General features: G+C 41.0%; 1 protein-coding gene across 1 annotated transcript; it reads left to right on the forward strand.

The window, feature by feature from the left end:
• Positions 1 to 25,929: 25,929 nt before the first annotated feature.
• MDFIC2 (MyoD family inhibitor domain containing 2) lies at positions 25,930 to 76,333 on the forward strand. The gene is made up of 5 exons (XM_068907147.1): positions 25,930 to 26,054; positions 26,721 to 26,808; positions 55,989 to 56,027; positions 69,542 to 69,763; positions 75,695 to 76,333. Exons 2-5 carry the CDS (start codon positions 26,721 to 26,723, stop codon positions 75,952 to 75,954), a joined length of 609 nt encoding a protein of 202 aa, XP_068763248.1. The 5' UTR covers positions 25,930 to 26,054; the 3' UTR covers positions 75,955 to 76,333.
• The last annotated feature ends 44,234 nt before the right edge of the window (positions 76,334 to 120,567 follow it).

The following is a 120,567-nucleotide window of genomic DNA, read 5'->3' on the forward strand; positions in this document are numbered from 1 at the left end:
TCAGAAATGTAAACCATCAGCAGCTTGTTATATTGAAGAGGTTAAATGAAACTTTTGACATGACTTGTGTTTAAAATCCATCTTTAGCTGATGGCATGTCATCAGCTAGAAAATGTGTAATCAGGAGAGCAGACCTGAAAGTCTGAAAAGTCAGAGAATGCAAAGTTCTGCTGCAGGTTTTTCTTTTCTTTCTTTTTTTTTTAATTTAACAAGTTCTAAAATATATTTTCTATTTTTGGCTTAAAGTGTGGCTATGGTCTGAACAGTGACTGTGTAAAAATGGCACCTTCCTACTCAAAAGATCTGCTCTCTGAGTGCATTCTGAGAAAAATTTTCCTGCTTCAGAAAAACTATGGACCAGACCTCCAACTGGTTTAATTAGTATACGGCATTCCAGCATCAGTTCAAGACCTGTTTTATATTATTACTGCTTTGTGTTTTATTAGGCCACATAAATATTATATAGAATATACACATAAATATATACTTAATCTTTCTTTTCTCTAAATTGTCCTCTTTTTTTTTTTTTTTTTTTTTTTTAACAAGTTCATGTTGTGAAGCTGTCAACAATGCCTCTGGTAGTACATGGCAGGATGGGACAATCACAACGGAACTACAGTTCTTTATACATAAACACATACAATGTATAAGGAGTATCCCTAAGTGCCTTTAAGTGCCTTTGACTTTATCTTCCAGTTATCTGTCTTAGTTCAGCCTTGTTTGCAGAAGGGTAAAGTATAAACTGCAAAGAGTTTGTCTTTATCATCAGATTGCGGTCCAAGTAGTAAAAGCTGTCCACGTTACTCCCTCTGCCATTCTCTGCAGGAACCTGTAACACCCTTATCGCAGGAATGTTTTTCTCATACTGATAACATCATACCTGAAGAAATAAGATTTATCCAGGGCACTGCCAGGCCATGGTGACCAATATATCTGCTTCAGCCTTAGTACACAAAGCCACTCTTTTTAGCTCAGACCGTAATTGTTTTTGTTTAGATACTGAGGACCCTATTTCAGCCTCCACAGCCAGCAACGTAGTAAGCGCAGAGGCTCACACGTACAAGGTACAAGCTGCACATATGCCTCCCGGCTCCGGGGAGTGCTCCATGCAAGCTTTCCAAGGAACCAGTGAGATGCAGTGACCACAGAAAGACCTATTACCATCAATTCACACACTACAACCATAATTTAACTCTTGCACGGATTTAACTATTCCCTCCTGCCCCTGCCGATTCACAGCTGAACTGCCTCCAAGTAATCCCTTTACCTGTGAAGCACAGTTCAGGGGTGTTCAATCGTTGCTTGCTATTATGCGCATGTTCTGATGCGTCTGGCACTTTTTGTGCTTTCTGACTCACTTTTATCCAGAGTACTTTCATTCCCCACTGAATTATCCCAATATATTTTATTAAAATATCATCAGGCTTATTATTCTACACTTTCTACCTTTCCTTCCTCACGAGGATTGATTAAATCAGCATGACGGTAGCTGAGCAGTGTTTAGGACTCAGTGTGACCACATCTGATTTGTTCACAAAGGATTTTCCTTTCTGCGGATGCCAGAGGGGTGCAATTTGATGCCCAGTCATTAGTGCTTTTTCTATTTAGAAAATCAGCTACTGCACTGTTCCAGATTAGTTTGTTTAATCAAAAGCACCAGATAAAATTAACACAATATTGACAGAAAGGGAACTTTAAACTGTGCAACTGTGCCAGTATTAGGTGCTCCAAGGTAATTCGTACAGTCTCGTTGCAACTTGTGGCAAACTTACAATAATAATACCTTAATAATAATAATACCTTAAATTTATACAGCCGTCGTTCCCCACAACTACCCAAAGGCACTTTAGTGACTATATATAGTCATTACTTCACCTACCACCAAACTGTGGCTACCTCAGGGATGGAACAAAATATTCGCTTTCAACTCTCTGCATCTTTTAAGATGCCATGGAAAAAGAACAGAAAATTTTCTACTGTTTCAGGTGAGCAGTTAAGTAAATAGAGGGCTGATATCCAGGATAATATTCACAGTACATCACAATCCTGGTCAGAGTTTCCATATGTTGCTAGAAGAACATGAATACTTGGGATTATTACATACTTCCTATGTACATAAAATACCGGTTGAGTCTCTTAGTAGAGATGTCTCAACCTGCAGCAAATCCATGAAGTGAAGATAATGCCCAGAGGGCTAAATTACACCACAAAACCCTTAGAATGTCTTTTCCATCCTGTCAGTCCACAAAGTCATGGCTTCCTGATTAATGCAATGCTAAGTTTTCCATGTGTGTTCAGTTATTTTCATGATACTTGCACCAGAATTTGAGCCTTTCACCATGTGCTTGTCACTAACTGCCTCTCTGATAGAAGTGGGAAGATTTCATCTTGTTTCTAAGTCCTCGCTTGCAAAAATACCTCTCTTCTGCATGCAAACAGCAGAATTTGTTGAGTGAGAAGCCTTATTTCTACATGTGCTCTCTCTCCCGCCCGCCAGCGTCCCTACATGGCTACTCGGTTTCTTGGCTACAGCAGCCACCAGCAAGTTAACAACATGTCCCCCTACATTCTTGGCTAGGATCCACGATGTATCTGCTGGCCCATTCTCTTGCTCGAGAAATGCTAAATAGCAGTGCTGGCATTTATATGTCTCTCATCACTGCAATGCCACAGGCCCTAAAACTCCTCCTTTCCTACCCGGCAGCTGTCAAAGCGGCTGTAGCACCCTAAGATCATCATGCCCCCAATTCACGTGGTAATTCAAGCTGTAGGCTTGAAGAACTACAGTTGCTGGAAGCTTGTTTCTGGGGGCAGAGATTTGCAGAGTGCAAGAGCGGCCTTTGGTGAGTAAGGAGACCTGTGACAAAAAAAAATCCAAAAACCAAAAAACACAGAGACACTAATTTACAGTGCTTGTAACTGGTAATCGGTCACAAAACCTGCCTCAGCTGTATGGTCTCTCTCCAGAAATAAATGCATTACACTAACTAAATGCTATTTCTAGGCAGAGTGAAAGCACTAACCCTCTGGAGAGATGCAATGCACTCTGGGATGAGGTAACAAGACCCAGCCGTTCCTACCAGGTGCCATGGTGTCACCCTGAGCAAATCACTGCAAAATCTCTGCTTCTTCCTATCTCCCCACAACCAGGAGGTCTTGTTGACTTAGCTATAATCTAATTTGCATGTGAGCAACCAATAGAGTTGGAGCAAGGATGAGTTTAGCCTTTTATGGTTACACTGAACCAGAGAATAACACACACAAAGCATCATTTCCCACAATCAAGGCACATATAATTAGATGACTGCAACAATATTACAGTAATGGGAAAATGCTTACCTTCAAAGATCTTGTACCTGTTGGAGCAAAGTCCCCGTGTGATTATGTGAACTGTTTGGCAAAACAGAACCCAACACATGTATACAGTACCCTTTGGATGCGTATCTCAATGCCAGTTAGGGAGATAGTTTTGCTAATAATGCACTCTTTTCACAGTAATCCCTCATGAGCCTTGCTCCCTTCTGTGTTCTGTGGTGGGGCAAGAGGTGGCCACCAGACGGTGGTGACTTCCGGCTCCTCTGGTGATGCTACAAGCACGTTGGGGCACCAGGTGTTGACGTTCCATAAGCAATGAGCCGCAAGCATCACGGGAAGGCCAGCTCTAACTCCTACTGGAGCAAGACCCAGATGATTAACTCTTAAAGGAAGGCTGCGTTGCACTAAAGGTAATTTTACACTGGCATTGATTTGAGGTGCGATTTGAAATTCATGACAATCTATGGAAATGTGCTTGTGACACTGAAGAGACACACAGTGCGGATTATGCATGACATCTTAAGAGCACACAGATCTTTTCATAAACACTCATACACCATCTTCCTTTTAGACATCCCGGACGTACTCTGCTCTCAGGTTACATCCATCATGCTTTAAATAACTCCCGTGATTATATCAATACAAAAGAATTTAGTTTGGCCTCTAATTCTACCTGCAGATTTAATAACCTTCTCCGTGTAAACGTAACAGAAGGAAGAAATTTAAGCACCACAGGTACTGATCATCCTTCTTTTTAACTGGAAAATATGAGACGAAATGGAAACCGTAAGGAGGGGAAAGGAAAAACCAGAGAAAGGAAGGAAGGAAACAACACCTCGTTCATCACTGTTTTCCTCATTCTTATCCTTTCCTATGTATTGACAAGATTGCTTGACCATGAAACAGGACAGTGGTGATATTCTCCTGTTTCTTGTTAAAATTACAAGTATGCTTTAACACAGTAAGGCCTTCCAAAAGTCAATAAAACATCCATAAGGAATTAGGGAGAGATGTTGTCATCCTCAAACAGACAGTGTGCTGACACTGCAGGTAACCTTAAAGGGGTTAAATCTGAAGCGAGTTGCAGAAAGAGGCTCTTTCATGAGTGAGATAAATATGACTAACGTACTTTTACTAGAGACAGTTAAAAATAAAACCCTAAAGTAGAAAAACATGTATTCATTTTACACGACAGACACTATTATTTCTACATATTTTAGATTCATTTGCAAGCTGAGAAAATTGTGATTGAAAAAAATGTTAGCAATCCCATTTACAAGCAGAAATTCTACTGTGTTGAGTCATAAACTGCCCCCTTGCCTCAGCTATATTACGTTCCGGAGTTAAATCTATTCGTGAGCTTTCTCTTCACCTCATTTAGCAGTGGGTATATCTTTTGGATTAATTAGAGCAGTCCTCTCATTCAATAATAGTCAATTGTTTTCTGTTCAACCATTATGCATAATTGTTTTCTTTGATCCATACAAATGCCGGCTATTTTTCATGGTTAATTAAATCAACATTTCCTCCCCGGGCGGAGGCGCGCGCCTGTGCGGGGCCGCTCGCGTGGCCGGACTCGGCGCCCATCTGCCTCTGGGCGCCCGTGTATCGTTCAGCAATTCCGGCAGAGGGCAGCCAAGCAAGAATAATCCCGTCCTCCGCCGGGAAACTGAGATGCTGCCTGCAGATATTTGTCAGATCAAACAATTCTCCTTATGTGCCTTTTTTGGTTTTTTGGTTTTTTTCTTTTTTCCCCTCCCCTCCCTCTTTTTTGACAAATGTATCCTTGGCAGGCCAGCTCACTGCTTACTTAACCAGCTCTCTAAACCTGAATACGAGACGGTGCGTTTCCGAGATAACTGATGGGATGTTTAAGAGATGAGTTTATTAAGAAAAAGGGGAAGGGTCAGCCACAGCCACAAACCGAGCGTTAACTAGTGTTTGCACAAGCTTCTAGTCTTACTGCGCAATCTAGTTCTAACACAATAGAACTAGAACACAATTCACGCTTTTTATCTCCAAATTATTACTGCAAACAAATGAAAATATTTTTTTTTTTTTTGCAGTGAAAGAACTGCTAGTTAAATCCTCACAGGAGGACCGAGAGCTAAGGCCCAAGCTTGAAAGCACTCATCTGCATGAAGATTGATACCTATATGACTATTCTTGTTAAGGTTATAAATATATATGTGTATACACACAACTATGCATACATATACACACACGTTCATGTAAGAAGTTAGTTCTAGTTACTAATTAGAAGTTACTAAATCCCTTGACACTTTCATATGTTTATACATCGTCACATACATGTATATTTTTCTAGGGAAAAATATTTTTTAAAAACAGGATTTCAGCCATCAGGAATGAATGTGCAATGTACAATAGCAAAATAGCACTTGAGCATGCTCTTCAATGTATCAGCTTAGGGAAAAATGTTGGGACAAAACCCAGAAGGTTACAGAAATCAAACTGCAAGGACCTCTCTAAAGTACTGTGAACTTTAAGCATGCTTAAGATAGACAGTGCATTTTCTAGCCTGCTTTACTCTACCCTGATGCTTGTTGATAAGTTTCTAGCTCCTCTATGTGCAGTTTAAAAAAGAAAAATTAGTTTGGGCAATCAAAATCACTAATTACTGCTGAAAACCTCGACCAAAATGATTGCTTCAAGCCACACATTGCAGCCTCTCCCCGCCACAATTTCCACCCGCTGACGAGCCCGGGAGACCACGGGAGGGACGACGAGGGGCTGCCGGCCCTCTCGGACGCGGCCGCCCCGGGGCCGGCCCCGCCACCCTGCAGCCAGCCAGGCAGAGCAGGCCGTGCACCCATAATAACGGTGCTACGTCCATACCACCTCATAGAGGATGGCTAGGTGGTTTTTTTCCTTTCTTTCTTTCTTTCTTTTTACCGAAACCTCTAAAGCAGCACACAAAGCTGCCATGGAAAGAATGTTTTTACAGCAGTGGAAATAATCAGCGCAAGGCTAGTTTTAAAACCTGCTCCTAAAGTGCTTGCAACATTAAACAATTATTTATGAACACTTGAAACATTAGCTGTTCCACTTGAAACCATTGGCAGGGCTTTAATAACAGCCCAAGCAATGCTCTGGAAGCAACACCAAGGCCTCTCACTAGTCACAAACCCTTTATTTCATTTTTAAAGCCGCTGTTGCTGTGCACCAAAATTAAAAGGTTTCTCACTATGATTAAAACAAAATCTCACCACTAGCACAAGCATCTATTCCCTTCAGTGCTCCACTGAGACATTCCCCTCACTTTTTGACTGTTTTGCATGCCTTTGCTTTTTCTGTGCTTCTTCCTAAAATGACTTATTCTTGTAGAAAGCTTGACTGGGGCACTGCTTGCCCTCTCTCCCAGGACTCAGGCAAATTTTCACATCAAGGAGGCCAATTGACACCAGGTTAAATAGATTTCCTAATCAGGATTGCAGGCTCTTTGATAATGCAAGCAACCTAAACTTGTTTTATTTATTTAAAAATATATTTTTCTGGTAAGAGAGGGAAATGGGAATTCAATGACAGAGATTGCTCAATGACACACTGGACCCCATTTACTCCAGTTTGTAGGTGTGGGGTTTTTTTATTTTTGTTTTTTGTTTTTAAATGCAATCCATCTTCACCAGGGAACCAAAAGTGTTCAGTTTCATTCTTTTTATATTTCAGTAACATCAAGAGGTTCGGACAAAAATCAGAGCACCATTGCACGGGGTGCTTGCACAAGCACGTAGCCTTGTCCCAAGGATGGTACATTTGAAGGGGAAGAAAACAAGCAGCCTTGCCCACTTTGCAGTAGGGAAAGCGTGGCATGGAGAGGCTAAGACCCAGATCCAGGGGAAGAGCTGGGTGCCTGGCTCCTAGGATGGAAACCAGGCTTTGGAGCAAACTACCCATGCTCTCAGCACAAGCACTTCCGTGCAAAACCCAAGCTAGGCAACCGTGACAGCATCCAGCAGCTTGGACCTGCCCTGCACAAAGACCGGAAGAGGGAGATGATTCACAACCCTATCCTGCATTTAACAGCTTAATAGTTAGACCGTTTTTGGCCAGGGTGTTAGAGACCTGTGACCCTGCTCCTAGTCTGGAAGGACGCAAGGCTACGCCATGTGGTAGCACCCATCTACATGCTACGGAGAAGGGTGCGTCTCCCGTTCTTCTTCTCATGCTCATGACATTGCTCACCATCAGGGTTTTTTTTGGTTTGGTTTGGTTTTTTGTTTGTTTTTTTTTTGCACTGTGGGGAGGAGCAGGGTGATGGAGGCAGGCAGAGAACAGAGTAGTTGCCCACCTTTGCCCTATGATGAGAAAGTCAAGCAGTGGTCACGTGCCAATATGTACTAAAAACACAGCAAACCGAAAGGGTCATGTTCAGCCAGGTCTGGGAAAAAGCAGGCAGCATGGTGTTAAGAAATAACTGAGGCAGAAAAAGCGTAAAGAATCTGAAAGACATGAATGCCTGAGGAAATGCAGATTTGGGGGAATCTGTGAGTAAACACGCATATGACTGACTGAGCCAAAATACATACAGGATTTCACAATATTTAAATCATGTATCTTTGTGTTCTTAAAATAAATTATAACTATACCAAGACTTACACATGGGGAATTGTCACACAGTGGATGCTCCTAAATCTGCAGACAAGGGCCTTATCCTGCAGCCCCCCCACCTATGTGCCTGCACAAAGCCCCCACAACACTTCACCGCTGACAGTGGCAGGAGTAAAGGTAAGCCAGCTGCAATGGTTTTAAACTCCCACACTTAAAGCCCTAAAGGTGTTTGAGAATCACACAACAGAACAGGCATTAGCTGTGGTGTACCCTGGTGCCCTCTTTTAAGATGGCTGTTAACTTGCAGGAGTTACAGCGGCAAAAGAGTGTAAAAATGATTTGATCATGTTCAATGATATTGCTAAGAGCAACAGGGAAAGACACATTTGAAAAAGTGGTTTGCAGTCATTTATGTACCTCCTTCCACATGTTAACCATTTTTACTTGCAATAACCATGCATCAGTGCTCTTGCTGCATTACCTTATAACTCCTTTTCTTTTTTATGGTCCTTTGTGGACACATTTTCACCTACTCAAATCTCTGCATATCTCCTAGGGAAAAAAAAATGTGAGACACACTCAGGTACTCTGTCCTATGTTATAAATATATTAGGGACATACAAATAGCATCACAACCCTCAAATGCAGCTTTACTGGCTCCTGCTACAGAGAGACATTCTGTCTTGCTAGAGACACACCAGTCAAAATTTGGGAAAGTTTCTAGGCCTGGTGCTCTTCTTTTATCCAGGTAATTTGTTACTCGGAAGGTGCTGATCTCATTAAAAGGGCAGTTCTTTCCTTTATGTGACAGTTTGCTGCTATGTTTGCTTTCCCTAAAGAGATGCGAAGCCCACTTTGCTCCTGTTGAAAACATGAGAGAGAATTTTCTTGTCACAATGCTGGAGCTGAAACCCTGGACTTAGAAAGCTGCCAACTACTGTGCAAAGCAAACTTCTGAAACTTCACCAGGTTCAATAGGATTGGTCACCTAAACAGGAGCAATATTCCTGTAAGCCATGTTATATTCCTATAACCCAAAGATAAATAGCTCCCTGTGATTCCTCTCCCTTTCCAGCTTAGGTCCATTCATTCCTCCTCTCTGAGCTCTTCCGTCATCTTTGTTGCTCCTACCTCATCTTGCTCTTCCCTGATATAGTTATACAAATAACAGAAGTCACTGCAACAGTTCCTGGGATTTGAGTCACTTGCCTTGGATCAGATTTTGAATCCCTCCTAAGCACTAATCAATTTTCTGGAAAGATTGCAGCCCTCATCTAGACACCTGCAACTGCCACATTTTCAGGAGAGCTGAGCATCCTGAGATACAGGCTCTTCAGATAGTCTAGCCATAATTGCTACACCTGGAGATGCTGGCCTGAATGGAAATCAGGCCAAACATGCAACACTATCATGAATTTAGGCACGGAAAAGAAAACTGATTTTTATCAAGCACTCCCCACTGTGCAAAGGAAAAAAAAAAAAAAAAAGCCCTCAAGTGTATGTCCTGAGCACTTCAATTCAGACCCACAACCAAAAGGATCTCTGATAAATCTGAAAGAGGTTCAAGCTGCAAAGACAGCTTACAGCCTATGCAGGATTCCTCTCAAGCACCTCTAAGTTCCCTAGTGGATTGCTCTTACAGAAGGTGTTTCTGGTTTTAAAGATATCTCCTTTCAGGATGGCAAACAACTTGCAGTGATGCGCTCTGTGGTGATATGAGTCCAGTATTCTCACACCGAGTAGAAACATTGCTTCACATTTGAGTAGGATCTCAGGGAGGCAGGCTACTAGATTCTTTATCTTTTCCTATATCCTTTTTGATACGTGCTTGCAAACAGCTCAAAGCAGGAAAATCCTTGCACCTATAAGCAGTCTACTAAAGACAGCTGATGTCTATGCAGATACAACCAAAAACGTTGGCCTGCATGGGTGAAGCATCTATGCAGCAGCCAGAACTTTCCTCTTATTGCATGTCCTTAAGAGCACATGATGAGGATAGCCTGCTGCATGAGGTTTTCCTAAAGAGGTGGACTGAAAATGCACATGCGTGGCTGTGCAGCAAATAGTTTTCTCAATTATTTCATTTGCAGTCTAGGAAATACCAGAGGGCTAAGTGATTCAATATCTTATCACAGAAACCATCTTAGGCCCAAATCTCTTTTAACCTAGAACTGAAGGTATATAGAAAAATGATAGGATGAAGCAGATGCTTAGGGTGAAGAAGTGTAGAATAAATTAACAACTAATCTAGCATATTTCAGACACTGAGCTATAGTTATGGTTCACCTCTTTCCCAGTCATTGAGTTGTCATTTACTAATTCTTCATGAAGGGCACGAGACCGTTATATTCGCCAGTATGCGAAGTAGTCTGATTTCCAGTTATGAAACATGCATTTGACTCTGAGAATGCTGGAGGCTGAGTAAAGGTTAAAAACTCAGAAATAATATTGTTCCTTCAACTTTTGCAAAAATCTTAGAGATGAATTTAGCAATATGTGGCTTTTAATGGTGTTACATTAAACAGCAGGATTTCCATATGGCGTGAATCTGCTGAATTGTATTGAAGATAGGGATTTTGTTCCAAATTTCTATGGCATTCTGTGATTGTGTCATTAGATACCCGCAAGCCTTTGCTACAATGAAGAGTACAGAACGTGCCAAGTAAAACAATCTTGAGTGTGCCTTCCAAGGGAAAATACTGAGAATGTTTAAAATTTCCTAGTCCCATTTTCTTTAAAAGGCAGTGAGTTCTTTTGTTAGAAAAGGGTTAAATGGAAATGTGTCATTTTCATAATAATAATGTGTTTTATATTGAAATTTGTTCTTCGCGTCTTTTCTTTTCACTATAAGTGTTGGTGTGTATGAGTGATATGAGGATAAGTTTGTGAGGGCAATTACCCATTATTGTTGAGTAGCTGAGTAGTCCCCTGAGCAAACTCATGCATAATTTGTTTGTTCATAAGATACCGTAGAGCTGAGGCTGCAGTATCTTCTGCGCCCCAGCTTATGGGAAAATGGAAGCTTTTCCCACTACTCTGCATTTCTTACCCTATTGTTTGAACTCTGATTCTGGTTTCTTGCCCCTCTATAATGGGCATCATCACCAAATAGGAATCATGTATCAAGTGGGTTAAGGTCAGAAATACATCATATAGAAGGGGAAATAGTGAATTCCTCTTACAAGATTTATTATGATAATCATATCCAAATATATTATTATGAGCATTAAAGGAATCCTTTTCTAATTTATTTTTGATGCCTCTTCCTATCTGCCTATCCTTTTTATCTAAGGGAAACAGTGTGGTCTGCAATGTTGAGGTTACAAACATGCAGTGGTCTTAGGCTAGATAGGACTGGCTTGAGATAACTTCAGTGTTAAATAATTTCCCACTTTTTAAAAAAACTAATCTTTTCTTAAGTGGCTTTCTCCCCTTACAGCTCTCTCTTTCCCTTATCTGTAAGAGGACTTGCCCTTATCCTCAGGTAGCAGGATCCCTATTACCTCTTTCCCTCAACACACACTAGAGCAGTGATTTCTTGCTTTAGTGATCAGCTCTTCTGTAGCTTCGCCCCAGAGAAGCCCCACAGTTTAAACGGGGACGCCAGCAGCCCTGCTTTTCTAAAGAGCTGTGCGTATGTTTAACACTGTGCTGAACGGGCAATGTGTTTTGTTATTAAAATAACTGCAGTAGCAATGTGAGCAGTTTGAAATGATTCAGTAGCCACTAAGACAGCTGTACGCCCAAATTTGTAAGGATGCCCCACACCACCATTTTTTATTTTTAAGCCAAGACACTCCTATGCTATACCACAAGGAGAAACACAGACTGTTAAACAAGATATCTATATCAAGAGAACACTTTCTTACATGAGCTAATATTTGCTATTACCCAGCAAACACCTGTATTTGCTCAGAGGTTCACAAAATTTTTGCTCCCTAATACTTTAGAAGTTGGAGCCAAAAGCAGTAATGGCGACAGCGGTTACCACCATCAGCTATGGCAATTCTCCAGGCCTTGTGCCAAATAGCACGCCTGTTTGATATAGCTGACATGTCACATTTTGGAAACTTTTGTTTTAGGATACAGATGATTAAAGGGTTTTTGTCAATACCATTAATAAAATATGTAATTCTTGGAGCACAGGAAAATATCATATCTGTAACTGATTCTCCGTAGGATTTTTAGAAGACTTTAGCTTTGCAAAACCTGCAGAGAAGCTAACAGTACCTTTTGCCTTCCACAGGAGCAGTATTAGGCCAGCACAGAACAACAGAGAACGCATTTGGGCAGAAGAGTGTTATCTGGAATGAACTGTGGTTGCGTTCCACCTGCATCTAGCATGTAGGTCTGGCTAATGGTTTAATGGATCTTTTAAAAAACCTCAGTTTTATTGTACATTTATATTTTAAATAGTTACCACGACAAACTGCTTCCTTCTCAAAGTTATGGTACACACAAGAAGGTGAAGCATTAATTGACACCTAAACATCAAGAATGGTTTTTTAAGGGAAAACCTAGTTGGTTAACCATAACTCTTTAAATGCTGAATCAACTTTTAAAGTTGCTGCACTATTTTTGAACTAAAAGTAGTTCTTCAGCTGTTCTGTCCATTTATATTCAGCATTTCTGCAGTCAATCAAGACACCTCAGAGCAGATTCTTTTGCTCTCCTTGGAGTTGCACCTTCTGTCACCAAAGATATAAAGAATGAAGCAAACAACTATCTCTCCTTTTCTTTGTACAGAAACCAGGTACTTTGTCAGTCATTGGAACAGCAGACAAGAAGAGGGCACAGACAGCAATCCTTAATGAATTCTGGTTTGGGGGAGACCGCTCTTTCTTATTTAGATAATTTCCATGTATTCCCTCCTGTTCATAAAGCAGTGGGGTCAGAGTTTAGCTAAAGCATGATTGTAGGATAGGTCTAGCCATTTGCATCAAGTCTTGATGCTTCAGCTTTGAAGAAATGCTAGATAATGTGCAGCCACTCCCCAGCAGCTATCGTTAGGGATCTCCAGCATGAAACATTTGCCAAAGCAGCCCCAGAAATCGCACCTGAACAGAATGAGCTGAGCTGGAGATTCAATAGCATAGCTCCTACAAGAAGGAAATAAAAACAAATGCACAAACAGGAAGTGCCTTAACTCAGTTATCAGCCTCTGTAACCTCTGGAGATGGCCTAAATGTCTTCAGTCTGCCTCCACAGAAAGTAAAACTTTCTGAGAAGTTGCAGTACAAGACTTTTAGCCTCGCTTTTGTCTGATAAAGTTTCAGAACAAGTACAGCTAGGGTTCTAAACTGATTTAAATGACAAAGCCAGTTATTAATTTTGGTGCAAACTTTGGATGAGCCCTCCAAGACCTTATAACACCTTCCTTCATACATGGAACTCTGCCACCAGTGCTTTTATCTCCTCATTCAGTCTGGCTGATGTTATTAGTATCAGAAATGCTGTTTGGATAGAAAGAGGAAATGGAGAAGATGTAGCTAATTTCTTAAGAGGTGGGACCATTAATCCTGTCAGAAGAATATTTGGGTCCTAAGGAAGTAGATCTCCTCTAGCTGGTAGCTGTCCATCATAGATAAACCTGAATACACAGCCTCCAAAACCAGTGACATAACTGTAATGCACTGAGGGTTCAAGGGGAAGGTACAGTCTTCATGGAAGCAGAGAAACTATGCTAACCAATATCCTGGGAATACCTGACAAACTGAGTACCAGTAAGATCAGTCAGTACCAGAGGAGATGCTTTCACTACCATTAAATGGGCGAGAATCTGGTAAGAAGATACAAGGTTTGTGAACCCGCTATATTTGAACTGAAGAGAGAGAGGTGACAGTGGTATTATCACTAGGAGCCTTTGTGCCAACAGACTGATGGTGTGTGATTAAAGCAGCACAGGGAAAGTCAAGGTGGCAAGCGTACCGAAAAGCCCTGGTGTTGTGATAGCCTTTCTGTCTGAGGCCCAAGAGGCTTCAGTCTCCTCAAAAAGAAGTAGCTTGCTTCTCTTGGAGAAGTGTTTCACTAGCTGAGTGCAAAGAGCCAACATTAAATGTAAATGTAGCTATGGGCAAACAAATATTTATAGAATGCTTTGGTTACTTATAACAACAAAGTAAAATGTAGCAAAAACTAAGAGATCCATTGAGATCATGAGCAAGCAATGGAAGAAGTGGTGGGACAAACATGCCAAACTGGTAGAAGATAGGCCTAAACTGGAGAATGAAATACTGCGAAGATGGGCTATTTTGCCCAGCATCCTCTCTGGTGATCCCAGTAATGATCCCAGCAATGACTAATGATTTCTTCAGAAAGGGAGGAAGTCTGAAAGGGCTATGCTGCATTTCTTGTTTCCTCCACCAGAGCCTCTCTAGGACTTTTTCTAACTCCTGTAACAGCTAAAATGCAGTGGAAGAACAAAACCTGAGACATGTGAGACCCTGCTCCTTTCCTGCTCTTGTTTGACTGTCCCATCATTTTTTTCTTTTTGCTCTCTCACAGTTTTAATTTAAACAAACAAAAAACCCAACAGTCCAAAAACGGATATGGTGATAATAATGAAATAGTCCTAGAGTTTCTATAGATTTTTTTCCTTGGTAGATCACAAAAGCACAACATATGACCGTTATCTCTTTTTTCCATAGGGGGAAAATGCAAGCATTTACGCAGATCACTCACCAAGCAAATGGCAGAAGAAACTGACCCTGCATCTTCCAAATCCCAAGCTGTTAGTTGGTAGGCTTGCAATACCGCATATCTTAGTTCTAAACCATTATTGCTTCTCAGAATTTTTTACTCAATGGTGTTTTTTATCAGAGTAAATCCCAAAGAGTGAAAGGAACAACGCTCAGAATGATTTGCCAGGAAGACTCACTATTGGGGAAAAGAGAAATATTTAGACCATATCATATGAAGTCATATCTAAAGACTGGAAGTTTCTGTGTTATGGCTATGTGGGGCCAAACAACAATAAGAACATCCAGACATCTAAGATGCTTTATCTGAAAACTTAAAAGTAGTTCATGATGTCCAAGACAGTTCTGTTCCTCAGCAAAGAACTCATAAGAGCAGAGAGGACACCGGGGAATCACTCGGAAAATATGACTTGCAGTTAAGCCCTTGATCAATCAGTGTAGTGAAAGGAGCAGTATCACTCTTTGGAAGTTAATTAGACACTAAGAGTAATACTCCAGAAAGCTTTGAGAGTAGATTGTGTAAAGACAGCTCCCCATATAAATCATTACTATACCTCAACTCTGAATTTCCATTAATTATTAAAGCTTTCTAGGCAAGCTAAGCAGATATTCTAAGATGCATATTTCAGAAATTTCCACATGTTAAAAATTAAGTACTGTCAAACAAGCTGGGCCAGACAATGAGAGCCTTTGGAAGCCCTCATCTCAATGTACTTATGTCACTCACCATCGCCTTCCATGGCTGCTGATGCACAGTGCAGCACCAGACCCAGGCCTGGCCATCGACCTCAGTGCAGCTCTCTGGCCTAGGAGTTTGGGTTTCGTGTATTTGGAATGGACCTGGAGACACAGGTACATCCAGACATGTTCAGAAGTGGTGCTGGTTCATCAGTGTACCTGGTGTTAGCAGGATTTTAGAACCTGACACAAACCAAAAGAAACGAGGAAACAAACTGAAGGGTCGGGTGCAGGGAGGATATCTAGAGATGACAGTTTCTGCGAGGAACTGAGGCCTGGCTGGATGACAGGAATGAGGTGCTTTCCCTCATCCATCAAGTTTGCCTGTGACGTTCTCCTCGATTCTGTGGTCACACACAGAAAGACACAGATCTGGACCAAAGATGCAATTTGAATGAACCCTCCCCACAGTCTCGGAAGTCAAGAGGAGTCAGACTCTGCTGGCCATTGGCTTTGTTTAAAGGTCTAATTAGAAACAGAGGTGAACTGCAGTGCTTTCTTTTGGGATGTCTGCATTAACCCCCTCCGTAAGTTCATCTTCCTAACGAATTGCTGAGAGCAGGGGTCTTGTTGCTGGCTTTAATTAGACTCATTATTTTCAGTGTTTGCAGCTAAGACAAAGAGAAAAATTGCAGCTTAAAAGATTCTAAAAGAGATCTACATCAAACACCAAAGGTAGATGGTTCTGATATTTCTAAAGTAAAACAAAAGGAGAAGAAAATCAAGGGATCTTATTTAGACATTGCAAAAAGCAGGGAGAAGGTAACCACCCCCTCCCTCTTTGTTCTCCTCTAAGGGTCATTTTTACAATAAATACACTAGTTGCTAACTTCATTTGTAAATAATATGTAGGTTTGACCTTTTGTTGGAACAGGCAAAACAGAAAAGAAAGATCAGCAATGAAAATATTCAAAGGAATGGGAGAGACTGGCAGACTTTAGATTTGCATGCAAAGCCTTCGATGTGATGAAATGTACCCAAATAAAGTGTCTCAATTTTTGATTATTCAAATCAAGATACTGCAATATTTTTGGACACTCAAGACTTTGAGCTGTTTATTTATTCATTTTCTTTCTTTACTGCTTTTGTCCCCTGAGAAACCTAACAACTGAAATGTAGTAACAGTGCAGAATATTTATCGGAGAAAACAAGCACTTAACAGGATTGCAAAATTCCAGGTTCTCAAGAAGAAAAAGCAATAGACATTAAAACAAAAGCTGCTGATGCTGTACTGCTCTTTGGTATTACAGATAAGAGACATTTTTATGCTTTTAAAAACTAAGCATAGTGAATAAGAGTATTAGCTGTGCTTTTTATTCAGTCTACACTGCAGAAGGAGACCTTTGCAAAAATACATAAAGCTGACTTTTTAGCACTTAAGTGATATTTGAAAGTATAGCCATTATTGAATTATGTCAGAAAAAAACTAGTGACAAATTAGGCAGAAAACTAGTTGCGAAAATAGAACAGTCATGGTCTGAAACATTTTAGACAATGGTATCAACAGTATTTCCAACTGAAGTTCTGATAAAAAGGACGGATGATGGTTTAGAAATAAAGCAGAAAAAAAAAAAACTCGAGAGTTGACCACTCTCCAAAATGGTTGAGTGTGGTCAGCTGGATCAAAAAGTTAGGGAATTACTAGCCTGATGTTTCCAAATGCAAAGCATATCCTGAGGCACAGGATAGATATGGTCATTATTAATCGTCTTCCCACTACAGAATAGTGGCAGAAGACATTCGAGAAGACTAAGGTATTGGTTAACAGTGGACATAAGGGATATGAGAAAATGTGAGGCCTTGAGAAGGGAACACTAGAAAAAAAAATTTGTGAGTGACAATGTCAGAAAGACACAGTTTATCTTTCTTCTCTAAAAGAAATTGGGAAAGTCCCGCAGAAAGAGAGGGACAGAGGCCAAGGACTGGAAAGCATGAGAAATACATAAAAGATCTAAGAAAAAAACAAACAAGCAAAGAAAAAAACCCAGGCCAAACAGGGAATGGGATGGCAGAGTAGTCCTTGTCAAAAGGGAAGCCCTGAGAGAGTTAACGTCTTCTCAAGAGAGCAGAGAACAACCTCCAGGTCTCCACATTGGGACCTTACAGAGAAATAGTCCTTGTCAAAGGAGATCTCATTCTCATCTGACAGACAAAAACTTTTTAGAACTGCCACATTCCTTCTGCTCCTTGCATTTTCAGCACGGCACGCGCAGTGTTTGAAATCCCAGCCCCAGGTTGTCACTGATACCAGCTTTCCCTGGTAGGACAAGCCATCTTTGATAGGTCCTCATCTAAACCTAAGGTATGTTCTGAACTAAAAATTAGTGGCTTTCACTATGTGATCACCTAGTATGTTAACGAATGAGGGAGTAGAAGTAAGGTTGCCTGAGCAACCTCAGTTCTGGCATTGCTTAATATCAGTACTTGGCTAAGCGAGCAGAATAATTTTCTCTTAATATCAGGTGAGTTTCTTGAACAGATCTACACAACACACTGCCTTCGTGTGCTTTTAGAAGTAAGGATGTGAGTGTACATATCACTGACTTCACTTCCACTACCTAGGCAGACTTGGAAAGGGTCTCCCCACTTATGGGCTGACAGTGCCATGGCACAAAGCAGCACCAAAGGGTTGCCTGGGCTTGCACCAAAGCTGGTAGCTCCCCAGAACAGCCAAGGCACATTTACACTCTACTCTGCCCCATTCCTGGGTTGCCATACCATCTGCAACCTGTCTCATAGAGCACTGGAGCAGGCTTGGCCTACAAGAGATGCTTCAAACTCCAGGGCAAATCTTATTCTCCTTTGTATCTAACCCTGAAGACAATTTATTAGCTAATGTTCAGGTCTAAGCTTGACTGCAGATATGATTTTCTCCTTTCTCATCTGTGCTGTACGCTTTCTATATATAGCACTATCTTTATTTCCTCCCCCCTTCCAGCAACTTTGACAAATTCTTCTCAAGTTCAGGAAGGAAAAAACACTCTCTTCAAAACAAGACAGAAAAAATGAGCCTTTTTCAAATAAAAATATGAATTTGATGCCATTTCACCTGTGACACTTTCCCCACCCTCCTCCAGCCTCCAGCTTGTTTTATGTTTGAAAGAAGCTGATACTTAAAAATACAATGAATACATACAAATAACTTTAAACCCTATGATTGTTTTTGAAGTATCATACTACATTCAATCAGGCAATTCTCCTTTCATCTACACTCCAGAGAACTGCACTTTTTTTCCTGAAATTCTATAGCATTTGAAAAGAAACGGTCCTAGTTTAGAGCGATAGCGCTCCAAACACTTCTTGTGTTTTCCATTAATTTTCGGTTGTATTGGTATTCTGTTCCAATTAGTCTCTGTTAGCGCTTCAAAGCTCTATCTTATCTGCAGATAACATCAAAGATGAGAGCTTCCAGTTTTGAATTTGGTTTATAGTTATTTTAAAGATACAAAGGCATCATTTGTGAATAGCTGATCAAACAGAATAAATACTTTTTTGTTTGGGATCCAAAAGGGCCAGAAAACTGTTTTTCTTTTTGAAGTTCAATTTCATTTAGACATCAGGCCTGATTTTCAGGGTGCTGAACTCCCAGAGCTCGTGTTGACTTCAGTTGCAGTCTTATGTGCTCAGGTGGGAAACAGATTTCCTGTTCCACAGAACTCTGGGACTTCACAAGTTTCCTCATTTCACTGGTCCAAATTACAGATCTTTCAAAGTGTCTCACAGAAGCATGAGCAAACTGCTGTAACTACCACGCTATTGGCTCCTTTGGGTCAAGGAGTTTCTTAACCTCTCCTGTTGTAGCTGTTTCACTTCAGCTAAAAACACAGTCATTCAGCAGGAGCTTGAATTGATGTTACTTATACTTCAGGGGGATCGTAATTACGAGTCCATAAAGTCATTATTTTCTGTCTACTACTTGATAAACATTTAAACAAAGTAGAACAAACTTAGCAAGAGAACGGAAGAAACTCATTAGACTAGTGGTCAGCTGAGGGACATTAGGGGTGAGTCCAAGGCAGTCTAACGTATGGTATACAGACACGTGCCTGGGCCTTGTGCACTGTTGGCAAGTACCCTGGTTACAGTCACTTCCCATTCTCCCTAACTAACCCCTAAACTTATATTTTAGAGCAGATATACTTTTTCAGCTCAAAGTTCCCTTGACATCTTCCTGAAGTAAGCAAAGAGGTTAATTTTGTCAATTTCTGATAACAGTAATTTAGACAAAAGAGTCCTCTTTAGTTGTACTCAGCACCTTTCAGACGAAGACCACATTGCAACCGCTGTTGGGAAGCAGCTTACATAAAAACACGAAGGGGAAACACTTAAGCCAGTCCTATTTCTGTTTAAAAAGCACAAGGCTTTCACTGACATCTCATCTGGAATAATGCTGCTTAGGGAGGTGCTGTCAAGCTTTGCTGATCAGCAAAGAAGCCTGTAAGTGCTCAGATTCCTCTTCATGACGCTGTTTTTAGGGGGTGGTTGTGGTTGGTTTTGGGGTTTTTTCTTGTTTTACATATTATGGGGAATGTAGCAAATCACTGTTACATCTACCTGGTGTGCCATCCACGGCCAGCACAGTTTGGGAAATCTAAAGCTTAGGAGCATCATATGTGACCTATTCAAATGCCTATGTCTCAGAGACAAGCAATTTCCACGGGAGCTCTGCAAACGTCCACAACTCATAGGGGCCGCAAGCACTTTAGAGGATAGGATCAGAATTCAAAATGATCCTCACAGACTAGAGAAACGGTCTGAAGAGCAGGATGCAGTTCAGTAAGCCCAACTGCACAATCCTACACTTGGGTAGAAATAATCAGTTCCATAAATACAGGACAGAAAACAACTGGTTCTGTTGCTACTCTGCAGAAGGGAACAGAACGGATTACAAACATGAATCAACAATTTCATGCTGTCATGAAGACGATGAATATCGTTTTGGGATGTATAAACAGGAATAAAGCTTGCAAAACATGCAAGTAATCCTACTGCTCTATTCAGCATGGGCAAAATCCTAGGAGAAATGTGTCCACATTTGTACACCATGTTTCAGAAAAGGTGAAGCCCCAAAGATCACAAGATTGATCATAGTCTTGGGAACGTGACCTACAAGCAAACGTTGAAACGATCTGGATTGTTCAGTCTAAGGAAAAAAAAAAGCTGAGGGAAAACGCAATAGCCCTTTTTTATCTGCTGGAAGGACAGTTGCAAAGGGGTAGGAAACCATCAGTTTTGCACATGCAGAATGGAAAGGACAAGAAATAAGGGGTTCAGTCTGTACATCAAAGGAAGGAGTTAGGTTAGACATCAAGAAAACGTCTATCAAGATAGAAAAGCACTGGACTAGATTGCCTGGGAGAGCATGTACTTGGAAGACTTCAAGAACAGGATAGCTGAGCATCTGTGAGGAGTGACACAGCAAGTGAGTCCTGCTTTGAGCAGAGAAAGAAAATGAGTAAACAACATCTGGAAATTCTTTAAAAATTCTGTAAACATAATCAATCAGGATCTTGCAACAATCTAAGGTAACCAGTTTCCAGACAACAGTAGCAAACTATTGCAAAGAACATACAGCCTTTTCTCATGTCTGCTGCACAAACTCCCATAGAGTCCTAGAAGTCTGCTCAGTCTCCTGCAGAAGTCCTGGAACTGCTCTTGGCTACCCCTGACTTCCAAAAGACATGACCCCTCCACGAGACAGTCATGTTTCTGCCTCCCATACAAACATACACTGCAGCAATGGTAGAGCAGCAATTAACACTATTCAGTTTGTTTTCCACCTCAGTCTGGGATACTTCCTTAAATCTTTATCCAATCTCTCTCTCTCATTTTTCTGTAAGCCCAAAAGAGCTTTCAGTAGTCTATCTGGAAAGGTCTCCTGCAACAGAAAAATCAGCATATGGCCAAGAGGGGTCCATCCAAAGGACCTTTAGTTCCTCCTACCTTTCCAAATGCACCACTGAGCCTTTACAAGGGTAAGTCATCCCACAATGTACTTCATATCAATTTTTTGAAAAACTCATGTTTTTAGGGTATTATCCACACAACACACCCACCTAAATGCCAGAGCAACGCAGAAACATCTATAAAGGCATCAATGCGCCCTTGGTCTGTGATGGACAAAACAACATGGAATAGAAAGGGAGGACTTTCTGCTTGAGGCCAGAGTACACCAGGTACACATACCTCACACATTACTAGAAAAACATTATAAAACCTGGGCCTTCATTTCAACTGGGACCTCTAAGACTTTGCAGCTGATAGGAGGGAAAACAGCCAAAGTGTATTTGTGCAAGTGGGCTTTCTTGTCTCTGGGGTTAGAGGCTGGGTCTTTCTGCCTTCCCCACCCCACTATCATCAGCTCAGCTTGATTTCTCACCTGCCCTCCATCCTCTTTTCCTAACATTGTCCCCTTCATTCCTTTTTAGCGCAGTCACTAAGTACCCTCCCTCCTGCCCTCTTGAAAGATGAAATATATAAGCCATTTGCTGCCTTCGCATGCTTCCCTTTGCTTGGGGGTCAAGCGTTTTTGCTTATGCTCAGCCTCTCCCCTGTTCACTCATGTGCTCCTTCGGGCAAGGCCTCGCTACAGTTCTGTGGCTGTACAGTGCCTAGCGCAGCGGGGCCCTAATTTTCATTGCCCTTTGCTGTTACTATAAAAAACACTGAATACTGTGATTGGAATCATTATAAAATAATGATGATAATAAGGGATTTGGCAGCAAAACCCAGAAATCTGAGCGCTCACAAGTCTTACTGCTTTTACATTTGCCCATTCCCCCTCCTTTTCTTTTTTTTTGTTTTTCCTTCTGTACAGAGGAAACAGAGTATTCTTGATCTCACTGGTTTGTGCTTCCTCTGTTATTAGTGACCTCTGTGATAACCTTCCACTGAAACCCTGTGCAAGCTTTTATTCCTCCCTCCAGTCTAAACATATTCCCAGACATTCACCAACATTTAGTGGCACCGAGTGGCAAAGTGAAAGAAAGTCCCATGTTCCCCCCAGTGCCCGAAACCCAGCTACTGAAAAATTATCTGGTGTCTACTAGGCAGAGTGTGCGGTAAGTGATGGGGAGTAAAATGCTACTGTCTTTGTACTGCTCAGAGCCTCTGCAGCATATAGATCATTTGTCAGGGCCAGTTTGAGGTAGTCTCTATAAACTGGCTATTTTGCATTTGAAGCACTCACAGGACATGATGGTTCGGCTAAAAAACCATGCATTTTACATGTAATCACCAGGATAATTTGGCTGTGTATCGTGTTCCCACAACTTAATATTCTACCTACAGATGCATGATCAAGAAGAGATTCCTTAACTTTGACAGGGCACATCACATTATACTCACTTTATTATTGGAAATGATCACCCCAGGGTGCAAAAGGGAGCAAAGGCATAGTTTCATCATACTTTAAAAAAAAAAAAAGAAAAAGAAAAAGAAAAAAAACACATTTATTGCAGTATGGGATATTCCAAAGCTACAGAGCGCCACTTGCCAGTGGACAAGTGGCTACATTTTTACCTAGATTATGAAAAAAAAAAAAAAACCACACACACACTGCTCAGTCTAATGCTGTGCTGTGGAAATTTCATGTGGTTCTCCCTCTAGGGGATGAAACCTCTAGTCATACAGTTCATATCCTCAAGTAAAAGGTTGCTTCAGGTACCGAAATATGATGTTGTAACTTCTGCACCATCATACATAACTGAAAAGTCTCCTAGGTACCTCTATGCATACTTCCTGAGGTTTAGGACAGGATCTGATTCTGGACTCCTGACCTGACATTAAGTGTAAAAGGAAACCTTGACAGTTTTGATTCTTGGTAGGACAACAATGAGTTTTCCTCTCTTCTTTGATGGTTATTACAGTCTATTAAAGTTGCCTTTTCCTCCAGCTCTACAAAAACTTGAATGCACTCCCAAATGAGCAGACCAGAAAAAGTACACTCTTGAATCTCAAGCAATTGATACACTACATTTATCTGGCAATTGATCGATATCACATCTATTTTGGCATTATGTTTTTGGGTTGTTGTTGTTGGTTTTGTTTTTTTAAATCCTCCATATAAATGCCCTACTCCACAGTCTGGAAGGCAAAGGAACACGTGATGGCCCATAGCTATTTAATAAGTATACACTAAACCTTACAAAATAAAAGTAAAATGAATTATCAAACCATAAACTAAAGTTGGGTGTCTAAAATGGGCCATGGCTTTAAAAATTCAATTATAGCTTTAATAGAAACAAGTTTACTCAATATTTTAATGACCTTCTTGCATAATGGTTTTTTTTTTTTCTCCTCTCCTTTGCAAAGCCTGGCATTACTGAGGATGCATAGCAAGCCTGCCTTTCCTCTTACTACTTTAAGATTGATTAAGAAACAGAAATATTGATGCATTTATCCAAAATAACTTAATTAAATGAGGCAAAAAACAGCACACAGTAACATGTCTCAGTAGAAAACTGGAGTTGACGGAGATTAAGAAAGCTTATATTTAAAACTTCTGGATGGAAAACATTAGGACAATTAACTGAACGTCAGCAATGGAGAATACTCCAAAAAGGAAACTCATCTGATGTTTTCTTAACCAGCTTGTGGGCTCCTTTCCTAGCTTCAGTCTAGATAACCTCAGGAGGTTTGCATGCTGCCAGCGCGCGGTGGGATCTAATGTGGCACGTCTGCAAGAATGGCTGATGAGGAGAGCGTCTCAGAAGAGGAATCTGTTATCTTTGGCTGAAGCAAAGTACTGTCATTATTGAAGTAATGCCATGGTTTGGGGCTTAATGATGGGAGGTCAGTGACTGCCAGCAATGCTGGAGTCCTGCGCTCTTGGTTGCTGAGTCTGGACACTCACTTCTAGCTCCTGTTAGTTTTTAGGAGAGCTTAAGTTAGCAAAAACCCCTTAAGATAAGACTCTAGGGGCTGTTATTTCAAAGAATGGCAGCCTTCAGGACTGGGGTTTTGGAGGGGCTTTTCTTTTCTGTTTCTTTGTTTGGGAGACATAAGGATCTTGGCAAAAGCTAGAAAAATGAGGTTTAGGGGGTGCTGAACAGTAAGGATTTTATCTCCAGTTTCTTTTAAAAAAAACAACCCACGCCTTCATTTTAAGCAGAACTTCTCACACAGACGTCCAAGCTGTAATCAGCTGTGTCTAGGCTGATCTGCGTGGAGCTCAGCCGATTTTATTAGGCCCCACCAGGTGCTTCAGCAGCCTGCCTTGGCAAACCCAGTTGAAGGATTCACCAACAGATTTAAAGGACTGTAGCTGCAACAACATGGAAAAGATAGGTAAACGCCTCTGGGAGAAGCAGGGGAACTACAATTGAAAATACAAGACTCTCAAAGCAGCATCCAAGGGAATGGAACAAAGATCTTAAAATATTACCCCTAGATGTTTCCCCTCTGCAGTTGCAATTATTCCCAAAGTGCCCTGCTTAAAATAGGTTTTCAAACCATGCAAGACTAATCATTGCAATTTGGAGATGTAAGTAGACACTTACCATGCAATTCACAATTAGCTAAAGATGGTAGAAGAATCTCAGTCATGTTGGCACAGGAGATTTAAAAAAAAAAAAAAAAATCTTGCAAGAATGACATGTGATGGGAGAGTAGAGGAAGATAATTGTCATAACAAAGGGAATATGTTATTATTTATTGGCCACACTTAAGCACTGGGATCTTGGATTATAGTATCTGGTGACAAATACTGCTTGAAAATATTGTAAATATTGCTTAAAAGGTAAGATAGCTGGGTAATTCTGAATGTATTCTGCAACTAATACTTTCAAAATTCAGTTCTGGTAAGCAGAATGGCATTTCCTTTTTTGTCTTATAGAAACCTGAGGATGCCACATCTGAGCACCCTACGATCTTGTTCTCTTTGGGCTCAACCCTGATCCCACTAACATTAGAGCAACATTGCTGGTAAGACCGGCAAAAGAATTTTTAAAGCAAACTAATAACTTTAAGACTGAAATTCAGGGTAGCCCAGACTGATCAGTGACCTCCAAGCTGCTGACTGTCAAGCTCACTGGTGCAATGGCAGTCCCTACCAAAGGCCTCTCAGCCCTATGGCAATAGGGTTAACGGTTACCCACTGCCTACTTCTGCTCTCCTGGATAACGTTGGATTTTGCCCTGCTGAGCTCTGGTGGAGTTCACAGAACTCAGCTCCCCACAGGCTTAGATTTTTTTTTTTTTTTTTAAAACACCAAAGTGGCAGCTGTAAATAGATATCTTGGGTCTAATTTCTAAATCTCTCAGTATTTTAACTTGCGTTTAGGCAAAGCATTGACATATTTATCTGATTTGTCGCTATTAATTTCCTGGTTCCTTTTTTATTTTCCTCCGCCTCTTGCAGATTCACTGGGTTATGAACTGCAGTAATAACCCTTCCAAACCAATTTTTCTTCTCTAAAGCTGTTGATTTTCCACCACTCCAGTAGTGCTGGGATGCTGATTACTCCCCTCCTTCCTTACTGTACCCGGCTCTAGAAGTGCGTGCAAACAAAAAGAAGAAAAAAAAAAAAAAACCCTCAGCAATAAGTTGGCTGATTCTGGCAGCAAGACAAATCTAGCACCACACAGCAGGCAGGAAGAGAGTGCACGGCTCATCCTTTCGTTTGTGTCAGTGTATGGGAATGCTGGACATCAGCACACAGCGAAGGATTCGGCCGAAAGAACTCCTCATCGGCGCCTGAGCCCTGCTGCCATCACCCCCCTTTGGAACATACAGGTAAAAACGATACAGAAATGCTTTAGCTAACCGGATTCAGTGAAAACAGAAAGCAGTTAGAAGCAGCCCGGACAGCCTAATCTTATTCCTAGCAGGCAATGGAAGTAAACCACAGTGTACGGGCTGATAGCTGCTGTGTACATAATACCCTCTGGTGCTGTAACGTGCATGCGATTCTTCTCCTTAGAGCAAATTGTCACAAGAGGCAGTAGGGATTTTTTTGGATACACTTTGTTCAAGTTGCCTTTATAAAGATTTATAATTATTTATATAATTATACCTCTGTAATGGCAGGCTTCACAGCAACTTTGAATCAGGCAGACTGGACGCTTCCTTTTTAGCCATACTGTATCTATTCTGTATGTTACATGTACATCTATTACCAGCATGCGATGAGTGTATTGCTCATTCACTTCGTGATGTAATTTATAGTTACATTACAAAAGAATCCATCTACAAATAGCAACCATGTAATATTGATAAAGCATTTAGGAACAGAATATAAATTTCATGAGAGAGATATAGTGTCAATAATTTGCAAAAAAAGTGTCTGTGCAAGTAAATACAATTTGTTATATCAGGAACCCAAACAGAGAACATATTGCTTTGTCAGAAACTTTCTTCAAAAGAACTTCTGACATCCCAAAATTCTTTTCTCCCGCGTAGATGTCAGAAACCAAGACAGACAAGGCAAAAATCAAACCAACAGAAACTTTTGAAAATGACAAGCAAAATATTTCTTGGCTGAACAAAGGTAAGTTGCAGTGCTGATTTCTTAATCACTGGTTTGTGTTCAAATGTACTTTTCACTAGAAATTCTTTTTTGATTAAAAAAAAAAAGAATCACACAGGCTCCTTTTACAGACATAAACATGGGCCAGGATTTCTACCACAGGAATTCCATAGTTTGACATCTACAAAACATGCATGTATGTTTGCTTATGGTGCAGAACGGCCTAAATTACCAAAACGTAGAGTGACCCAAAAGCTCTTTTTTCAGGATACTTGCAGTCAATGGGGAAGCTTTATTTATTTAACCCTAACTACAATCACTAAGAACTACAGACTAATCTCTTCATTCTTGGTAAAAAGTTTTTATTAACTCAAGTGATTACAGAAGTGGATCAATGTTTGTATGGGTTTCTCAGACAGGAGTAAAAATAAACTCTGAATCTTTGGGTTTGGCACTGTATTATCTTAGAGAAAGGTAGTATAAGTTGCTTGTGGTTTCCCTTTTGTGTATATGAAATACAGACTCTCAAAAGTAGAGATGCCATAAAAGAGATATAGGGAACCTTTTCAGTTTTAAAGGCTGAAAACCTCCAGGTATTAAAGCAGTTAGTTTACATCAATTCCTGGCACTTCAAATACTATGTTCTATTTGTTAAACTACTCAAGAAGAAAAACACATACGATCATTAGTTTTCCGTATTGCATATCCCCATATGCCTAAAGATGAAAGTTCTTAGGATATATTTCTTGCTAGAAAAATTGATTTGCCAAGTTAGCACACAGCTAATTACAAGGCTGTCTTTCTGTATATTTAGCAGTCGTAGTGGAGTTACTTTATATTTCATTGCATATAGACACATCTAGAAGTTTTAAATATATACACGCATATACACACGTGTATATGTACGAAAGAACTATATGAATTAAACTGAGAGCCTCAAAGCAGATCCTTTCAAGATATATGTGATACAAATTACGTTAACCATGGTTAAGTGCAAATTACAGCTGTTAATGAAAACACTTGTATTCTAATCCTAACAAAAGTATTTTGGGAAGAGTCGAGAAGTGATCTCATATTTTGAGAACATTAACTAGGAGAGTACAGAGGAAAAATGCTCATTTATAGCAACCATTATTATGTCATCTGTAAAACGTGCATCACTATTTATTTTAACCTCATTTTGTTAATTATAAGTTGGATCTTTTAGCTGCAGGAGGGGCTGCAATAAAGTAGGCTTAAATTAACGTCTCTGCTTCGGGATCTCCAGCCAACAGATCATTGTTTATGCAGCACTTCCACAGAATGAAAATCAGCCTCAAGCAGAGCTGACTGGCCAACACGTAGGCTTTACTTGGCTGGACACCCAAAACCCTCTGCGTGCAAGGCGTCAACTAACATCAGTGGAAACTTTGCAAATGCAAGATTTGCATTTTGAGCATCACAGAGAACAATATGACAGAATGGGAACCAGGTCCCGCACTGCAAGACAACATGGCATTTCAGCTTGTAAACAACAAATCCAGAACTGGCTTGGCTATTTATTCCACCAGAGCACAGCGTAGCATGAGTCCAGGCATAGATCACAACTCTACAAAAGGCATAGTAAAGGTAGAGGGCACTTTGGCTAGTCCATAATAAGAGAAGAATTTCTGAGCAGCCGAGACGATAGGATAAGACCAACGACACAGGACCCCCCCACCCCGAGTCCCACGTGGCTGTTTATCCTCTGGTCCAAACCTACTCCAGTAGCCAGATTGCATCTCTTACAATTCTATGTTCCTGAGCTGATTTAGCTTTAGTGGTGCCCATCCACAATGTTTTGTGGCTCTCCTTTTCCTAAGGACATCCACTGTTCCGAGTTTCTTGGTCATTAGTAACATTTTAATTGCTTTGTTCTCATAGGAGAGAACTCTCTCTTTCAAAAAGAGAGCGCCAAACTCTGCCTATTGACAACTGTTCTCTCTAAAGCGTAAGAGAGCAGAAGTGGGCCTTGAAGGTCTTATGCAACAGCTGAGTCAATAAACAGCTAAAGTGTGCACCATAAGGGAAGGAAATTTTCCTCAATAAATATGAACATTGTTTTATATTATATTAGAGATTTTTACAAATTTGTTACTGTTTCCTTGCTTTAAACGCTTCTGTAGTACATGTTAGATTTTTAGAATATGGTAAGCCAAACTGTTTGGAGCAGAAGCTTTACTTCTATGTTTAAATGCTTTAAAATTACCCAGTGCATAGATGTCAGGCATTCCAATAAACAATGAATTGTGGAGAATAGACTTCTACTGTTTCCATCAGGCAGAGTAAGAAGACTGTGTGTTCTTTTAGCATCCAGTTTTAAAGAAAAGTTATTTTTATTCATGGTTTTGTATTGATTATTTGTACCTTCTAAAAGAAGCAATCATGAACCACACAGTATCAGAAATACGCGTAAGAAATATAGACTAAATTGTAGCTTTAGTATCTTTCATAGACTTCAGATTTTTTCTAATGCTTTGTAAAGAAATAGCTCAGGGACTGGTAGTGCAGTGGGTCAGCATGAAAATGAGGTATTTACTAGTTGTTCATTGCTTTGAACATTAGAAGCTATTTAAGTGGGGTGTGCGGGGAGAAGGGTTAATCTTGCTGCCAGAGTTATTTACCTTCTACTTTTTTTGAAAGAGGATATTTAATTTCTATCTTTCAGCTTCTAAAAGCTGAAATCAGAATCTCATTCGGAGGGAAAACTTCTTCCGCAAAGTAAAACAGAAACCAAACTAGCCTTGGAAAAGATATTATTACAGGAAAAAAATTGGCTGCGTTTGTAGGAACAGTACTTTGAGCAAAGTAAGACCAATTTTAAAAGATCCTTCTCACGCCTTTACCTCTCAGTAACTCACTTCTACCTGCTGCTGCGCTTGCTCACCGCTGCCATGAGTGACTCAGAAGACTGATGGGGGGGTTGGGGGGAAATGATGCATAAGCTAGCATAGTCTTGGAGAGGAACATCTATGTAATCATGGCCCTAGACTCTATAGTTTAAATGGAAAATGACACTTTTGCCTTTTCCTTTTATTTCTTGCTTATCTTACAAGTTTTTTTGGTGGAGGGACTGAGGACCTCCACGGTATATAGAGCATTATGGGACTACATTAAAATAATAAATAAAATGTAAATAAGGGGTCAGATTGGCAAATCTGTGATCGTGGTTTGCTAGACTATTAGAAAGTCCTAGAATGACCCTGTATCGCCTAATTGCTCAGTACTTAAGCCTGGGTCTGGACAACATGAGAGATTCCATAGGTTGAAGGCCTTAATAAGGACAAAGGAACGACCCCAGTCCTATCCCTAACAGTGTAAAAAAATGTAGACTGGCAGTCTTTTCTGACATATGATGGGTTTCTCAGAGCTATTATTTCTGAGGATCACACAACAGATGAGAAAATCTGTATAGAGGGTCTGCATGAGATAATTAGGTGTGAACCGATCAGAATTGGTTCCAAGTATGAACAAGCACCAAGACAAGGTAGCTCTAGATGACTTCTTGTTCATTTGACCTTAGTGCTGGCAAGAACAAACTCAAGGAAAGCCTGGGATATAGGAGGAAAGTCAGCCAATGACTCCTGTTTTCTGTAGCAGCAGAGGCAGTTACTGCTGTGGCTTTTCCACATCAGGAACAGCACTTTGTTGGAGGTGGGATGCAGATCTGGATGGAGATACAGAGTTCCTCATGCCAACAGCTATACAATATCAGGGCACAGTGAAAGGTGGGCCCATTTGCAAGGAAACTCTTGCAAATTTATCTGTTTCTGCCCTCAAAAACTGAAGCAGAACTCCTCAATACATGTGCATCCAACTCACACGTATTTTGCTCTGTGACACGCACAAAACGACGGGTTAGTGAGATCGCCCTGCGGGTCTGTGAAGAGTCTCATGCATGATGCTCAGAGAGCTCACACTAACACTACCACAAGAGTTGTCTACTTCCAAAAAATAAAAATGCAGTGGGTTAAACCGCAGTAGCGAAACTTCATAGCTTCACTGGAGTGTTGCCTATCTGTTAACAGAGCAGGCAGGCCAATAACACAGTAGTTTAGTTGATCTATAAAATATGAATATATATGTATAGACATCTATGTATAGGTAAAGAAACACCAATTTAACTTGCAAGTAGTACTAAAGAAGTGTGCTTTACATGGATCTGAGTCCCACCTGTTGCACATCTTGCTGGTGGATGAAATTAGCAGGCCATCATATCCCAGGTAAAAAAGATCTCTACAGGCTCCTAATCTGGCACAAACAGCTACTTAAGAGTGCCCGTGAAATCTGGAAGCCACACTAAAATGCTTTTATAAGTGCAGTACCCAAGGATGACTAACACTCCCAAGAGCTGACTGAAGGATGCTCCCGCCTTGCCCAGCACAGAGCTGGCTCCTCCATGTAGACCAGGGCTCTTTCCTCCCTGGTAGTAATATAGTGCATGAATAGCAGCCATCTGCTGGGAAGGGAGGTCAAGGCAGAGCTAAATTCACACCAGCTTCAGCATGTGGCTTTTGGAGTTCCTTACAAACGTTTAATCTCGCCGTATCACTTGATGATTATAGCCATATGGATACATGGGAGCAGGCAGGAGCTTATCTGACTGACATAAGGCTGTAAAAGGTGACACTGATTTTGCACAGGAGGCCAGCAATGGTCTGTTCACTATTTCTGCGTCCATTGCAAGGGATTAAACCTGAGGGGAAAACGCGCCAGGGCCTAATACTGCCCTCCTACGGTTTCATTCAAAAGTGACGGGGGTATCTCAGGAAAACAGATCCAAACTGCACAGAAATGAAATTTCATTTCAGGATATTTTCCACACAAAGCCCTTCTGTTTTATGCTGCCCAGCTGTGTACACAAATGCCCTCCATATATAACTTCCAGCAAAAAGTTAATGAAATGGCATCCTTGCTCTCCAGCCAAAAGTATAACTAAAATGTTAATCTCAAGACTTTTTCCAAAATAGCCCCTTTCTGCACTAAAATTCTCATAAATCAGAAAGATTTTGTCAGAAATAAGCCTGTTTTCATTGTCTTGCAAACAGTAAAGTGTCTAACTTTGGTTTCTTTAATCAGCTGCTCTAGCCAGCAGATTTTCACTGTAGAGTGAAATTCAGCCCTGTACTGAGGGTCAGGATGAGGTCAGCACTTAAACCATAAAATAGGGCTTAAGTGCTAAATAGAGCCTCTGTTCAGGATTATATTTCACCCCTCTAAGGACCACAATTCATATGAAAAGGCAGATTTACTCATATCATAGATGGGGCTGTAGTGTCATTATTCAAATAATACCTTATTCCACAAGTAATCCCACTGGGTGAGGTTGTGCCGCATTTCTTAATGGTACATCCCAAAAATCTGACACTGGAGTAGTCTATTCCTAATTGCACCTCACCATAACATCCTGCAGCCTGCCCCTGGAATACATTCCTGGTAGTAATAGCAAAACCCTCAGCTTCTGTAGCACTCAAATGCCTTTTCCCCAGCACATCCCCTTGCCTAGATACCTAGGGGATTTAAGAGACTTTTACAAGAAGCAGTAACACAGGAAGGACATAACATCATGAAACTGATTTTGCACAAGGAGAATTCTCCCAGATAAATTCCCAGTTCTTTCACAGACCTCCAGCTTTCTGCAAGGGCTAGAGTAATGGTTAACACTTTTGTACTTTACTTTCAGAGAGAGTATTCTCAGCACAACATTCTGATCTGACTTGCACCAATGCATTTAGGGAGTTAAATTTTAAAAATTTCTTTCTGGACACTCAGAAATCAGTGAATGTAATTCTACACAAACACTTAGACACTTGTTTTCTGAATTTTGCTGAATTTTTGGGTCCAGAAGCTTTTTTACATCTTCTTCCAGACTGAAGTCACTGGATTGAAGAGCTTTATAAAAGTCTGACAGCAAAGAAATACTTCTCACTTTCATGTAACACAGAAAATGCCAAATGCCTATAAGATGCATGCTAGAAATCTAAGTAGACTGTTTCCAGGTAAGAACCACAAAGAAAAAAAAAGTGCATTTAAAAACCGATGACAAGGATCCCAGGGGGCTCAAATTCCTGGAAGATGCCTTCTCAGCTTCAGGACTATGACCAAATGAATTAATCAAGACAACCCTTCCTTTAAGCTGTAAAACAGCAGATTTAAAGACTCTCTTCCAATGGAGAGGGAGTACATGAAATCTACAATGGTCCCAGCTCACCGATCCTAATTATAGTTTTATAAACTCAGTGGTCCTTGATCTTTGAACTGCAGAGTCCTTGGAAATGAAAGACTTTGAATTCTACCATAAAGGTGGAACGTTCAGTAAAGACAGTAATGCTTCTCTGAATAGTAGTCTTTAAAAAAGTCACACTCTTATGCTGGATATTGACCGTGAAAACATCGGAAGCAATGTTGACTTAGGTGAATTTGTTCCCCAGATGAAGAAAAATGTCCATTTCTCTCAACTGCCAGTGCTGGGAAACACCTGAAGATTTTCTTTGTCTCATAGACCCCCAAAAGGTCTTGCAGAGCAAATTCTATACCACTTTTCAGCAAATTTGTCATAGTTTTGCCTTTGGTTGTGTGAGTCTAGGAGAAAAACAGAACTCCCCACTATAACTCAGATACTCATGAGCTGCACATTTTCTCAGTGCCAGAGAAGAGCTCACATCTCCCAGGGCTTCTGGAGTGCTTCCTGCTTACGATGGCACACTGTGGTGCACGAAAAATCTTAGCCTAATTGTCAGGATCAAAATGATATGGAATTCCACCAAATTAAGGGAGTTGCATTGGCTTGCAAAAAATTTAATATGTCCTGGTATGTTTAACACAAACACCTGTAACCATTTTATGGCATAAATGAGGTAGCAGTGAAACACACCATTCACAGGTTGTCTCTTTTTCACCATTTCAGATTGAAGAGGGAAGTGTCAAAAGCAAAACTGGTCTCCCAGCTCTAAGAGCACAAGCCAGAAAGATGCATGTAGTGGACAGAATAACTAGCCTGTATGAATTAAAAGAACACTATTAAAACTGATAAGTATTTCAGAAGATTCACAATTTGTAATGCTCCTGATCCTATATCCTCTCCCTATCAGGAATTTCATTGGCATTTGACTCCAGTACATGCATGACTTCCAGAAACTGGTTTGCTTCTCTTCAAATATGAAAGTGCAGCACACTGATGGTTTCTTTAATCAACTTTAGCCAACACTTCCGAAAGCTCAAAAAAACCCAAGCGTTACTTGTATTCCTCGTAATCTGGAGTAATGCGAAGAGCATTGGGGGTTATTCTCACTTTGTTCTGGAGGGAAACGATAAGACCTTGGAATCTAATTGTGTATTAGATGTCCAAAAACCATGAAGAAAATAGACATTTCAAACCTATTAGTGAGCTTTTAATTCATTTATAAAGCTTTTAATTCCTTAATAGGAATCCCATCAGAACACAACTATTGTGCAAGCCTGATTTACTGTTACCCTGAGCTTGAAGGCTTTTAATAGTGGTTGTAAACAGTTCAGTGCCAGTTTCCAGCTATGCACTGTTCGGTCAAGAGCAAATCGTCACTTGGTCTAACACATGCTAGTAAAATTCGGGCATTTTTCAAAATTTCTGTTTCACAGAAAAGTTACTGAGCTCCAGTTCCAACAAAACTTCCAGTTCCAGTTTTGTTTTCAACAAAAACAGATCTCCAAACGTCAGAATTCCTCAAGTAGAAATTCAGGTTTGTGACCAGCTCCAGCAACCACATTTGTCATTTCAGACTTTTTTCATAGCAAAAGTTTCTCTTTGAATTCTATCAATTTTCAGATGATGTTTTACAGCCTTGCAAATTATACACCGATACGTAGAGCCAAATTGTCAGTCATACTGAGATGTAAAACAAAATCTGACTGAACCCCTCTGATACAAAGGCCATCCAGGAAATTAAGGATAATTAGATTATGAAAAAAAAAAAAAAGGAAGATTCATTCATTCTCCAAAATGCCACTGCTTCTAAGTGCTCAAAACAAATTGCAGAAGATGGGCTAAATCCTGGGCATGCAAGTTATCTATTGTTTATGGTGTTATGGCTACAGGTTATGACGATAAGCATTACAAGAAAAGCTTAGACAAAGATCAAAAGTGAAATTAGTTGAAAGATTGATTGTGTTAGCTGAGGTTCAAAGAAATTGCTTTCCTATCAATTTTTTAAATAAGTATTTAGGATAAATCCATAATAGAGAGATAGTTAGACACTAAGACTGATTTCTTTAGATGCCAAGAATTAGACAAACAGAAGCTTTAGCCATTTGAACTTTGTAGGAAACTATATTTTCAAAAAGAAAATGGCACCACGTATCTGCAAGGTAAGCTCTGAGTCTTAAAGGCAAGACCCTGTTCAGCACCTAGACACCTGCCTTATATTTAACTGCATTGAGATTCACCAGTCAGGCTCTTTTTTAAGATATCCCATACAAGACCAGACAAGGGGTTTCTATCATAAAACACTTATTAAAATAGCTTAATGATTACCAAGTTCATCTGGGACTTAAAATCTGGGCTGATAGCACATAACTGCATGCAAGGACTTGTGAATTCGCATCTCCCAGAAAAAATCCCCAGGCACCAGCCTATCAAATATTCTACCTAGTATTGTGTTTCAGAGAGTCCCAAACATCCAAGTTTGGATGGACAACTCAAACTCATTGCTCTAGAGAGATTGGGAACGACTACCAGCAGGTAGGACACTTGAATGAGCAGTAGGAGACTGGCTCTAGTCCCTGCTACAGAGAGTATTTGGCACTTACACATGTGAGTTTGGGAAAAGAATATACTTTAACTTTCTGGACAGAGAACACTTCCTAGAGCAGGCAGAGAGTGATATGAGCCCAGGTGACACACTGTTCACTAGCTATTCTGACCAGTAGGGTATCACTCAAGTAGGCGGGAAGGGACTAGATCATCTCCTCCTGCTCTACTTGTGGAGCGGTGGCTGGCTGAGGTGACCGATACAAATGGAGCAATCCTAAATCCGCTGAGGTGGTTCTCCTCCCTGGCACTTCCTAGTAGTTTCCCTAGCTTTCATTCCTCTTGTTACCATACCTCTCCCATCAGCTTATTGTTCCTAGTTACCTCATTCTCTCCATCTGCCGAACAGAGTTGAAACTGGGACTCTGGAGACTACTAGGCACAAGGGCACATACAAAAATTAGGGGCAGAAACCCCCATCCAAGTTTCTTGACAGTTCTTACTACAAATGAGAGTAATCACTTTGAAGAGAACTGCACAAGGCCTCTTTACCACCTAAGTGATATCTACATGGTACAAGAGATCCTTGCTGTCCCCCTAAACCAGATTAATTTTCATTCTATAAAAGTTAAACAGTCTCTTAAGGTCTCCTGATTATGTAGTCTCATTCTAGTTTCAGTCTTTAATCTCAATGAACACATTAGATAGAAACAAGCAAACACAATTAAGTAAATCATAAATTCAGATGGATTGTTTGTTATCTGTCCACATAACGTGCTTATGATTGCTGCAGTTAAAGATGATAATGTTTCTTCTCACACACAAATGAATATACACAGTACAGAAATATGTGCAGCAAGAAAAACTTCTGCCTGAACATATCAGTAGGCTCCAGAGATAGAGGAGATGCACTGCTCTGCGTTAGTTGCCATGCTAGTGATGAGAACCGATTATTAACAAAAATTATGGTTCTCCGTACCTTTGCTGAAATACGCCTACATGCAGCATCAAAAGAAAGAAAACGCTATTGCAAATCAAAGACATAGATGTCAATTTCCCCCAAAATCTTGGCTAATAAGTTGTGATAGGAACCCAGTTTTGCAATACTACTGCACCTGTAATTAAAAAGTGGATGCATGGGTAAATGTGATCACTTAAATAAGTTCTTCAGAGTAAAACAATACAGGTCAAATTAATATCTTCCTACTAAAGCAAGACCATCAGGAATTAGATTTACAAAGAACAGTCTTACCTGCTGTGTGATCTTTGTAAACATAGTTGTCTAAGAAAAAACTTAAACCGTTTTTACAGTAAATTGTCAGTTGTCATGTGCATATGACAACTAACACGCATGGGCAAAATGCAATCACTCATCTGTAGATACAACTTGGGTGCCAAAACCAAAGTTGGATTCTCTAATTCTTCTTTATGGTTCCCAAAGTATTTTTAAAGTAAATTGTTTCAGACATGTGTTCAGCTTAACTGATGATTATTACTCAGATAAGCATTTCTCAGTCATTAGTCTAATTTGTTTTTTTTTTTTTTTTTTTAACAGTTGTGTAGTGTAACATAGAATTACATTTGGATTTTGAACTTTCAAATTTAAGCTAAATTTAAAAACACACTACACTTTTTCCCCCTAACTAGAATCATTTACCAACTATGTTCAGTCTTCGTTCTCAAATACAGCAGTTCCCATGGTCATGTTCTTATATATTGCTGAAGCCAGATTCAGTCTGGTAGTTGGCGATCTCTAGCCTTCTAGTGTTTGACTTGTGTTGAGAGTCAAAAGAAGGGTCACTTCCAGGTTAACTCTCACCCATGCTTTATGCTGGCTTTCTAAACGACACGCACACTTACCTACAGAGAGTTTCAAAAGAAGTTGAGAGGAGTCATAGAAAAATATGGAGTACCTCCTCAGGTGATTCCAGTTTCGTAGGGCTGCCTCATATGACATACTTCTAACAGGTACTCTTCTTTCAGCTTTCCGCCTTTAAGTTGCACTCACTTTGCGTACTCATTCAGCACCAAAGGAGTCAAAATTAAACTAAATAATCATAGTTTACTTCTCTTTTGTCAATTAACGGAAGCCTAATATGCTAGCCAATGCACACTATAACAGGTGCAACAGTTCCGGATTTGAGTCAAATCAAGTTGAAATTGAATGCTTTTGAATTAAGACTGTAATATAGACTTATTGTCTATGTTGACTGCAGGTCCTAAAGTTACACCGTGGCTGATAAATCCTCATTGACAAAGTATTTCTGACTGTAGTGAATCCACTTTGACAGTAAATGGGCAAAGGGGAAGATAAAAGAATGGAAAAAAAAACCCTCAACAAATTCATAACTGAATGAAAGCCTCCTCACTTAACTTTGCTTCTTCCTCAACAATTTCTGTTGTATGCCAATACTATCCTAGGAAATAAAACCAAATAAAGTCCTATGATGATAAATTAACTTTTTTTCCTAACCTACGGAAAAAAATGAAGAAATTCTGTATCAGCTGAAATTTTAAATCTTTGAAGTCTAAACACGTATTTCGGAACTAGGCAATACAGTAGAAGAGAGGGCGAGAGGGAAAGAAAGTAAAGAGCACCACAAGAAAAACTAACCATGGCCCCTGGTAGTCCTTCTGCTTAAGCAGAAGGTTGTCACAATATATAGGCTACTTCAGATATTTTTAATGTTTGTATTTTAAAATACTATTGATATTTTAAAACAAGACATACATAAGAAAGACCTACAGTAAAGTTTTTGAAATATGTCTGATCCAGTCTCAAGCTAAGCAGTGATGATTTGATGTTTCTAGTTTAATTATGATTTAAATAGACAAATAGTTTATGATTTTATGTAGATATTCACTTTCAGAAATAAAAGTTTAATATGATACCTTATCTCAAGAAGAATTGGCTGAGCTATAATGACTTTGGGCTATATTTACTGTCCCTTCTATCTGGAAAAATCATTTGTCCGGTACCTAACAGAGACAGGAAGACTGCAAAGGACCACCGAGACAGGCTCTGAATATACCCTGCTGACCCGGTGAAGGCAGCCAGCTATGGGTCAGGCTTTGGTGCACACATTTTTGATATTGCCCATGTAGCGTAGGAAAGCAAATATTACACAGACTAAAGAAATCGCGAGGCAGGTGCTGTGAATAATATTCTCATCATGGAGGTGAAGTGTTAAAGATTTTTTGACTCTCTCATAGAGACACCTAGGCTGGATTCACCCATTCTCCTCTGAAAGCTCATTCCACAGATGGATACCATTAATTCGGGAAGATTTCCTCCTGACTCACACTCTCGGATGCTAACTTTATGGTCAGTCCCGTCTCAGAAGAGACGGCAATCACAACACAAAGAAAATCCAAACAGAAGTGGAAGTTCACCCCACTAGCACTTGGAGGGAATCACCAGCAGTTGTAGAAGGATAGTAGAGTCTCCATGCCTTAAATGTTTTTCATGCAAAATAAAATATAAAGCTAAGCAGTGGTTTTACAGTATGACACAGCAGTATTACTTGCATTAGGCCAATTTACCACTTATGATAGCAGTAATAGCACTAAAAGCCAATAAAAGCAGTCTGTTCGTTCAGAGATTGGCTTTTATGGCTTATTCTAAATATTATAAAGTGAATCAAAAGCTGTCATTATAGTGTCTAAAAAGCCTTCGTACCTTGTAAGCAAACAGTGTGACTTTGACAAATAATCATTAATATGCCTGCGTGAGACCAGGGCTAAAAGAGAAAGAAAAAGGAAAACCCAATATTTCACTTTACATAAGTCATTAAGATCATTTCAGTTAAATTTCACACAAAATAAAACAGCTTTATATGTAAAAAGCCATAATTTTCCTACGTTTTATTTAAATCTGTGAATATACTTCTTCATAGAACAGAAAGTTGTCAGATAACCAAGCAACGAGTGATTGAACTATAATGACGTATTCTCATCAGCTTTGGGAAAACAAACGCTGCCCATGTCTGGGTAGTGCACTTCAGCCCTGTCAGGCAGACAATGTCGTGCCTAACTTGAACTTTCTTTGGCTCTCATCCTGCCTGAGGTCCCCAAGAGGCACAGCACCTTTCGCCTTCTTCTTCTTGCTTCACAAGAATTAGTTTACAGTAGCCCTGGAAAGGCATAATTTATCTCCTCTCTCATACCTGGCCAGTTACTCTTCCAAGAAACCCAGAGGGAGCAGAGCCAAGGCTCTAGCAGCCCTCAACCACACTCCACCTACCTCATGCCAACTTGGTTGCAGACAGAAGCATCCAGAGAGAGAACTGGATACAGAACATTGTAGACAGATGGAAAATTTAGGCAGGTCAAGCAAGGAATACATAGGATTTCCTCTTCCATAGAGCCCAGAGAGCAAGTCTAGAGCAAGTCCTCTTTGATTCTGAAGTTTCCCAACTTGAGTCACTGCCATTTGCCAGCCCTAGTCTTTGAAACCTCTTGAACAGCACTGCCCAATGTGTAAGCAGTCACCAACAACGGTCAGAATAAAGATTTGGACTTATCACCAGCTTCCCAGGACAACTATTACTAGCAAAGTTGCAGTACTTTGAATGCAATTTCCAGATATGGTTTTGTGGTTGAATTTGAGGAGGGAGGGAGGCAAAGAGATGGACAGGCAAATCACCTTACTATTGTGATTGTACAGTCATGTTGTGGGGTCTGCAACACTGCTTCTTTACATAGCTCTCCCATTGTATAATCAGGTGAATCTTAGAGATTTGTTACTTAAGGTTGCATCCCCAATGGAATAGCCCTGATGACTCGGCAAATGCCGTCTGTTTTGGACCCCTGTGGGTAGGCATTACTCAGGCTATTTGGTGTCAGGGCTGTGCTGGTAAGGTGGACAAACAGGCAGCATAGCAGGAGCTTCAGGAACATCATGTTGCTCCACTGTTCGATCTGATGCTACGTTGACTCTGCGAGGCTCTGGCTGCAACACCTTTTTCTCTAGGGGGCTATGGATTTTAAAAATTTTTGGATTTTGAGGGCAGGCAGCTCCCTGCAGCTGGCAGAGACATCTGGCTGGGTACAGCTCAGGCTGCCTGCTAACCTTCCTGCTCATCCTTCAGGCTGCCCTCACTGCTGATCCTGGCTACTGCTGGTAAGATGACATCTCTCTATGTGACTGTACCCACAGGTCCCAGTCTATGCCTCTAGCTAAACTACTGCTCTACAGTCAAAGACTCCCAGTGCAGCCCAGTAAATGTGATTTTGTCATTACCAGTGAAGGGCCAGAAGCCTTGCCTTGAGCTGACAGTGCAGGGTCTCAGGGTGTGTCTGAAGTTTTCTTGGCCTGAGCTGGTTTTAGCTTGCTGTAAAAGCTCCAACAGTCAAGTGACTATTGCCTGATGTGTTTGAAATTAGCTCTGGGAATACCACACACAGAAAAGGATGGTCAAATCTAGCTAGCTGTTGGGTCACAAACAATATCCCTTTATATATGACAACTGAGGATTGGAGAAGCTATCATGCAACTTTCAGATTTTAGCTAGGAACCAAGGAAAACAAAGCAGGCTGTGTTAAGAAAATGTATAAAAAGAAAATCAAGTAGACCCCAAGACTGTGGGGGAAGAAAGAATTAACATCACACTCCTCCCAGAAAAGACCACCCCTCTCCATTTTGCTTGAGGGAAACATTATGGGGGAAAGGAGGCAGCTGTACAACAGTTTTGAATCTAATATCAAGGCTTTTCTCTATTAAAGAACTTGAGCTGCTAGACACATAAGCATTAACTGGACTAACAGTAAAATCTTAGCTGCATACACACTGTGTGTTCCTTTTACCCATGAAAAACTTTTTCACTGTAACATCAGTAAGTGGATCTGGGAGCTCCAACTATTGTCAGCATCCTGAGCTGAGAAAGGGACTCTGCCCTTCGGTTCACTGCCTGCCATGCCTCCTCAGCCCCCCGAGCAACAAGCAGCAGCTCCTTAATCAGGCTGCCAGCGTGTCCAGCTTCTGGACCGAAGATCAGGCCATGCAACCACAGAAAAAGCCTAGGACAGACTGATGACCTTGGGCCAGATCTGTCAAGCCTCAGGTGTCAAGTACAAGCCTTGGACAGTTGGCTCAAGTGCTCATGCTCTCACAGTGACAGTGCTGTATACCAGGGAGTTTTCTTGGCTATTGCTGTTTGTAGTTTTGGGGCCCTGCTACAATGGCAAGCTAGCATGCTTGCAGGTGAAGGTGTTACATGATATGCCGTGCAGCTGTATTGAATGCACAGGCCCATGCGATAGCAGAAACGTGGTGCTATACTGCCAGGGGAATCGTTCCACCTAACAGGGCCCTTTAAGGGCCACGCGTGTTCTGCAGATATCTATGTGAACAGACTTCCCCTTCTAAGCTTCTTCAGCTAGCTTTTTCCCAAAGATTAGAGACCTCTCCAGAAACAGTGCATTGACAGCAAGGTGCAAGGTCCCAGGTGGAAACTGATGCACCAGGGGAATATCAGCTTTTACCTAGGCTACCCCCAAGCATACCAGGAAACCGGTCAGGATCCTTCACACACTTGCTTTTATCCAAGGAATATAGTTGTACTCAATTTCATAAATCCATGAAAAGTGGAGTTTCTGCCCTAAACACTAGAATAGATTATGAATTTGATGATTTCAACCCAAACAGCAGAAGTGTAGAATTAGTTTTGCTTTTATTCTTGTGAATAAATGAACGTTTGGTCCTTTTAAACATTCTCCTTCAGGCAAAGTATCTAGCAACTACATAGCTCTCTTCCAAACTGAAGAACTGCCTTGCTGTGCCCAGGCATAAGCTAGTTCAACAGAGGATCAATACCTGAGGCCTAAAGAGCAAAGGCTGCTTGTTGAAATTGGTAACACCAATGTTACTCTTCCATTTCCATCAACAGCATTCTGTAGTACTGATTTCAGTCTCAAGAATTCCTAAAAATGGTTAAAAAAGATCCTACACACACAAAAGGTTTGAGAGGCTTGGTGTGTGTGCTTTTCATATTACGGGTCTGCAATCCATGTATAAGCACATACAATTCTCCTGTATTATTTTTCCCATAGGTTCAATCTCCATGCTTTAACCCCACCTACCTCTCTCTGTCACACACAAGATCTTTATTATTGCTAAAGGAAATCAGAGCAGGAGGCTCTACGGGTTGCATAGATGGTTTCAGGTTGCACAGCAACACTGACAAAAGCCAAGACAAATATTGGATATGATTCTTTTAACCAGGACTTCGACAGCAGTGTCAGTGGAATTACTCATATGAAGTTAGGCTTGTGCCTAGGCATTTTGCTGAATCTGTTTCTGATAGAAGAGGAGGATGGAGAACGCGTTGGCCCAAAGCAGAGGCCGCATCATGAGTATGGTGTTGCTCTGTCTCTAATTGTTACAATAGCCAAGAAACTGTATCCTTCCCCCTACTTAGGAGACCACCTGGAGAAATACATTTTTCCTCAAGCTTTGCACACGAGGCCAAAACTTAGCTTTAATATAATACATATTTTCCATTTTTCCCCATTTAATGAGACACATTGATATTATTACCTGCATGTACTGTGTTTTGTTAATGGGAAATTTTTCAAATACTATGTGGTAATGGACTGTGGGATATGGGATTATATATTTATTATTCTCAAGAGCACTATGTAGACTGTACCATTAAGTCACACGCAGATTGGCAGAACAGGGTTTGGATTCTGGCAAAAGGTCCCTTCCAAGCTTGCTGCGATTTGCCCGTTAGGCTTGGTTTGGCTCTGCTTTCAAACCTCATACTGATTGAGCTACGGTTGCTTTAGTCAACTGTGCTACAAATAAGCTCCACTGAGCACTCTGTTCTGGGTCAGTCACATTGAATCAGGGTGAAATGGTGGCCAGAAGACTGGAAGCAGCTGGCTGTTTGGTGCCACACAGAAAATGTTATCTGTGGCTACAGATAACAAAATCTACTGTCCATAGTGTGATTCCATTGACAGAAAATAAACATTTTCTGCCCACACAGATTGTATTTACACACAACAATGTCTAAGCCTATATCTATACACACATGAACGTACACAAGCATGCTACACTCAAACACCCTCACTTTCTCTCCTGACACAGTAGGTCACTCCAGGTCTTTATATGCAGTGCCTTTTTCAGAAATGGAAGGCAGGTTTTGCACAACTGAAAGACTGTCATTTTCAGATGAAGAAGCCAGCCTGACCCCCCGAGGGAAAGCTGGGAATAGAATGAATTTACCCTTTGTAATATTCCACTTTGTCTGCAGCAAGAAGAAATGAAAACTAACAGAAAGAGACATTCTTGGATCAGATCTGAATACTTGCAAAAAAAGGCTCTCTTAAGTTGTACTCTTACTTAGTAGAAAAACACAATGGTTAGATCAAATGATTCACAAGATCCAGCTTTGTTTAAACTTCTTATATTTTCTTTTTCTAATAGGACTAAGGTGAAAGAAAATTACAATAATTTTTTACTTTTGAGATTCTCAGAATCCTTTCAGTCATTAGCCAAACAGCCTACAGCTGCATTAAGATGATTAACAGGAGTGGAGGTGAACTAATAACTTAGAAACATGAAATAAATTCTTTCCTAGATACGAACCTTGGGACTGGATCACACTTCTACAGTAAACGGAATAAAATCCCACTCCAGAGCCTTTTCAAGCTTAGGAACAGTTCAGTTCCCAACTCTGCAGCCTGGTTTCATCTTCCTCTATCCTACCATAGATCTTGAGAAACTGAAGCATCCTATATATCAAAACAGTAACAAATTGGACTCATATACCTAATGGTAAATTAGATATACCTTAAAAATATAAAATACTTAGATATTTAGAATATCTAGCTTTATGAGTAGTTGAATATCCTGGTACCTATCAACTTTGCAGTTGCTGGTGCTCAGCATTTCTTGCAGATTAGCTCTGCATTTTTCTTAGTAGTCAGAAATAATTGAGACACCCCAAATTAGTGGCTGCAGATGAGTTAGAGATCACAAAGGACCTAAAACTGTCATTGACTTCAATGACAAAAAAGTTGAGTCCTTAATAAAAAGGCCAGTACTGTATTATTAGAATCTAGCTTTCCCTGATTTCCACTCTCATTTTCTAATATTTATATTATTACTCATTCAGCTCATTTCCAAAAAAACCGAAAACAACCCACCCTCAAAAGGGGTGGGACCTTTTTCCTGGCCTGTGATAACCTAGTTTGTGCAATGCCAGTCACTGAAGGTCTTCCATTTAATTTTATGAGCTCTGAACTGCAGCACTAGGATTGGTTTTAAAACAGTTAAACTTCCCCTCCTGAAAATATAGCCCTCTTAAAACAGCTGAAGTTAATAGCCTTGTGCAAAGATTTTTTAAAAGGTCTGTTTCCAGGACTAGCCACAACTGCATCTTTTTCCCCCATTGCCGTCCCGTTGGAATGCAAGTTGCACAAAACAACACATAAAATTAGATACGGATCCTGTAAGTACCTCTGATGCCTCAGTTCCCTTTGACTGCCAAGATAGTGACAGTAGTCATCATCAGCCAGGTACAACAACACTAGAGTTGTTGAAATGGAGCTTGCCTTGCAGTGTACATAAAACTGCCCTACCAGGTAAATTTATTTAGATAGTTGATTTTTAAGTAGCTTCTTCATATACATTGTCCATAAAGCACTTATAAAATCTGTATTTGCCCTATAGTTAAGGCTGTCTAAACTGTGGCTGGATAAGAGGTCTATTTTCTTCTTCTAAACAGTGCAAGCTCTCCCATATCCAATGACTATTGGTATTGTTAGCGGGATCTTTTTAGCTTTTAATACATACTAATTTGTAATATACAAAACCATTCAAATAAATAATTGTGCAGACTGAATAAAAAAGCAATTTAAACTTTTTTCCCCTAACTGGAGACACTTTTAACAAATAGTTCTTTTAAGCAGTCTTAATAGTATCTCTTTAATATTGCCATTAAAATTCACCAGAGTTCAAGAGCAGAGCAAATTTACATCTGTTAAAATAATGGAATTGACACTGATATTACATCATTGCTATTTTAAATAATCATTCTTCATAATTCTAACCTACTTGCTTTAAGTTGCAAATAAAGGGCTTGTTCCTACTTTCAAAGTCAATGGCAAAACTCCCGTTGGCTTTCAAGGAGCAGCACCTAGCTTTAAAGATGGGAGCCTCTACCACGAGGCAGTGGTGTTTGATTGTGTTCATTTATGCAGGGAAGAATAATTCACTCCAACAAAAAAAAACTGAGGACGTTTCTATGAGCTCTCTCATGCCCCGGTCAGACTGGATGATTCTGTTAGTCTAGCTTGTTCCCCAGAATCATGGAACTGCATAAACTACTGTGAACGTCAAGGGAGTTATAGTTGACCTGTTTAGTTTCACAAGAAAGCAATATTTTATATATGTATTTATTTGCTGATTTTAGTGCAATTCTGTGGTTTTCCTTCCTTAATATTTTGGGAGAGTTTGTTCCAAGAGAAGTAGAGTAGGAACTCTCACAAATTCACCTTCTCTTGGGAAAACTTTAGCAGTTTCAGCAAAACTACATAAATATTCTCATATAAAAAAAATTGAACCAAACCTAAAGGAATCAGAAAGAGGTCAAGGAGTAATCAGCTGGCTGGGAATGTAAAACCATTTTCCCAGTACACCATAAACAATTGGAAAGCCATCTAGAAAAGTAATTGATACAGATTTCTCCCTAATTACAGAAGAAAATGAAGCAAGGATTTTAGCAAACAGAGGATGAAGATTGCATGAGATTTCAACGCTATTTAAAATTGGAGAAAAATGCCTTTTTTGTCCATCTAACACTCAAAAGACTAAGTTTAGTACCCAGTCATTCCTAGACTGCCTGGGCAATCTTCAGGAAAGAAAAAAATAGCAATAATAAAATCCATGCTACAGTTCCTCTGTAAACTCCTTGCGATTTGGTTGTCTGCTTAGACCAAGTTTTCAGGGACAGGCACTTTTCAGCCATTTCTGCACTGAGCATCCAGTTCGACGGATTTCTGGTCATGGTAGAAATCACTACCCACTACAGTAAACTTTCTACTAACATGCTACTAAAATATGCCTTCAACATTTACTAGACAATAACCAGCAGTTGAGTCTTAAACATCATTTTACGCTGCAGTATAGAGCCTGTTAGATGCTATCTAGGAGCCAGAGAACTTTATTAGTACTACAATAAAAAATAAGGCAGAATCAAGCCCTTGTTTTATTATCACTGGCACTGCCTAATATAAATAAAATATCCACCAAAGCTCAATTTAGGGCCTAATTGAAATCACAGTTGCCTTGGCATCTTTAAGAGCAATTCAACTTTAAAAGAAAAGAACAAAAGAAAAAAAACACACATGGAAGAGAACAGAACGTAACCCTTTACTGTGATGAAAAACAAACAAGGAAGCACCACCAAGAATGGGGAGGAAATGGAGAATCATTCCAGAAAAAAAAATCAAGTTTTGAAGAATCTATACTCTGACTAGTTTACCCCTCTTGGATTTTTTTTTACACCATTGAACTTCTTTCCGCCTTCACAGCAGGACATCTGCTCTCATGCATATTTGGGAAAGGAAAAAAATTAGCTTGAATGGTGCAAAAATGTCTTCAGAGCAAGGCCGATGAAGCAGTGCTCTGCCTGAGGAAGCGTTTCAGGCACTGTGACTTGATGGTGTCTAAGAGGAAGTGAGAGGAAGAAAACACCTAAGGGATTAGCCTACAGAAATTTTTGCCATCTAGGGTGGGACTAGCTGTGCTAGGAGGTCTCTTCCTGTTCCATCATCTGTGATTCTTTTTGGCATTGTTCCTCACATTTAAAACATATCGTCTTCCCTCTGTGCCTGTGGCACTGACACAACACCATGCCTAGTGCAACTAAGCCTGAAGGACAGTGTTGAATTACGTGCAGTAAATCAGTGCTGCGCCCCTTAACTAAATAGAAGCTACAAATGATACTTCTTTTATAAGCAATTTGCTTGTTTAGTGCTTCCCAGGCACATGCACCAAATGCTAATAAGGGGAAAAGACCGTACACCTAATGGGGAGGATAAGTCATTGGCAGAAACCTCATCACTTTGAGCATACAAGGATTAGCCATTGCTTGTGAAATCTCAATGTGGAGAGGAAGAATATGTAAATATATTGTCTATCCAGATCTATGCAAATTTAGATATCACAAATGTATACATATATATGTAGACAGAGGGAGCCAGTCTACCTGTAGACAGAGAGAACCAGCCTGTAAGGAAGATCCTGCTGCCCCATCCAGATTCTTCATTCTGTCAGGATTCTTGTTGGCCACCGCTAAGCCTGTCTACCTGAAGGTTTCACCCAGCTGCAGGAATCTTCATGGGAAGAAATGTATTTGTCATCTATTTTTGGCTTTCCATGTAGTACCAGTGGATATTGGCCTAGTGTTTTCATGCATGAACACTTCTCAGGTACCAGACTAGTTACCATGGACTGCCTGGCAGTTGCGAATCCTGCTTTAGGACAAGATGAATAGAACATAAAGTGAAAGTATTTTTGTTTTATTGAGAACATCTTAGCCAACCTCTATTCAGGGCAGATAAAAACCTGAGGAAAATGGAAACAAATGTAGAATGAAATCTTTTAATATTTTGGGAGCATGAAGGGTGAAATCAGAGTTCTGAGCTTGAACAGGTTTAAGACGAAGGAGTGGGGAAATATCCTTCTCAGGAGAAGGATTTTCAAAATCTGGTAGTTACATTTTGTTAGTTCTAATCTTCTTTTAATGAAACAACATCTGAAAAGGGAATATAAAAAACATGGAGCTTTAATGCCAATAGAAACATTTGGAAATATGATACATTACCAAAAATTCTACTGCTGCTGAGTTAAGAAAAAAAAACTAAAAGCCTCATGCACTTAAAAGCATCTTCTTTGGCTTTCGAATATATTTTTGGAAAGATTTGATTTTTTTTTTAAATAAAGCAGCCATGAAGAGAGAAACTAATTATGATTTGATTTTTAAAGGCCTGGATTTCCTCTTGCATGTATTAGTATCTCAGGAGTAAGACCATTCAAGCAAATGAGATGAGGTTGGTGTGAACAAATTTAAATGTGATCAGAAGCAGGCCTTAGGATATTTATGGATAGAGTGAGTCATTCTTGTTCTGGTTGGATGATTACATCAGTGGAGAATTAGTCTATCATCATGCAGGGCCCGTGTCTCCCTTCTCTTATATCACCATACATTAGGAAACACTGCATGGAGTTTAGCAATATGTCACTAGCCTAACACCAACAAGATAAAAGAACAGAGCCCACAGCCCCAGTCCCTTATATTAATTGTACATTAACTGCAAAGAGCTGCCTCCATATAAATCAGCAGATCATCTGGTCTTTTCTCCTTAGTTTGTTTACCTACTAAAACTTTCATATAAATTCTTTTAGAATCTTTTGCCCATTTAAAATATTAAATTACTGTGTTTATGAAAAAGCACATATTCTTCGTCTGGCAACGCATTCAAAAATAGCTTTTCTTCCACTGGTCTCCAGTGGCACATCTACACAGATGTTAAGGAGTACAAATTGAATTGATAACAAATTTGACTACTTCAACTCCCTCCTCACCAAGTCTAGTTCTATGAGAAATCTTCAGCAGTTCAAGTCTCCGAGCATTTTCCAATGCTTTCCACATCAATCAACCCTATGCCAGACTCCATACTACTATTCGCTCCTTTTAGACACACACCAAATTTGTTGAAGCTAGAACAACATATGCTCCATCCATCTTACCAGTAACAATAGGCAGTTTCAGCTATTTAAGAAGCCAGCTCAGAAAGTGTTGTGGTAGGCTGCTATGTATATCTAGAGTAGATTATGGAAGGAGATAAAAAAATGCTGGAACCAGCATTTTGGAGCAACCTTTTGGAGTTCCTGAGAAATTTTTCCCTCATGGAAGTGACCTTATGGCCTCTTAGAGGGAAAAAGAAAGTGACTCCCCGTTGAGTGCAAGGGCTTACAGGAAAATATCTCCAGCCTCATGCTGTCCCTGCTTCCATGGATATCTCCCCTACGAGAAGCAAGGTGCTCTTCAAAGTCAGGCAGTCTGGCTTCCCAGGACATCTGTGCGCTTCTCACTCTTTCTAGGAAACAGGGAGGAATAAAACCACCACCACAGTGGAGTAAGCCAAGTGTGGTTGCTGCTTGGATCCAGGTCCACAATCCTCAAAACAGGATGAGAAGCATGACAACTTTATACACAAGCTTCTTCATGCTGTAAGCAACTATAGAGCATCCTATTTCCCTACTGTTCAGTCCCTGGCCAGCCAGTGATCCAGAGAGGACACTGAGACTGAGAATACCTGATTTAAAGTCATTTTCAGTGCAAAGATTTTATTTGCTACCATTACATCTCCTTAAAATATTTAACCATCAAGCATTGTGGTATCACGGTTTCATATTCATGCTATACTGTGCTAATACCATCTAGCATTTCTTTAAGTGGTGTATTTCATCTTTTTCCAACAAATAAGACACTCTGGCACCATAACATATCCTATAGGCAGTTCTTTCAATATCTAAATCCCAAGGATGTTGGGGGGGGGGAGGGAGATTATATTTATACAGAAATTAAATGAGATTAATAATTTTGAAAGTAATTTATAAATAGCAATCAGCCTCTGCAATGAAGGTCAAAAGAAAAAGGACACATTAGCAATTGAATATCTTCCCTCCTTTTAAAGTTTTAATACCTCATACCTGTTAATAATGGGAAATATCCTTCTTCAAGAGTAGCATTTTCAAAAATTGGTAGGATCCTTCTGCTAATTCTAATCTTCTTTTAATAAAATAATTTGTTAAAAAGGATTATAAAAAAGCATGAAAATGGAATGCCAATAGAAATGTACTGCCTTTACAATAAATAGTTAATGTATTTTCTAAATGAATGATTTAAAATAGCTATTAAAATAAAGAGAATGAGCTTATGTTTCTAGTAATGACTTCTCTGCCTCAGAATGAAATCTGTAAATCCCCGATTGCAATTTCACTTCCCAAAAGAACAAGCAGTCCTGGGACTGATGCTTATTGCCTTTATCGTTAATACTAGCATACCACATATGTGATTTTTAGATCACTGGTTTGAATATTTTGATTTATACTTGTGTACGCTTTTTATCTTAAATCTCATACTGTTATTCTGTCACACAAAAATAAAGCTCTCCTTCAGCAAGGTTTTCTTTGTATGTACATGCATACATGTATACCCAGACATTCAATATAAGTACAATTTTATTCATAAGAGTGCATAATGATTCAGGCTGTGATTGTTAATAAAAATGCATTTCTAACCATCAAATTTGAGTCTATTATTCTAAGTTAATTGCATTTGCCCTAAAGAGACTCGCGACTGGCTGTCAGCCTATTTGTGTCAGTTCCATTTTATTCATCAGTCAATCTTGTCTCCTCTTTTTTCACATCCCATATATTGATCAAATAGATTTGTTAGCGTGCCTCTGCAGCCTTAAAAAAGTTTGTGATTTGTCAGGTTTATTTGATTACTATATTAGTTTGCGTGTTATCTTAATTGTTATTTCAATAGAAAATAAATGCCCTTTGATAGTCCCACAAGATTCCCATCAAGTATAATCCATATAACAAGTTAGTGGAAGGAGTGAATGCAGTAAGAAAATAAACACATTACATCTACTTTAAAAGGTGGCATTAATCTGCAGCTGTATTGTTCTTGATCCAAAAGACAGGAATAGAAATAAGTAGTGTGAAATATAATTTTGATAAACATCAGTGCCGTATCATTGCATATTATGCTTTGTATAAAATACTTTAACCAAAGGACACGTTATATAAAATAAACTGAGGTCATAACCACAAAACTCACTCTTCCAGATAAGTGTGAAACAGCAGAAGATTATATATGGCTTTAGACACTGGAAATTAGGATGGAGAGGCTACAAGCAAATACAGGTAGAAACACTGTGTTACACAAAGCAAATTGCTGATAGGGAAGAAAAAAGACCTTTCTAGAAAGGTATTTACTAGAGCAAAAGATAACCATCTAAGTGGGTATCTTCTTCCTCTACAAAGATATAACAGTTGAAGTAAACAACAGTTTAGCTAGGTAAAAACTGAAACAGGAACCAGAATCTTTACCTCAATCTTCTCCCAGGGGAAGGCGACGTAGCCGTTCTCTCCAAGAAAGACCTTAGTTATTAATAATATTGGCTCCTTGCTTAACCTTGAATCTAGAAGCTCCCTAGGAGGTACCTGAGCTCGCATAAGGTCTGAAATCAGCACCATGGGGAAATTAGTAATAGCAACTGCTTACCATTTCATTTAAAAATCAGTTGGGTTGATTTTTGAAAAGTCTATGCATCTTATGATAGCTGCTGAAGAAATAGAAACCCTGATTTCATAGAACTTTTAGGAAGAAAATCCTGTGTTTTACCAAGACTTAAAATATACTGACCAACTCTATAGCTTTCTGAAACTGAAATGTGAAATTAATAAAACATTCCAAATTAAAAAAACAAATACACACACACACTTACTCAGCTTTTCATAAGTCAGTTTTTTTACTGCTTTGGTCAGGTTTAGTCTTCATACTATCCAACTTTAGTCCTATAAAAGTTGGATTTCTAGCCTGTGCTAATTGTCTATATTTTGTTGTAGCCAATGACAAAGGGGTGGAGGGCATAGAATGCTTCTAAAGAGCAATTTATTCCAGGCTTAAACACTTGTAATCAAGATGGGATGAATCGCCAGCAGGACAGGCCTCTCTCTTACACTGATCATAACAGGAGTTTAGCCCAGATTGAACACCTAACTTTTATATAACTATAGTTGCTATGACGAATGCCATGCTAAGTGGGATCTATCTTATAGCAGGAACACTTTTAAATGCCTATAGCTAGCTGTGGAAGTGTTGGACTCCGTTTTTTTTTCTTTTTTCTGTCTTTTAATCTACAATATTTTTCACCTGGAAACCCTTTAGCAGTATTTCGTACTAAACCATGCTAAAACTTGAGCTTGGCTAAAATGAAAGTCAACTTTCCTGTTGCACTGAGGCAGTTAGCAACACTTCTGTGATTCAGATGCACGGGGAGCGATGATAGTGTACTATTTCAAGCCAAATTGTTATGACCAGCTAGTATGAAATATAAACAGGAACAGATGAGAATACAGCCTCAACATTTGAGACAACAAAGAAAGAGTGAAATGATTGCTACATAAAAGACATTTCAAAGACCTCCCAGAAAAGCAGGCATAAAAATCCCCAATAAAAAGGCTCAGCAAGAAAACTGTCACACCCCCTAATCCTCAGCAGACTTTAACAAGATGTTCACATGAGCCAGAGATTGTCTCCTTCCCCAGAAGACAAAAGGCACAGAAAACAATACTGTCTAGCATAGGATTAGGAGGCAAGAGATAGATAAAAAGGATTCCTTAACCTTACAATTAGAAACCCCAACTCTCCAGCCAAAAGGATAATCGGAAACAGACTGAAAATCTGTGTCACAATAATTGCCGTAGCTTTCTTTATTCTCTGAAAAATGATGTATTTTCCTGAAAATTTTTTTTTAATTTATTGCCACTCCAAGAAAGGTTTTGGTGACCACCTGACTACAAGATAACTACTGTTACCAAACCACAACTCGGCACATACGCCAATAACCTTTTATTTCCCATTCTTTATATTTCCATCACCTCAAACTAGGTAAAAATTAGATTACAAGTGCTTATACCAACTTTCCAAATAGGCGATTCCAGTAAACGTACAACTGAGAGCAAAAGTACATGTAGTATACCGATCTTCTAACAAATGTTTGGTTTACCATGACCTAAAATAGAAACACACACAGATTCTTCATGCTAAACATAGCAAGAAAATTTTCTCTGGTTAAAATGGAAACAACTTAGTTCTTATAATGAGCTATGTGGTATTGCTAATGCCCTTAAACAGAAGGGAGGGTAGTGGCAAGAGTAGGGAAAAGACTTGGCAGGGAAGGAAATCTACAGACTGGAAAAACTCAGCAATCTGCAAAGTTTGATCCTCCTGTTGTAGCTAACTAGTGGTCATAAACTGCAATAGCTACAGAAATTAACTGCATAAAATTTAAGATGCTCTCTGGAGCTGAACAGGGCAACCACAAAACATTGATAACTGCATTTACAGGCATATGTTCACTTAGAGACACGACTTCAGCTTTAAAACAATCATATTTGATTAGGAAGTATACCTGTCCCCACTTTATAGAGTGGAATTAAGGCACAGAAAATTTAAATGGTTAGCCTAGGCATTCAGTGAGGCACAGTCAGGGTTTAAGAAGTTGTCATCTCCAACAGGAGGTTGACCTTGCTAGCCTTGCTTAGTCTTCCTGGTGCCACCTTACAGTCATCAGCAAAGGGAATGCCTAACAATTTTTTTTGTTTTTTTGCTTTCATCTACAAGATGCTTGCAAACTCTCTAAGCTCTCGTGATCCTACTGTCTGCCTACTGGACCTTACGGTTCCTGCCTTAAGTGTTCAGTGTGTGAGCTAGACACTACCTCAGAGCTGCCTCATATTCTGTGAGAGGTGTCACAGAGACGTTTACTTAAATAGTCCCTCTTTAAGTAAACTACTTGAAACCACTGAGAAGAAGGCTGGCAGAGATGCAATCTTAATCATTGTCTTTTGTTATCAAAAGACAGAAACAAATCATATTTCCTAGAAGAATCATGGCTTGAAATAAATACATGGAAAAAGGCATTGGCTACCATTCTCTTTTCAGTAAAGCTAGAAGAGAGCTTGGACTACACATGCTTGTAGAATGAAAGGGGGGGAAAGTTATCTATAGACTTCAAAGTGGAAGTGGACCTTGGTCCAAACAAGAGCAAGGAACCCATCACATGTGTCCTCAAAGCAGGCAACTAACAGCATATCAGGCAGACCAGTACAGGATGTGAATCACTGCAGAGTATGAGCAGAGGGTAGCATGGTTTATGGTAGCATAAGCAAGTTAGTCTTTCCTAAGCCAACTAGTGCACAGGGCCTGTCCAGGTGCACAGGGCCTGCATGTCGTGGGGTGCCAGCAACCCACAAAGTCTTGGCCTATGGGCACACTTGTCCCCGTGTCATCAGGAACCCTGTTACTGTCCTGCTGAAAGACCATTTATGCTTTAATCAAGCAACAAGAAATAGGGCCGTGGCACCCTGTCTATTGTCTCAAAATTATTTCCAGATCAAGTTTCCTACTTTTACAAGCAAGGGAGCTTCTGGCTGCCACTATTACAAACACAACTTGAGATTTATAAGGTGAGCTAGTATTTTTCCTGATTCACACATTCAGATCCAAGTACAGATTTACCAGAGAGACTTTAAACCATTCTGTCTCTGAGTGGGACCTGCGTGACACAAAATCCCACATTCTATAGCCATGCCACCCAAGTATAAAATCCCTCATTTAGATAAGATCTAGGTTTTCCCTTCCAAGCGGGAGAGAAGCACATAGTGCCATAGATATCATTATTACCGATCATGAGAAATACAGACACCATGGTAATGAAAGGCAGTGAAAAGCCCTAATATAGCTAAAAGCCTACAAAAAATCTCCACTCTGAAACTAAAAAATAAAGATGGGTGAGCTAAGCTTGGAGCCAGCTTACTATGCCCAAACTATTGTTCGGGAAACTACACTGCATGTATTACAGTGGTTATGTTTAACCCACTCTGTGGACTTCAAAAATTAAAGCTCCAGCATCTTCATATTTAGCACTGGTAGGAACAGGGATGTGACAAAATATACAGTGGTGATGTCAGTATTCAGGTTCATTATTAGCATTTTCCTTAGTCCTAATTACTTTACTTCAATGAAGATTTTGCCTAAATAAGACTTTCACAATCTGGCATAAGAAGCAGATACAACATCTGAAATAACACACCCTGAAGCCAAGCATTCCATCAGCTTTCATGGGCATTAAGTTGGTTCCTCACTAAACAAGGCAGAGCCATTTCCTTGACCAGATGTGTGAAGACAACTCAGACTTGAGCCATGAAAAAGACTAACATAAACATAAGCTTTACTCACCAAAAACTCATGGACGAATGCTGCGTTAGTGAGGCAGGATCCTTGGGGCTCTGTCTCTGCTCCTCTGGTTAAGACAGGTTGTACTAAGCATATGGAAACCACTTGTGTCCTCTGGGGAGGAAAACATCTCAGTGAGAGGCCTGAGGATGCCAGGTCTTTAAGGGAAGAGGTATCTCCTATTAAGAGCATTTTTTCCTCCAAGCTATGAAGTCAATTAGGTGACTAAGTCCCTGAGGCCCCACGGTAGCTCAGTCTTTCTCTTTCCTGTGATAACAATATGGCTTTGAGCAGTTACAACAGCGTTAAAAATGCTAGCATCTACGTTGGGGAGCAAAACCCACCTTACCAGCTGAGGGGTGTTTCCCACTTACTGAAGCCTTTCCTCTCTGATTCTTGTTTTCTAGAACTGGATGGCCCCACCCTACAGCCCCTAGGAGACTCAGGTAAGTCCTCCCACCTTCCTGAGTTCTTTCTCCTCACAATACATAGAAAGCAGTACCATGTATTTATAATCATTGAAGTAGCCCCTTTCATGCAAGAAAAGGAGCTGAATTGTTTTAGTTCTATGGGGAATCTGAGCAGCATATTTTTTGCCTTAATATTGACCCATGATCTGATTTAGGTTTTTGCCTATCTTTAAGGCAAGACTATTATTTGAACTAATATCAGTTAAAGAAGTTCAAGGCTTATTCAAAGTAGTAGAACAAATATAGTGCTGTGCAGTTGGTTAAACTGCATGCTTTTCTGGAGCACATGGATTAAACACTTCTAACTTTATGCACATTCTGATATGAAATTTGAGTAAGGACCCTTGAAGGGACAGCCTATGAGCTGCACAAAGCCTGCTTGTTTCAATTTGTGGGACTTCAGTGGCTTACTCTGGGATAGGGAAAAGCTGTCAAAATCCAAACCAACATTTAGCAACCTTACAAACGCCACAGATTTTCTACCTTACCTGGAGAATTGCTGTGACCTTATTGTCTTCTACTTACCTTTATTTGCATTCTGAAGTGGGAGGAAGGGCCTCCCCCCTTCCCAGCTGGCCGTGTTTTACTGAATGAGGGCTCTCTGATCCATCAATACCACCTGAAAGCTTTCAGAGGAAGTGGGAGATCTGCCAATTCATCCCCTTCCTGTTCAACCACAGCAGGACTGGATTATGCTCATACAGGCCCTCTCCTGCTAATCACCTTCAACTGAGAAGTTCCCAGATGGAGCCAACCTAAGAGGCTTTTCAGATTTCTGCAGTGGCTCTCTCTCCACACAGTCTTCCCTCACCGCAACCACAAATTGGGGTATAGCTGACTAGAGGGTGAGCACACTAGGCTGGGCAGCAGCTCCAGGCTGGGCTCTTCCAGCAGCAATGAGCTGATTGCATTGGAGACCACCTCAACTGAAAAAGTTTAGGAAGCACCATGCCTACCTTAGGACCATTCTTAATGGGGTGTTGAAGACCCTGTTGTTGCAAGCCAAAAGGCTGCACACAGCAGCTCTATCCTGCATTTATTTGTATTGCAAACACATGATACAAACTTTCTCTGATCAGAAGCTAGTTAGAGGATACTGCTAGGGGTTAGGTAGGCAAGGTCAAGACAACGTGAGTCTGCTCTTCTAGACCATGAAGAGGTGAATCATTCTGTGCAACTCAGAAGTCATTTAGATGGTACTTTCGGCGTTCCCCCCCCCCCCTTTTTGTTCTGTCAGTCTGAAGAGAACAGCTCGTGTGATGTAATTTAGAATGGAGCTTTTTTAAAGCTTTCACTCAGGAAAAGCTTCTGGAGCTCTGGGGGTATAGCTTAGCTCCGAGAAATAGAAAGAAAGCAAGTTTGCATTGACAGCTTGATCCCAGAGAGAGGTGGCTGCCTGCTTGTCTAACAGGTCCTCTGGGTCTGGATGAGGCAGAGACAGAGGAGCAGTCATATTAAGTGAACGTGCACTGCCAATGTTAAAGGAACAATTACCATTATTCTGCATAGTTCACTGTTTGCTACTGCTATTTCCTTCAATAAAACCTCTTTTCACTTGCCAATTGGAGCTTGTCATGTAACAATATTTCTTATGCACAATACACATACTAAAATGCCCCTGTGTTTTTAATACATTTATAGTTGTTAACAATAGCGGTATAGTGACAGAAAAAATGTACTTGCTTTGAATTCAGAATAGATTGAAAAAAGAATAAACCAGAGGCCCTACTCTGAAGGATTAATGGGGGTTAGATTTTTCCCAATCTCAATGCTAAAATGGGGGCACCTCTCCCATTTAATTTGCACATGCTTTTTCCTTTCAGGGTCTGGGCTATGACCGCCTTGCTTATAAGGCTTATTCACCTGAGTCTTGAATACAAGCCTCAGTGAAACTTTTCACTTCAGGAAGCGCTGAATGCTGTTGCAGAGAGGGACTAGCTCCTCTACTGGGCCATCTGTCAGGACCTAAATGCCCCCGCACCCTTGCCTCACCTCACCAGACTTTGGTGGGTCAAGGGAAGCCCAAAGGGAGACAGACAAGTGCTGCCACTGCTGGGATTTCAGCAAGTTTAATGAGCTGAGGTTTGCCAAATCCAGCCTTGGATGCCTGCGTGTGGTCCACGGGTGTGCCAGCCTGCCATCTAACAAAACTTGAAATCTCTGGTTTTCCATCCCAGGTCTGGTGTTCACTGCTTGCATCGGACACTAATTTTGTCATAAGCCTCTAGCAAAATTCCTTGTGAGGGCAGTTCCTTGGAAAACAAACTGTCAGTGATTTGGGAGGGTTAGGCATTTCAGCGAGATTTGAGGAACTCTGGCATGCTCCTTTGAAAGCCCGTGGAATGAATAAATTGTGCTAATACTGCCCTTGCCGGTATTACTACAAAGCTAGGAAGAAATGACCACAGTGAGGGTGTCATGGTGAGAAGAAATTACCTTTTTGCGCTTGTGACCAAGCTGAATCAAATATTTCACGCACTCAAATGAACGAGCAGCCATTTGGAAACCTTTGCACCGCAGTCTCAAAGGAAACTTTCTTCAGCCTTAAGGATTCATGTTTTCTAAGAACACTATTTTGTTCCGAATAAGTTAATACACACAGGGAAAGACATCATGAATTTCTCTGGTCTCCCACACTATCCAAAAACAGCGATAGATTGCAGTTTTAAACACGCTCTTCTACCGCACAGTGAGAGAAGCACATTTAAATACTGTGAGCAAAACTGTTACCATGTCTTCCTTTGTCAGAGCAGACAAGAGTGCACTGTCTTAAAAGCACCTCTCACGCAATTAAGAAGTAGAGAATGTAGTCTGTATTCCCCCAGAATAGATGTTCTGCAGCTTGGGAGTTGCCTATAAAAATATATTTTAGGAAAAGATATAGCATGATGCATCCTTTTCTGCTTCAGAAATTGCTAAGTGCTTTGCCTGCAAGAACTCTTTGGGAGGAAAAGAGCAATGAAACCTGGGGAAGGCAATCATGTCTGAAGTTGTTCTGGAGCCTGATCTACTGAGCTCCGTGGAAGTCTTCCCAATGACATCTGGTGATACGGGATCAGGCCCTTGCAGAGTTAAACAAATGGCTTTTCAACGCCACCTGATGAAGGCTGCTCAGCAGCACCTAGTGAGGTGGCAGGAAGATTAATAACATTTGCATTAGTAGACAAGTACAGCTCCCAGTTGTGTTCAAGCGCCGTGTGCATTTGAGAGACAAATAGGAGTGTTTGTTAGGAAAATCTCTAAAAGACGTAAGACACTCACAGATCACCATGCATCGTCAGATTCAAATCAGAGAAAAGCTTGTATAATTTATTAGAAGACCCATTTTTTGTAGTTATATATTATCACATGCCAATTTAATATGAACAGAGCTTTAAGGGCTGTCCGTGAGAAATGCTGTATTTTCTGTGATTCGCAGCTCTATTTGACAGTGTTTAAACTGTTTAGATACATTTTAAGAAAACATGCTGTTTTGATGGCATTTCCCCCCAACCAAATCAAAATGTCGACAGCCTCAAAGTTCCTCTGCTGTTAATGCTGTGCAAGGATATCTTTGTGACCATCACCATGTATAATATCTGCTTTGGGAATAAACTCTAAGCACATGACTTCAGTGTCATTCAAAAAGAGGTATTGTTGTCAAAGACCATGGGACCGGAAAGGAAGATGCTGTGCTATCTTTTCATTGAAAAGTTCACAAATTCTACCTTGAAATCCTTCAGGTATCTGCACTTTTCACTAGATAGCACTCAATAACACTTAAAACTACAGTTTTAAGTGCTTTCCAGATTTAATGACATGGAGTTTTAGGTGGAAAAAAAATCCCTTGTAAGAAACTCAACATTTTTTATTTTACGTTATATATAAATTTCCTAACCTAGACACAGTGAGCAAGCATGTCCATAGGGGAGCATGTCTCCATAGGGGAGACTTACCTTTAGTTATTGTGCAAATGTATTAAATAAAATACTGTCCACTTCTGGCTCCTCCATTTTGGTTAGGATTTTGCTTTTCAGACTTGATCATATTGGCAGACAGTCTTAACCTCACTGATAGGGTGAGTAATTAACCCTGAGAGAAAGGAAGGAAGACTGAATTAATGCAGCAGTGTTGCCAAGGCAAGGACTATAGTAATAATAAAGTCCGGATTTTCTTTAGTTTAAAAACAACACGATCAATTCAGATAAGATAATTCATCAAAATCTCCAGCTTCACATGCTGTAGTTAGGAAGAAAGAGAATTTTATAGTTTCAAGTTATCACTGAAATATAGCAAGTGGCTAGCATGTGCTGGGATGTGTTTATCCCAAGGGCTGGGTGTTGGATGCCTGTGCAGCCCTGCACCTCCCCAGGAGCGTGGTGGCCACAGGGAGCTCGGCGTGACGTTAAACCTCCCACATTCCCTGCCCCAGAGAGGGGAAGGGGACTGGCACAGCCATGGATGGCACTAACCCTCAAGGGGTGAAATCCCCTACCTGCTTCCCCCAGGCTCTTTGCATCCCCTCAGCATCTGCCCTCCATCTCCTAAAACGCAAATAGCAAGTCCCGAGGAGTGAGGTTGCCCCCCTTATTGCCCCCTTCTAGCCATACTTATCACCTGGCCATTAATAAAAACAAACAGATGCTTAGCCCTCTGCTTGTAAGAGGAAGGACAGGGCTATGGTTTCAGGCACAGGTTCATGTTGAGTCTCACTTGCTCTGAATTGGTTTAATAAACCCTTTTAGCACAATGTTAGGAGAGTCCAGCCTTGAAACAGAAAGAAAGAAAAAAAAAGAATACTGAAAGATGACTTTTTTTTTTCTTTTTTGGTTTATTACAAAATATTCATAGGGCTGCCTCATATGATAGGGTAGCCACAGCACCTGCAAGATCCAAAAATCTAATCTGGGGCTTGATTTCAGCTTCAGAAATAGTCCTTCCTTCTAGAAAATCCCAAAGAGGACGATGTCTCTCCAGAACTGCTGGAGTCACAGCAGGGTGCCAGGATGCCCTGATCATAAACAGGAGGAAATGAATTCAAAACAGGCCAAAAAACATTACCTACCAGCAAGCAGTACATGAAATGCCACAAGATCCTGCTGCTCGCTGGACTAGCCCCAATTACTGTAATGGATTTATTTCATGGAGGGTAAATTACTGTATTTCATACCCTCACAATACCCAAGACATAAATAGAGACCTAAAGAAAAGCTCAATAGGAAAGAAAAGGGGGTCTGAAGCAGAATTTGGAAGATGGAATCTAGAAACCAGTCCTGGGGCTGAGGTGCAGCTCCACTCTGAAGGCTGCACAGCCGTATCGCTCAAGCCATGGACCAGCTTTCCAACGTCCTGCTGGTGCTGCAGATCCCACATCTGGCCTGCAAGAGCAGGTACCCAGCCCACCAGGTTACTGGGTAAGCTGCTGCTGTGAGTAAAACTATGAGTTGCTGCTGTGATCGCATGACCTGCTACCCAGCTGGGGTTACATTTCTGCTGGAGTTACCAGAGCTGTGAAGTTCTTGAGAAAATCCAGTGATTTATCCCAGCACGTATCAGCCAAGGGCACCCGAGAACCTGGCACCAAGCACTGATGCAGAGCAATTGAAAGCGCAGGTCTCTGGGCAGGCGCCTGAAAACCATCTAGTGAATGCTCTGCGAAAGCATTTGTGAAGTTTGCTATTGTGTTTGTCAGGAGTATGAATTATGTCTGGTATCTAATGCAGATAATGATGTCTGATACAATAGGGATTTTTGAATTAACACATAAAAAGCTTGTTCATAAAATATTTGGTCCCCCTTCTTTCAAAGTCCATTACAACTCTAAGGTCTAAGTGAAGAACATAAAATTCACACTGATCCCTCCAATTTTTATTTTAAGCATCTTTAAATCCAGCTTTTTTTCCCCCTAGCTGTACATCTTTACTTTTTATAGTTAAAAGTAATTTTGAAGCAAAAAAGAACATAAACAATATACACTGACTCTTGACACTCCATTGCTTTTTTAAACTAGAATAATAAAAATTTGCAAATGAACAAAAGAGTGGGAGGAAGATATCTGATTTACAATGTTTTTGAGATAAAGAACACTATAAAAAAAGATCAATGTGAATAATAAAGCATTGTTAACTGAGTCATGACATTTCTATTCTCAGTGAATATTTGAACAGTAGAGCTCTGCAAATGAGCACCTTGTGCCATTTTCAAAGTGGGAGGAAGACATATAATTATAATTTTTAAAGTGAAGAGAATTTTAAAAAAATCTCTGTGAAAAAGTTTATTGAAAAACATATCGACATATCAATATGACATAAATTACTTTAATTTTATTAAACTAGGAGGGGGGAAAAAAAAAACCCTCTTTTTGAAGACTGGCTACAGAAAGCATTCCTTGAAAAGAATTTTCTTTATTAAAAACTCTTTTGCTAAGATGAAACAGCACTGAATGTCAGCACTACCGTATATTTATTCTGTAATTCTTCCAACAGCTGAGATCTATAAAAGAAACATATTTTCACAACAGTTTTAACCTCCATTGTCTTGATCACTCATATTAACATTTTTCATGTCACCTATTGAAATCCCTTAAAGGAACCTTTTGTGCAGTCAAAACTAATGAAGCCTTTTTCTTAAACAGTCTTCAAAAAGTAAAAAGGACGATGTTGTGCGTTTTATTTGACATACATTTTCTGCCATTTTACTTGTTTGTGTGATGAGAGCAAAACTTGATATTTATGGTATCAGTTCTGCAGAGAAAGGTGATTTTGAGAGAGAGGAAAACTGACTCTGCTTTTGCAGTGTGTGTATTTTAAATTCATAGTGAAAATACAGCATTGATCAGATTACTCCAGTTGAGCCATTTAGTGCTTTGGCATTCCTGAAGTTAAGGCCCAGCTGTGAAATCATAGTTTGGGCCAAACTTCACTGTTAGGTGAGTGCACATGGCTCCCATTTTCTTCAAAGGGAGTGACACACATGGCCAATATTTAACTTTCACCTCTTCCTTCTTCAGCTAGCAAAGCCAGAATCAATGGACTACACGCAGGCAATTTAATACAATTAAGAATATAGTCAACATTTTCTGAGACTTACTTGCAATTTGGGCTATATAATTCAATACACCTCACAGTGCAGATGCTCAGCATATTCTGAAAATCAGGCCATCTCGAACATCTTTCTTTAAGTGGGTGAAATCATAAATCACTTTGAGTATCTAACTGTAACAACAAACAGGATGTAGGATACCTCTTCAAAATCATAAGCTCCAATTTCTGGGTTGCCTCGGATGCCTGGGAGTCTTACCATACCCATCCCCTTTTGGGTACTGGATTTGCACGCATTTCCTCCCTGCCGTTGCCAACAGAGCTGGAGCACGGAGCAGGTGCCCCCTGTGCAGCTATCCCCTTGAGAAAAGAGAGAGCTCGGTCCTCGGGATGAGTTGTACCTATGGCATGGCCTATGAGACTAAGGCGTCAAGTGCCATCAGGAGGAAAAAGGATGCATCCCAAAGCAAAATCCAGCTGACCCACAGTATATGCAGATTTCCTTAAAGGTCAAGTGGAAAAAATCGCTTACCATCCTTGTTGACTCTCCTCTTCAGTTTCCTCCGAATCCATCTGTTCCTCGCCCGTATTCTTCATTCTTTGCTTGCCTCCCTCTTCTTCCTGTGTCCATCTGTTCCCGTCTTCCTGAATCCGAGTTGGTGAAGGGAAAGAAATTCAGTCATTCACTGAACAGATTTCGAGATGAACCCCCTCCCTCTCCAGTTCTGACTTCATTCATCATGGTAAAAATTATAATGAATAGAAATGTTGAAGGTGAAAATTTATTAGGGATTGTGTTTCTTTCTTGTATCAAAAGCAGCTAAAGCTACATATAAACATTGGCTTCATTCATTTTTTTTTTAATATATGGTATAATTAGTAAGAAATATTAGTGGAAGTGCTTGGTACGCAGTCCGTCAAAACATGCCTGTCAGAGCTTAGGATCTGGGCCAAAAATTTTTTGCCAGTCCTGTGATAGATTTATAGTAAGCCTATAGAAGGCTTTACAGTCAGCTGGGTCACTAATTCATGAAGTTAAAGCGTATGCAACGAGGTCAAAAACTCACTGTTGATAAAATACCACCTGCAGGGAGGGCACCATTAGCTTTGTTACTGCAACGGCAAGAAAACAGTAAACCCAAAGCTTCTGTGAATTACCAGTCCATCATCGTAAATCAGAAGGGAAGCGCTCGCAGGGTTTCACGGAGGCCGTACGTAGCCCCGGTGCGCGTTTATAGCCTTGTGCGCTATTTCCTGTCTCCCTGCTACAAAAATAAACAGTCTCTAAACCCCTTGGACCCTCGTGCCTGAGCTCAGCAAAAGGCAACGGGCCTGAAACCGTGAAAGCACCCGCGACATGTCGCTCCTGAGGCGCTTGGCCCGGCTCGGCCACGCCGTCGCCTCCGGCCTCTCCGCCCTCTCTCCTCACAGACTTTCTCTCTGAGGAGTTTAGGGTTTTTGCCTCCCCTCAACCATCCCCCAGGGCCTGAAAGCATACTTGCCTCCATTTGACCCCGAAGCAACACGTCCTAAAGCAAACAACTCTCACGAGGCGGCTGGGGCTGATTCACGCGCTGGACCGCGTTCGCTTATGGGGCCCGTCTCTACCGTATTGTCGGCTTTAAAAAAACAAAACAAAGCAAAACACACGCGCAGTCCCTCAAACCTTCTGTTCCACCACGAGTCTTCTCGAACCCAGCGAGCTCACTTCCAGCCTGCAGACCTCCCAGTGACCGCCCCTCGGGCCGGAGGTGGCTCCACCTGCCCCGTCCCGGGACTGGAGGGACGCCGCTATTTCAGGGCCCAGCGGGCGACAGACTAAACAGACGGGCCGGGACAGAGGGACACGGCGTAAGCAAGGGCAGAGGCACCAACCGGGCGTCCCTCCGGCTCTTCTCCTGAGCTGCTACACGAAGACGCCCTGTGGCGAAGTTAGACAGTCAGATGTGCTGAACTGGTGGAGTTTTTCCCACATAGGTTGCCGTTAACCCTTGGGACTCCTTGCCGCAGGGTCGCTGGAGGGGGACAGCCAGCAGCTTGGCAGCTCCTCGGTCACTTCTCTTCTCATTATAAAACGCAGATTCTTGCGTTTGAGCCCTATCTGGGGTGATAGGTGGTTTTTTCCCCCTTGCAGGGGCAGTTCCCCCCAACCTGTTGCTGCAGACAGCTCAGCCGCGGTGCGCCCGCGCCGCTGCCATCCCTGCCCGGTGCAGCAGGGCACGTCTTATTCCTCCAGCCCCCGGCCAAAACCAGCCCTGGAGCCCTTATACACCACTATGTTACAGGTAATTTCAAGAGCGTGCTAAGAAACTCCAGCCCCTTGTCCTCCAGGGCTGCAAGACCTGGCTCGCGCCTGAGCCAGTGAGGGGAGACAGGGGTCCACCGACCTGCTATACACGCCAGCCTTAAACAGCTCAGCTGCTTCTCCCCACTGACCAGAGGGGTCCGTGGCTGGGTCTGGGGGAAAATAAGTGATTTACTTTCTGCTGTCATGAAATTAGGCATGGTAGTCAGGAGCCTAAATCACCCAAGTCTGAAAACGAATAGAAATTTCATGTGAGTATTGAGACCATCTTCATCTGTAATATAAACCTGGGTAGGTGACCCAGTCCTTGGCCAGAGCTGAGCTCCCTCCTTGGGCTTGGGAAGGAAGCTGCTACTTCGGGATACTCCCAAAGTGGTGCATCCCAGGAGCTTACTCCTAACTACCTCTGTCTAACACTGAATAGCCTGAAACTTCGTCGTCAGGAGACCCTTATTTTCCCCTCTTAATTCACTGCAGTAGCCGATTTCCACAAGTTAGAAACAGATATTTGTGGATATGTGAAACGGTGAGCGTAGGCTCTTAGAAGACAGTCGCGGAGTCTCACCTCCTGCCCATTTCTAATTGTAATTTAATTTTTCCACAACTCGCATTTAAAAGTAATCGTAAATAATATCAGTTGTACATAATATATTTTTAAAGCCTATTTGGCTCCACTTATTTGTTCCAATCTCTAAACCTATTACTGTTCCTTGCAGCAACAAACTGTAAAGGAAAAAAAAAAACGCTAACCACTTTTTTTATGCTGGTCTAGCATAATCTTTATTTCTTTAGACACTTTGTGCAAACATTAAATTGATAAAAGACATAATGTAGATGGACCCACAGCTGAACTGAAGGTAATTGCATAAAAATGAAATGGAGACCTATAATTGTACACTGCTTTAGCCTCTCTCGCACTGTTTTCTGGAAGCAAGGATCTCGCTTGTCATAGCAAGTTGCTTGTTATGGTGATTGCATGAAGACTTGATCTAGCTGTACAAGACAAGTATAACATTACTTAAAGGGAGCTTTTCAAACTAAGAGTCTGACACTAAAGCGTACTGTATTTTCGAAGATGTAGTACGCTTTAACAAACAGAAGAGTCCTTGAATGACAGCTTTTGTTACCCTTTTGTTTGATGGTGCTGTACTGAAAAAATCAGGTTATGTCTATGCCTTTCTATTTCTGGTTTTGATTTCTCTTCAACAGCACTTCAAGAATAAAAATTGACTCGAAGCATGAATAGTAGAAGTCGGTGGATACAGTAAATGTTAGTCTGGCATTTACTGATTACTTCCATCTGATTTTTTTCAGTCTCATGTTGTTGAACGCTCAAATGGATTCTGTGGGCCATTGTTTTGTTGCAAAAATGGGGAACTCAGGGGATATACTGTGATTTAAAAATATATGCAGCTTAAATTTTAGGGACAATTTTGAAGTTACTGTTCTCACATAGATGGTTCAATCTGATCCATGTTGTATTCAACTCTTCAGCCTGTGTACAGCCCCGGCCAGGACAAATAACATCCACTTGTAAGACTGGCACACGAATAATAGGTGGAGCATATGTCTTTTGGACCTGCAAATCAATTATCATCCAATAAAACCATTGCATGAGGAGGCCATTGCTTCCTCCAGAGCTCTACTACTTCGATTAGCACAGCCTTTCCTGGAGATGTATGTTATTGAATAAAAGGACAGGGAAAATTGTGATACGTCATTGCTCTATAAACACTGCAAAACAGCAGTTACAGTACTTGTAAGTACGGCCAAAGTGTGTAAATTTTCACGTTTTGGACTCAAGAGGCTGGCCAAGGAGTCACAGAGGCAAGAAAGCTATATTTAACTGCTTCGGGGGGAGCAACCGTCAACAAACTGTAATAAATGAGCAAAATCGCAGACTTGCCTTGTCCACGATGCTGTGACATGGTCTGTGATCATGGGCGCAAGCTGCAAGCAAGCACCGCTGTGCTTTGTGCAGCGCTGCCCAGGAACGTCTAAAGCTCTCTCCTGTTCTACTAGAGTCTCACTGTACAACTCCTTCATCATAAGGCCTGCAAAACCTGATGATTTTAGGTTTCCAAGACTGCTCTCTATGCCACTACCTCTTACTGTTTTCTTCCTTCCACTTCAGTCTACCCACCAGTCGCTTGCTGCCTAAGGCCAATGTGTAAACTCTCTGGGATAGGGACAATCCATACTTCCTTCATAGTTGTCATTGTTATAAGTTCAAAATCAAAGCAAAAACTCTGACAGTAAACATTCTTAAAACAATGATTTAAAGTTAAGAAAAATAATCACTTAATATTTCATCTTGCCATCTTCCAGGTTCTTCGCTAATCTCCAGCTAACCTTTTGCTTCTACAAATTTCACCTCATGAAGATAATCTAAAACTATGTGAAATCTGACTATGGTAAAAATTTAAATGAACTGTTCACTCGTTCTGTAAGTAAGTAGGAAGATAGAAATCACAGAAAAGTTCAGGTTGGAAGGGACTTAGAAGTCATCTAGTTTGTCTTTCACCTCAAAACCAGGCTAACTTCAAAGAAAGATTAGGTTGCTGGGGCCATGCCCAGCTGAGCTCTGCACATTTCCCCAGCCTCTCTGGGGGCCTGTCCCAGTGCTCTACAACTTCCATGACGGAGAATTTTTTTGTGTATGCAATCCCAATTTCCTTTGCTCCAAGCTGTGCCAGTGGCCTCTTGTCCTTTCAGCTCTGTGCAGCTCTGAGAAGAGCCTCATCTGGCTTTTCTGTTACCCCAGTTACAAAGCGCAAGACAACAGTTAGTACCCTTGTTCGCATTCTCGTCTTTAGGCTAAACAAACCCATTTCCCTCAGCCTGTCCTGGTACATCTTGTGCTCCAGACCCCTTGCCAACTTGGGGGTCCTTCACTGGACTCTCTCCAGCTATCAGTTAGACCTCAAACCATTGATGTCCCTACCTTCAAGCCCAATCTTCCCAATGGTTTCTCACCTACCTTGTAGTTCACCCATCCTGTTCGATTCTCCTCTGTGTGGCTAAAGGATATTATGGGAGACTACTGCAGTGTCATCAAGGTTTCATTCTCCATCTCTTTTTGGCTGTATTTTTAGAATGTAGGAGAGATCAAAGGTATGTGGAAAACAAAAGATATGCAGGATCTCTCTCCTGGTTCCTTGCAGCAGAATGCAGACTAACTGGTTTAGTGTGCTTACTGCTCCTCTCAGAAAGTAATATTTACAAAACTGAGGTGTTTGTAAAGATTGATTTTCTGTATATAGCTTAAGAGCAGGCATATCACAAGATTTAAGTAAGATAAAAAGTGAGGCTGCGCTTGATGTGAAGTGCTGGAGTTAATCAGCTGTAGATAAGAACTGATGAGGTTTCATCATCCCAGCAGTAGAGAGAATGACTGTTATTTCTTGGCCTTTTGATCATTTTGGAGAGTGAGTAGAACTATATATCAGCCCATGTTTATCTGTTCCTGAGAAGTTCTTCAAGAATAAATTGAGCTCAGAATTCTTCTTAACTTTTCACCTAGTTGGGTCTTAAAATTAAGCTCTCCCTCTGTTTTTTGAGCTGCCTCTCTGGCACATTGACAGCATGTGAAGTATCCTATCTTCTAATCGACTTCCAGGCCATCAACACAACTATGGATGAAGTTATGAAATAATGAATCTGGATGTTAAGCAGAGACCATCTGGCTTTCTTTGCAACAAGATTACGATCCATGGCGAGCTGGCACTTCTGCATCTAGGTACCACCTATATGCACACTTGTTGGCTGTAAACTTAGGAAAACAGAGTTGGTGTTGAAAAATAGCAAGATAATCATTTTGCCTTCTTTCATATCACAAAGTAAACTTAACATATCATCACACTCTAAATAGATTTCAGCTGAGGCAATAATTCTGTTCTCTCTCCTAATCTTTTCATATGAATTATCACTTAACCCTTTAAGTCCACTGGCTTTAAGAGAAAACTTCAGAGTGACAGTTTATAAATACTTATTCTGTGAATGAACTTTACTTACATAAAGAGTCCCATTGAAATCATTAGCTAAATAAGGTTAGGTCTTGGAATTAAACAACTCTAGGCTTGGAAATTCTGCATGTGTGATTTTTTTGGATCTTTGTCTTAGTACACAAACAAGCCTTTTTTTTTTCCCCCCCCCAATCCCACCAGATAACCAGCTTACAAATGAAAAACACACGGATGAAAAGCCTATGAAAGGTATTGCTATGAGTTCTGTCTCAGAATTCAGCATTACAGATGCTTCATCAAAGGATACCAAAAAGGAGAAGAAATTGTCAGGCTCTAGCACATCATCCATTTCTTCCCTGGGGAAATGCAGAAAATTCACCTACATTGAAGATGATGCATCAGTACATCAGAGAGACAGTGATGGTATGTTTTATAAAACAGATTGCGTTTAAGCTGATTTCTAAATAATGACCATTCCAAGAGCACTGTGTGTATCTAGCTTGAAATAAATGCTTACATGCCGAACAGCAGGTTCAAGAACGTAGCCAAAAGCATTGCTACGTTGCCCTGCAGACATTTTTTGTGACAGATGAGGATCTGCAGAAGATGATTTTAAAGTGTCAGTGATATTAAAGTCATAGAAGAAGAGCTCAGAGCCTATGGAGTTGTGTGCAATAGAGCCTTTGTGCCTTTGGAAACAGTATTTGCACAGAAATGATCAGTCAGTATCAGATACACCCATGCACACACCCCCTTACCTTTCTCCCTAATAGCAGGGGCTGTTGCTTTTGTTGTTGCTATTGCAGCAGCTGCTGTGGTGGCTGAACAGACGCTACGTTTAGTGGTCTGGACATTGGTTATACGAAGCAGCAGACCTCTGCATGCAACTCTGCCTTTCTGCTGACCCATCACCAAATCCTCCGTTCGCAGCCCCTACTGCAAAACTCATATGGGTCAAGATGAGGAGGTCTCTTCATATTCTGCTTCTGTAGAAAACTGTCTCTGCTGATTCAGCAAGGTACTTAAGCACTTGCTTGTTGTTAAGCATAAAGGGCGCATTGTGCCCTTAAACTTGGATGTATGTCACTGTTCCTGAATGAATTACGGTCTTGCAGCTTTTATATATATGTTAGAACTTCCATCAGACAAAATGGCACAGTATAGGGATAGGACTTTTTGTTAGTTCAGTATGCTTTTCAATATTCAGTGTTGAAAAGCATATTTGAAGAACAAAGCACTATGACAGGTAGATTAAAAAAAACAAAACCACAGCAGAAGCCCAATAATGCAAGTGCATTTTTGCAAATGAACAGTACCTAATGTTAGTACATAACTTGCCCAGGGACTATGAATCAGAGCTGTCTTACCTTTTCAGTGAAGGAGCTGCTCCTTTCTGTTTCAGAAGAGCACAAGTTAAGGTGCTTAATAGCTACATTACTTTTTGTAACCGTTTCACAGGCAACAGTATAACTGAGAGTTAAGGAAGAGACCTGATTCTGCATACTCATTACAGACCATGCCTCATGACTCCTGATAACGTAAACAGTGTAACACCTCTGATTTAGGTGGAATTAGGCTGATGACCAGCATGTGAGGAGCTATTCCTAGTTAATCCCATAGATGTAAAAAAAAAAAAAAAATAAAAGGGTGTTTTTGTTCTGTTAAACGTTCTTTAAGTTTCTTCTGTGTGCCTTTTACAATAGAGAATTAGAGTATGTTATATCCAAGGTAGCTGGGATATATCATATGTATAATATTAACTACTCCTGGATTAAGGACTACTAAATACAGATAACATAATAAACCACAATACTCCAAAGGAACCGTTATGATCTCTAATGTATCACTGATCCTGTAATAAAAGGAATGTCTCTGATACACCTATTAGATTGCATTTAATTTCAGTGAAGGAAAGGAAGCACTTGTTACAGTAAAGGGACTCGTCCTCTTGTCCAGGCGCACGCTATTTTCTGAATTTACTGACTATTGGATTGGGCCCCTCAAACATTACTGGCACACAGGTGTGTACCATGTGATACAAATAACAGATTTCATACTCCTTAAAAAGCTAAAAGTGAAGGAAATTAACAAAAAAAACAATCTGTGCTCAATTAATAATGTTAAGGGCTGGATGTAAGCCAAGGAAACCAAAGGAAGCCAGATTTGTGGTTGTCACTGCGTACTCTACTCACTCTATTCTGACAAGTTACTGCTTATTCCACACACACGAGGCCAAATTCTGTTCGGTGCATGGAGAGCCTCTGAGAGCAGAGCGCTAGCAGAGGAAATCAGAGCTTATTTTGGATCTGAGCTCAGAGATCTCACCAGAGGTGACCCTGGTGGCATCAGTGAGCCTTGGACCAGGTTCGTACAGAGACTCATCTGCCTGAGTGGAGGGTGAGCTGACAGCCACCAGCCAAGAGAAGGAAAATTTAGAGCCGAGACAGGCTGGCAAAACTGTTAGAAGTTCTTCTTTTGTGGTAATTAATCTCCTAATGTAGAGAATGAGAGCTTGAGGTCATTGTTCTCACTGAGATAAATGCAATAATGCCTTTTCACAAACAGCAGGGAAAACAGAAGAGAAAACAGGAGATTGCATCTTCTTTTATGCAGTTTGTGGCTAATTTATTTTCAAATACATAAATGAATGCATAGGAATGGATGTTTAATTGCTAATATCTATTATTTATATACATTACCCCACTTAAAACAGGACAAAAAAGCCTCACACATGCAGATTTTGCAAAATGTGTTACATCCATTACCACAGTTCATGGTGTGTGCTCTGATGGGAATTTAAAAGCATCTTTACTGCACATCACAGACTCTGTGCTGAAACATTACTTTATTATTAAAATCTTGTGCTTTTTGTGTGCTCCCTTTCCTGGGTGAAGCCCTAAGAATCATATCTATTCTCTTTAGATTACATAAGCACCATTATGGTTAACACATTCAAGAAAAAAACTGTTATTAGAAAACAGATCTTTAAAGCAGAAAAAAAAGAGAAAGATCCTTAATTGATATATAATTTGAATTTGATCTCTCACAGCTGGGTATAGGAAGGAAATTTCATAAATATAAGATACCTAAAAAGAATAGTCTTAATTACACCATGGACTACTGGATAAAATGATTACATTTTCTACACTGTAAATTTCATACAATTAAATGCAGCAGTGTCACCTTATAAAATGTTTCAATTTTATAATTATTTCAGTTCATTTACTTAGAAAAAAATATAAGCATGAATTTACTAAGTATCACCAAAATCTAGTCATTCTTATTCTGCAGAATTGACTTAGAAGTTAGTTGTGCTTGTCTGAACTTAAATAGATCTTGACATATTTAAATAAGAATTAAAATTGATAACATTGGTGATGATACGCTACTTAGAAAGAAATTCAATCACACGCTATTTATTCTTGCTACCTGCTGTAACTGATTTTTTTTTTCTTTTTTATAAAGAAGCTGGAATGATTTTTTAATTTTGTTTTTCCATCAGAAAGCTTTCTTTAAAAAAAAAAAAGTATAATTCTGGAAACTTCCTGGCAGTGAACTTTATGTTACGTGAGATATAAAATGCCACAACAGAACCAAAGTAGTTGAATGAGTTATTTCACAGTTAGTCATCCTAGGGCAAGAAATGTGGTTATAACCATATGCTTTCCTGAAAGAACCAATGAAAAGATATTCATATTGTTGAAGGCATTTTTCCTTTCCAAAAACAAGGAGGGAAAAAAAAACAAATTGAAAGGTTTGGGTCTTTGCACTCCAACTGGATTCTCACAGGCAGAATCTCACACCTACTCTAAACACTGCTGCGCTCAAATGCATTCTCCCCAAATGCTGTAATTTGAAGTGTAATTAGTTGACTTTTCAGGGTGACAAATATAAAGCAAAATTTTTGCCTTTTAGGATTGCACAGTAAAGGAAGGCTACCAGCATAAAGCTCTCCTAAGACCAGCAGCCAAAGGAAGAGGAGAGGGAAGGAAAGAGCTTGTGAGCGAAAGGGCAGAATCATGCTTTCTGAAACACATAAAATCACTCTCCAGAAGTGTCCTGCAAGTTGTAGTCATTCATTAAATAGCTCGTAGCATTATCATTGGCTTTATAGACACATGTCTACACCTAAAGCAAAGGCTCAATTCCATGAAACCCACTTTACAGGTGAAACTTCTGATCTGAAGAGACTGGCAGTAAACCTAAGTTTAATATGTATGTAAAATAAGGTGCGCATATGTGTGAATGTTTAAGTCTGTGAGCATGATTTCTTGCAGTACTGTATATTTTCATCTCCCATGACTGCCTATATGATTTGATCCCCTAAAAACAGCTCACTAACCCCTGAATTTTGTGAGCTGACTGTGGCAATCAGCTGCCTTGAAGGCAAGAACAATTTAGCTCTCTTCCATTCTAAACGTGCGGCTCTTTTGCAGTCACGACAGCTTTCAGCTTATTCCCATTTTTGCTTGTTCCTTTAACAGGTGAAACCTAAAAGAACTGAGAATAACATGACTGATTTTTGGATCCTGCATGCAAAAAAAAAAAAAAAAAAAAAAAAAAAAAAGAACCATAGGAAGCAGGGCAGGAAGGACCTCACATGGACCGCTAATTACTTCCTCTAATCTCAAAGGATGATTAACTCAGTGTAGATAAACGTTTGTCTAACACAGTTGTTAAAGCCTCCAGTGACAAAGAACCCATAACTTCTTGAAACAAACTATTCCAGGGTATTAATATCCTTTCATAGTGGTGCAATGCCAAATCACCATCAACCAGCGCTAGAACTTGGGTGTGGGAGTTGTCACAGACAGTGTCAATACCTGAGCATAAGGATTCGGGGAGCTGAGAATGGAGATGGTGGAGAAGCCAGCTGACAAGCCAACTCAGAGAGCAGTGGGCATCAGTGGAAGGGATTGGAGTCTCCCACTGTTTTTTTTTTTTTTTTTTAAAAAACAAACTGCTTCCACCTTTCAGAGCCCCTTTCCTACAAACAGCAAGCCTCCCCCCACATACGCTCTTAACCCCAGTCGGCCAAAATATGGTTAAAAATCTCTTATTTCTAGTGGTAAACACAGTAGAGATGGATCAAAGTGATCTAGAAAGTGAAAGAAAAAGGAAATACCGGACCAGGACCACAAAAAAAAAAAAAAAAACCCAAACAATGTAAAGAATTGTGGACTGGGGATTAGTGACATACAATGCTTGGAGGTCAAGAATATCTACTCAAAAATACTCGTTGGTTCCCTTAGGAATGGTGAGACAGATGGGCACAGAGACAGATGCTGTTGCTAGTACCCTACTCAGGGCTGGAAATAAAGAGAACTTCCCTTAAACATATGTACACTTTTTTTTTTTTTTTTTTTAATACATGCATGTATTTCCTAGCTGATACTGTTTTTCACATTTTTGTCTCCTTTTAAAAATTAAATCTACGAATAAAAAAGGTGAGAAACCCATTTCAATGAGAAAGTAGAAGGACCCTGGGCAGAGTATTGATCGTGGCCCTGCCCTGTGTAAATGCTGTTCTCCACATTTGATTTTACTCCCTCTCTTTAGTTAAGCAATTGAGCAGTCATTAAACATTTTTTACTGTTAGACTACTTGTAAAAATCAAACCATAAGCAGATGATGAATCTATGGTCTTTTTTCCCCCTCATATGTGTGAATTTGGTCTTGCTCATAAAGTCGTCTCAGTCTTTATGCAGATGCCATATTTTATGAACCAGCAATACAACACCCTACGCATCCAGAATGACCAGGTATAAAGCCAACAACTAGATCTGGAGAATCTGAGGGCCTGAGCCACTCTCCACAATATCACTGGGTCTTTGCATGCTAACCTCCAGCAAGGATTGAATCAGACCATAAAAGACTGACAACCTAGATAAGAATTGTTTAAACAAGAAAGATTCAGTTCTGAACTTGGAACTTGATGAAAATCAATTCCCATGTCGTATCTGTGGGCCAGATGGAACATGTGGCACCACACGCTTTTGCAAGACCACAAACCCTCCAAAAGAGGATCTTTGCTGAGTGAAATTCACTCCTATGCTGAAGCTTACAGTCCAAGTAGTTTAAGTGCCCTTGTTTCTCTGACCTTCACTTCTACAGCATATTTTCCATACAAAATATTTTCACATCACTTGTTTTTCCAGGAGAAACAACATAGGAAATCCTTTCGTTTGACTTTTTGTAATGGGGGTAGTTCTCAATGCTGTATTTCTAGCCTACCTTGTGTGCTGCAGGGATCTTTGTCTTTTGCATCTCATTTCTGTGTAGTCACATTAGCCTAAACCTGGGTAGTCAAGCACGCCCTTTTTCTTATATCTTGCTGCTTCTCCTTTTTCTTAGATGAATGCGCAACACTTATCCTGGCCTGCTTATTCTGCCATTTTTGGGACTTTCTTATAATGCTGCCTGATACCTGTGAACATTGGCTGATAGATACCTGTTGTCCATCCAATAGATACTACCAGACCTCCAATGAAGACCATGCCAACAACGACTGCAACTGTGACTGTGACATTGACTGCAGCCTTTTTGAGTCCTGTCACGAGACTAGCCAGTGCCTCGAACTTGCCTTGGAGATTTCTGAAGTCTGCTATCGCTAATAGGAAATAATTGACAGAATTCCCCCAAACTGCCTAAATGGAAGCTGAGAGGGGATAAAGAAGAAATGACTTTTTTTTCTTTCTTTCTTTAAGATAACAACAATAATCAGAGTGTTTGCCAATCAGGACTAGGTGCATCAAGCTGCTCCTGCCTTGGAGGTCTGTATATCTGTACCATTCTGGTTGTACAATTTCACAAGAGCAAACAAGGGTCTCCTCCTTCACCAGACGATTCCTAAGTACCAAATGCACTTGATGCTTTACTCGCTGTCAGTCTGATGCTTTTATAAACCTCTAATTGCTTTAAACATGGAATTCCCCCATTCACAAACACATGGTAAATTAGGACATTGTTTTAGGACTGATGTATATTAGTTCATCTTCCTAATGGATTCATACATAAACATGTATTACACATTGTTGGTTATTATTAATAATGTATGATATAACATCATTTTATAATTAAAAATTTATTTATTCAATCTCTTAAAACACGCTTATATGCTCACTTTAGGTAGAAAAGAAAATTAAATGAATTAGAAACCATGCTAGTGGTAATTACAGCAAATGTCTCTAAAAATCTCCAGTGAATTTTGTGGAGGAAGCATTTTAACAGAGTAGTGCAATTGGACAGTGTATTAATGTGCGTGCCTATGGTTATATAATAACAGGTTATGCCTATTGTTCATTAGCTATAGGAAAGGGCTCCTTAAGTGTAATTAGCCTAAATGGAAATTGACTGCACACTTCCAGAGGAGAATTACCCCATGGATAGCCAGTAACTCCTTTGCCCGATTTTCATTCGCAAGGTTTCCGCAAGCAGCAGAATATTGCCATCTATTCTAGTAGAAACAAGCATCTCCACCTGTGCGCTAGAGATTACAAAATGACAGTATCTATCCTGGCTGTGCTTTCAAACTCCCTCTATCTCTTTCCTGATAGCAGGTCTGATTGATAAAAAGGAAATACATATTGCACATTACACATATGACAACAAAAGCATGTGAATTCAGCTGCCTCAGGGTGAAGAATGCACCTATTAGGCAGAGAGGAAAATGCAGAGTTGCTTGCTCACGTTAGAAATTTATAGACTAACACCAAAGACAGTATTTACTTTGCAAAGGCACTAAGCTTTTCCACCCACTGTTCTCAATGCAGAAGTGCCTGGGGAATCCCAAACAAGAATCCTGGACAAGGTGCCAGGATACTCAGCTTTGCTGAAAGCATTGAAACTACTTATTTAATAATTCGAAATTCAAGTCTGTAGTCCTGACAAATATTTAATGAGTGGAAATAAAAAATCATGTGAATTGCCCTTTACCCTTCACTTTGGAGATTCATGTTTTTGAAAAACAGGAAAGTAAAAAGTAAGTAGAAATGCTAGCGATCTTCGTACAGATATCTTACAAAGCTCAATGACATCTTAGCAAATGAAACATTTTTACTCTAATACATAAGAAAGGAGATGTCCTTGAGAAAAAGGAAAAAAATAGAAATGGAGAGAGCAGCTCAGCAGTACCTGCTTTCTGCACTCCTCCCAGGACATTGCTGGGGAGTAGAATAGGTTTGTTTCACTGTATTAATTGCAACATCAGTTTGTTACTTTCAGCCACCTGAAAGAACAAAATCATTAGTCCTCAACTGTCCAGCCTGTGTCAGCTTGCTGGACATGCCCGGAGCCAAATGCAGAGAGCCCTAACCACAGCCCATGCAGTCTTCCAGGAGGCATTGGTTTGGCATGCTCTGGGCTGGGCAACTCTGAACTTCAGTGCTCCAGTTTAAACTCTCCCACAGATAGTTGGCCTTAAATCTGGCCATACGGCGTGGAGATGCCTGAGCCTTATGATTAAACTTTCAGTGCAACGTGTTGAGAACTGGCCACAGAGCCTGGATCATTCCACTTTCCATCATAGGCTGTCCATGCAAAGTGACAAGCAAGCACATATTAGTAAGGATGCTGACCAAAACCACTTAAGAGGGAGAAGGAGAGAACTTGCTCTACACATCATTTTTGAGAGAAGTACCAACAGAATTGCATATTGCCAGACCTTGCTCCTGTTGCTACCATCCAAAAATAAGGATCTCATGAATGCAAAGACTAGAAGGAACCTGAGAGAGGCATCCAGAGGGTGGAGAACCACACAGGGCTACGATGAGATACCCAGGAAAGGGGATTTTGCTCTGCAAGCCAGGACATGTCTTGTTACAGCTCTAACCTTGCAAGGTTATACACGTTGACCATCCTGGAATCACTCATGGCAGGTGAGGTCTCTGTGCATTAGTCACAGAACTGAATTAAGGACTAAGGAAATAAAACTTTGTTGAAGTGGGTTCCTAGGACTCGTTATTTAAGAAAGTTTTTCTTCATTTCATAATCCATAGGCCGGCAAACTGAAGTCATGTCTACTATAGGGCATGGGTAAGGTCAAAGATAAATTTACAATGGTCGTGATCATAGCCACCGCAAGACAGGATATCCCAACAATGTAAATTCAATCACACTGTGGAAAAAAAAAAAAAAAAAAAAAGAGAGCTGCTATTTTAGTGAATGGTGTTTTAAGTAATGCCTCAATGTCTCCTAACATGTACGGTGACAGACAGCTGAGTTTCCTGTTTTAGGAAGTAGATTTTTGGAGGCCTTCTGTCCGAGCAATTAAACCTTCTAATTGTGTTAATATTCTTCCATCTTTAATGACTTTCATACCTTATTTCATATAACTCAGTAGAACTAACAGCTCCCTACCCCCACCCTGCAAAACTGCTAATTGTAAAGTAATACTTTCATGACACACAGGAACCATTTAATACATTGACACCAAACGTCAGAGAAAGCCAGATTTTTTTTTCCCCCTCCATTAAGCACTGCAGAAAGCTACCCTATTCCCAAGCTAAACTGAATTCCTAGGCCAGAAAATTACCCAGGAGGTCAGATATGAACTTGGGTAGACATTCCAGTTAAACAGAAATATTAGAGAGAGAGCCTTGAATTATTCCTATTTTTTCATTTACTGGAGAGAAAGGCCCAAGTATGTGAGTAGGAGGCATTTGGGTGGATCGCTGTACTGAACATGTTGGACTCAGCTGTGCTCCCAGAGAGATGTCAGCTCTGCAACGTGTGAAACTGGCTCCCCAGAACAACAAATAGACATTACCGTTTTGCAAACTGGAACATCGCTCCGACACGACGCCTCTCCTCAGCACCATAAATGCACTGACAGATTGGTTGGGGGAAGAAAAAGATGGATATTAATGAAGAGCTGTATCACCACCTTCTACAAAAATGGACTATGGGATACTCTCTAAGGATCTCCTCTGGGAAGTGACTCAGGGGTCTCATTCTTAGGAGGTAAACGTCTTTTCATCTCCTTCCAGGGTGCTTACAGGCCACAGTACAGTTTAGATGTAAACTCCTTGGAGCAGGCATTATCATCTACTAAGTATCGTACAGCACCCAGCACACAGAGGACCCAACAGGAAATGCCTCAAGGTGCTGCTGAAAGGGAAACATAAGAAAACAGTCATCTTCAAGGAAATGAAGTTCTCCCAGTGACCATGAACCCTTCCATAGCATCGTTCTGGTGCCTTACTCTCCGTATACACTATGAGTCCCTTTGGATATGGGATTAATAAAGTGCCCTAAATTAGCCCATGCAGTTCCCTGAACGGAGAGAGGGAGCATATTGTATTATCCCCTTTGACTTTCCTTTGCTTCCCATATTATATCATCTCCTTTGACCTTCCTCTCCTTCCTAGAGCATTGTGATGGTTCATACTCTCTGAAGCAATCATAAACCGGAACGACCAACATCGTCCAGATTTCAAGTCGAAGCATGACTCTGCCTTAACTGTAGGGATTCTGGCTCAACGCTGCAGTTAAGCTCTAGAAGACATTGTTTCTCAGGAAGAAAGAAAAATATGGGAGCAATTAAGATGTTTGCAATCATATTCTTCTATTGTTATGCTTGTATAGAAACTATAAACTTTCAATAGTGTTGGACTAAAAATATATCTATTAAATTTATCTTTTAATCACATGAAATGGCTAGTTCAGTTCCGTTTTCTGCATTGCTTTAATTTTAGTCTATGTCAAGTTAGATTTTAAACATCTTAAAGGCAAGGTAAGTTTCCTATTATACAAATAAATAGGATTACCAAACAGACTGGGATCTCTAGGCACTGCTGTACTATAAATCATAGTAACTGAGTACTAATCATGATTAATAATCTATTATTCCTGTAGTTTAAAAGAAAAGGGGGGAGGAGGGGGAAGAAGTATTGAGAAACTGCACTTTCTCTTAGCATACTTCATATAATTGCACAGCAGAACAATTACCAGCAGACTAATGATTTCCATATAATGACCTAGATTTTCTTAATATTGCACACGAGCAAGAATCATTGCCATCTGATGCATGCTCCATGGCCTGTGCAAAATGAGTTGGTGGGTGCAAGCCAACTCATAATGGATGTGTGCCCATATAACAAAAAAACACCATTATAATTGGTAGCCTTAGGAAAAATGCCAAGGTCTGAGCGTAAACAGAGCACTTTCTGTCCCAAAAGGTAGCTCTTCCATAATCAGAATTGAGGCACAATAGAAAGAGCAATGCCCAATTGCATCTGCTCCCTCTGTAATTTGCTTCACTTTCCCAAGGTATCAGTCGGTATTTCAGATAGTAGATCTGGAAGAATCACTCTTAAGGGTTCTCAGTGTGCTTTTTATTTAGTTATTTATTTGTTTTATTTTTCCTTTTAAAGTCACCATGGAGGTTGCATGAATATTAAAAAAAAATACCAACAACAGAAGCAGTTGTTGTCAGTACGTAATCCATCTTCTTTCCAGGTGCCTCCAGAAGGGAGCTAAGAAAAACAAACCTGTTGTCACTAAATATAAAATATCTGTTCATGAATCTCCAGATAGACATCATAAAAATCCACAAATGAGAAAATGTTGAAAGTCATTGACTTAGGATATAGCCAGCAGTGGGATACTCTCACAGTACTTTCCAGTGGTGAGCCACCATTGTCCTTGTGTTGAAGAGGGACCAGGACAGAAACCATGGGGGTATCCAAATACAGTACTGGAAAATTCTACTTCCTTTTTAGAGAATCTTATAACCGAAAGAGTCATTCACACCCTCATGTCACAGTCTATTAAAGTAACCATGGTACAACGGAGAGAGAGGAAAAAGTAAAAAACAAAACAAACAAAAAAACCCCACAGTTATACAAGCGCACAAGAATGTCACCACCAATATCATTAAAATGCACACTCAATTTATATTGCCAGTTTTTCCATGATTTCTATGAAGTAAAATTAATGCCAGAGAGCAGTGAAGAAAATATTATTAGATCAACTGTAAAGAAAGCATGAGTGATTCCATTAGCGAGCACAGCTGAGGAAGGACAGGATTTAAATCAAATCTAAATATGATAAGATTATACAGCCAAAGTGACATGTCCATTTACAGGGCAGGGAGAGAAGAAGCAGAGCAAAAGTAGCAGTTTGATCTTATGCTGCAAAATATGCTCCATGATATACAGCATTTAAAAACCTGATTAAAGCATTCTCTTAGTACCTCATTTTGTACTGTACTGATTAATAAGTATACACCTAATTACAATATCATCCTTTATTCCAGTATATTTACCTTAGTCATCACCTCAAAGTGTTTATGTGCCTTATCATTTAATAAAGGTATTATACACACAAACACACACTCAGGAAATAGCAAAACTGCCCATAGTTTCAGTCCCTAACATCTTCTCCACACTGAAGGGAGAGCAAAACGTGCCAAAAAATCACTTCGTAATGGGACAGCCAATTGCTTGAAATAAAAGGATTAGGGTTTCTAATCTGCCCTCTTTTGGAGCAGGAGAGCACGCTCTGGATTTCATAAGCCTTTTCATGAAAAATGTAGTCAGGGAAAGAAAAAAAAAAAACTCTCTCCAAGAAGTGGTTTTGGCTGGTACAGTGCTCAACCAAGTCTACTGTTTGTATACAGATATATAGAGACAGGTAAAAAATTAAGAAACAGAGAGGTTGGGTAGCTTTGGGTAATGTAACTGATAAAAGTTGTTAGTAGCTAGTGATCTCCAATTGCTCCCTGGAACAGATTGCACTTGTCAAAGCAATCTTTGCTATTTCTGCTGCACCAGAAGCAAGCATCTTGTACTATGAAAGGTGGGTAAGCAAGACCAGGCCTTTGCCTCAGCTCCTGCAGCTTTCTGCTTCCTCAGTCCCTACCTTATTATGACCTGTCCAATCATTTCCTCATTTACATCTAGATGCTCTCTCTGAAATAAGTTTCATTTGTAAGTGACTTCAGTAGAGTTCAAAATCAGGAACGGAGAAGACATGCATCAGCATTCATCCTCCCAAAGATATAATCAAATATCAATCCATTTTCAAACCCTTGATTTTACTATGCATTTCAGAGTTTCCTATAATCTATAACCCATACACACCATAAAGTTATCACTGAGAGGGGAAGCTGGAAAAATCCTACTACCTTTCCAAATGGAAATCAGAAGATACGTTTTTAGCTACATTAAGCCAACTGCGTGCAGCTCTGCACACTTATGTAATTCCAACATAAAAATAATCCATAATATTCCAAGGGAACAAATCCAATTCTTAGTCATATAAATTTTCATATAAGTCCATCAAAATCCATTCCAGAAGTATCTCAGTCTCTGAGAGCTTGATTTGGAACAAAAGAGCGAGTCCTTTAAAATGCCTTTGGAGCTTCCAGAGATGTTAAATCTAATTGCCCTTAGCACAGCACTGATCCACAGAGGTTTAAGTCATGGAAAATGTATTTTACTTTTATACAAGATACACTACACAAAGTTCATCATGGCATAGTAAAGTCAAGTCTAACTCACCTCTTGCACATTTCAGATAGAAAGAAGTTAACCTCTGATGCTTCACCTTGATTGACTAGCCAGGCCAGAAAAAAAAAAAAAAAAAAGTGTTTTCCCTTTACAGACGTATTGTGTTATATGAAGTAATACGGTATTCTATGGTGTGATGTGATAAAATATATATTTGCGCACTTGAGTATATATATATGTACGTAAATATCCATATTTGTATCCATGGATATTTATAGCAATGCCTCCATACTCCAAGAATGTTTACATATAAATTCCTCTTTAGGGGGCAATCATCAAGAAACGATGGAGAGCAGGGAATGGACAACGATTGTATGCATTAGCAACCTCCATAAGACAAAACCAGATCAGTATTATTTATTAATACCTTTCAAAACTATATAATTATCAGAGATAAAATTGAGCAGAAATTTTCCTGTAAACTGGTTGGTTGTGACAGAACAATGATTTGCCAAAACCAACCTTGCAGAATCACAAATAGGGTAGTGTTGGGAACTACGAGTTTCCCCAGAGGGCTTCGCAGGGCTTTGGCAGCCCATAGAAATAGAACTACCCAGACATTTTCCTGGGAGCCTGGGAAGTCCTTGAGATTTAGGTCAACCATCTGTTTCATTTCATTAAAATAAAAATTAAAAAAAAAAATTAAAAAAAAAAGACCAGAACAGAAACCTTCCTGTTTTTCCAGAATGAGTTTTCTTTGATTGTCTTCCTATAGGAATTTTTTCATTTTCTAGTGTCCATCTGAATCAGTATTTTTTTCCTCCAAGCTCCAGAATCTCCTGTGGAATAAGAACTCCTAATTCTGACCGTCTGCAACGTCTCTGTCATGATCTATGCTTTACAGTCACGGAGGGAGACTGCATCTGACCCCGAGAGCTGATCATTTTAAAGACAAAAGAGGGAGAAGTATAAGACTGTACAGTTTGCAAACAGGAAACTAAGACAAAGGGACTAAGGGTGGATTTTTTCCTCCAAGAACTTTATTTCTTCATTTAGGAATTTAATCTGCAAATAGGGGAGCCCTGGGGAGAAGTCGTGTTTATAACGCAGTCAAAGACACACTTCCCTCAGCTCAGTCCCCTGACACGCTCAAGACTCCCGAGCCGTTTGTGAAGGAAGCGTCTACTCCGTAATGGCCCAAGAAAACTTAAGCAGCCTAAAAAAGGATTTGCAATGGCACGTCTTCTTAACCAGCATCATGGAAAAGTCACGCTGCTCTGTATATAGCCTTCAGGATTGTGTCTGTAACACTTGAAATCCTGCCCAAGTCTGGCTTCGCTCGCACTAACAGGTACTCTGTGTGCTTCTGCATCTTTTCCTACAAGCAAATGTTGCAACTTTCCTATTGCGACAGCTGTAATAGGCATTCACTTTACTCTGTTTTTCCTTAACAGATTCCTTTTATATCTAGTTGGGAATACACTCAAGTGCTAATGGCGCTTGTTCAGCGATCCAGAGAAGGCACAGCTTTTCCTTTCTAACCGCTTATATTTCTTCATTTTGGAAGTTTGAACTTTGCTCAGATCCAAATGCCTGATATTTAACTTAAATTCATCCTTCTTAAGGTCAAAAGGCACCATTAAAATTGTCTGGCAGCACAAGATCGGCATCTACTTGGATAAAGGAGGTTTTAAATCAGTCATTCTTTCCTCTTATTTCTGTTTAGGCAATAAAAGGAGTCCAGGTGCCAGATAATTAAGTCACTACTGACAGATGAGGCAGGTGATAGACCTGCATCCATATGCTACCACTTCTAGTTTGCTCCACATCTGGTAAGCTCAAGGGATGTGGCTCACTCCCCATTGTAGCCATCTATAGCTGCTGGTGTTTGCTGATCAGTGGGCGCAGACTCCTGCCTCCACCACCTGATGGAAAGTCCTAAGGGACCAAGCAGAAGCGTAGCTATTAAGGCCCCAAAACATCATTTCGTTGGAAAGGACTTCCTCTCTTGCCTGGCTCTGAGGTTTCGGACTTTTCTGCTCCTGGTCCTACAGGGCAGGTCAAAGAGTAGGACTCAGAATCAGGGTAGTCCTGCAGGAAGTGCAAATAATCAAAACTACATTGCCAACCACTTCCAAATTCTCGAATCCACACATGAAAAGAGACTTGAACAGTATGAGAAGAAATGGCATCAGTCAACTCTATGAAACCTACCGGTAAAGCAAAGCAGAGAGCTGCTGGAGAATTAAGGCAGCATGGTGACAGCCAAAGAATTCAGTAACTCCTTCAGCAAAGAGACAGACATACCACCACCCAGGCAGGCCTGACATAAGGGTTTTGAACAGAAGCCTTCAAAGTTTTATTACTAGGCTCCTTTCTGTAAGGCAGGGCACAGCAAATACTCCATTTAAGGCTTCTGTGGAGTAGAACTAGAAATATCCAGCCTTGAAAATATCCTCACCAGCCAAGCACGGAGCCGAGACATGCAAAATGAGCGCCCGTCAGCTCGCTGCCAGCACAACAGAAGGCAGAAGTGCTTCAAGGAGCTTGTGACAGGTTCTCTGGATGCACCAATTCGAGATGGGCCAATCCATGCTCGAAATGTGCAAACTCTCACACTCCTTGGCATGACCGCGCAGCCAAAACGCACATTTTTTAAAGGAATCAGAGAAAACACGACCAAAGGGACAGGAACGTAGAAGAATTTGGCAATGGAAAGCAGATGCTTCCTAGGGAAGAGACAGGACTTAGTTTGAAAAGGGTTTGAGGAAAACTTATATATAGCAATGAAAGTTGCTGAAGTCTATTTTATTGCAGAAATAACCGACTTAGGAGGACCGTAGTCTGAACGGCCACATCTAGGAAAGCAATTCCGCAGAGACTCATTCTGGGGAGTGAGGCAACTTAAGTGGTATAAACATAAGTACTCTGATTTAACTACAGCAGCTGCTGCTGGCAGACCCCAGAGTTACTAGCCAGAGCTTAGATTACCCTGTTTGTCATTTATTGCTCCATAGCAACCCCTCCAAAACCCTGATGGTGATACAGGGCTGGGGTGGGGAAGAGAGCGAGTAGCAATCAAAAGGTAAGTAAAGGACAAAACAAAAGCACAGAGGCTCAGTGTGAATCTCAAAGTTGCTGGGAAGAACGAAAAACTTAAATACAAGTCTTGAGAAGGGAGGTGTTACAGCAGGCGTGTTCCTGGCTCGTAGGATACAGTTTTTAGATGAACTTTGACTGAGAACAGTAATGGTACTAAAAACTTAAATTGAAAGAAAATGAGAGAGAGGCTGAAAAACCAAAGGAATTACCTGCCCAAAAGAGATGAAATTGGCACATTTTGGGGGAAAGGACCCAGAAGAGGCCAGAAAGTCCTAAGAGAATAAGAAGAGAGGGTCATCCTTCAGTAAAAAAAAAGGCAAGACACTTGCAGTTCTCTGGGCTTCACTCTTTTTCATATTAGGGTTAATTTTATTTTTCAGGCTGAACTAGATTACTCCTCATACATATCGTAGAGCCTCCTCATAAAGTTAGCCTAGGAAAGCAAGACAATTGGACTAAAGATTTTTGGACTTTACTTTGGAAAGCTATGAAGAGCCTTGTGTTTCCTTGAAATCCTCCCCTTCAACCAAGCTAAGCCTGCTCTATTTCCACTAAGCGTCACAAGATCATACCTCCCTCCAGTGGGACTGGAGAGTTTCCTTTCTATAAAGCAGAGTTTAAAGGCCAGCTGCACTCCTGAGGCTTCAGCAACAGCCTGCAGTCTCCAGCAAACCATATGCCAGAAACCAGGATCTATACAGGCTCACAAAGACTGTAAAACATCTTGTGCAGAATTGAGGGGGGGGGGGTCACACCAGGGAACTTTGCCAAACTTTTTGTGCTTATTTGCACCTGTGCCAAGTGCTTTGCAATCTTTTGCAGGGGACATCGGAAAGTTACCCAGCACTAGCCACTGGAAGTGAAAGAGTATTGCCAAGGGGTCATCCTCTCTTTCAGCATCCCCATAGAGAGAGCTGGAGCAGAGCTCATGCTCCTGAGGAGCTGTGATAGTTTTGAAAGGTTTGCACAGAGATTAGGCTATTCAGTGCCCCCAGAGAGAAAAACTTTCGTCTGAGGCACAATTTAATACCAGTTCTGCCACAGGATCTGTTTGCAGCCCTGGCAACTCACACAGGAGTCCTGCTTCAGTTTCCCCACCTGAAGGGGAAAAAAAATAACCTCAGTATCTTCTTTACACAGCTGTCTTGGGGTCTGAAGGGACAACTACGCCTGAACTGTAGTTTGGAGGCTGCAACAAAAGGCAGAGAAGGAGGGAAACAGGAAAACACAGGGACATTAACTATCCTCATTTTGGAGGTGACATGGACTTCAGCAGTGGCGTGACACAGCTGCCCACAGCTGTTCCCTAGGGAACAGGGAAAGAAGCTCCTCTCTTGATCTAACATGAACCTGTGACTTCCGGAGAAGCAGCTTTCCTGATCCAGGGTGCTGAAAGAAAGCCTTTCCCCTGTGCATTACAGCAGGACACAGGCAAGAGAAAGGATTGTCCAGTTTTTCTTTCCTCTCCAGAAGGAAGGAAGACTGGAGAGAGAGTGAAGCAGGAATGCAGCTGGCTGGGTTGTTCCCCTCACTTCTTTGATAGGGGCTTTTAAGCAGCAGAGAAAGAGCAGTGTCCACACTGGGCCAAGGGCCCCAGGGGAGCATTAGGAGGGCATTCAAAAGCCATGAGAGGCCATACATACATCTGAGAAGGTATAAACTTGTTTGGATGGGCTCACAACACAGGAAGGCAACAACAACAAGAGAAAAAACATAGGAAAAGAGACAGACAAAGGGATACAGGATCCTCCAGGGTTCAGGCAGCCCTGTCATTAATTCCTTACTTCAGCATGCTTTTGTTATTTCTCTGAATAATCATTCACTCAACCAATCTCAAGTCTCTCAAGCTATTAGCTCATCATAAAACACAGCATAAATATTCAGTTCTGAAGGAGGAACACAAAACAACAAGGCACCTTCATACCTCAAAGTGAACTTAGGCTCCCTCCATGAACACAGGCAAACATATCTCACTAAACAACTCCCATCTCCACAAGATGCAGGTCAACCTAAATCTCTCCTCCACAGAGGACATCTGATTTTGACTTAAGGACAGCTGTGGCTTATCCTCAGCTCCTACAAGCTGGCGTTCATTTGTAGAATGGGATGGTCCTCACTAATGGGTAGCAGGTGAGGACCTGGTCCTGTGCTCATGCCGGCATCAGGGAGCGAGCAGGGGAATGCCCTGACCCTGAGGGACGGTGCTCGGCTTGGGAGCATGCCCTAATAGGTGCATCCCTGGCTTTTCCCCATGTGCTGCCCGCCGGGGGCTCATCCGTAAGCCCCGAGTGAAGGGGGAGTCCCTCCCCGTGGGTCTCCTGCAGCCCACCGCGGGATCCTAGCCTCACTGCGCAGGCAGCAGCGCAGAGTTTGCCCCAATCATAAGATCCAGGACTGTCACTTTTTGACACGGGGCTGTCTTTTGTCAAAACTTATCAATAGGCCTCTGTTTCCCCACTGTTTTGAACCTTCTTACGTACAACATTGAAGTCTCAGATTTGTCAAAACACGCGAAGGTGCTGCCAGAGGCTGAGCAACTCATTTTAGTCCCTTTACAAAGCCATTTTAAGGAAAGAAACAACATGTCAGGGCGATGCCAACAACTGACTGTACCAACAAGGAGAGATTTGACGTACTTTTCTATGCTGCAGTGACTGTTATAATAAAAGACAGCAGTGCATTAGTGAAAGATTTATGCTAGTATTTCAACAATGGAAAACATGAGCTTTACTGTATTCTCATTCACACGGAGACAGGCAGCGAGGGCATGTCATGTAACACTATTTCCAGGAATGATGTTACAATTTAAGAAATGCTGATTTGCTGGTGCAGTAAGACAATTCCTGGAAGCAAGAGAGACCCTCATTTTATTGCTCTCCCAGAGGGAGAATTTTGCTCTGCAGCCCCTTATCCTGGACATTTTAGGTGAGGCAGCTCTCCAGCTCCCAAAGAGTGGGAGGAAAAGGTGAGCCAGGAAGCCAGGCTGCCTCCAAGAGCTTCAGCTCCTCCATGGCCCCCTCTGAAATGCAGCAGTCTCATTGGCATCGCCTTCAGAGCCCTCTATGCCAGGAAGCATAAGTGCCAGCTAATTGAATTTGCTAATGATACATTCTCTCGAAACCCTTCGCGCGGCACCCACCATTTTGCGCTTGCAATTAAATCACGAGTAGGAATGCCATGTGGTGTCATTTGACATTTAGATGTCAAAGGAACTGATTGACAGGGGGAAAAAAAAAAATCAACCGCAAAAGGCCCGCTCCTGCCAAAGCCACCAGGGAGTTTGCCAGCGGCGTCGAGGAGGAGGAGGATCAGGGCCCTCGCGGGCCCCACGGCAGGAGGCAAGATGGGGTGAGAGCAAACAAACAAGCCCCGCTCCAAGCTGCCATGGGGAGAGGGACTCAGCCCTCTTGCGGCTCCCTCCTCACCGTCCCCCACAACCAGGATTTTGGGCCGAGAGGTCCATGACAGAGGGAGGAAGGGGATGCCCAGCCTCTTCGCAGGAAGGACTTTTCGTGTGGAGCCCCATCGGCTGGCTGTTCCCTGTCTCAGAAGAGTTTTTGACATCTCAGTAGGTTTTTTTTCTGTCCCTGATCAGGGATAAAAAAGGAGGGATTAGAAAAAATTGTAATGCCTGAGCTGATGGTTGGGGAAAAAAAACAGACTCATTTAAAGTAAATTATCTTTTTGATCATTTTGAAACCTTTTCTTTGTTTTTTGCCTTATGGTATTTTTGTTGATTTTAGCCTGAAGAATAAAGGCATAAAAATTTCAAAACACAAAAGGAAATCTTTTAAAATGTCAAAACCTGGACAATGTTCATAGCTTCAGAACTTTTCCACCCAGAACCTTTTGGAACTGGAGAGAGGCTTCACAACAAGCCCTGACCTGCAAAAAAGCCTCAGAATCAGTAACTCTTGATGTTTTCCAATGGAATGAAAACAGAGTTCATCCTCAGCTTCCTGGCTAGCCCAAGTAGGGAGGCCTGCAGGGGAAAGCAAAGTCCGCTCAAGGCCCGGGAGTCCCGTGGGTCGTCCTGGGCTTGTAGAAACCTCTGCACGCTCCCGGGGCCACTGCCAGTGTGAGCCAGGGCAGACACCTTCACGCCAGCACTCGGCATATTGGAAACTCCAGGCCTGCCTTTCTCCTGTGTTCATTCATGCACGCAAGGCTTTTAGCGAATGAAAAGGAGAAGAAAGAAAGAAAAGAGAATGGCACTTGCAGCTTTTCTCCTGCCCAGAGCTGACCCCTCACAAGGGGAAGGGTAGGTCTTGTAAGAAGAGAGAGTTCTGGGTCACTTACTGCCAGTAGCTGTCTCTGGTCCATCATCCATCAACATGGTGCTGAGCTGCTGGAGGGATGCGTAGGGACAAATTCCTGTAAGAGGAAAAGGATATTAATAACACAGAATGAAAAGCACTCTCTCGCAGAGGCTCTCTCACTTGCTCTCTTCTAGCAAACATGCCAAGTACTTCAGTGAACTTTCTTGTTTTCTTCCTTTCTGCCCTGAGGAGCAATCTCATCCAGGTCCTGCGGACAGTCGGTGCCACTGATTTTGGTGGGCTCTGGATCAGCCCCTCATAGACCAGCGCTATGTAAACAGCGGGAGCTGGCACTTGCGTGTGCTTTAATGGAATGGGCTAGGTATGTTCATGGAGTTAAAAATGAAGCTTTGGGGCTTTTTTCCTTCTCTTAGATGCAGGTGGGGCTATAAAACCCTGCTAGCATGAGTCAGAGAACCAGACTTGGCAAAGCTGAGCTTGCCACTTTAAAAACAGAGCACTAATTAAATCAAGTAACAACAAGGAAAAAAAAAATCTCTTTTTTTCCAATAACTAATCCAGCCTGAAATGAATTAAAAATATTTTACCTGGACTCTCTTCATGTGCAGAATAAAGCAAAAAAACACGCCTGAAAAAAAAAAAAAATCGCTTGGCAGAAACTTAATGTACATTGCTCTAGCATGAAAGTACAGACTCTATTTTTCAAACGGTTTAGATGATAGATTTTATCATGAAGTTGAAAGCCTGCTTCTCTGAAGAGAGGCCAGAAGAATAGCCTTCGCTCGGGCGCTCTTTGCAGGGCAGCTGGGCTCTCCCGGCGTCCCGGCATGGAGACCCGCCGCTGCTCGCCCGGCCGTGTGGGTCTCCCCAAGGCTAATCGAAATGCAAAGTGAAACGGGACCCGCTGCTGGCCCTGCTGGGCAAAGGACCGACCAAGCCTGGAATCATCCTCCTTGAGGAGGTGCTGAACTGGTTCTTGGGGCAAATCATACTGGCACAACTGGCCTGAAGGGCTTTAATAGCCGTTATAGCAGTTTTGTTCCCCCGCGTTCCTGTTTTAGTACAAACATTTCAGGAAAATGAGATCCATTTTGAACTCGCATCAGTGCGGAAAAATGCTCGCATTTCCACTGCTCCACATTTCCTTGGCACTACGCTTACAGATCATCTTCCAGATTTTTTTTTTAAATCGTATGTTGTTTATAAAAAAAAAACTTAAGAAATGTTAGTATCAGTGAGACACTTACAGAAAATTAGTGCGAAAACCACTCAGTAAAAATACCACTAATGTGACAGGAAGTAATCTATTTTTAAAAAGCAACTAATTCCTCATGAACACTCCCCACACTTGCAGAATTAGCAGCAGTCAAGCTTCACGCAGGAGCCATGGGACAAAGTTATACGGCTCACGTTGTGCAGGACATCAGACGGGCTTGTCACAGTACTCACTTGCCTACAAAATTACTTTGGGCAAAATGATGCCCAAATCCGGCTCACCCTACACAGCAGTCATCCCATTAGCTTCAAAAGAAGGCTGCGCGTGTGAATAAAATAAGAAAGCCTTGCTTGGGAGTTTCTCCCAGCATAGTGAGCAGTAATAGATACAAAGCACACCAGCCAGCAGTTATTCATTCGCAAGATTTATTTTTATTGAGAGCTATTTACAGAAGTATCTGCAGCTGCACGTTTGCAAAGAGCTCCCTGGCCAGCCTGAGGTGCGGCATTTCCCCGAGCGTGAACCCAAAGGCAGGAGAAGGGGGGACACATTTGGCTGGAAAAGAAATGCAATTGCTGTCCAGTTTGTGGAGTGGGGGGGTGCAGACCACATGCCATGGTAGGGGTCTGGAGTACCCTTGAAGCCTCCATGAAAATCCCATTAATGGTCATTACAGTTCCAGCCGGGTGCTGTAAGGAAAAGCGTCATTGATTGTTATGTGCTGGAGCTCAGGGCCAGGGAGGATGCACTGAGCCATTTACCCAGCTCCTGTCCATGAAACACCTGGCTCTCTTCTCCAGCAGGTCTCTGGCAGGTCGCGCCACTTGAGGGCCGCTTTCCAGCCCCAGGGCCAGGCTCGAGCAGCACCGTAGCTGTCCCCTGCCAGTTTGGACCTCAGGGTGCATCTTGCAGCTTCGCCCCATCCTGCTGTCTCACTGCGCCGAGGACAGCGGTCCCGGGGCATTTCTGCAAGGAACAAACCCACAGAAAACTCAAGGGCCGTGCCTAAAATAACACGAGAAAAGCAGAATTATCTGAGACTTTCCAAGTCCCATCCCTGGCATCTTTTTACTGAAGGCATCTTTTATTTTTTTTCCAGAGTGCTCATTTAAATTACACTTAATAAGATAGGCATGTCAGATTTTGTTTACAGAAGTTTACTGTTCAAGTCAGTAGGGAAAATAAAAATCTATTGACTGTGGCTTTTAAACAATAAGAACGCAGGGTTTTTTTTTATTAGCATTTTATTTCAGTGCAGACAGAAACATCACTGACTATCACTGTTGTTTACCGTTAAAGGCACAGCTCCTACCGCCTTTCCAACGTAGAATATTCCCATGGCAATCAATGGAAGTTTAGCATAAAGAGCAAAATATACTCCATCATGTTGTCTTTCTATACAGTAAATGCTAATTTCTTGCCAACTCTAAACTTGAAAATTTCTTGCTGTACATTGCAACACAAACCTATTCTCACTGAGTAATTTCAGTTTGCAAGATGTGTACATTCCCAGTGGAGAATGACTTGTGCGTGCTCTGTGTGTGTGTGTGTGTGTGTGTGTGTGTGTGCGCATGTTTGGAAGAAATGAAATGTTAACAACTTCTCCATCTATGTTTCTGTACTTGTTAGCTTTCCTCACTGGTTTTCTTCTGCCCTTCAGAGTGCTAATTGTGCTTGTAAAAGTCCAGGAAATTTGTATCATAAATAGTTTCTGCCTATTATAGCCAATGAAACCCATACTGAGACAAATGTATGGGACTGAATCTGAAGTTATTTCTCTGAAGTCGTTGGGGTTGCTCTGCATTTTGATCCTGGTTTGGCAAAGCATGTGGTCTAAAGTTGGTCTTGGAGACAGGAATAAAATCAAGCACATGCTTACGTGCTTCTCTGGGGCTTTTTTTTTTTTTTTTAAATTGGTTCCACACAGAGAGTAGAATTTAACTAAATACTTTTAATACAGTTTCCTTCTGATTTTCATTGCTACAGACAATAGCTTATCGCAGGAAAAGAGTGCCATAATAACACAGATTTGCCTGAGTACAGGCAAGGAGGAAATACTGATGCGGTGTTTGAATCAGCATATATAGCTAGTGGTGCTGATTTCAGTGACCAGTTTATTGCCATCTGGCCATCAATTTTGCTGATAGGCTGAAATATAATATGCTTTTCTACATTAACTAATGAATTCTGTGTCCAAGAACAAGAAATATCCTTTGGTCTCTCAGGTGCTCAGAAGTACTCCTCTTTGCCATTGCCCATCTCCCTGCATTTTGGGGGCATTACTCTCTTTGGTAGGTGCATTTGACTCTTTAAACCAAGTTGTTCATTTTCTTTCAAATAGTGAGGAGTTGTGTGTGTTTTTAAACAAGGGCACCTGCATAAAAAATGTCTATCCTCATTAGATCCATTTTCTCAATTAAATTCAAGTTTCTATGTCCAAAAGGCATAAATCTGGGTATCGATTTAGTCATAAAATAATGAAACTCCCAGCAGTCTTCTAAACCCATTTTACTTGGATGAGTGTATAAGCTTTTAAAATATCAAGTTATTCCAGTATTTAATACACATAACTGCTTCCAGAGGTCTTAAGGCAATAAGGCATCTCTCCCTACTCCATTTGAATTGCTAGAGCCAGAACTACCCGTACCTGACTACTGTTTTTAAAGCTTTTGACTATTTTATTCAGTGTGAGTTTGATACTTTCTGAACAGGAGCTATATACACCAAAGCCAAAATCAATAACCTATCGAATCAAAGCTCTATAAAGCACCAACGGGCTCTTGGTGTTTTCCTCCCATAAACGCAGTTCGGTCTAACTCTAAATTTATTGGCCTGTTCCAACAAGTTAACTGGGTAGTCAATGTGTACGTCCAAAAAACTCTTTTTAGGCAACAAATAATGGTCTAGTCCTTCTAAAGCACAGAATCAAAACCAATTCCACTTACTTATTTTCAGGAACAACTCTGAAGAGTGCAAAGACTAGCCTACTTTGCTAAATCAAAACATATACCATACACAATTCTCTTCTACAGCCTACAGAGTGTAGCCAACAAAGCTGCCCTGCATAATACAACAAACAGTCGTCTGATAACTAGGAGCAACGTTGTAAATTCAGTGGGTTTGCAAAGTATTTGATCTGCGAATGCCAGCTTTGGTTCTTGTTCTTTCCTCGCTTGCCTTTAGCACTAGAAAGTCCAATTTGCTACCACGTTATTCCAAGATTTACACTGCTGCACCACTGGAGTGATGGATCCCTTCGCTTTCAAACGACCTCAACTATCAGGTTTCACTGCAATTACACACAAAGGAAACTGAAACAACATAGTGATGAACCATGCTCCAAATACCTGTGTTTTGATTATTAATGAATCTACAGTTAAATTATTCCTGCTGGTTTCTTATACACAATCTTGACTCCTGTTCAGAGGCTAGTTTCTGAAAATAGTCTTAGGGTCAGCAGGTAAAAAATGTCAAACATGGCCACATTCCAGATTCTGTGGTATATCATAAATCCAAATTAACACCAAAAATTTTCATTCAAATTAGTGTGTTTTAGTTCTGCCGCATTTCTCTGCAGTACAATTAATTTTCCTCCCATAAATATAGCGAGGCAGTTGCGAATTTTTTTCTGTGATGGCATTCAGATAGTTCCGCTACGGCAAACATCCCAGGAACTTATTTATACACTGATCTCCAGGAACACAGTTCTCTCATATTACATTTCTTAAGCAGGGTCCTTATATTTTTGATTCTGTCCTACAGAATCAGTAAGCTTGATTTCTTTAATTAACTCTTGGAATGATTTTTCAAAGCCAGTAATATTATCTGGAAAACATTCCTTCCACCATTAAATTCTTCTCTGCAGTTACCAAAGACTATGTCCGGTTTCAAAGGGCTGAACAGCTGCCAGGCAGGAACACAACCTTCATTGCATGAAACCTCCTATTTTTACCTCTGCTTTCCGGTCACCAGAGGGATGATCAGCAAAGTGCGCAGGGAAGTCCATTTTTAGCGCAGTGGACTGGAGTGCCGCATGACAAACTGTGATGTCTGAATTTCGTGTTATACCATCTGGCCTGCCATTTCCAGAGTCGCACATCGGAGTCCTGATGATGTATGTTTAAGCATGGCACTATCATTTATCTAGTGTCTTGTGGTTAAACAGATGTAAGCTGAATATAACAGAAAAGGAGACCTTGATGCAGGAGAAAGCGATGCTCTTGAGCTGTCTACAGACTCCAAGATTAAGTGTGAAATCTGACAGGGAGGATATGTATTAAAAAATATGTGTTGACAGAATGATTTAACTAATATTTTAAAGGCAAAACATCAACTGCATCTCCAAATCATTTATAATGTTAGCGAACAAGGTACTACAAAGCAGGCTATCCCCTTCTGTCACCATCATCTTATTCGCAACTTCATTTTACAGATCAGGAACGTTTTAATAAAAGGAAGCTCTAGGGCCTGATTTTCAGCTGCTGTAAATCAACCTGGCTGCATGGATACCACCGGGGTATCCACGTTAATGAAGCCATGTCGATTTACGTCAGTGCAGGATCTGGTTCCTAATTCTGATGCAAGTCCTTTACACGGAGATAACTTAATGCATTGTCAGGAAAACAAGAACAAGTAAAACAAGCCCTCCAGAAGCTGTCTATGCTACATGGCTGGAGCCATGGTGCGTTCATCAGCCCAGGAAGAGGAGATGGAAGGAAAGGGGTCTGCCATGCCCCAAGAGGCTCTGCAGTGGTGCTGGAGGCAGTGTCACCTCTGTCCTGATCGTGCTCAGCTCTCGGCCTCTTTTCTTGCATCCTTCATGACCGTGCATGGCTTCTTCTGGCCTAGCTCACATAAATCAGCAAGTGCAATGGAAGAACAACATTTCACACCAGCTTCGTGTTCAGCCCCTGGTGCCTGGATTAAGTTCACCTAACTGTATAAATTAAACCAACTGCAATGCCTAAATTAGCAGTCCAGGTTTACACTCCTTCTCCATGGAGAGGAGTAGGCGCAACCGGAGGGGGTCCAGCCCTTTTAGGATCTGAAACCTCCTCTGTGCTGTGCAAATCTCTGTTTAGAGATAGCAAAGGGAGCGCTGAGCAACTGTGCCCTAGCTTAGACACTGGGGACCCAGCAGCTGAGAGAGAAAATATCCCTGGGAGAATGAGCTAGTTGCAGGCAATGTAGTGAACGGGAACTTCTTGTGGGGAGCAACTGGAAGTGCAAAGGGGAAGAAAATATCATGAATTGAATAAAATGAACAGGTAATAGAGATGTGAACAGGGGAAGCCTGGGAAGCCTCAACTGAACTAACACATGTTTTCTTGCTTTAAGTTTTGCAATTCAGAACTAGGTATGTCTCCCTCTCAGTCTCTCAGCACTGCTGTAAGTGTCCGTGGGTCATTCCAATGCCAAACCTGGACCAGGAGCATCCACCACACTGGAGATGACTGAGGCAGCACTTGCTGAGGGCCATACACCCCACAGCAGCTCCTGAGCCGAAAACTTTCAAACTATATTAAATCATTAGTGCTTTATTTTGTGAATGGAGTGATACTTTTATTGCATGCACAATTAGCCTTTTGTATTAACAACTTCCTAGCAACTCTGTTGCTTAAAATAAGGACTTACCGTGCAAGCTTTTATCTTATATAATCCTTTAAAAAAAGATAGCTCAGACACCTTTTGGGGGTTTAAACATCAAACCTTCAGCTTGAGACCTGTCTTTATCAAAGGAGCCAGCAGCTCTATCTAGGGTTTATGTTCTTTAGAGGAATTCCAAATTGCCTGTTTTTTTATAGACTACCTATATAACAACCTCCTACAGTATTTAAATTTTTGTAATTTTCTACTCCTAATGTGATCTTCACATTTAAATGCACACAGAGTATTTTACATTTATCTATTTAATATCATAGTTATGTCTTTCTTTAAATGCCTGTTATTCAACAACCTATTAATGGTGAACTGTTTTTTTGCAATAGAAACTATTTAAATTTCGTTAGTTTATGATGATTTCCTGTATCTTTTCAGCCAGCAAAAAAGTCTTAATAGCCTAGAAGACTATAATTATAAAACCTGTTTGTCTATTTAACCTCAGATGTATCATTGTTACGAGAGAACTCAAGTGGTTTCTTGACTTTTCTTTTCACAGATGTTTCATTTTTAAACATTCATAAATATGACTCCTGGGTAACAAACCTGCTGTGTATTGTCAATGCTTAAACCATTTTGGCATAAAAAAAAAATCTCCCCCACGGATCATTGAAAGTCTTTTCAGAATACTTCCCCAGAGACAACATTGATGTGCCCACCAAAGGCGTGCTTACCTTCACTCACAGCTTCTGTGGGGTCCCAACACAATGATTGGCTCAACCGTCGGATCACCTCTGCCAGCCCTAACACCATCCACAGGCATCGTGGAGAGCCACCACATCTGGGATATGCCTGGGTGGAATACGGCTCAGAGGAACATCTTGTCAGCAAAGAGTTTCTATCATCTAATAGGCAGGGAAAGATAAGGGAGTACAAGCTAGTTTTGGTGTGATTTAGCATCGTGTTCAACCTTGCAACCTCAGTTTGCAGGTAAGCCGTAATCAAGAGCAAAGCGTTTGCACGTGCTTTACTTCAATAACAGAAACGTTCCCAGCGTTTCAAGGGTGTCCTTGGACACTGCCCGGAGCAGGGCCTCTGGAGGCATGGAGAAGCAAGGAGTGGGTTTTCCTGACAGGCTCCGGCAAGCACAGGGAGAAAGAGATGCAGGCTGGGATGGAAATGCCACCAGGCAACATGCTGCTCTTTACTGCTGTGCAGAACCAGGAATGGTAGCTCCAAGTTGCTGGTTTCATCTCAGTGCCATGGCCCACGTTGCTGACTCTGGGGTCCCTCCAGCAGGATGGATGTTTCCCTCTCACTTCTGACGGGCAGCTGAGCATCATGCCTTTGAACCTGGCTGAGTAGAGGGGGAGAAATGGTAGGGTTTCCCAAGGAAAGGACAATTCGACTCCCTGCCTTTCCTCTCAAACCCCAAGTCTCACCCCTGCTCTGGGCTGCCCTGTGCACCTGTGCCTTGGGTCCCCTCTCTGACCGCAGGCAGCCATCTGCTGCATGCAGGGAGGCCACCAAGGGCTGGCTGTTCTTCCCCAAGGAGCCCACGTGGAGGCTCTGGAAGGCGAAATGAATATTCAGACTATTCCTTCAGTAGCTGGCTCATTCAGTATTTACTTCTTTTGTAAAGCCCTTCTGTTCAGCTTCTACATCCTAGGCCATCCATGGAGGTGGCCACATCTAGTTCACAAACGCTTCCTACCTCTCATGCTTTCCGCGTTCTTCTTCCCCAAGCGTGCTGTGCGATGCCACATGAATGCACACAGCCCTCTCCCTTGCTAGTGTTACCTACTAGCAAAAACATCAAGGAGTCCTTTTCTTCCTTTTTTTTATCCACCAGGCATGCTTTGCAGAGGCTAATTTATATTTGAGCAGCAATGTGTATGGAGGTCTATGCAAGGCAGCTCAGCCCCCAGAAAAGTTGGTATGTGCTTTGCATTTGCCATCTCTAATTACCGGAAGAAGGAATGGAGGTAAAGCTATGCCTGCCTCTGCATGAGCCAGTTTGACTATTGCAAAGCTAATTAAATATGTCTCCTGTATATAAAATATATCATCTCCAGATAACAGCATACTGTTAAATTCTTCATCTTATTAAAAGCTTGCATTAATGCTTTTCCAACATAAATTTTAGCTGCGGACAGGTACTATTTGAGGAGCCTGACAATAGGACTGACCTAGATTAGGCTGACAGTGCCAAAAGATATATCACCTCTAGCTGTCTGAGAGAGAAGAAGGATGAGGAATACATTCTCCATTATTGCCTAATGCTGATGTGCCGGCATTATCTCCAGAAACCCGATGTTTCTTCGCCTTCTGCTCTCGTGGTACAGTAGTGGCTATTCCATGTCGAGAAGCGATATTCTGTGCTTGCCGTCTGTTATTTCCTATCTTATAAGTCAAGTGCAGGGGGATTTAATGGGGCATTGGATAACAATTAAAAGCCATTGATAAGTTCTCCTATAGTTTACAAAATTACAGGAGAACTTAGATAATTTCAGGTGGCTAGGTTTATGCAATGGTTCTTGCAATCACTTAGGTCAGAGCTGTCATCTTCACAGGAGCAGAATAATGGAGCTGACTATGCCAGCCCTCAGCCCTTGTAAATTAAAGCATCTCTAAGGCCCTTGGACTCTTCTCCTGCTAGGCCATAGCAAGCAAGAAACAGCGGTGGTAGGTTTAGAAACCACAGGGAGTTTCACCACATGGGAAACAACTTATTCTTTTAGCTTATCTGCACAGAGCTGATCAAAGATCTTCTAAGACGCTCTTGATCACAAAAGCACACAAGCAGGTTCATAAAAAACCCTTTACTGTCACACAACTTCTAACGCAGAAAACAAGAAGACTGCTAAAGAGCAGTAATATTTCTTACATGCGTTACTGAATATTCAAAGGATATGAAAATAGCTTTAAGAGTCTAAGAAAATAGAAATTCCAAATATTAATAGGAACTCTGCCATTGATTTTAGCACAGAGCTTGCACTGACATTGCGAGATTGCTCAGTCTTAGACACTTGATTGACACGGTGATGGCTCATTCAAAGTGTATGCAAAGTCAGTGCAACTGTATTAGGCTTTTCTCTTGATTTTAGATTCTCTAACTTTTTCCATTGACATCCCAAGGGCCATTGTATTGACAGAAAAATATTCTATTGCAGTGCTGGTGGATGAGAAACTTTCCTTTTCGGGAAGGGGGGACTCTTCCATTGCTAACCTGGATGAAGAACAGTTAGTAAATCACTGCAGAGGTGCAGCACTGTATGAGAAATATGTTCAGAAACTCAGCCATGGTTGCAGAGTCTCTAGGCAATAAAATTCTCTTTGGTCTAATTTTCTGAGGTATTGTGCACTCAGAAATTCTGTGAAAGCTAAAGGGGGCTCTGGCTACAAACTAGCACCTCTGAAAATTAGACTTTATACGGGTTCTGCCATCGACAGGGTAAGGCCAAGGACCTACTCTGAAGACATAGTTCTCTTTTTAAGAGTTGACTGTGGTGTTTCCCAGAGCCTTCTCAGCAAGATAGGAGACAAGGAGTAATGCCACCGCTGCAAAGAGGACAAACTTGCTTCCCAGGACAGGGTGCCATTTGGCATGTTTCCTCCCCATACATCAATGAGTGGTCTCACATTATCCCTGGCTGGGACCAAGACAAAGTTCCTTCCCACCATAGCCCAGGCCTGTCCCTTCTCCGGGCAGCAAGTCAGTAGACCCCAGCTCTTGGCAGAGGATCATCAACTAAGATACTGATGCCAGTGAAAGCAGCCTATTCCACCGATACTTCAGAGGGGAAAAATATTCCATTGCCACCTGCTTTTGCTATACAGTTGGGTGAAAGACAGAGAAAAGGAAGAAAAACAGATAGAGTAAAGGCCTGCCTTGAGGAAAAGTTATCCCTAACGCACAAGGAAAAGAAAGTAAAACTTAATGCATCTAGAGATTCTGTCTAATACAAAGAAAACTCAGTGCCAATTTAAAACTGAGGAATGACAACCCATGGAGCAACAACTGAATGGGTCTCAGGATCGCATCTTCAGCAGGTGTAAATGGCTGTAATTGCATTGGATTCAGTATCAGAAAAGAAAATGTCAGGGATCTGTCAAGAATATATTACAAATACAGATGTACTCACCCACTCAAAGAAACGGACAGGAGTCGCAGTTGCCCCAAATCCTTTTCACGCTTTTCTAAATTTATACTTATCATATGCCCTTTAAAGTATGAGAATGATGCAAGACAGACTTCATGTACGTGAAAATCTTATCCTGGATTTTTACAGGGAAAAGCATAATTTATCGCTAAATTTTTACCCAATAGTTCCACTGGCTGTGGAAATTCACCTACTCATTTTGGAAGGTATGCACAAAAATGTGTCTAACCCAAGGGAGAAAAATGAAAACTGACAATAAACCATCATAATCTGCTTGATCAGCTAGAGCACAGAAATAAAAAATGCTACCTCTTAAAAGAGCAGTCTGAATTATCTTGATTTGTACATAGAAATAAGTGACAACAACTTCTAGATAACACCACTTCTTATCCGCATATTTAAACTTAAAGTCAAAGTTGAGTGAAAAAATATTACTGCCTTGAAAGATAAATATGTTACCTATATTAGCTATAACAGGAATATGTGCTACTGCATAAATATTTAAATACAGATTTGGAAACTACATATTTTGAAGAAACCAAGGCCAATAAATATTGGATTACAAATTCATATTCACAATTTCTTTTTAAGAAAAACTTACGATTTCTGTTTCATTGAACTGAGGTGGTAATAATTTGACTTTGTTGTACAACTGCTTGATTTGCACTCTGTTTTCCAAGCTAACCTTTTTCTGTTTTCTTTTAACCACCAGAAAAGTGAGAACATTGCCTTCAAATATTTTCATTCAAATTCTGTAGATTAAATCAGATGCTTTTAAACCTTGCTCAAGGACCAAGATGGTTTTCCTACAGCACTCCAACCCAGCTAGTCAAGAGGGATGAAAAGCAATAGAGTTTCAGTAATAGAGCAGTACTAGTTTGGAATAGACAAAAAAAGAAATGCTGCGCTGCAGTCAGCCTTCAGACCTCACTGCTACAAGATCTCACTGAAACAAAGATCTTGGGAAGTGAAGAAATAAACGAAAAGAAGGGGAAAAAAAGAAGGAAAAATAAAAAGAAGGGAGAAAAAAGAAAACATTGCACATAATTAGAGCAGGAAGGGCTGGAAATGTGTTATATTTTGAGACATGCTCCAGCCTGTAACGAATATGAGCTAGAAGGAGGCATTTCATTTGGCCTGCTCTTTCATTTTGGCCTGCTGTAAAGGTTACCGCATTCAGCTCCCAGGCAACTCTTACTGGTCATATCTACCTACAAAATTAGGCCTCTGTAGCGTAGAGTCTCATATGAGCTGATGATTCCTGTATATTGTATCAATTAATGAAGACCAGGCTCTTCCCTTTTTGCTCCAGTAAACTGCCATTGGTGGGCTATACATCAGGGGGTATATAGCTATGCCCTGGCAAGAGCCTGGAAATGATAAACCAGGACAGTAGGTAAAAAAATAAAAGATTGAAAATGAGCTTGGCAAGTGCTGTGGTACTAAAAAAAATTAAAGCATGCCAAGGATGTTTTGATCAGGTTTAGGAAGAAAATGGAACAAAATGCTTAAGTGGAGTTAACAATAGAACAGTCAAGGAAGAAAATAGTCTAGTCATTCTATCACGCAAACTTACATCTACAACTGTTCATTTTGAGTAAGACACAAGAGGTGATGGAAAATGGCATCAAAAACTTGTGGAGTCATGTCCCTTTGTGCTGTTTAGATCATGGGGAGAGTCTGACCCCTCACGGAGGGGGAGGAAAGCGCCTGCCCTGGCAGGAGAAGGAGGCTCCACCGCTCCGTAGAGTGGCTTGGTGGCTGGAGCACTTAACCTAGGTGGATTAACCCAGGCTGGACTGGAAAGATCCCCTCAGCAGAAGTAGGAATGCGAAACTCCAGCAGCTGATGGTATAAATTGCGCGTTGCTCTGAACTTGAGAAAATGATTGCTGGTTTTAGTTGCTCTTCTTGGGAAGCTGCCCAAGAGGATTGACTGCCAGAGAGCAAAGATTTGGGCTCACTGTGAATCAGGAGCTAATAAAATGTCCTAAGGGACAGGTGAAGGCCTGCAATTTTTTTTTTTTTTAAGTATAAGCATGACATGACTAAAAAAAAAAACCAAGTTTTTTTTGATAACCAGCACAATAAAAATATCAGATTTCAGGGGAAAAAGAAAAAAGGGTGGATTTTCTTTCCCAATCCCAGCAGATGATTATTTCACTTTTGACTATTTATGAAGCTGTTTCAAAAATATCAGACTTTCTTTTTTTTCCTGGGAAAAGCTGGTTGCCTTTTACATTCTCCTCCTTTTCATTTTACAATCAACTGTAGGAACAACATAGTATAACTCCCACCCATTACTAGCCCATCAAAGATTGTACGAAAGACCATGCCACGTATAGTAAGTGCTTTGATCCAAAGGGACACATAAATGACAACAAAGTTTTAGGAGGCCTCAGGATAAAATCAATTTGCACTCATCTAAGCTACTTTACCACTCATTTCCTCTTTCCAGCAAGCTCACCTCAGCATTGACAACTCATTGCATCCATGTAAATTGTTGATACCACGTCTGCAGCTGTAAAACCAACTTTGACAACACCTTTCCCTCTCCAGGACTCAGCAGGCTTACCACGAGGTTGCCAAATTCTCCTTTTCTCAGGGAGTTTTTATACGATATATGTTCATTAACATTTAGCTTAAAGGGCAATTTGCTGCCCATCACTGTGTGGACAGCATTTTTAATAAATAATGCATACTGTGTGATGAGGACAATAAAGGCCAAGGTAAAAAATGTGAAACATTTTAATGGGATGTCCTGATGAAAGCTTCCCAGCACCTTCTCTAAATACTTTACTAATGATCTTCTAGCTTGGAGGGATTCTTTTTTTTTCTTAGAAACAAGTTCATAAGGTACTAATAATATGCTTCTAATTGTTGAAGTAGCAGAGTTCAGATGTGTTATTCCAGTTGTTCTCTCTGACCAAATGAGCTGAGGTCCCACACTAAATGCTTCAGTAGTGTGTAAGTGATACCTATATAGGGTCTTCTTCAGGTCTGCTCTGCCTGGGAGAACTTCAGCCTGTCAGCATAAGGGTGAATTCCAATTTTCAAGGGTGGAATATGAAATAATGAAGTGAAATAATAGCATTAACCAATACCTAATTAACACACAATCTATTTAATTTCTAACTCCACCATTAGGTTACTATTAAAGTATATTTAGTCAGCCTGTATAAAACTATGCGTTATGGCACCTTTTCAGAGTCAGGCTATTCACAGGCCATTTGCAATTTTCATCTCTCTTCTCTCTTTAATGTCATAGACTGAACTCCATGGAGGTCTAGAGCACGTTAGTGCAGAAGATTGATGACTGCAGCCTAATAGGTTTCTTTCCTTGACCCTGCATGGAGGCAGCTGAGGAATCAGAGCAGCAAAGCTCAGCACTGTGTTGCCTGCTGGCCTCCAACGTAAGTTGGAGCAGCGTTTTAGGTAAGAGGAACAGGGATTGCAGGCAGAGCTACATGATTCCCCTAGGCATCAAAATGTTTAACATATTTGGATGTTCAGGCAGGTAAACAGGACCAGCAGACGTAGAGGCCAGCTGCATGCAAGCTCCCACTGGAGCATGGGGACAGGCACAGGTCACTGCCACCGTCATGTCCCCGGTGCGCGGACCAGCACAGCAGTGAACATGGAGGGGACGAGCCTGTACAGCCAGGTCTGAACGTGGGTGCTGGAACCAGGGTTCAAGCCAAGTGTGGAGCAGCCCATCAGCATGTATTTCCTCTCCTTATGGTATGGGCCACTTGCACTCACAGTTAAACTCTTTCACTCATACCAAGCCTGACGGGAGTTACAGAAATTACTGTTCAGCATCTGAGACCTTGGGAAGTCACTGTCCCCTCTGCTTCCCTGCTAAGAGACCCAGCAGCAATGGTCCATATACTTAGCTGCTAAGTTTAGTAAATTGCCCAAAACGCTGCCTAGCCCATAACGTAAAGGAAAGATGTGATTTAATAAGACTCTCAGGCTGGGCAGAACAGAGCTGCCTGTGTTACCTCAAGCTAGAAAAGGATGAGATTTCAACAGACCTCCTCAGGATATTTTAATTTGTGTAAGTGCATTCAAAGCATGAAAGCAGACGGACAATATGTGAATTATGAACTAATTGAGGGAAGATGGAAATGAGAAGGTAAATTTCATTTACATTATCTCCCTTTTTACGCTTGCTAAGGTCTAAGGTAAAGGCTTGGTCTCTTTCTGGTCCATAAAATATGGATTGCTATTTTCAAACTACATCAACACTGCTAATAGCCATTCCCATTAGTCAGCCGTATAATAGCATTATGATGCTATGAAATATTGACATGATAAAACAATGTAAGCCAGAGGTTACTGACAGTGCACACTCTGATATTGACAAATAAATGCAGAATTTTTAATGCACTCCTTTTGCCACCTTTCTACCTGACTGACAGTATATAAAAAACATTTGTTTCCAGATCTCTCATTTGCTATTGTTAATGCCAGCTGATGGACAGAGGCCCACTGAACTTAATGGGAGTATTCAAGCTGATGCTTTCCACTGTGGAAAAGGAATTCAAAAATCTAGCTAAAATGGAGCCAGCACTGAAGATTTTACATACCAGCCAGTATTGAGGGAGATGAGGCAGGGGCAGAGGCTGGAGAAAGCAAACTTCCTGTACAAAGCCCAGCTTTTTGGAAATACAGACATTGTCAGAGCAGGAATACATGGACTAAGTGGTAGAGCTGGTTACTCCAGCATCTCTTTCTTGCACCCACACACCTTCAGTGGAAGGGAGATTCAGGTCCACCCCTGTGCCAGTTCTCCTTCACCAGCTAGCTGCAAAGTGATCTTTGCACAAAACATAAAATATACATAAACATCTATCCATCTACCCCTGCTCTGTTAGGCATTTTTAAATGTTAAAATAGCGTATAACACCCGAGATGCTGAACTTTGCATCCCAAATCATACTTGCTGAACACTTTATTTTAGTTTAGACAAATTTCACATAATACCCAGTGATACAGTATAGAATAGAGGAAGAAGCCAATCTTTTTCCAGAAACAATGATTACTGATCACCTAGTAGAGTATATTCCAGGACACCTAGTAGAATATATTCCAGGAACATTAAGCTAGAAATTATCCCTCTAATGGAAAATGTATCCTCCATCCCAGAAACTTTCTTTTTTTTTTTTTGCTATCTCTGCCTCTTGTCTTGATTTATAGTCACCTTTACTACATTACTCTTCACTCTAATCAAAATACATCCACACAAACTTTCAGACCTGGCTATCTCTGCTCTTTCAGCCCCTCCAGTGGCACCTCTGCATTTACAGGTTTATAAGTCGTCATAAACAGGGTTTAAAAACACTTGCCATGTGATGGTGCTGAGTTCACTGGTGTTTGTAGAGCAATTGGACATTTTCAGGTGTTGAGATTAGAAGTCCTTGAACCGCATGCGGGTCCTGCTTTCTTTTTGCCAGGATTTCAGCATAGGTTTGCGTTTCTCCTGGCAAATGCACCTGCTGGGCTTAAACTCCATGTTCCAAGGATATGCTCTAGGACAGAGCTCCCCTTCTCCTTCCTCCTAGCCAATCTATTTTGATTATGACTAATTTCCACTGCACATAAATCACCATCCCATCCTCATTCTCCTGAACGCCACGCATCTCCTTATCTGTTTATGTAACTAGCTGTCTCTTCCTTTGATGGTTTCTCCTAGGATCGCTACACAAAATCTCCAGGCTATATAAATCCCACCCCATGGGTTGTGGTATTTTCGCCACTGGGGTATCCAGTCCGCTCCTGAGATGACAGAACCCTAGGAAGGGTCCATAACAAGCATAGGCTTTGATGTTGCCTTCCCACATTGTCTGTCGCCTCGTGTTTGGGGCTGTACATACCACAGGAGCCTAAAAGGACAGCCTGAGGAGAGTTTGTCTGATGAAGGATCATTCCCGGAAGGCGAGTGTTTCTGGTCTACATTATCTGCAGGAGTCAAACAGAGGACATGTCAGTGGGATCTGATGGGTTGTGCTGAGCTAAGGAGAACACACTTGTATCTGAACAAATACAACTCCTGTGTGCCTTTAACAACTTAAACTTCACAGACAAGGTCTAGATTGCGCAGGAAATTTCATCGCCAGATGCTTTCAACCCTACCTGCAGACATAGATCAAATATGGGAAGGGAACGGCACTGGGTGAAGAAAGCAAAGAAAGGAAGTGTCACTTTTCACCTCCCTGTACCCTGGCCTTGCTGGGAAGAGTGAGATCTTCCCTAGCTTACTACGGGTCTGTGAAAGCCCTCTTGCTTAAGACATGAAGCACAGCTTTTGGCTACAGAGGCCTGTGGATGCTCTGAATTGCTGTGCAATTAAATCAAAGAGGAACAGGAGCAATGGAGGCAACGATAAAAAGAGAAAGGAAGATCTGTGGTATCTTGGACTAAGGCAGGCAGAGGCTGTGCCTATTCCCCCACCACAACGAAGTCAAGAACCAGGTCCCTTGGTCGTGCCCATGGTGCTGCAGCTTCACTGCTATCACCACCTGCCAGAAGAGGCTCTGCCTCCAAGCTCCAGTGTCTGAGACTTAGTGGTGCAGTGAGCTCACAAGTGGCGCTTCAAGTGAAGGAAACACAACGGGGAATGACTTACCCACCTGACAGGCTTGCTAGAAATGCCAGCTGGCCTCCACCAATGCCTGTGGATCACATCCCTGTATCCAAACAGGTTCTCTAGGTTGGTTAAGGCAACCTGAGGCCACAGGCAACAGTTTGCAAATCCCAGAGTATGATCCCATCTTCACTAATCACAGCCATTTTTCCTTGACCTTTTTCAGGAAACGGCTCTCCAAGAGTGGCACTCAAACAAAGGCCTACTTGTGAGGTTTAAACCTTACTAGATTTTAGCACAGGTTTAAATCCTGGCTTGAACTTGGACGTGATATGTGGAACATGCTCTCCCGAGTCAGCACTTTGCTGATTTGGCTACTTAACCTGAGCAGTCCTTAGCAGCTGTAAAGTAACAGGAAGCCTTCCAAGCTGTGTGCTACATTGCTGAGCTGGTGGGCAAAACACGGGCAATTAAAAACGCGGTTAGAAGTAAGTAAGTTTTCAGTTGTAATAGATGAATGAGGTGATATGCAAAGCAGTTGCTTGTCCTTACTATTTACCTCAGCTTAGAAGCTGATGGCAAACCTCCAAGGAAATGAGTTTAAACTGAACATTGAACTCAGTTTAATTAGTTTTAAGGTATTGACACCGCAGTAAGAACCATCAGACAAAACTTCAGCTCTTGATCAAACATATGGCTTTATCTGTGTCCAATGTGAGGCTTTTGCTGCCTAAAACTGAAAACTTCTTATCGCTTAATGGCTTGGCTCGAAGAAAAGCTAATTTGGGATGGTAAGTGGATTGACTGACCAATTTGTGTTTTAAGACTAATCCACATGTGCTGTACTTCACAGTGCTCCTTGGTGAACTCCTCACCTTGTTCTGAAGCTTTCTGTATAAGCTATCTTCTGTGACAAGTGCAGAGAGATGCAGTGAAGAGTTAAAAGTGAATCTCCTGCCTCTTTGAACTGTTTTCTCAGTACTGCGTGTACACAGATACACTTTTGATGTGTTAACTAGAAAATCTGACTGAAAAAGAACAAAGCAGCTGTCACTGAAAGGAAGACACTGACGAAGAACCACACAGCCTTTTATTGAAGAACTGTCAAGATTGATCCTACAGCACTCAGTTTGTCTGTAGTATTTATCAAAGACCTAGATCAGATGAAGGAAATTAAAAAATAAAATAAAATTCTATCCACTGGACACTTATTAATAGTATCTGAAAATGCATTACATTTAAAACACCTATAAGACTGTTTTTTGAACAGTTCAGGGACTGGAACATAAGCACACTGGCATTTCTCACAAGTCTTGAAAAACAATAATTTGTCATTGCTGAGCAAACCCACTGAATTGCTTGCAAAGTTTAAGGAGCTAACTTGATTAAAAATTGTTCTGTGCAAATAAACAAATGAATTCATAGAAAGTTCAAAATCCCTTGCCTTTAAAAGCAAAACATGCAATGCATCCTTGTAAGTACTGACATTCACAGCTGCACCACGAGAGCTCAACGCAAGATCAGGGCACCAGTATGTCAGGACCACCCCACACATCTGGGTGGAATGCAGATGGCTATGTAAGCAGAGGGATTAAGTCATTTGCCCAAGGTCACACAAAGAGGGCTTTGAAGAGACAAATCTGCAGCCTTAAGAGGTTCAATCCACTACCATGAGGCCAGGCAGTAATTGAACCTCCTGGCCTGGATGAAGCACACAATATGATAACGGGAGCTAGGGTAATGCATACCTCATAGGACTGGCAGTGATTGCCATTAAAAGGAGAATATTGGCCGAACGGATCACGGTCCTGCATTGAGCTCCATGGGAGAACTAATGTTCCCTGATGGGTAGCACAGCAAAACCTGTGGTTACTGTGGGGTATCTCTTGGCAAACGCTAACAGTTTAATGATGAAGACTCTGGAGATATGTCTGACACAGAGCCAACAAGACAAGTCTTTACCAGCAATGTCTCTTTAAAAGTAACAAAAACATTGTCCTTTCTTCCAAGAGGGAATTACTGTGCAAAGTGCTCTGAAGTACTATGCAAATGTTGATTAACATTCAGATTCTCCCACACGCATCCCACCCCACACACATATACTCACTTGGGAAGGGAGGACAGATAGGACTCTCAGTTAGTGATGGAAATGGAAGTTGCAGAAAAGAGATGTGGAAGCCCACGTATAACACCACTTTGTGGCATTTCCCTTTGTGGAAAAGTACCGGTAAATACTAGAAATGCTGGTGTGCTATTCTGTAACCCAGGCTATTTCAAGCACTAATTCACATGGCCTACGAGTCCGGTTGTCTGCCTTTCTTTACCCAAGGCTCACCCAAAAACAGAGAAGGTTCTGCACCTCACAGGGTCCAGCTCCTTAGAGCACACTCATCCATTTTCACTCATGATGGTTAATACCTCTTCTCTGCCAAGGCTGCCAACATTTCCACTCCCAGCCTTTGCTGGACTCAGACAACGTTGTCTAGAGCCACCTGGGTGTCTCTTTGCATTTGACAGTAGCCTGCACCCAAGAGCTCCCTTCTAGACCTCACCTTGTGTGGAGCCAGACTAAACCAGCTCTTTGCCATGCCTGACACCACTGGATGACACGGAAAGCCCTTCAGTGCAGACCCAGACTATCCAGTCAAAAGCAGTTCTTTTTCCAGCACAGTGAAACCACATCCCTGAACAGCGTAGGGTGTATGGCCAAGAAAGACATCTACGGAGTACATCAAAGGACTGTCCATAGGGGGTTCACGTGTACTCTCTTTGCACTGATAAATAAGATGCTTGCTAACAAGTTAGTAAGGTCTTCATAAGTAATTCATACATCTGCAGCCAAACGCAGCACTGGCCTGCCATTCCAATGAGAAACAGCCTTGGAAGACGTGGCAGTCGGCAAGGCAAAGTAGGGGTTAAGGAGTTGGAGCGGGAATAGACGTGTGTCTTAGTTTGACAGTCACATGCTAGCTAGGGATGGCTGAACAGATGCTCTCTGAATACTAATGTCAGTCATGGTGTTCTACTTTGGGCAGGCTTTCTCCACGAGCAAAAGCCATCTGAGAAATGACTGAACTCTGGAGGAAGTTCGTGGCCGCTTTCCTGGGGAACTGGTACTCGGCCCAGCTGACGCTCACCCCGGTGCACAGGACCAAGCTAAAAACCATTTGCTGAGAGCTGGTGTAAGTGCTGTATGGCAGCACTGCTTTGTACCAGTCCTTGGCAAGGGGTGAATTTCTACAAATCACCTGGAACTGGAGCCTTAGCTATTCAGATAGTCCTGGAGGAATTAGGAAAGTATTTAGGACTTGCTGTGTATACTGTTAAGGGACATTTAGCAAGTCCTTAGCTAGCATAACTTCATTGCTTTGGGCACCAGTTCTGCATTCAGACCAGCTCCTACTCACCCTTGTACTTCTGCAGCACCTTTTGAAGCTGAAGGGTTTGTGTTATCAAAGCCAGTGCATGGTCAAGACCTCCAGTCGCAAGCTTCTCGGATGGAGGATGTATGTGGTGCCACATGGACCAGTGACACTGTATAGCAAGCTTTAACAAGACTTCCTTAAATTGCACTTGGAGAAAACACATATAAACTTGGAGCAGAAGACCCTGGAAATTTAAAATCATATTGGAGCTGTCCATTTTAAACCAAATAACAGTGAAATTTTTATTTAGCTCTTACCCATGTAAATGTTCTCTGAAGTCAGTCAGTAACTTGTCTGGATGACTACTGAAATACGGGACCCTGGATGCACAGGCAGCAGCTTGCTCGTGTAGGATGCTCTCCATGGAGTAATACTGGTTTACGCAACAGAGAATCTGTCCCAGAGATTTTACTTTTTCTGAAAAACACTTCCCGCTGTGGCAGACATAACGCCATATCAAAGGCATGTGCTGCAATACACAATAAAGATATAGCTTTCATAATTTTCAATTACACTTCCTCTGCAATGATGTTAGTGAATCTCACCCAAAAGTAAATTATTCAGTGCAGATGATATAGAAATCTTTTGATGAGTGTCACTTTTCCATTTAAAGTTTTACCAAGATCTTCTTGGATAAGGGGCCCTTTTTTCAGATGACATATTTTATATTTTGTTTCTGTCCCTCACCTTCATTCAGCATGCTGTTTCTACTTTTTAATATACTTTTCTAACAAAACGCTGAGTGGCCATTCAAATAGGTCTATTCAGAGGAAGTGCTCATTCATTCAACCAGAAATACTGATATATATGTTTTATTTAGTTTTAAGAATACATTTTTTTTTAATTTTCAGAACATTGAAAGCCGGAGCCAAATATGAAATGGCAACCTTCTTTCAAGGCAGGCTTGGAGGGAGAAGTTCCGTGGGCTGCACTGGGAATCCTTTTCTTTCATGTAAATAAATAGTTCATTTACAAGAGCTTTTTAAATGGAAAAACATATCCAATACACCAATACATTTAAACTCAATCATATGGTAAAATACAGCAAACTGAAAAGCTGAATTCCAGAATGTTTTTATCTTTCTTTTCATAAAGTTACAGATACATTGGAATCTAATTCAAAAGAAATTAAATTAAATATCCCTCTAACTTCACAGCTATGTTCTATTTATTTGCTGTATTTCAGATGCATACAATAATTCACTGCTTTATTTTTCCATTTACTCTTTGTTTTCTACTAAGTTACTCAGAATCCTGCCTGTGTGATATGGTCATTAAATGATGGCCTAGGTCTATTTTATACTGTGCCAGCTTCTGCTTTTGTGTCTGGCTCTTGATACATTCCTTACTTCTTCCAAACTGGTCAAGAAGCACCAGTTAGCAGTGCTGTGAGTGTCAATTATTCTTGCTTGGAAAAAGATTAGGCAACATGCAACTCTAACCACAATGACTTTCGCAAGCATGGAAGCAAAAGAGGGATCTGGAGGAAGAAAATGGGCCTTGCAGATCGTTATGGAGAGATAACACTCAAACATGGAGAAACCTCTATTCCAATCTAATAATTGAGCAAAAATAATCATCATTAACAACTGGAGACAAGACGATGAATTTCCAGTAATGAAGATACAGATTGAGATAGACCAAGAAGAGCCTTGAGTAGGAAAATCAGCAGCTCGTGGTTGAGGCAACAAAGAAAGGGAGGCCAGGGAATAGTCCGGAGTGAGGGAGGGTTGAAAGTAGGGATTAGGAAAATAATTTCTGACGCAGCATGCTGATAGGATACAAGTACAGAAAGTTACTGTCTGCCGAGGCCAGGCAAGAGGATGTAGCAGCAATGGAAATAAAAGATTATGAAAGTCTGAGAGAGAGAGATTTAACGTGTGCTGACATAGAGGAAAGGCTCCATCTTAGCCATGCGAGGAAAGACAATAGTCTTCATTGTTTTCCTTGTTCGAGCTTAGAAAAATACTTTATCTGGCCATATACCCCTGATTCTTTAAAAGCAGACTGAATCTATTTGCAACTCATGGCACATGTTATATACCCGCACAAAACCCCAGGCTTCAGCATCTACTACCGGACATCTCAAGAATGTAGCAAAGTACACCTGTTTGTGCTGGCATTTATCCAGCACTTTCCTTCTTGTTTTTGGCACAGCTTAGGCAGTGCAGTGGCTTGTAGTAAACAGCACAAAATCACAGGTCAAAGGCAACCTTTGTCCCATGCATCTTATGGGACATACATAAAGGCATTTTTCTTGACATAGTTAGAAAATCCTTCTTGCAGACTTTTCCTCTCAGCCTGAGTAAGACTTCCCATAGTGCAGACACACGTAAATTCTCATTCTCTGCTGGCAATAATCTGGCAACAGAAATGTGTGACACTAGCTGAACAAACGCCATCAGGAGGTTTCCAGTGGGAAAATACACAGCTGTATTACACTACTGGGGTCCTGTAAGCCCGACTGAAGTTCTACATCTACAATTGATGCTCAGTCTTTAGGGTAAGAAGGCACAAAACTTGGTGAATTATAAATCCAATGCATGGACCAGAACTGCTGGGTTCCAGGGTAACAAATCAGTATTAAAATTAAATAAAATATCTGCTATAACACAGTCCCTCAGAGCTAGTTCACAGAAGAGTGATAGAGTAATCAAAGCTGTGGAAAAACCCTTCTGTGAAGAGCTGGAAATGACAGGGATGGTTTACCTCAAACAAAAGAGCATATGAGAGAAGCAGATAGAGAATCGACCAGAGCTTCTGGTCTCCTTGACTCAAAACACAGGGGGAAAAATAAAATACGGGAAATTAAGAACTCATACTTGTTTATATTTTTCTTATTTGTTTAAATGTAGCAGAAAGCCCTTGAAGCCAACAACTTTGCAAGGTTCCAAAAGTGGCTGGCCATTTATATAAATGTCAATATCCATAACTCTGCTCAACAGCCATCCGTTAAACACAGTACATCATGATCTTAGCTAGTCTTTGATCTTGAGATACGAGACCAAAGTGGAAAGCAAAAAGCTTATATCTGCTTATTGTTGGGTTTTACATTACAAATTTTGGTGTTCCCAGTCTTTTCGGGCTCATGAGCCGCCATCCCACTGCAGACTTCCCTACTGATTTCCACTCTAGCAGTGGAGAACTGATACACTCATTACTGTTGCTGAAAAGCTTGGCTTCATAGAGCAGCTGCAGACCATTTACCCTTGCTGCATGTCCACATTCACGGCGCACACTGGGAAAATTGGTATGAACTTTGATTACTGGCCACATGCCCCCTATGCAAACTGCAAATGTGCACAGTACTTGTAGGAACGAGACCACGGCTCAAAAGACAGCAGGACATCTCTTTCGCAAGCCAGCCTCTCTCTGTAAGCCAGCGATCTATCAGAAATGCTATTCCTCACTACTAGAACCGCTCAACTCTGGAAGAAAATTTGTGATTCTCGTTCTTGATTTCCTTTCAACCTGTTTCTCTAAAACAATCTTCCCCTCAGGCAACGTGAGTCTCCAGCCTTTGTTTGGCTGAAGATGTAAATATTTGGGCACTCACAGATTTGATATATATATACATATTTGTTGGAACATTTACCACCTGCTATTCAAAGTTAAATCCATAGATTACAGAAAACAAGTTCTTTATCACTTTTTGTCTAATGTAAAATTAAAGACAGCTGAAAGCCCACAAGCTTTTTCTTGCTTGTGAGTCAGTTCTAGCATAATTACCCCTTTAAGGCTTGAATAGCAGCAAAATACCAGACCTCTGCAAAGGCCTGTTGTCCCAGCCAGAACTGCAGGAGCTTCTGTGCTCTTGAGGACATGAAAACAGAGGCAGTAGATTAATGAAAGCTCCTCAATTGTTTTCTCTCATCTGCCGGTAATGAAGGCCCACGTGGCTCCTGGAGCAGGGAGACCCAGGCTACCCAGGAAGCACCATACGGCTCCTCCTGAGAACAGTGCAGGTAAGGCTGTAGTGATGCATGTCATGGGGTTTTCCTAGCCCCTCTCCCAGAGTTAAAATGGGTTTTTGTAGGTTTGCAAGATATTTACACAGCCAAATCCTTAATATGAATGAACTCAGGTCTGCTCAACCTGCCTTACATTCCCAGCGTGGCTTTTCCTCCATTCAGCATGGAAGTGGCACCTGGAACAAGGACCGCCCAGGTTATGGGGCAGGTTTCTCCTCTCTCAAGGCTACTTGTGTTACACAGAAACTCCTTCAAAGTAATCTAATATCAAACTGGGCTTGATTCTCAGTACTTCATACAGGCTTCTTTTGGTTATTTCACTTCTACGAGCTTCTAAAATATACTTGCTTAAAAAAATGTCCTCCTTACAAGACACTGACTTTACTTCAGACATTTCGGAATTTTTCAAACCCTAGAGACAACTTTCAGCGAAGTATCAGCACGGTTTCAAAGCCAGCGTCTACTGCTGGCATTTAGGCTGCAAGCAGCAAAATGAATTGTTCAGTGGCAGCTCTTTGTGCTTATATATATGTACATTTCTGTGCATACATAAGTATGTACATGGTACCTACATGATGTAGACATAATGGATAAACAACATCCTCCAACCAAGAAGGTCTGGAAATCTGAGAGGCAGAGGCACAGATAGCTGGTCATTAAACTGACAGTTTTGATCTGTTATAGGAAAGGAAAGGTATGTCTCTACTCCCTAATGAAAAGGATAGACAGATATTGAAGAAGGGTAAGTTGGACTTTAATTACTGTTTTCAGTGTCTGATCTATAACTCCCTAAAAGTTTTGTACAGGAGTAACAAGGAAGCATCATAAAATTCCACTGGGATATAGATGAGGTCCAGTTTGCAAAAATATCCTCTTCATAAAGAAGCTCAGTGCCCTCCTTTGCTTGGCAAACCATCATGAATTTATGATGCATTGCATTTGGAAGGCATCACGGTGCACAGCTGAGGCAAGTTACTGAAATGCAGGGAGAGTAAAAGCAAAATGTTCTGAGAGTGAGGGTGCATATGGGGATGTATTTGAAAAAAAATTATATATATATAAATATACACACACATTTGCTAGAGAAAATGTATATGCATTTATAAAAAAAAATTCCAAACTTCTCACCAGTCAAAAGTTAGAAATGATGCAAAATGCATCTGCTTCGATAAGCCTGTTATAAATCTCACAGCCTGAGGCTTTTAACTGACCCTTTCCAGTTCATGAATATTTTAAGCGAACCCAGTTTAATTTAAAACAACCCTTGATCAATATATGCGTTTATTTTGGCATCGTCCAAATTTCATTTCCTTGCATTGTCAAAAGTTGTATCATGCATCTCCAATTTGCCTTCAAACCTAGGGTTCATTCAAAGCCGGAGCTCACATTAGAGGTAAACGTACGTGGATTGAAACCTAAAAAAAAGTGTGTATGGAAGCTAGCCAAGTAAGACAACTTCGCTAACTATATTTAGAGCAATCCCATGACACAAAATACCTGCTGTTGCCCCAGTCTGACTCTCAGAGAAACATAAATGCATGCCTGGGGAATAGGCCATCTCCACTTTGTAAGGGTGTTCAGCCTAGGATATCAGCAAGGAGAGGTTTTGGCATGCCAAGGAAGTCCAAATTCCCTAACTTCAAAAAACACCCCCACTTGTCCCCCCAAGCATTGATGACAAGGAAGGGGTGGCTGCTCCATGGACACACGGCACCTCTGATCTACGTGCCTGTCCTTTCCCCAGGGAAACAAAGTTTAACCGGCCCTAGACCACTACCGTACTGAACAACCTCTGGGGTAAGTCCTCTTGTATGTGTGACACTTTTATTCTTCCAGGTGTGCAAAGAGAATCAGAGGCTGAGAACTGCAAGCCTGACAAATTATTTGGAGATTTTAAAGCATTTGGAGCACTCATATGACTTTGCAAGATTTCCATATGTCTTGCAAAAAAAAAAAAAAAAAAACTATTTATTAAAATGACTCCAAACATATTATCTAGTTTAAAACTTAATGGAATTAACAACTATCCACTGCCCCACAAATCAGCATTCTTAGCCCCTCATCTTCATGCTAGTGATACGTATTTCTTAATAACTGCAGTGAAAATTAAATCCTGCCTCCTCTTAGAGTTGATGAGAGTTTTGCTCTGAGTCATAATTTATTAAGTACTTATGATTTTTCTTCCTAGCACTGTTCATTTTTATTCAAAAGTTTTCTTGAAAGACGCTAACATATACTCTTTTGCACTAAATATGTTTTTCATTTTAAAATCTCTCTTTCAATAGACCTCCATCTACTGCAAAATTCATTTGGTGCCACTAACATAATGCAGATCCTGCATTAATCCAAGCAGCATACTTCTAATGCTGTTAATGTTCAGAGCAATGATGGCGGACTGGAGTCGTCATCTTACCTGGTGTCCTTCAGCAGCAACTGGCTCCCTGGTGCGCTGAGAGACCCTTGTGAGTGCAGCACGTCTCAGAGCCTCCCTGCAAGCACCGACACAGATTTACAGCTACCCACTGCAAGGGCAGCAGAGGGTCCCACTTCCCAGGCACAATTTTTGTGCCCAAAGAACATCCCTTTCACAGAATCACAGAATCACAGAATGGTTGAGGTTGGACGGGACCTCTGGAGATCATCTAGTCCAACCTCCCTACTCAAGCAGGGTCCTCTAGAGCATATTGCCCAGGATTGCATCCAGGCAGGTTTTGAATATCTCCAGGGAAGGAGACTCCACAACCTCTCTGGGCAACCTGTTGCAGTGCTCTGTCACCCTCACAGTCAAGAAGTTTTTCCTCATGTTCAGATGGATCTTCCTGTGTTTCAGTTTCTGCCTATTGCTTCTCGTCCTGTCGCTGGGCACCACGGAGAAGAGACTGGCCTCATCCTCTCGACACCCTTCCTTCAGATTATGTCCTTCATTATGAAGGATAACTTAAACCAGATTCCAGGTGCTTTGATAAAGAGGAAAAACTGCTAGTCATTTTAAGTGCAACGAATAACAGATACCAAGATAAGCCTGCATCACAGCACCAACAGAAGTTGGTGTTATGATGCATAAAAAGACAAAAACACCGACAAGTTTTACATTGGAGATATATTTGGAGGGCTTATTCAAAGTATAGATTACCTGTATAGCCAGCCTCCAAGGAAATACCCATATAAACATCCAGCCTGTGACTTCATTAAGATGCTCTCTGACTCTATGGGAAGTCCATAACAATCTCTATAGAAAGAATGCAATCAATATGTTATGGAGAAGATAAGTCAGTGTCAACTCTAACGTTTAAATATTCATCTACTTGTACCAACATCTTGTCTGTTACTGAAACAACAGAAATATTCAAAGATTAACTCTACATAAAAGACTCGGTGATTTTTTTTTTCTCCGATTCCTTGTTTTTCTCTCGTCAGTTCTATGAACAGTTGTTAAGTAGAACAGGTTGGCATTTTTTCATCAAAACGTTACTTATTTGAAAAATGGGTCTTGGAACAAACCAAGACTTTTGCAGAAAATTTTCATTTTGGGGAAATTTTTCAGCTTGTTGTCAAGAAAAGTGAAAACTGAAAAGAACTCATTTTCCAGGATACACAATAGTTCTGAATATATAATCAAAAGAGCTAAAAGAACCAGACGGTATTTGTTTTAATCCAAAGAATTTGAAGGGAGAGAATATAAAAGGACTCGTATTAACTGCAAGCACATTTATGAGGAGCTTCCGAAGAGAGAAGCTTTGCCTCTTGATTTAGGACCACTAGACTAACTCCAGAAAATGCCAGAGGAGAGAAGAAAAGACAACTTCCTCGCTTTTGTGACCCACCAAAGCCATTTCTATCAGTCAGAAGAAACTTCCCAACATTTCTGCAATGAAAAGATTTGGTTAAAATTAGAAACAAAGAAAAGCTTGATGCAAAAGACTAAGGAGCACGTGAAATCTTGGACAGAAAGATGTTAAAGTTCGCTGAGGCTTGTATTCTGCGCGGTGCTCCTTGGAGGCTGCAAGTATAAAGAACATTTTTTACCACAGGAGACAAAAGTAAAATTGATGAAATCACTGTAAAAGGGGAGAAAACTGATCTCCCATACCAGCGCATTCCCCTGTGAAATCCTGTTGAAGAGCACTGATGTGGTTTCTTGCAAGATGGTGAGCAAATTTACGTGAGATTTGGGAAAAAAAAAATTTATGGTAGTGAACTTAGTCCCAGAACTAGTCCATTTGTTACAACATAGGCATTATGCAGCATATCTAAAGTAATTCAATACTTCAGACACCTTATTTTGCAGGTAAGCATTGAAGTAAAGCTGGCAACCATTTCTGAGGTGGGATTTGAAATCAGAATTGGATGGGTGATATGACAGTAAGAGAAGCAACACAGACAAACCATACTGTCATCAGGAGAGGTCTGTAATGAAATAGCATTGTATTTGCCATTTCGCTATTGACCAAAAGCCTTGTTTTAATCAGGGCTGTAATTAAAGCCCTTAATCATTCTGAACAGTTTCAGATGAATGGTTTCTCTCATGCATTAACATATTATTTATGCAACAACTGTATATGCATGGAAGTGTCCACAGTCTGCCCGGACATAGGAAGAAGCCTGTTGAAATACAAATCTATTTGCTGATATTTTAACACAAATCTGAAAGTACTACTTTGCACATTTAAGAAGCTGTTACAAACTGTCAAGGAAAAAAATATGCGTCTTGTAAATTAATGAGGCTTCCTAAAGACACAAACTGTGTCTTCACACAGCACACTATGTTTGTGAAGGGGGAGCGAACAGAGCACGACAAGAAGCATTTGCAGCTGTAGTGTGTGGGACCTTGTCCTGAACGGCATCCTCCAGCAGAAGGTACATCATCCACATGCTAATACCAGCAGGACTGGGGGGTTGTACCCTTCCCTTTTCCCTAGATACATTTCCAGGCCATCTCTGGATTGAAGGACAGAGTATATTTTCAGGCAAGAAAGGGACTGAGGTAGAAATTACTCATACTCACCCGTGATCCAGAGTCTTCCTGTCTTTCTACCACCACGTTGCCCCAATAAATTCGTGATATCACAGACTTCATGGGCTGCAACTGAGCACGTGACTGGGAGCCCCATGTGGTCCTCATTTGAATGTCACTGGTGTAGCAAGTAAATGAAGGCTAAATTTGGGCCTCAATATTGAGAGAGATTTCTGGCTAGTCCCTGTGCACCATCACTAAGCTCGGCTGGATCCCTCCCTGCCCCTCGCTGTTTGTCTTTGTGCCATGGCGCCACACCAGGAGCAGGAGCAGGAGGTAGCAGCAAGCAGTAGGTCAGCTGGGGCAGAGAGAGAAAGGAAGGGCTCTAGAGTAAGATCTAGTGGTAATATTTGCTGTGATTTGAGAGTTTTGAAGAATTTCAACTCGTTTTGGTGAAAATGCATATGCTGTAAGACTCT

The sequence above is a fragment of the Struthio camelus genome, chromosome 14 (genome assembly GCF_040807025.1).
Source record: "Struthio camelus isolate bStrCam1 chromosome 14, bStrCam1.hap1, whole genome shotgun sequence".
Taxonomy (NCBI): Eukaryota; Metazoa; Chordata; class Aves; order Struthioniformes; family Struthionidae; genus Struthio; species Struthio camelus.

Excerpts from the sequence above, each read along its gene's own strand:
- MDFIC2 (XM_068907147.1), top strand. The coding sequence starts at position 26,721 with ATGTCAGAAACCAAGACAGACAAGGCAAAAATCAAACCAACAGAAACT. Across the intron at positions 56,028-69,541 it reads ACAGCCCCTAGGAGACTCAG|ATAACCAGCTTACAAATGAA; the intron begins GTAAGTCCTCCC and ends CAATCCCACCAG. Across the intron at positions 69,764-75,694 it reads ACATCAGAGAGACAGTGATG|ATGAATGCGCAACACTTATC; the intron begins GTATGTTTTATA and ends CCTTTTTCTTAG.